We start from the raw sequence: 121896 nt of genomic DNA on the forward strand, positions 1-121896 counted from the left end.
TGCCCGATGTGTACCTAAGCACCCATATATGTCCATTATAGACTAGCTCCTAAACTGCTGTTGATTCTGAAAGCTTCTCCTTTCCTGTTGCTAACAGGGTTCAGGCCTCATGCACTTCTCTCACCTGAATTACTACAGCAGCCTCCTTCCTAACTGACCTCCCCTCCAGGTCACCTTCCATACAGGAGGCAGACTGATTTTTCTAAAATAAAACCTGCATCTCCTACGCAGCTTAAACCTCTTCAAAGGCATCTTACGGCCCTAGGGATAGAGTCCAGATGCTAAACATGCTTTAAAAGGTCCTCTAGAGAGAGATTGGTTCAAGATGGCGGAGTAGAAGGACGTGCTCTCACTCCCTCTTGCGAGAGCACCGGAGTCACAACTAACTGCCGAACGATCATCGACAGGAAGACACTGGAACTCACCAAAAAAGATACCCCACATCCGAAGACAAAGGAGAAGCCACAATGAGATGGTAGGAGGCACACAATCACAATAAAATCAAATCCCGTAACTGCTGGGTGGGTGACTCACAAACTGGAGAAGATTTATACCACAGAAGTCCACCCACTGGAGTGAAGGTTCTGAGGCCCACATCAGGCTTCCCAACCTGGGGGTCCGGAAACAGGAGGAGGAATTCCTAGAGAATCAGACTTTGAAGGCTAGTGGGATTTGATTGCAGGACTTTGACAGGACTGGGGGAAACAGAGACTCCACTCTTGGAGGGCACACACAAAGTAGTGTGCGCACTGGGACCCAGGGAAAGGAGCAGTGACCCCATAGGAGACTGAACCAGACCTACCTGCTAGTGTTGGAGGGTCTCCTGCAGAGGCAGGGGGTGGGGTGGCTGTGTCTCACCGTGAGGACAAGGACACTGGCAGCAGAAGTTATGGGAAGTACTCCTTGGTGTGAGCCCTCCCAGAGTCTGCCATTACCCCAACCAAAGAGCCCAGGTAGGCTCCAGTGTTGGGTTGCCTCAGGCAAAACAACCAACAGGGAGGGAACCCAGCCCCACCCATCAGCAGACAAGCAGATTAAAGTTTTACTGAGCTCTGCCCACCAGAGCAACAGCCAGCTCTACCCACCACCAGTCCCTTCCATCAGGAAACTTGCACAAGCCTCTTAGAACTACAATCCTGCAGCCTGTGGAACAAAAACCACATTCACAGAAAGATAGAAAAGATGAAAAGGCAGAGGGCTATGTACCAGATGAAGGAACAAGATAAAACAACTAAATGAAGTGGAGATAGGCAACCTTCCAGAAAAAGAATTCAGAATAATGATAGTGAAGATGATCCAGGACCTCAGAAAAACAACGGAGGCAAAGATCGAGAAGATGTAAGAAATGTTTAACAAAGACCTAGAAGAATTAAAGAACAAACAAACAGAGTGAACAATACAATAACTGAAATGAAAACTACACTAGAAGGAATCAATAGCAGAATAACTGAGGCAGAAGAACAGATAAGTGACCTGGAAGACAGAATGGTGGAATTCACTGCTGCGGAACAGAATAAAGAAAAAAGAATTAAAAGAAATGAAGACAGCCTAAGAGACCTCTGGGACAACATTAAACATGACAACATTTGCATTATAGGGGTCTCAGAAGGAGAGAGAGAGAAAGGACCCGAGAAAATATTTGAAGAGATTATAGTCGAAAACTTCCCTAACATGGGAAAGGGAGTAGCCACCCAATCCAGGAAGCACAGAGAGTCCCATACAGGATAAACCCAAGGAGAAACACACTGAGACACACAGTAATCAAATTGGCAAAAATTAAAGACAAAGAAAAAGTATTGAAAGCAGCAAGGGAAAAACAACATACAAGGGAACTCCCGTAAGGTTAACAGCTGATTTCTCAGCAGAAACTCTACAAGCCAGAAGAGAGTGGCATGACATATTTAAAGTGATGAAAGGGAAGAACTACAACCAAGATTACTCCACCTGGCAAGGATCTCATTCAGATTTGATGGAGAAATCAAAAGCTTTACAGACAAGCAAAAGCTAAGAGAATTCAGCACCACCAAACCAGCTCTACAACAAATGCTAAAGGAACTTCTCTAAGTGGGAAACGTAACAGAAGAAAAGGACCTACAAAAAACCCCAAACAGGGCTTCCCTGGTGGCGCAGTGGTTGAGAGTCCACCTACCGATGCACAGGACTCAGGTTTGTGCCCCGGTCCGGGAAGATCCCACATGCCACGGAGTGGCTGGGCCCATGAGCCATGGCCGCTGAGCCTGTGCATCTGGAGCCTGTGCTCCCCAATGGGAGAGGCCACAGCAGTGAGAGGCCCGTGTACCGAAAAAAAAAAAAAAAAAAAACCAAACAATTAAGAAAATGGTAATAGGAACATACATATCGATAATTACCTTAAACATGAATGGATTAAATGCTCCAACCAAAAGACACAGGCTTGTTGAATGGATACAAAAACAAGACCTGTATATATGCTGTCTACAAGAGACCCACTTCAGGCCTAGGGACAGATACAGACTGAAAGTGAGAGGATGGAAACTCACATTCCATGCAAATGGAAATCAAAAGAAAGCTGGAGTAGCAATACTCATACCAGATAAAATAGACTTTAAAATAAAGAATGTTACAAGAGACAAGGAAGGACGCTACATAATGATCAAGGGATCAATCCAAGAAGAAGATATAACAATTATAAATACATATGGGGCTTCCATGGTGGCTCAGTGGTTGAGAGTCCGCCTGCCGATGCAGGGGACACGGGTTCGTGCCCTGGTCCGGGAAGATCCCACATGCTGCAGAGCAGCTGGGCCTGTGAGCCATGGCCGCTGAGCCTGTGCATCTGGAGCCTGTGCTCCACAACGGGAGAGGCCACAACAGTGAGAGGCCCATGTAACGCAAAAATAAATAAATAAATATATGCACCCAACATAGGAGCACCTCAATACATAAGGCAACTGCTAACAGCTATAAAAGAGGAAATCGACAGTAACATAATAATAGTGGGGGACTTTAACACCTCACTTACACCAATCGACAGATCATCTGAGCAGAAAATTAATAAGGAAACACAACCTTTAAATGACACAATAGACCAGATAGATTTAATTGATATTTATACGACATTCCATCCAAAAACAGCAGATTTCACTTTCTTCTCGAGTGTGCATGGAACATTCTCCAGGATAGATCACATCATGGGTCACAAATCAAGCCTCAGTAAATTTAAGAAAACTGAAATCATATCAAGCATCTTTTCTGACCACAACGCTATGAGATTAGAAATCAATTACAGGGGGAAAAAATGTAAAAAACACAAACACATGGTGGCTAAACAGTATGTTACTAAATAACCAAGAGATCACTGAAGACATCAAAGAGGAAATCAAAAAATACCTAGAGACAAATGACAATGAAAACATGACATTCCAAAACCTATGGGATGCAGCAAAAGCAGTTCTAAGAGGGAAGTTTATAGCAATACAAGCCTACTTCAAGAAACAAGAAAAATCTCAAATAAACAATCTAACCTTACACCTAAGGGAACAAGAGAAAGAAGAACAAACAAAACCCAAAGTTAGCAGAAGGAAAGAAATCATAAAGATCAGAGCAGAAATAAATGAAATAGAAACAAAGAAAACAGTAGCAAAGATCAATGAAACTAAAAGCTGGGTCTTTGAGAAGATAAACAAAATTGATAAACCACTAGTCAGACTTAACAAGAAAAAGAAGGAGAGGACTCAAATCAACAAAATTAGAAATGAAAAAGGAGAAGTTACAAGAGACACCGCAGAAATACAGAGCATCCTAAGAGACTACTACAAGCAACTCTATGCCAATAAAATGGACAACCTGGAAGAAATGGACAAATTCATAGAAAGGTATAACCTTCCAAGACTGAACCAGGAAGAAATAGAGAATATGAACAGTCCAATCACAAGTAATGAAATTGAAACTGTAATTAAAAATCTTCCAACACACAAAAGTCCAGGACCAGTTGGCTTCACAGGTGAATTCCATCAAACATTTAGAGAAGAGCTAACACCCATCCTTCTCAAACTCTTCCAAAAATTGCAGAGGAAGGAACACTCCCAAACTCATTCTATGAGGCCACCATCACCCTGATACCAAAACCAAACAAAGATACTACAAAAAAAGAAAGTTACAGACCAATATCACTGATGAATATAGATGCAAAAATCCTCAACAAAATACTAGCAAACAGAATCCAACAACACACTAAAAGGATCATACACCATGATCAAGTGGGATTTATCCCAGGGATGCAAGGATTCTTCGATATACGCAAATCAATCAATGTGATACACCATATTAACAAACTGAAGAATAAAAACCATATGATCCTCTCAATAGATGCAGAAAAAGCTTTTGACAAAATTCAACACCCATTTATGATAAAAAAAAAACTCTCCAGAAAGTGGGCATAGAGGGAACCTACCTCAAGATAATAAAGGCCATATATGAAAAACCCACAGCAAACATCATTCGCAATGGTGAAAAACTGAAACCATTTCCTCTAAGATCAGGAACAAGACAAGGATGTCCACTCTCACCACTATTATTCAACATAGTTTTGGAAGTGCTAGCCATGGCAATCAGAGAAGAAAAAGAAATAAGAGGAATACAAATTGGAAAAGAAGAAGTAAAACTGTCACTGTTTGCAGAGCACATGATACTATACATAGAGAATCCTAAAGATGCCACCAGAAAACTACTAGAGGTAATCAACGAATTTGGTAAAGCTGCAGGATACAAAATTAATGCAAAGAAATCTCTTGCACTCCTATACACTAATGATGAAAAATCTGAAAGAGAAATTAAGGAAACACTCCCATTTACCATTGCAACAAAAAGTGTAAAATACCTAGGAATAAACCTACTTAGGGAGACAAAAGACCTGTATGCAGAAAAGTATAAGACTTTGCTGAAAGAAATTAAAGATGACACAAATAGATGGAGAGATATACCATTTTCTTGGATTGGAAGAACCAATATTGTGAAAATGACTATACCACCCAAAGCAATCTACAGATTCAATGCAATCCCTATCAAATTACCAATGGCATTTTTTACAGAACTAGAACAAAAAATCCTAAAATTTGTATGGAGACACAAAAGACCCCGAATAGCTAAAGCAGTCTTGAGGGGAAAAAACACAGCTGAAAGAATCAGACTCCCTGACTTCAGACTATACTACAAAGCTACAGTAATCAAGACAATATGGTACTGGCACAAAAACAGAAATATAGATCAATGGAAAAGCATAGAAAGCCCAGAGATAAACCCATGCACCTATGGTTAACTAATCTATGACAAAGGAGGCAAGGATATACAATGGAGAAAAGACAGTCTCTTCAATAAGTGGTGCTGGGAAAACTGGACAGCTACATGTAAAAGAATGAAATTAGAACTCTCCCTAACACCATACACAAAAATAAACTCAAAATGGATTTGAGACCTAAATGTAAGACTGGACACTATAAAACTCTTAGAGGAAAACATAGGAAGAACACTCTTTGACATAAATCACAGCAAGATCTTTTTTGATCCACCTCCTAGAGAAATGGAAATAAAAACAAAAATAAACAAATGGGACCTAATGAAACTTTAAAACTTTTGCAAAGCAAAGGAAACTACAAACAAGACAAAAAGACAACTCTCAGAATGGGAGCAAATATTTGCAAATGGATCAACGGACAAAGGACTAATCTCCAAAATATATAAACAGATCATGCAGCTTAATATTAAAAAAACAAACAATGCAATCCAAAAATGGGCAGAAGACCTAAATAGACATTTCTCCAAAGAAGACATACAGATGGCCAAGAAGAACATGAAAAGCTGCTCAACATCACTAATTATTAGAGAAACGCAAATCAAAACTACAATGAGATATCATCTCACACCAGTTAGAATGGGCATCATCAGAAAATCTACAAACAACAAATGCTAGAGAGGGTGTGGAGGAAAGGGAACCCTCTTGCACTGTTGGTGGGAATGTAAATTGATACAGCCACTGTGGAGAACAGTATGGAGGTTCCTTAAAAAACTAAAAATAGAATTACCATATGACCCAGCAATCCCACTACTGGGCATATACCGTGAGAAAACCATAATCCAAAAAGACACATGCACCCCAATGTTCACTGCAGCACTATTTACAATAGCCAGGACATGGAAGCAACCTAAGTGTCCATCAACAGATGAATGGACAATATATACAATGGAATATTACTCAGCCATAAAATGAAACGAAATTGAGTTATTTGTAGTGAGGTGGATGGACCCAGAGACTGTCATACAGAGTGAAGTAAGTCAGAAAGAGAAAAACAAATATCGTATATTAACATATATACATGGAACCTAGAAAAATGGTACAGATGAACCGGTTTGCAGGGCAGAAATTGAGACACAGATGTAGAGAACAAACATATGGACACCAAGGGGGGAAAGTGGCAGGGGGTGGGGTGGGTGATGGTGTGATGAATTGAGAGATTGGGATTGACATATATAAAATAATATGTATTAAATGGATAACTAATAAGAACCTGCTGTATAAAAACAAATAAAATAAAATTCAAACAAAAGGTCCTCTATGATCCTGAGTCTGCAGCCTGACCCCACTTCCCCACTTCCTAGCCTCTTTTACACCTTATGCTCCAGCCATCATGGCTTTCTGTCAGTTCCCTGAATCCTTCTCTCTCCTCCACCCCTCTTTCTCTTACCTTCTGGCCTTTTCACATGCTATCCCTTTGCCTAGAACATTCTCCCCACGCAACTTTTCCTTTTTTCTTGGCTAACATTTTACTCAACTTTCTGGTTTCAATTAGAATGTCACTTCCTTGAGGAAGCTTCCCCCAAATTTCTTGGCTAGATAACTACCTTCTGCCTCATTCTATGATCCCAAACCACCCTCTCCTTCCCCTAGTTTCACATGCATCACACATTTCTGTAATAATCTATTGAAGTATTGATAAGCTAAGTCCTCAATAAATAAATGAGTGAAGGAGAGCAAGGATTAGAAGAAAAGAGCTAGTCATAAAATTTTGGTCATGGGTTGGATAGGGAGGGTAAGAGGGAGACGCAAGAAGGAGGGGATATGGGGATATATGTACATGTATAGCTGATTCACTTTGTTATACAGAAGAAACTAACACAACAATGTAAAGCAATTATGCTCCAATAAAGATGTTAAAAAAAAATTTAGGTCATGGACGTCAGAGTATACTATGAAGCTACAGTCATCAAAACAGTATAGTAATGGCACAAAAACAGACATATAGATCAATGAAACAGGATAGAAAGCTTAGAAATAAACCCATGCACTTATCTACGACAAAGGAGGCAAGAATATACAATGGAGAAAAGACAGTCTTTTCAGTAAGTGCTGCTGGGAAAACTGAACAGCTACATGTAAAATAATGAAGTTAGAACATTCTGTAACACCATATACAAAAATAAACTTGAGATGGATCAAAGATCTAAATGTAAGATCAGATACTATAAAACTCCCAGAGGAAAACATAGGCAGAACACTCTTTGACATAAATCACAGTGATATTTTCTTTTGATCCAACTCCTACAGTAATGGAATTTTTTTTAAAAAAGGGACCTAATTAAACTTAAAAGCTTTTGCACAGCAAAGGAAACCATAAACGAAACAAAAAAGACAACTTATGGATTGGGAGAAAATATTTGCAAATAATGCTACTGACAAGGGATTAATTTCCAAAATATACAAACAGCTCATACAACTTAATATAAAAAATACAAAACAATTTTAAAAATGGGCAGAAGAGGAACTTCCCTGGTGGTCCAGTTGTTAAGACTCCATACTTCCACTGAAGGGGGCACAGGTTCAATCCCTGGTTGGGGAACTAAGATCCCATATGCTGTGTGGCGTGGTCAAAAAAAAAAAATGGGCAGAAGACCTAAATAGATATTTCTCCAAAGAAGACATACAGGTGGCCAACAGGCACACGAAAAGATGCTCAGTATCACCAATTATTAGAGAAATGCAAATCAAAACTACAATGAAGTATCACCTCACACCAGTCAGAATAGCCATCATTAAAAAGTCTACAAATAATAAATGCTGGAGAGAGTGTGGAGAAAAAGGAACCCTCCTACACTGTTGATAGGAATGTAGATTGGTGCAGCCACTATGGAGAACAGTATGGAGGTTCCTTAGAAAACTAAAAATAGAGTTGCCATCTGATCCTGCAATCGTGCTCCTGGGCATTTATGTGGAGAAAACTCTAATTTGAAAAGATACATGCACCCCAATGTTTATAGCAGCATTATTTACAATAGCTAAGACATGGAAGCAACCTATGTGTCCACTGACAGATAAATGCATAAAGAAGATGTGGTACATATATACAATGGAATATTACTCAGCCACAAAACAGAATGAAGTAAAAAAAAGAATGAAATACTGCCATTTGTATGGACCTAGAGATTATCACACTAAGTGAAGTAAGTCAGAGAAAGACAAATATCATATGATATCATTTATATGTGGAATCTAAAAAAATGATACAAATGAACTTATTTACAAAACAGGAAAAGACTCACAGACATAAAAAACAAACTAATGGTTACCAAAGGGGATAAGGCAGAGATAAATTAGGAGTTTGGGATTAACATCTACACACTATTATATATAAAATAGATAAACAATAAGGATCTACTGTACAGCACAGGGAATTATATTCAGTATCTTGTAATAACCTCTAGTGGAAAAGAATCTGAAAAAGAATATATATATATGTATATGTATATACATATATATACACATGTATATGTGTGTGTGTATGTGTGTGTGTGTGTGAATCACCTTGCTGTACACCTGAAGCTAACACAATGTTGTAAATTAACTATAGTTCAATTTTTTTAATGGTTTTTTTAAAAAGCCATGTGGAGCAGAAAAATGGGCTGGCTAAGCAAGCCCTACACAAATTCCTTACCCACAAAAATAATGAGATATAATAAAATGGATGTTGTTTTATACAGAAAAATAAATTCAGGTCATGGTGACCAGTCCCACCCCCATATAAGGAGGTGCCCAGAAAACATAGGGAGCACATCTGGGCTTGTCAGGATTATCCACTATTTCCTTTTTTTTTTTTTTTAACATCTTTATTGGAGTATAATTGCTTTACAATAGTGTGTTAGTTTCTGCTTTATAACAAAGTGAATCAGCTATACATATACATATATCCCCATATCTCTTCCCTCTTGTGTCTCCCTCCCTCCCATCCTCCCTATCCCACCCCTCTAGGTGGTCACAAAGCACTGAGCTGATCTCCCTGTGCTATGCGGCTGCTTCCCACTAGCTATCGATTTTACATTTGGTAGTGCATATATGTTCATGCCACTCTCTCACTTTGTCACAGTTTACCCTTCCCCCTCCCAGTGTCCTCAAGTCCATTCTTTAGTAGGTCTGTGTCTTTATTCCCGTCCTGCCCCTAGGTTCTTCAGAACCTTTTTTTTTTTTTTTTAAGATTCCATATATATGTGTTAGCATACAGTATTTGTTTTTCAGTTTCTGACTTACTTCACTCTGTATGACAGACTCTAGGTCCATCCACCTCACTACAAATAACTCAATTTTGTTTCTTTTTATGGCTGAGTAATATTCCATTGTATGTATGTGCCACATCTTCTTTAGCCATTCATCTGTCGATGGACACTTAGGTTGCTTCCATGTCCTGGCTATTGTAAATAGAGCTGCAAAGAACATTGTGGTACATGACTCTTTTTGAATTATGGTTTTCTCAGGGTATATACCCAGTAGTGGGATTGCTGGGGTGTATGGTAGTTCTATTTTTAGTTTTTTAAGGAACCCCCATACTGTTCTCCATAGTGGTTGTATCAATTTACATTCCCACCAACAGTGCAAGAGGGTTCTCTTTTCTCCACACCCTCTCCACCATTTATTATTTGTAGATTTTTTGATGATGGCCATTCTGACTGGTGTGAGGTGATACCTCATTGTAGTTTTGATTTGCATTTCTCTAATGATTAGTGATGTTGAGGATCCTTTCATGTGTTTGTTGGCAATCTGTATATGTTCTTTGGAGAAATGTCTATTTAGGTCTTCTGCCCATTTTTGGATTGGGTTGTTTGTTTTTTTGATATTGAGCTGCATGAGCTGATTGTAAATGTTGGAGATTAATCCTTTTTCATTTGCTTCATTTGCAAATATTTTCTCCCATTCTGAGGGTTGTCTTTTCATCTCGTTTATGGTTTCCTTTGCTGTACACAGCTTTTAAGTTTCATTAGGTCTCATTTGTTTATTTTTGTTTTTATTTCCATTTCTCTAGGAGGTGGGTCAAAAAGGATCTTGCTGTGATTTATGTCATAGAGAGTTCTGCCTATGTTTTCCTTATCCACTATTTCTTAACTGGATATACTGCTTCTCACATCACCTCTCATTGCTACAGAAAGTGCACAATTGTGCTTCGGCTGCCTAATTTGTTAATTCTAGCTCTCAGTCCTCAGACTGTAGGTAGAGCAGATAACATACTCCCATTTTCACAGGTGAGGAAATGCAAGCACAGAAAGATTGGGAATTTGTTCAAGGTCACAGAACAAGCTAACAGCAGAGCTGAGTTGGAATCTGTTCCCCTGACTCCAGGCTTGAGGTCACTACTCTATTACGGGATTCTCTATGACCCTGCAGGCCGTGTGTGCCTAGTCTGGCTTTCATGGGGACTGGATGTAGAAGTCCTGTTGACGTTCCCTCCATTCCCTACCTCCCTGTTTCAGAAACCTGCTGTACATGATTGATAAATCCGGTTCTGTTCTGGGCCCCAGCTTGCTGCTATCTGGGCAGGGGCCCCTGGGGCCTTCCCCCTCATGCCCTGACTGAGGAAAGGTCCCTGCTAGAGTCTTCACATGGCACACGACATGCATGTGCGGGACCCACTGGTTGCCAAGCCAAATATGGCTCCAGATTATTCTAGGAAACAAATACATTGTTTTGCTTTGGATTGCAGGAATTGCTAATTAGGGCTTTTTATTTTGGGCAGTGCTCCTTGGAGCTCGCAGACAGATGGAGTATGCAACTTGCTCCAGGGGCATTGTTAAGCAGAGGGAAATATCCACTTCTGCCCCCATTATGAGAACCTGCAGAGCCCACTGCTGCCCAGCTCCTGCCCTCAAGACCTGAGATGGAGGCCTCTTGGGAGGCTTCCTGGCTCCCACTGGTTTCCCCTTCTCCAGGAATTGCTCTCAAAACCCAAGTGTAAGCCCCTAGTGGTCTTGTCAGGTATATTACTCTGACCCCTAGCCAGATCATTGTCCTAGGAAGGACAGCAGAGGTCTTTCCTGGGATCTCCTACCTGGAATTGAGAATGAGAACCCACTCATCACAGGAGGTGGGCATGGAGAATACAGAATCTGCTAGTGGCCAGGGTTTCAGTCATCAGTAGGAGAAAAGAGGAAGAGCTGAAAGTATTTGAAAAACTCTTTGCCTCTGGTTCCACTAGCTCCTGACACCAGCTGTGTCCGTACTCCCTTGCAGGTTGGTTGGTTGACACTCCCTTGGATTCTGTGAGCTGATAAATTCTTTTCTTTTCTTTTCTTTTTTTGTCTAAACTAATTCAGGTTGCATTTCTATCACTTGCAACCAGAAGCCTAGATTAGTGGTGGACAGTGTTCAGGGACACACAGAGGACTCAGGCTATGGCTCAGTGGCCCAGCTGTAGATTAACTGCCTGAGTATTTTGGAGTTATGTTGTCAGATCCAAGTACACTGACTAATCTACTTCAAAGCAGTTTAAGGAACCCTATTACAAGATGGGAGAGGAGAGATGATAAAAAATAGGAGATGAGCGCAGGTGAGAGGAAGCAGGAGGAGGCCAGGGAGAAGAGAAGCACACCAGGTTGGTTTAATGGGCTTCTTTCTGATTCTGCTTCTGTTCTAGAGCTATAGGCCTCTCAGTCTACTCTCAGCCTCTTTTTCTCCTTCTCAGCTCATGAACTGAAAACCAATGTTCTGAACACCATTACCTAATCAGATAAAAACACATATCAAGATCCAAGTCCATTACTGCCCATGAAGGGAGAACCAGGCTTAGAGACAAAGGGGTGGTGGGAGGCTGATTCCAAATACCAGGGTGGGTAGCAGCATGGAGACGTCATTCTGTCCATCCCCCTGCCTCTCCTCCTAGAACCCATTCTAGTCACACCTCTTCTGTGATCAGCTCTGTCCAATGTTGATTTTGCCCAAGGAGGAATGTAGAATGGAAGATAAGAGAAAGGATAACCTCCCTCTCTCCTGTGGGAGAAAGCTTAGAAGCTGCTTTGGAAGAAACTAAGAAGCTTTTCCTGAATGGTTTGCAGCTGCCTTGTTCTCCTCTCCACCTCCCCCACGACCCAAACTAGAAAAAAACAAAACTAAGGAGGGTGCAGAAGCCCCTATACCCCATGTCCCCACACCAGTCCACGTGAGAACAGCTTCATCTCTAGTGCCCAGTGCGGGGTTTTAAGTAGCATGAGGAAGGCTCCCACTCAGATGTCTTTGGGTGAGGCATTAGGCCCCTAGATCACAGAAAAGGAAATAAAGAGCAAGGCCCTGTGAAAAGTACCTTGTCTTTACTGATAACTTTTAGAATGCAAATTTAAATATCACGGGGATACCTTTTTCTGCTTACCAGTTGGCTCTCATGTGCTGCTCTCTGTTCTGCAAATTGGAACAATCTTTTTAGAGGAAGGTTTGACAACATATATAGTAATTTTAAATATTTCTACCTTGACCTAGGAATTCTACTTTTTGGAATCTATTCTATGGTTATGGTTTGTATATTATGGCTATACAAATCCTGGCACTCTCATTAATCTTAACCTTGTACACTCGGATAAGTTTCTTAACCTCCTCATGCCTCGATTTCCCCATCACTATCTCCATGAAGTAGAGATAGTAATAGTACTTAGCAAGTTGTTGTGAGGATTAAATTGTGAGTATATGTAAAGCTCTCAATACCCAGTTAATAGTGCCCACAGTAAGTGGTATACAAATGTTAGCCAGCATACTGTATTATTATTACCCTTATCAGTACACCAAGTATACATAAAGGGCTATGCACAGCCAGATTCTTCATAATAGTGAAAAAAAGGAACTATCGAGTTAAAAAATTAGGTACATCTACATGATGGAATACTCTGAAGCAATTGTTATTAATACTATAGATTAGTCTGTACCATGATTGGGGGAAAAAAGAAACTGTTCAAGGTACAATGTCAAGTTAGTTACAAGAGTATATATAGTATGATACCATCGGTATCAATAATGATGAGGATAACGACGCTACAGCTGAATAGATGAATGTTGAATGAATATGCATGAAGAAAAATCTATAGGAATCGACCTAAAACTTTTAAGCTGTATATATCTGGGTAGAGAAGGGAAAGATATTTTCACTTTTTGCATTATAAATTTTAACATGTTTGTCTTTTTCCAGCGAGCCTATGTTACTTGTGTGGTCATTAAGAAAAATAATAATAGTGAGAACCCAAACCACAAACCAACAACTGAACATGGTCAGGGAAGAGGGAGGGGACAGAGAAGGACCCTGATGATGGGTACCTTGCCTCAGGGACAGATATTGGGCTCCTTCTGGCCTAGTGGTCAGTGAAGCCTAGGGGCACCGCAGGGTCTTGGGGACAGGAGCTGTGTACTGCAGAAGTTGCAGCTGGAGGCAAACTTCATCTTTGCTACAGCCTCAATGGCCTTATTCTGTGTTAGTCTGATGTCTGGATCTTGCCTCTGCCCATGCTTTTAAATAAATCCTTTAGGGAGAGAAAATGAGAGGCAGTGGAAGGGGGTATGGGAGAGAAGAAGAAAGGAGAGGAAGAGGGGCCAGAGGAGAGAGAAGAGGAAGAGAGGAAAGAAAAATGCTACGTGCCTGCATCTCCATGGCCCCAGGAAGTGGGACGTGGAGCTGCTCCTCAGCATTCTGTGCCAGGAGTCGCCATGGAGACTGAGCGCTGGCCTCTACGTGATTAATACTCTGAGGCAGCTGTCTTCTTGGAGTCTTTTAAAATATACACTATTATTTGAACACAATGATATTTAGAGCAGAAAGATCAAGGTGGGGAGTGGGGGAGGAGACAGTTGCATTACCAGAATGATGACAGGGGCTGGGCTCTTCCCAGGAGACAGAAAAGGGAGGCTTACTTCTCTGATCCCTCTCCTTCTGCCCTCCCCAGAGCTTCCAGTCTCATCCACTGCGACATGAGCATCAGCATCCAAAGGGCCCATGCAGCGCCCCTGGCACAGGGCTGTATTCAATGAACATTTGATGAATGAATTTGTTCATTCATTAATTCATTCAGTAATTGTCTATTCGGTGCTTGTCTAGAAAGTAAACTCTCCTTCCATCACCTTTTCCCATGGAAATCCAAAATTTCCTCTCAGCCTCCCCAGGGTCACATACACACCATCACCACCACCACCTTTCACAATGGCTCCCAAGAACCTGGAATGCTCTCCTCCTCAGCACGTGTCTGATGCGACCCACAGTGTTCCTAATGGCAGTCACTCCAGAGAATTCTTGCAGGGATGGAAACCAGCCAGATGGAGTTTGCACATTTGAAAATCTAGAGGAAGATTCTCCACCTAAAGCCATCTTAAAGTTAAACTCTTTGTAAAATGAATGATCTTTTCCTAAATTATCTTGTGGAGTAGGCTAGCCTGGGCTTGACTCTCAGTTCTACCACTGAATAGAAGTATAGCCTTGAGTGAGTTGTTTAACCTTTTCAAGTCTGTTTCCTCATCTGTGAAATGGGTCTTAATTTCCCTATTCCATAGAGCTTTTGTAATGATTAAGTGATATGTTTGTAGAGTGCTCAGTGTATGAGATTTCCCTCTTGTGTGTAAATTCGTGTTTTTATATTTGAAGTGTGAATTAAAGTAGAGCTCATAGATCTAAACTCCTCTCTCTTCCATGCCCACCCAAAGACCTTTATTCTATCTGGGCCCAGAATCTTTTTTCTTTTCTTTTTTTTTATCTTGGTCATGCCACGCAGCTTGCAGGATCTTAGTTCCCCGACCAGGGACTGAACCTGGGCCACAGCATTGAAAATGCCAAATCCTAACCACTAGACCACCAGGAATCTATTTTTAAGCTGTTAAAATTTGGGAGTAAGATGGACTGAGCTGGGAAGGGCTACAAAATGCCCATTCCCTCTTTATATTCCCTCCTCCTCCTCAAGGAGCCAAATGTAGATGCAACTGCCCTCCAGAGGTAACCATCCCATGTGCGAGAGTATGTGTATGTGTGTCTGCTGAAGGTGAGGGGCACAGGGGTAGGAATATGGGCCAGCCCACATCCAGAGCACAAGCTGTGTCCCCCATCTCCTCTCCTATTCCCTCTTTCCTCCCCAGCTCTGCCTGCAGGCCTGGCCTCTAACAAGAGGAAGCTGGACCTTTGTCTTAACACAGACCTAGCCCAACTGCCCTTGGCAAAGAGCAGCAATGGCCTGGGAACGTGCCAAAGGAGTAGGAGAATTATCCATGACTAAGAAGGAGGAGGAATGCCGCGGCAGAGGGAAGAACAGCAGAGGGATGGAGAACCTGGGGCTGGCCAATCTGGCCTGACGGGGCAACCTGGCGAGCCCTGGACACCGGCCTAGCCAAACTCCTCCACTCCCCCTCCCTCCCAGGCAGCAAGATGCCAGCATGGATTTGAGACATGTGTGCCCTGTATGTCTGGTGTGGGATCACCTGGCCTTAGCAATGCATTTGGATTAGAATCAAACCCAGAGTCTGAAATACAGTATAAAGGACATGCTGCCCTGTGTGTCTAATCCTTACAGACAAGTGCTGGGTTTCTGCATTTCCTAAATGGAAACACATGTGCTGCTAACATAGACCTATGTCTGTGGCATTTGTTAGGTCATGCTGCACGTGCATGATTTCCAGACACAAGAGGATAAATGCAGGTGTGTCAGCATGTATTTTGCAGGTGATTATGTGATGACATATTCTGTGAACACACTTGTTGCATTGTTTTGGGGTGGTGGGTAGGGCAGCTAGGGATGGAGATGGATCTCACAGTGCAGCTAGCAATGGAGATAGGTCTCACAGTCATTGTAGAATAAAAACCAAAATCCACCTTCTGGTCCATAGTAAGCACTTAAGGAATGAATACTGAATGAACAAACATTGAGAAGCTGAATGAATGAATGTTTGCAAAATGAACACAGGGTGAAAGACCTGAGAATTTGGTGGAGTTTGGGCATTCTTGGCACTCCTCCTTGAAAAAGGAGGCTGGGCAAGGGGGGCTGGGAGATACACTGCCAGTCATGCTGTAGCCCATCACCCCTGAATGGCTTTGTGCCCATTCCTAAGAAAGTAGAGAAGTAAGAGGGAATCCCAGCCCTGCCCCTCCTACCTTCTGGCACCCAGAGTCCCAAGAATTGATGCTCTTCATAAAAAAAACATACTATCCCATGTATATACCTAATCCCCTAATTTGGTCCAGAAAGGAGTTAAGTGAACTATAACACAAAATAAAATGAAAAATTTAAAAAGATGAGAAGATAAAACAAAGGGAAAACCATAGCAGAAGAGAGATGAGATCAGGAGAGTAGGCAGGCTTCTTTGCAGGGGTTGACTAGCCTTCTGCAGCCAATATCCACGGCTTCCATAAGGGTATGAAATATATTTTTTAAGTTTTTCAGAAGCAGCCCAATTATTCCAGGAACTGATTCCAGGGAAATATAGCCTGTAGATTCTCCATGTGCTCCTGAGAACAACACCCCTAGAGTAAAGCCATTTATACAAAGGTAGGAAAAAAAGTTTACTACACAGGCATCTCACACCCTGTAGGTGAGAGAAGAGGGAGCAGGAATTGGCCTTACTTCTCTGGAGGACAATTGCCAGTTGTATCAAAATTTTACATACTCTTTGACCCAGAGTTACACTCGTTGGAATTTATCCCACAGATATATTCACATTTATTTACTCAAGGACTACAACAACGATGACAAGCAAAAGGTTGGAAACTTCCTATACGTTAATGGATAGGGGACAAACTTACCTCCCTTACAGTGGAGTACTATACAGCCTTAGAAAAGAATGACCAACCTCTCTGTTTGGACATGGAGCAATCGCTCAGCTATTATAAGCGGGGGAAAATTCTATTGCAGGACAGTGTGTATGCTTGCAATATGCATAATTTTTTTCTTAAAGAATACACAGGAAATTTAGACGTGGCTACCTCAGGAGGGAGGTGAGTAGAGAAAAGAGAGACTTTTAATTTTCAATTTATAATATACCTTTCTGTGCTAATTGACGTTTTCTCTCACGATATGATCCTTTTTAATTTAAATAAGTTATTTTTCCTAGAACAAGCTAAACAACAAAAGACTATTAAGAATATGAAAAACACACAGATGTGAGCAAATAATGAATAATGGCAATAATCCCTACGGTTTATTGAGTGCCCCGTGCCTAGAATTTCATATGCTCTAACCCAATTAATCTTTATAGCAAATTTATGAAGTAGACGTACGTATCTCCATTTCACAGGTGAGGAAACTGACGTTCGGGGAGATGAAATGACAGAGCTAGAAGGTGGCAGAGAGAGGATTCGAGCCCAAACTGTGGAAACCCTAAGCCCACTGTTTTTCCTAACCGTCCTTCGGCCTCTCCCTCCAAGAGAGAAGTGCACTTACTTGACGTCCGGACCCAGGCGACGCAGCGCCCCAGCCAGGCGCACCCGCGGTCCCGGCGCGCACGGTGCTCCACGCTCAGCGAGTGCGCGCGCACGCAGCGGCGCGGGCCCGGCGGTGGCTGTGGCGAAGACGTCACAGCCCGAGTTTTCCTTTTCGGGAGTCCCCGGTACACATCCTGTGTCCATGTTTGGGCATTTACGTCACGGCGGCTGGGCCGGGGCCTCCCGAAATGGCAGTGGCCCTGGGAGTCGGAAGCCCTGAGCCAGCGCCGCCGCTGCTATATAAGTGGGGGGGCCGCGGGTTGGGGGAGCCCGGCTGCGCTTTGGACAGGCGAGGAACCGCCACCCGAGGCGGGTCCCAGCGAGCAAGGGCGCCTCGGCCACCACCACCCCCAACCCTTTCCCAGAGGTGAGAGCCCGGAGCCAGGAGCCCGAGAGCCTAGGTCTGCGAGGCGCTGGGCGCCCCGACTGTCGGCCTCCCGGCCATCCGTGCGCCCCCAAGCCCAGCGGGCGAGGCCCCCGGAGCCCCGCAGCCGCAGCCGAACCATGCTCCACCTTAGCGAGTTTTCTGGCCCCGACGCGCTCCTGGTAAAGTCCACCGAGGGCTGTTGCTCTGAATCCAGTACCGAACTGACCCGGCTGCCCGCCAGGGACCCACCCGCAGCCGCCGGCTATCCCGGAGGTAAGGAGCGCGGCCAGGGGTGCTCAGACGGCGGCGCAGCGCGGGGACGCAAGGTGCCTGAGAACAGGCAGGGACTGGGACGCTGGAGCTGTGGGGCTAGGGGCGGAAGGAGATTCGGGGTCCTGTGTGTGCGTACCCCCAATGCCACCCCCACCAGGCCTCCAGCGCCTCCGCAGGAACCTGTGCGTGTATCAAGGCATCCTTTTGCCTTTGCACGTGTGTTTTGCGTGTGCATGTTTGTATGTGCGTCTTGGGGCGTATGCTGGCTCCGGCTGGATCAAAAGGCACTTTGTGTGTGCCAGTGCGCACCAAGGGCTTCTTGCGTAGGGGCTGCGGGCTCCGAGGCACGGCCTTTGATGTGCGCGGAGCTGATTCCTGCTCCCTCCTCAGCAGGTGACTTCTTGAGCTGGGCCTTGAGCAGCTGCGGCGCCGGGGGGGACTTAGCCGACTCCTGCTTCCTGGAGGGGCCTGCGCCCACGCCTCCTCCCGGCCTCAGCTACAGTGGTAGCTTCTTCATCCAGGCAGTACCCGAACACCCGCACGATCCGGAGGCACTCTTCAACCTCATGTCGGGCATCCTAGGCCTGGCACCTTTCCCGGGCGCTGAGGCGGCAGCATCCCGGTCTCCTCTGGACGCCTCTTTTCCCGCAGGCTCCGACGCCTTGCTGCCGGGACCGCCAGACCTTTTCTCCCCGGATCTGGGCGCTACCGTCTTCCCAGAGGCGTTCTGGGAGGCCTCACCCTCGGCGGGCGCCCCTTCACAGTGCCTGTATGAGCCTCATCTCTCCCCACCCGACGTTAAGCCCGGCCTCCGGGCTCCTCCGGCTTCTCCTGCGCTGGACACTGCCTCGGCCTTCAAAGGCCCCTACGCTCCATGGGAGCTGCTCTCAGCCGGGGCGCCAGGGAGCTGTGGGTCACAGGGAGGCTACCAGGGCGCCCCGGAGGCCCGTTTCCCCCCGATGGGGGCCAAGATTGAAGACCTGCTGTCCATCAGCTGCCCCGCGGAGCTGCCGGCTGGCCCTTCCAGCAGACTATACACCACGGGGGCCTACGATGCTTTCCCGCTGGCCCCGGGTGACTTAGGGGAGGGAACCGAGAGCCTCCCGGGGCTCCTGACCCCTACTAGTGGGGAGGGAGGGAGTAGCGGCGAAGGCGCAGAGTTTCTAGATGGTACGCAGCCTGAGCTTTCCCCGCTGGGCCTTCGCAGCGCCGGGGCGGACTTCCCAAAACCTCTGGTGGCGGACCTCCCCGGGAGCAGTGGCGTGCCTGAGCCTCCAGGACCGCCGCCGGTCCCATTCCCCACAGCCAAGGCGCGGCGCAAGGGGCGCCGAGGCGGCAAGTGCAGCGCACGCTGCTTCTGCCCTCGGCCGCACGCCAAGGCATTTGCTTGCCCGGTGGAGAGCTGTGTGCGCAGCTTTGCGCGCTCTGACGAGCTCAACCGCCACCTGCGCATCCACACGGGCCACAAGCCGTTCCAGTGCCGCATCTGCCTCCGCAACTTCAGCCGCAGCGACCACCTTACCACACACGTGCGCACCCACACAGGCGAGAAGCCCTTTGCCTGCGACGTGTGCGGCCGCCGCTTCGCGCGCAGCGATGAGAAGAAACGGCACAGCAAGGTGCACCTCAAGCAGAAGGCGCGCGCCGAGGAGCGGCTCAAGGGCCTTGGCTTTTACTCGTTGGGCCTCTCCTTCGCTGCGCTGTGAGGGTGAAATGGGTTTGCACATTGGGGCGCCGCAGTCCGGCGCGCACGAGAAAACCTGCCCACCCCTCCCCGCTCCTCTGCCCACTTTCTTCCGGCACGCCCTAGGGCGGGCCTCTGGTCCGGCTTCTAGTTCCCTTGAAGCGCCCGCCGCACACTCTCCGTACAGCACTAGCTCCATGGACAGCTCCCGCGGTCCGGGCGCTGTCTTCCGAGTCAGCCGCGCTTTGGAGGGAAGTTCTCTCAGGCCACCCACTGAGTAGGCACTTCCCTGGGACTTAAGACACTCTTTTGTAATGGCGCACGCCCCACGCCCTCTCCTAGACCCCCAGAGACGGGTAGGGGCAGAGCCGAGCTGGTCTCGCGCGGGATTTTGTACAGCAATGTCGTTTTCAGCAGCCGTTGGTTGTAACGTTTTGCTTTGGGGTTATTTCCTTTTTTGTTGTCGTTAATTTTTGTAAAGCAGACGCTACTCTCAAGCAGTTGACAAAACTGTTTATTTTTGCAATTAAAATTATTGTGCTAAAAGCTTACTGAATCTGCCATCCAAGCTCCTGACCATTTCCCCACCCACTCCCCCAGGAGTATATGTGCCAGAAGAGAAGGGAGATCCTCACGCTCATGGCATCATTACACACCTACCGTCAGGCACTTTGGTACGTGGTAGGCATTCAATAAATGTGTACTGAATTAACAAATGAATTTAATCACAGCTGACCTAAGGGTTCAAGGTGTTTCTGGAACTTTCAGAGTGGTTGAGAGGCTTAGGTATTAAACATTGTGCATATATTATCCTCCTCAGTCCTCACAATCCTGAGTGCAGCATGGGGAAGCAAAGTACATAACTTGCTGGGTAACCCAGCTAGGAACAGACAGGGTCAAACTCAGATCTGTCTGGCTCCAAAGCCAGTGCTTTTTTTCCCAACCCCAGAATGGCGGCACCTCAGCTTATCAGCACTGTTTGGAAAGGCATCCAAGAGGTGAAATAGATTTGGCAACTAGAGGGAGCTCCAGGCAGTAGCAACAGCAGCAAAAGACTGCAGTATTTCAGTGCTGTTTGTGAACACCCAGAGCTTTGGGTATCACAGAGGCTCCAGCCAGTGCCTGTGCATCTGTATGAGAATCACATGCTGTCAGGCCCAAAAGGGACTCAGCATTCAGCTAGACCGTTGATGGGCAGAGCCAAGCCCAGTAAGAAGAGGGTGCTTGCCAGAGGCTGCTTTTCCCACAGCAGCCCATTTACCATCTAGTCAAGCACTGGCCACAGCCCCTTTTCCCTAACTCTCCTTCCAGATGAAACTTCCATGGCTTTTCAGGGCGGGGGGCAGGTGGTGGAGCTAGGAGGGTGGTGAGGAAAGTATGATCCTGTGATGGGGAAAGTGGGGAATGGGTGAAACTCCCCCCCACACACACACTTTACTCCCTAAACTCCCAACCCAAAAGCTTTTACTCTTTCTGGCGATCTTGGGTAGACGCTGGAGCATTAAAAGCCTGCTGTGCTCCCATCTCTCCTCCCCAACAGCTCCTCTCTGCTAAGGAAAGGATAGAGCCTGTCTGGGGGCTTCATTCTTTTCTGAGCTGAGCTATTCTTGAATTAAGAGAGTTCTACAGCCCTAGGATGCCAGATCAACCCAGCTTCTAATCCTTTGGCTACTTCATCCCTTCACTCTCAGATGTGCTCACCCTCCACCCCCACAGTCCATTTGACCAGAGACAAAATTATCAATTCAATTATCAGTGAATTCCACCCATTTTTCTCCCTGAGTGGTAAGTGCTTTCATGTGGTTGAGTACCTTGCATCTAATAAACCAATTTGTGGTAAAGCATTCAATACTACCTCTTCTAGGAGAGTTAACATTTTAATAGAGTAGCCTATAGAGGGCAATGTTTAACCCCGTAGTGAGGCTCAAATGATGGACCATCAGGCACTGTAATAGGGAAGTGGTAGATTCATGGAGACATAAGACGATGATGACTCTCATTATCTTACTATTTAAGTGACCACACCTTTCACTTATAGGCATGGACCACCTGACTTCACTTTCCATGCAGAATAGGGTAAGAAAGAGCATAAAGGCCCAGATTTCAAGCAACTGGTCCCAAACCACACAACCTGAACAAAAGAAGAAGGGCAGACAGGCTGTAGGTGGGTGGTGTCTAACCGGTCCACCCTTGCCCCCTTGAGCAGCGTCCCATCAAGTACTATCAGCTCTGTTGTGCCCCACCTTGTCCTCATACCTACCTAGGCCTAAAATCACTGATGAGAAAATTGCACCCCAAAGAAGTGACTTCGTAGTGGTGCTGGTACCAGGGCCCAGCCTGGTTCTACAACTCCCAGCTGAGAAGTCCCTCCTATTACTCCCAAGGGAAACTGCTCCATTTACTGGAACTTCCCCTAGGGATTTTGATGGAAAAGAATGTTAGGCCAGAGATGGAAAGAATTAAATAAAACAATCAGAAAATCGTCCCAAACCCAGGACCCAAACATAACCGGGGACTAACAGAGAGCTCATTTTCTTTACTTGCTCCTATTTTTTATCTGGTCCTCAAAATGTTGTTTTCTCAGACTTAGTTCTGAGCCCCCTCCTTCCCCATTTCCACACTCTTCTTGGAGATCACATGAATTCCTAGGCTTTCAGCTATCACTGATGCATGGATGACTTCTAAGCCAGCCAGCCCTCATCTCTACTCCAGCTGAAGCCCATGGTTCTGACTAATGAACACCTCCATATGGGGATGTTCACCACAATTTCAAATACAATCTGTCTAAAATCAAATCATCCTTCCATATACCCAGTTTATGCTAAAGGCGACCATCATTTGTTTGGTTCCCCAAAATCACCTAAATAACTACAGTTCTTTTTTTTTGTTTGATTGTTTGTTTGTTTTTTTGCGTTACGCGGGCCTCTCACTGTTGTGGCCTCTCCCGTCGCGGAGCACAGGCTCCGGACGCGCAGGCTCAGCGGCCATGGCTCACGGGCCCAGCCGCTCCGCGGCATGTGGGATCCTCCCAGACTGGGGCACGAACCCACGTCCCCTGCATCGGCAGGCGGACTCCCAACCACTGCGCCACCAGGGAAGCCCACTACAGTTCTTCTGTAGGATTCATTTTTTACCCCTCTTTCCCCCACATCCAGGCTGTCACTCAGACTTACTGGATCTTATTGAAGTGCTAAAGGGTCTTATCTACTCTAATTCATGGTACATTGTTTCCTTTTACATACTGTAATTTTCAGTTTGTGAGCTCATCTTAATTTTCAGTGAGTGGGGGTTTACCTGGTCAGTAATATTCTGTAGGCTGGGTTGAGGGTATGTTTCTCCTGAGTAGTTTTGTGCTTGCTTCTGCCAGGCATTCCAGGAATATCAACTGACGAAGACCAATCTTTATGTTCATTTCTTGACTTGGGCTTCTTGTACTATGTAGGTGTTGTGAGTTTAAACTCTAACTCAAGTAGTTATAAATTCTCAGAGGGAACTCCCCCTTTTCCACCCAGGGCCCAGGTCAGGACAGACAAGCAATATGGGAAGGTACTCCTTCCCCATACTTCCTGGGGTTAGTCACAGCACATCTTGAGCTTACATTTGTCGGTCTCAGTTCCCTTGTTTTGGTCCAAGTAGATTTTCTTCCCTTTCTTGCAAGCTCAGCTAAGCATTTCAGATGTCTGTTATGTTTTGTGAATCAGTCCATGCATTCTTGAGGGACTTTGGTTTATTCCACAGTATTGCTGAAAACTAAAGCCAGAAGATATTGATTCCTCTTTTAAAATATTTCCCCCATTTATCCTCTCTGTTCCTATTGCCAGCACCTCAGTCCATTCCACCCCTTCCACATACGCAAACACTTTGGCTATGACAATCACATAATAGTTGGAAGGAGCTTACAAGAACATCCTGTCTGACCCCTCATTGTACAGAGTAGGAAACTGAGGCCCAAGAAGTTTGGGATTTTCTTAAGGGGACACAGATGATGAGAGACTGAAGTGGGCCTTGAACTTGGGCTTTCCAGTTCCAAGACCAGTGCATATCCATATATCCACTTGTTTCACAAGTATTACTGAGTGCCTACCATATGTTGGGCCCATGGTTCCCAACTTTTTTACTTTCTAGTGCACCTGAGGAGTTCGATACACGCACATCAGTAACAAAGCCTCACTCAAATCCTGACTCTCACCCTGGAGAGACAGGGAAGAGTAATAAGAATCTTGATGAGGCAGGATATGGGGGAGAGTTTGACAAAGCAACCCAGAGTGCTCCTTCCTCCCTCTTCACCCCAACCTCTGTGCCCTGTTTGAAACAAGCCTGCACTACACCAAACTGCTTCCTGTGGTCCCTCTGCCTCCATTCTCTCTCCTTCCGTTTCATACTACACAGCACTACTGATGTAATTTCCCTAAACCATTATTCGTAGTGTTTTATCCCAAACTGACCACAATTTCCACCTTCCTACAAAAAATACATTGCAGTTAAAGCCCTCCATATCTGATACAAACTTATCACCCACCCTCCTCTGTAGTCTCTCCCTTTGCTCTGTGCTCATTCCTCCCCCCTACGTATTGTCCAAATCCTCCTACCGTTGAGCTCCTTCAAGGGCAAGAGGCCTTGTCTGATCATCCACATGTGTGGCCACCATATCACTAGGCCTTCTGCCCAGCACACCTTAAGTGCTTAATTATTGGGTTGATTGGTTGGCTAAAAGGAGAGGAGAAAAAGAGAAGGGGAAAGAGGAAGGAAGGAAGGTGGTTGGAGAGCATGAAACTGGGAAAGGATCAGGAGGGAGACGGGAAGAAGCAAGATCGAGGCACCGATGCAATCCATGGGGTTCCATGAGTAGGACCACACTCCTGGATGGTCTGTGCCTGTCTAATTCTTCCAGAGCCCATGATTCTCTCCCTCAGGTCTGGGTCCCCAGATGTGTCTGTCATTCAGCTTTCTCTCTCCCTTTTGGCTTTTCTGGCCCACATGGAGTGGGATTCAGTTTAACATTTTTAGAACTGTGGTTCCCATAACAACCAAGCAGAAACTGTTGTCCATAAAACGTAGCCTGGGCACACATGCACACACACATACGCACATGTGTGCACGTGTGCACATGCATACCCGAATACACACATAAAGTACATGCATGCCCACTTACATTCGCTCGTATATACACACTCATATGCACAAGCACACCCACATGTACACACATGCATACATTCACACGTGCATGCACTCACAAACACAATGCACACGCGTGCATATGCACAGATATACACCTGTATGCACATGCATGTATGTACACATTCACGAAAACACGTGTTCATACACAAGCATGCCTCAAATTGGTTTGTTCTTTTTTAAATTTATTTATTTTATTTATTTATTTTTGGCTGTGTTGGGTCTTCGTTGCTGCGCGTGGGCGAGTGGGGGCTACTCTTCGTTGCGGTGCGTGGGCTTCGCGGTGCGTGGGCTTCTCACTGCGGTGGCTTCTCTTGTTGCGGAGTATGGGCTCTAGACGCGTGGGCTTCAGTAGTTGTGGAATGCGGGCTCAGTAGTTGTGGCTCACGGGCTAGAGCACAGGCTCAGTAGTTGTGGCACACGGGCTTAGCTGCTCCGCGGCATGTGGGATCTTCCGGGGCCAGGGCTTGAACCCGTGTCCCCTGCATTGGCAGGCGGATTCTTAACCACTGCGCCACCAGGGAAGTCCCTCAAATTGGTTTTGCATATTCATAGGAAGCACAGAGTGAGAACAAACATCACTAGAAGAAAAAATAATATATGGATATTTTTGGCAGTCTGCAAAAGCAGGTGGATTTAGGGAATCTTCATTTTGGCAGTGGAAGGCTCAGTAGGCTTAATAGAGCAAAGGGGTGGCAGGAGGGCACTGTATTCAAGCACAGACTTTGGAATTTGGTGACTTGAGTTCAAATCCTGACGGTGCCCTTTTTTGAGCTCTGAGCTTTAGTTTCCCAATCTGTAAAGTGGGGATAATAATAATACCTACTCAATAGGTTTGACAATTGAATGATATGCTTAAAAATGATTAGTGTAATGCCCGGCATTTGGTTAATAGGAGCTGGTATAACTTAGGTCTTAGGAGAAGTGATTTCTTATTTGCTCAATCTAAGACTTTCTTGAGGAGAAAGGAAATTCAGGAGCTATGGGGTAGGAAGAGAAGATGTGGGGGAGGAGGGAAGTTTGAACTGACTGGCTTGGGTCCTTATTAAATTTGCCTTTCTTCAAAAGCCACCTGACAACTCTACAAATTATCCCTCCAGATACTAAATGCCCAATGTCCCTGCCTTAGCAGGAATAGGATGGGGTCAAGGAAAGTCCCCATCAGCCTCGTTTATTGGAGAATCCTGGGGCTATGCTAGATTTCTGTTCTGCTGCAGCTGTACGACCCCTAGTGGTCTTGGACCTCAACCCTGCCCAAGCCAGTTTCTTTGCCGTTGTCCAAGCACTGCCCCTAGCCTGAAATGCCATTTCTTCTTTTCCTCATCCAAAGCTCAGTTCATCTCAGCCCAGGGCTTAGTAGCCCCAACACCCTATCTGATTTACCCACTGCAGCCCTGTAAACTTCCTCCAAGCCCAGGACAGTCAGATTGCTCCTGCTTCAATAGCTGGATGGGCCTTAAGCCAAGGGCGGGCCCTCTAGGTGCTCCAGTCCCAGGGAGCCAGGCTTCTCCCCTAACCAAGTTTGAGGTGGGAGTGGGTGGGAAGGAACCAGGGCCGGAGCCCACTGTCCCTTTCTTCCTCCACCAGGTCCCGGATAGGATTTGTGACGGGGACACGTGCTCCTAGACGGCACCCTCAAGGGCAAGATTGGGTCCGGGACATGACGGAGTCTGACCGAAGACACTCCTAGTTCCCGTGGTTCCCTAGGGATGCCCAGAGGGGACTGACATAGGCAGTGTCTGCGGAGACTGTGTCTCGGACCCGGGGTCGCTGAGTGCACACCCAGGCGCGCGTCCCAGGAGGCTGCACAGAGCCCGTGGCGCAGATCCCAGTAGAAATGCAGCGCGCCGGCCCTCTTCCCGACCCACAGAATCGCCCACCCCAGGACGTGCTCCGAGTGGAAGCAGGCCCAAGCCAGAGTGGTAGAGTTAGGGCGGAGAGGTTCGGATTAAAGGTGGGCAGCAGAGGTCACAACTGGAGGTGCCCGGGGCAGGGAGAGTGCACTGGGCGGTGCCGCGATCCGGGAAGACAGGGACTCAGGAGGAGCGCGGCTGGAGAGGCCCCTGCACCCCCAGGGCGGCGCCGCGGACCCCTCCCCCACCGAAGCCACCTTCAGCGGAAAACGTGGGGTCCCGGCGCAGCCGCTTCTGGCGGTATCTGCGGCTCCCCAGCTCGCGGGAGAGCCCGCCCCGGAGGAGGGGCCGGCTCCGCCCCACCTCCTTGCCACCTCCCTCCCCCTTCCCTTCCTTTCCTCGGGCCGCGCGCCCCCTCCTCCCTCCTGTATCCTTCCCCAACCCTGTTTGTGTGCCCCTCCCGCTGCGACTGGCTGGGAGGCTTGGCCGCCCCCGCCCCGAGAGGGAGGCGGGGGCGCAAGCCGCGGCGGCTACCCGAGGCTGCGGAGGGGAAAGAGATCCGAGGCCCCGAGGCGGCCCTGCATCTGGCCCGGGCACGCGGGGGCTGCTTCTGCACCCCCAGCCGAGGGCCGCGGGGCCTGGCCTCGTCGCGGGGTGGAGTAGGTAAGGGCGAGTCGCGGGCGTGCTGCGGGACCGCTCCTGGAGAGAAGGCAGGGAGGACCCCAGCCGCTGCCGCCTTCTCTTGCTTCTCTCCCACAGCCCTCTGGAGGCCGGAGAGGCTCCCGGACCGGGGCGGGGGAGGGGATTTGGGCAGGCCAGGGCAGAGGCAAGGAGGCGGTTAATTTAAGGACTTAAAATCAGAACGATTTGGGACCAGGCTTCCCATCCCCCCTCTCGCCAGTCGCTCCTCGAGCCAGGCTGGGGGGCGGGGCGGGCTCCAGATCCCACTGGGACTCTGGACCTTGGAGAGCCGGGGCCAGAGGGAGAGAGGAGGAAGAGCGCCCTCGAACCCCAGCCCTCTCCACCTGCTTCTGAAAAGGGGTGGGGGAGGGGCTTGGTGTTGCGGCCTGGCTGGGCACCTGTGCGGGTGTCTGAGGGTGGGAGGGTTTGGGTGCCCCTGTGCACGTGTGGTAAGTCTGGATGGTCTGGAGGTGTGCATGTGTGTGCACGCATGTTTATGTCTCCTCATATCCCAGTGCCTCCGCCGGTGACTGTGCCCACAGTGGTCTGGATGTGTGCTCCCCACTGCATTGCTTTGCATGTGAGTGTGTGCCACGGTGCCTGTGTGCACTTGCCACAGTCTGCCTGTGAGCAGGAGTGGGGCCTGCTCTCTCCTTAGGTTGAGTCTGCAGTGAAGGACCCAGATGGTTTTCAGGGTGTGGATCCAGGTGCTGGAGCCATGTGTGTGTGACCTTGGGGGGTGTGTGCATGCTTGCAGGAGCCTAAGAATGAGGGGGAGCTTAGAACAGAAAAGGCAGTTGTCAGAGCTGCCAAGAAGCAGCGGACTGGACGCAGTGACCCCTGTGGGTCTTCACCAGGCTATAGTGACTACTCTGGGAACTACAGATGTTGGGCCACAGCCCCAGGTGTGGAGAGCCAGAGCCTCTGCCTTCTTGGGGGATTCAGGGGGCATTCCTTTATTCCCCAACCACAGGGACACCTCCAGCTGGCTCCCCATCCTTAAAATACCTCCTCCACCTGCTGGCAGATGTCTCCTGGAAGCACTGAGCTTAGAGTTTCATTTCTTTGGCCTGTAATGCCATCTACTAATATCCAAATCTTCCTCCCCCATTTCTGTAATTTCCACCTTCTCTGCTTTCCTGCGTGTGGATTTTATATGGAAAGAGGGAGAAAGAGCTGCTGGGCCCAGAAGGCCAGGTGGGAGGGAGAGAAGATGCCAGGGGCATGGTAGAGAGTTGGGGGCAAGGGGAATGACCATCGAAAACCAAACTCTGTGAAATTCTCAATTTTGCCTGATCTGAATTTAACAGAGAAAGAGACCTAGAGAGGGAGTTTGGTGATATCCACATACTTGTTTCTAGATTTAGGGAATATTTGTTTTTGGAATATTTGTAGTGGGAAAGTGGGTCATGGTTGTGGAAAGGTAATTGCCAACCTGCCTTTGAATTCCCTGGGCTTTCCTACCTCTCTGGTAGCCCACCACACCCTTTATTCATTCATTCAACAAATACTTATTGAGTGCTACTATGGGCCAACCTATGAATATTATAGTATTGGTATGACATTCCACTCCCAACCAGAAGGAACATAGTACTGAAACTAAGAGCATGGTTTTTGAAGTCAGTCAAATGGTACTGACTGACTGGGTTCAAATCCCAGCTTGTCACCGTTTCAGTTATTCACTGGTGTATAACAAACCTCTCCGGCATACAGGGGCTTAAAACTACACTGATTTATTACTTATTATGGTATGTGGGTTGGCTGTGACTGTGGGCTCACTTGGCCCTTCTCAGGTGCATACAGTTGAGAGAGACTGGCTGGAAAGGAACATCAAGATGGCCTTTCATCCTCCAGGGCCTTTCCACACACGCCATCTAAATCACTCAGTAGTCTAGCTCAAGTTTTCTCCATGGCAGCTGGATTCCAAGAGGAAGTATTCAAAGAGGATAAGGTCTGTGGAACTGCTTATCAAACCTCTGCCTGCATCAGGCTTTAATGTCCCATTGCCCAAAGTCACACGGCCAAGCTCTGAGTCAGTGTGGGAGAGGACCGCATGAGGGCAAGAATACTGGGAGGGATGGCTCATTGGGTGCCACCAAAGCGACAGTTTGTTAAGTCACTTACTGGCCTTGGACCAGTGATTTGGCCACTCTGAGCCTCAATTTCCTCATCCTAAAATGGAGGTGATACTACGTACTTGGCAGCACTGTCGTGAGAACTAAGTGAAAACCATGTTGTCTCACCAGAATAACTAGTAGGTCAATGTTCCCTGCTTTGATTATTAGACTGCAAGCACCTTGAGAGCATTACTGTCTTAGTCATCTTTGTGTCCTCAGTGCCTGGCATGGGCCTTTGTGTTCAACATCTTTTTGTTGGGTGGATAAAATAGAATGAAGCAGACAAGTCCTAAGCCTTGGAGCTCTGCTAGAGCGACAGTGTTGAGAAGACACAGCAAGTTCTGACCTCCCAGTGGGTGACTTGCAGAGTTGCAGAAGCAAATGTTATTCAAGGTGATTCTCGGATTGATTTAATTGTAACCAAATTCACCCAGTTCCATGACAATGAGTGGTGGAAATCACCTTGGTTACATAAATCAATCAATTCATCCTCCATTATTCATTGTGATTCCTCTAAGAATATACTGAGGTCTACTGTGTGTGTGGAAGGTGTGAGGATGAGTCAGTTGCATTGCCCCTGCCCTCCAATATATGTGAAGGGTAGGATCTGATGTGCAAACAGGTCCATGACCATCCAGTATGTGATACTTGTTACCATGTGTGAAGAGCTATGATGAGGAGTGATTCATGTTGTGATGTGACTTGAGCTGGAGGAGCGGGTAGAAGGCCGCATGGAAAGGGTAGCATCTGAGCTGGGCCTGCAGAATTCACCGATTAGAGGAGGTAGTCCCAGGAAGAGGGACCAGCATGGGCCAAGACTCAAGGATATGACATCACATGGCACTTCTCAGTGAAGCTAAGCCCCATAGGGCTCACTAAGGATGCACGTGGGAAGCATAAGCTAGGGCTGACAAGGCTGAGTGGTGGTCAGATTCCAGTCAGCCTTGAGGGCAGGCAAGGCAGGGTGGCCTTTACTTCTTAGAAGATGGCCTGCCTTCAGAGATGTTTTATAAGAATTAGAGTGACATGACTGGATCTCTTTTTGAGGAAACCATGAGAATTCAAAGCTGGAGGAGTTAGACTCCAGTTAGAAACAGTATCAATGTCCAGATAGAAGAGGATAATAGGAAAAGGGCTATAGGAAAAGCAACAAATAGAGTCAAATATTTAGAAGATAGTATTGACAAAAATCAGCAACTGATGAGATCTGAGGGGGACTTTGAGAATTCAGAGATGCGTTGGGGGTTGCACGCAGGGTGCCAAGTAGACAATGAGCATGTTAGTCAAGATGGGAAACAGGAGGAAGAAGCAGGGTTCAAGGGGAGCACTGTGGTATCATGAGTTCACTATTGGTCATATTAAGCTCTCAGCCGCCTACATTAAAATATCATCCATTTCGTCTTCCCTACTTGCTGCTTCTAAGAAACACTTTTAAAAAAAGAATTGCTATAAATTACAGGTCTGAGGCATTGAGTTATCCATGCCTCAGGCTAGCAGAAGTGATGGTATAGATTAAAATTAGGTTATCTCTAAGAAGCATTTAAATATGTCAGGTGTCTTTCATTTTCAATACCGTCTCTGATTCTCCCATGCAACCCCCTTCCCTTCACGGCTGAGCTTCCTGCGTCTACTCACTGTCTACTCACATCCTCACCTCACTCTCTTCTTAACCCACAGCAGCCAGGCTCATCAAAGTGGCCCTCTCTAAAGTCACTAGTGGACCTTTTCCACCTCTGCTCTGACCGAGTTGTCAACTCCTGTTGTTTACACTGTTTCCTCTACTCCTTCCCACTCCTTCCATCCATGACGTCCTCTCTTCCTGAAGGTCTCCTGCCAGAATTCCCATTTCTGCTGCTGCTTCGTAGGAACTTCTTGGTTCTTCTCCCTCCTCTGCCTCTCTGAGGGTCCACCTTTCCACCCCTGCTCTCCTCTCTCTGCACCCTCTCCGTGGTCCTGTTCATCCACTTTTGTTTTTAGGCTTAAATTGCCAAAATTGTATTTTCAGCTCCATATTGCATATTGCAAACTATGTACCAAATATCTCTATTTTCAAGGCCCACTGGAACCTCAAACTCATGGAATCTACAACCAAACTCACTCTCTCTCCCCCAAACCTGCCCTCATTCATTTTCCCTCCTTACTGAACCTCATCCCCATCTACATAGATGCTCAAAACTCCAAACCTGAGCCTGACCCTTGACTCCTCCCTTTCGTACCCACCGCAGTCATTCTGTCACCAAGCCTTCTCCCTTCTCCTTTCTTAATTGTTCCCAGATCCATCCTTCTCCCAATTTGCACTCCTGCTACCTTGGCTAACAATTTCCGTGTGTGTTCCTGTAGCCTTCCTCCTGACGTTGGCCCTCTGTAGTCCATTCTCTAAACTACATCTGATTAAGTCCTTGCCATCCCTTCATTCCACAAACATTTACTGAGCACTTAGCGGGCATTGTTGTTAAGTGCTGGAGAAATAGCAGTGATGGAGAAAGATAACGTCTCTACCCTCATGGAGTTTACGTTTTCCTTCCCTGTGAGAGGTATACTCTTTCTCAGTTCCTTGCCTTTGTACGTGCTCTTTCTGCTGCTCAGGATTGTTTCTTCCCCTCCCCAACCTTATAATTGCCCTTCCTCACCTGACAACTCTATTTTGCTCTTCAAGAGTCAGCCTGCAGTGGAGGCTAACACAACATTGTAAAGCAACCATACTCCAATAAAAATTAATAATAAAGAAAGAGTCGGCCTAGATGCTACTACATCTGGGGGTTCCCCAAGCCCCCCCCACAGTTCCTCAAGCTAAGTGTAGAATTCTGTGCCAGTCTCTTGCATAACATTTATCTCATGACTACACCATCTAATCCCTTAGTCTGTCCCAGATCACAGGCTGCTTGAAGGCAAGGATTGGATCTTGTAGGTCTGTGTGTCCTCAACATCCCTAGCACAGCACCTGGTATAGTTCATGGCACAGAGCAGGTACTCAGTAAATGTACGTTGAATGAATTCATGTTGGAATAGTGTTTAGGAGAGAATTCTAGGTTTGAAATACAGATTTATAAGGGTATTAGTTAAGACTTTTGATTGCAAATGACAGAAATCCAACCCAACCCAGATTATTTTAAGCAAAAAAGGATATGTACCGATTCATATAACTGGAAAAAAGAGGGATGAGTGGATCTTGGGCATAACTGTACACAGGTTCTCAAAGGTGGGTGAAGGACTTCCCTGGTGGTGCAGTGGTTAAGAGTCCACCTGCCAATGCAGGGGACATGGGTTCAAGCTCTGGTCCGGGAAGATCCCACATGCCACGGAGCAGCTAAGCCCGTGCACCACAACTACTGAGCCTGTGCTCTAGAGCCTGAGGGCCACAATTACTGAGCCCGCATGCCACAACTACTGAAAACCTGCATGCCTAGAGCCTGTGCTCCGCAACAAGAGAAGCCACCTCAGTGAGAAGCCCACGCATTACAACAAAGAGTAGCCCCTGCTCACTGCAACTAGAGAAAGCCCATGTGCCGCAACGAAGACCCAACGTAGCCAAATAAATAAATAAGAAAAATATTAAAAAAAAAAAAGTGGGTGAAGACTCTCTAACTCTTGACTAGGCTTCACTCTGAGTGTTGCCACATTTTCTCCCCACCAGTCATGGGTTTTCTCCATGTCATGGGTGGAGGTTGCAAAAGGCCTTAGACAGCTTCATCATCCCTAGCATGTGATCCCAGAGAGTCAAGAGGACTCCTCAGTCTTTCATATAAATTCTCAGTGAAGGATTCAGTTGGTTCAGCCTGAGGAATCATTATGGCCAAGAAGATGGGGGTACAGTGATTGGTCAGGTCTGGGTCCACCCTACTAGGATTGGCAGCCCTGTCAGAACCACATGGAGTGGGGAGGGGCAGCTCACCAAAGAGGAGATGAGATGTTGCTATTACCAGAAGGTAAAGAAGACTTGCTGAGCAGATAAAAATAATAATGTTCACTGCAGGAACTCTTAGTGACTACGTGGTAGTGGAGGCCATGAAAATGCAAGACTATCTGTGTTTCTGGCAGTCAACATGTGAAAATGTGACAGTAGACAGGAGCCAGAGAAGGCACACATCTGGACATGGTTGGTCTTATTTGAGAGGAGATGAAACTCACACACTGGAAAGCCTTAAAAAAAAAAAAAAAAAGCTAATGCTTCTGATCGAGTTTTCTACCCAAAGAAAACAACCTTGGGCTGGACTTAAAAAAAAGTAGACTTGGACTTCGCTGGTGGCTCAGTGGTTAAGAATCCCCCTGCCAATGCAGGGGACACAGGTTCGAGCCCTGGTCTGGGAAGATCCCACATGCTGCGGAGCAGCTAAGCCCGTGTGCGACAACTACTGAGCCCGCCTGCCACAACAACTGAAGCCTGTGTGCCTAGAGCCCGTGCTCCACAACAAGAGAAGCCACCACAATGAGAAGCCCGCACACCCCAACGAAGAATGGCTCCCACTCGCTGCAACTAGAGAAAGCCCGTGCATAGCGACAAAGACCCAACACAGCCAAAAACAAATAAATTAATAAATTAAAAAAATGAGGTATTAATAGTATTGACTGAGGACTGGAGTCCCTGGAATCCCCCTAGATTTAAAAAAAAAAAAAGTAGACTTGAGATAGACATCTGAGATGGGGGAAGGAGATAACAGGTCCTGAGGATGGCAGGGAGGCAGGGCCAGGCTGAGAAAGGAGGCAGGTCTTCGGTCTGCAGAGGTTGCTGATTTGGGGAGACTAGAAAAGGAAAATCTCTGACTGTTCTGTCAAGGTGATCACAGTACAGGATTGTGATGGAATTTGAATAGACAACACTTCTATTTTGCCCTTTCCTTCTCTCCCTTCCTCCCTCCATCACCTTCTTGCTTGCGTTCAGGCAAAGCTTCATGCTCATGCTGAGAAGGTGGGTAGATCTAGGCAGAAATATTCCTAAGAATGATTCATAGTCATTCCTCAGCTCCAGCAGATGGAGGGAAACTGTGGGGTGGGCTGGCCTCAGGTGAAGAGCCACCTGGATCCCAGAAGCCCCTTCCTTCCTCTAGCTCGCACATCCACACTTAGGCCTATACCCCCAGGCCTCCCCCTTCCCCTGCTCTTCTAGAAGCCTGGCTAGCAAGGTGCTAGCAAGGTGTAGGCAAGATTCCCCCACAGGAAGGACCAGTGTTTAGCTGAGATGGACAGGCATACACAGGCGCTCAGAAACCCGGCTGAACGTGCATGAAGAATAACCCTGTTCCTGAACAGTTGTGTGTGTGTGAACCAAGTTCTCCTTATAATATATACCTGATCACTTCGCCAACTTCCTCAGTTTTATCTATAGCCATTAGTCTATTCAGGTTTTTTATTTCTTCTTGAGTCAATTTTGATAATTTATATTTTCCTAGAAAAGCATTCAGTTCATCCAGATTTTCAAAAATTTGGGCCAGGAGTTGTAACTGGTAGCATTTCAGTAATTAAAAAAAAATCTCTGTGTCAGTGGTTATATCCATCTTTTCATTATAGTGTTATGTATTTGTTTTCTTTCTTTTTCTCTTTGAATAGATTTGCCAGAGGGCTATTTATTTTGTTGGTCTTTTCAGAGAACCATCTTTTGGATTTACCCCTCAAGGCTACTGTTTGAGGGGGTTTTTTTCCTCTCTTTTTTTTAAAATTTTTATTGGAGTATAGTTGCTTTACAATATTGTGTTTCTACCGTACAGCAAAGTAAATCGACTATATGTATACATGTATCCCCTCTTTTTTTGGATTTCCTTCCCATTTAGGTCACCACAGAGCATTGAGTAGAGTTCCCTGAGCTATACAGTAGGTTCTCATTAGTTATCTATTTTATACATAGTATCAATAGTGTATATATGTCAATTCCAATCTCCCAATTCATCCCACCCTCCCTTTCCCCCTTGGTATCCATACGTTTGTTGTGTATGTCTTGTCTCTATTTCTGCTTTGTAAATAAGATCGTCTATACCAATTTTTTCAGATTCTTGAGTGTTAATATACCTAAAAGATGGTGATGTTAGAACAGTGACTAATATTTAGTTTTTTAAAAGAAATTTAAGTCCCTATCTCATACATACTAATGTACTTTTAGATGAAATGATACAATAACTTGGATTTGCTCAAAATTATCCAGTGACGGAGGAGGTGTGAGCCGGAGAACAGTGTACAGATGAAAAAAACTGGCCACAAGTTGATAATTTCTGAAGCTAGATGATGGGTACATAGGAGTTCATCATCATTTTCTCTCTATTTTGGAATATGTGTGAAAATCTCCATAACAAAAAGTTGGGTTTTTTAAAATCCTTGTTTCACCATGCATACCAAAAATTTCTAGATGGATGAAAACTCCAGTGTATAAAGGAAACCACACAGCCTGAAATATTTGCATGCTACCAGTCATTGTCAGTTATAATATTATGGTTATTTGTTTAAAGCCCTTAATTTAAAAAATGTTCTGGACTTTTTAAAAAAGGAGATCACAAAGTACTAAAAGTTTATATAATCCTTGGATAGGGATGGACTTCCTAAGCATGACAACAAAATGAGATATCCTAAAGATTTTACTGAAGGAAACTTTAAAGCTTTAGTATATCAATAAAGACTGTAAACAAAAGTAAAAGCTAATCAACACACTCGAGAAAAATATTTGTAGTATATAAATGACAAAATATCAATATTATAAAAAGTCTTCAAAAATCAACAAGAGGGCTTCCCTGGTGGCGCAGTGGTTGAGAGTCCGCCTGCCGATGCAGGGGACACGGGTTCTTGCCCCGGTCCGGGAAGATCCCACATGCCGCGGAGCGGCTGGGCCCGTGAGCCATGGCCGCTGAGCCTGCGCATCCGGAGCCTGTGCTCCGCAACAGGAGAGGCCACAACAGTGAGAGACCGCGTACCACCAAAAAAAAAAAAAAAAATCAACAAGAAAAGATGAATGTTCAGTATAAAAATGAGCAAAGTAGTACATAGTCAAGGCACCAAAAAGATATAAATGACCGATAAATTGTGAAAAAATGTCCAGCCATTAGTAATCAAAAAAATGCAAGTGACACAGCCAGGCCATTTTTCAAATGGGCAAGAGTACATCAAGGCCAAAGCATGAAGCTGTGGAGTTTGGCTGCAGCCGACAGATGATCGGCATCATGGAAGGATCGTAAGCAGGAGCTATGTCTAGTCAGAGGCATCTGGTGCCTGATATAGGGCGGTAGAGAGCTGTGAGACCAAAGGCTGGACTAGCAGTCCAGGGGTCGGGGGAGCACAAAGCATGAGAAGAGAACAGCTGTGTTGAGAGAATTCAAAGGAGAAATCAGCTGGTCTTGATGGCTAGCAGACAGCCAAATCAAGGTGGCCAGGGCTGTGGGGTGCCTGGGAGGACAGTGGCACTGTTGAGGGAAACAGGGATGCTGGGGAGTGGGTCAGGGAAGTCCAAGGTTTGTTTTTTGGTGCTGTGGGTCTTTGTGGTAGTTTAGAGCCTCATTACTGGCTACCAATTCAAATGATTTAATCTACAAAAAAATTTGCTGCCTCACACAATTGACAAGTCCTGGGTTAAAGTGTTGGGCACATCTGGATCTGGGTGCTCAAGGGATGTCATGAGGAGTCTTTTTCTTCTTCTCACCCAGAGAGAGGACAGAAAGGGCCACCAGCAGCTCCAGCCTCACACTCTGCCGGCTGAGCACAGGTCTAGAGTGGCTGTATTGGCCTGGCCTAGGAAACTCACCCAGTACGGAGGGATAACTGTGACTGATGAACAGGCCAAGGTCACATGAGCTCCCCTGGAGCCTGGGGGTGGGGTCAGCCCTACCCAAACAACATCGACTCAGAGTGGGGGGGAAACGGTTCTCCAAGGGAAAACTGGGGTGTCTACCTACAAAGGGGGACTGGAGTTGAACAGCAAAACCAATAAATGTCCACTACCTTCCACCTCTGTCCAAGATCTAGACAGATCCCCCTTCTCGTATAATTTTAAAACTTTCTCTGTTTCTCATAATGCAATTGTCCCTCACAAAACTTAAAACACACTTGTCCCACCTCCGGAAGGAGACGTTCCAAGTTCTCACCACTTACCATGCCCAGCCCCAATTCAAGATCTTATCTGTCGTGGTACTGAGCTAGCCCCTCATGGTCTTTCAATTTATGGCCAAACTACAATGATGGAAGAAAAATTGGATAACTGAAAGAACAAAACCCTCCCAGTTGAAGAGGGGAGGTGAGGGAGAACACTCAGGGGTCATAAGTCCATAGCCCAGTCCACATGCTTGACCAGTCGGCGTGAATGAGGTTCCCTGGCCCACCTATCGGCTGCTCTGGTTCTGCTGTCTCGGAGAGCATCCCTTATCCTTCATGCTCTGTGGCCATGTGCAAAAGGGGCTTTGAGGGGTCACCTCCCATGCAGGTTTGGGGGTGGGAAACTTTAGGGGCTGAGTAATCCCTGGCCTTTGTTTTCCAGGTTTGTGGGTTTTTCCTGGCAATACGATCCCTTTAATGATTAGAAAGCTCTCAGTCAGTTCGTATTCAGCCATCCCCAGAGCTATTAACCAAACTAGAGACCTATTGAAAGTTATAATTCTTTATTTTTATTTATTTTTATTTTTTATTTTTTTGCGGTACGCAGGCCTCTCACTGTTGTGGCCTCTCCTGTTGCGGAGCACAGGCTCTGGACGCGCAGGCTCAGCGGCCATGGCTTACGGGCCTAGTCGCTCCGCGGCATGTGGAATCTTCCTGGACCGGGGCATGAACCCGTGTCCCCTGCATCGGCAGGCGGACTCTCAACCACTGCGCCACCAGGGAAGCCCGAAAGTTATAATTCTTGAATCAAGTCCCTGGTGATGCTGTTGGGGGAGGAGGAGGAGTTGTCTCTTAGCAACAGGGCTTGATGCTCTGCCTGTCCCAGGAGCCCATGATTCTGTGGCTCTAGCTAGGCCTCTGCCGCAGGGCAATGCAAACTCCTAGTCTGTGATGAGAGGCAGAGTTTCGTTTGCCCCTTCTCCCTCAAGCTGCATCCCACTGGAAGGCTACTTGTATTGGAAGCAACGGTTGCCTCTGTTGAGCTGGGAGGGCACAGCAGGAGGGGTTCAAGAAGGCCTGAGGAGTGAAGAACCTCTCAGGCCCCAGGTTTGTCTCCCTCTGCGTTTCCAGCCTGCCTGTCTTTGCTTGAGCTGACTTTAGCTAGAAGCAGAGAACTGGCTCTTAATTATCTGACTCTCAGCCATATTGAATTACTGGCCTCAGGCAGAAAGGGCCTCTCTGGGCAAAGGAGCATTTTCTTCCTCTCTGCTTTCAGATGGGCCCCTTTTAGCCAGAGTGTGTCTCTTTCTTGTTGGACATTTTTCTACAAGTCCCCTAAAGTTCCAGCCTTGGTAGGAACATCTGAGCTCTAGAGGCCGTGGGAGAGTTTCATCAGCTGCTTTGCTGCTGTGTAGCAGGCTTCACCGACTTCTGAGCAGGGGAAGCATTACGGTCCCTCTTCAGCTAATTCCTTCTAAAATTTTTTCCCAAAAAATTTGACTTCTGATTCTAATTTCTGAGTTTGCAATTTTTTCTGGTGCAGATAACACAGACCCAACTCCAACTGGCTAAAGCAAAAGGAATTGATTGGCTCACACAATTGAACAGACCAGGATCTCAAACAGTGTGAGGAATCTCTCTCCATCTCACTTCTACCTGTCTGTGTTGGCTTCATTCCCAGGCTTCATTCCCAAAGGAGGCAAAGATGGCCCTCACAGCTCTGGCCCTCCCCATCAGCTTTGAAACCTGAGCCCAAAGAGGATGCTTTCCCCAGTAATGCCAGAGAAGTCCCGGAGAAATGACTCATTGACTCAAGTTGGGTGATCTGTGCCCATCTCAGGACTCTGATTGGCCAGGCCTATATCACATTCTTACCCCTGGAGCAAGGGTGAACCATCAACCCCCACCCAGACCACATGGACTGAGAAAGTGGGGAAGGAAGGATGGTTCCCCAAGGTCAAAGCAGGGTGCTGTTGCCAGGGGGATGACTGGGTGCTGGGCTGGCAAAGGGAACAGGCATCCACCCATACATCCATGTGGAAAGCCAGAAGGCAAACGGAACTCAAGAGTAGGTCAGGATGGAGAGGTAGGGCTGAGAGTCAAGGCTTAAAGATGTGAGTAAACCAGACTGTGGGAGTGAACCAGAGAGAGGCAAAGGGGGCTTGAAGGCAGACCTCCCATCAGGAGATGGGAAGATTAGGAAGACAGCAAGAAGAAAAGGTCAGAGAACCCAAACGGGGCAGCTTCATGGCAGCCTATGAACATGGAGTGGTCAGTAGTATTATCCAAGGGACGAAGTAGGTGAAGACCCTTGATGACAACTACATTGTCTGATTAGCAGGTGGTCTGTGACTTGAAGAGCACAGTGATAGCAGAGGTGGTTGAAGCCTGGTAGCAGGCAGTTAGGAAGAGGAGGGCAGTGAAGAATAGGGTAGGGATCCCACAAGGCAGGGGAAGGGTGACCGGAAGCCAGAGATGAGGGGGGATGGGCAGCAGGCATTCAGGGTGACCAGGAGTGGGATGCCAGGAAGGGTGGTGACTTGTGCCAGAAGGAACCTGGAGAAGACAAGTATCATGGCCCTTGAGGCAAAGGGCAGAGCAGGGATGGGAGGGAGTGGGACAGAAGCAGGAACGGGAACAGTGACATACATAGGTATCATCAGGTGAGGTGACATCTTGGTCACTGCAACATGGTACCAGTAGTCCAGCTGGCCTAATGAGTGTGGTTTGCAAGACACGAAATAAGCATGTTTTTTGAGATGTAATAAGCTAGTACATATAGTACACTAATCGTAAGTGTACATATGTGTAAACTGTATAACCTTACATATACACCTGTATAACCACCACTCATATCAAGATAGAGAGCATTTTCAGCATTACATAAAGTTCCCTCCTGCCCCTGCCCAGTCTGTATAGGCCCCAGGGGTAAACTCTCTTCTGACTTCTGTCATCATCAATTTAGTCTGTTCTTGAACTCCATATGTGTGGAATCCAGCAGTATGCAACCTAGTCTGGCTTCTTTCATGCAGCGTAATATTAAATGGATTCACCCATGTTGTTGCATGTACCAGTAGTTCCTTTTCTTACTGCTGGGTAACATCCCATTATGAATATAACACAATTTATCCATTCTACTGGTGATGGGCACTTCGGTTATGTCCAGGTTGTAACTATTATAAATAAAACTAATGCTTTTTTTTTCTTTCTTTCTTAGAGAATTCTCATTCTTTCTCACTCTCATACATGCACAGCCCTCACACAGGTACTGGAGCAGGCCAGTCCCTTCTGGGAGGTCTGGCCATTGGTCTCCCCTCGCCTCTCTCTTCTGGGCACGTGTTTTCTGGGGAAGTCAATTTTGTCATGGGTGGAGGATACGGGTTGGAGGTGGGGAGGGATACCAACTTCCTAAGGCTTGCTCCCTCTCTTCTAGCCTCCTTGCCCCTGGCCGCCAGCGCCCTGAGTCTGCCTGACCCCTCAGGGGGGCTCGCCCGCAGCCCCCCATGAGCGCGCCCGGCTGACCCTCAGGGCGGCCGCGGTGGAGCCCGGGAGTCGCGGGTACGGCGGGACCATGGCCTCGCTGGACCTGCCCTACCGCTGCCCCCGCTGCGGGGAGCACAAGCGCTTCCGGAGCCTGTCGTCGCTGCGCGCGCACCTGGAGTACAGCCACACGTACGAGACGCTCTACATCCTCTCCAAGACCAACAGCATTTGCGACGGCGCCGCGGCGGCCGCGGCTGCCGCCGCCGCCGCCGCCGCCGCCTCCGGCTTCCCTCTGGCGCCTGAGCCTGCCGCCCTGCTGGCCGTGCCAGGCGCCCGGCGCGAGGTCTTCGAGAGCACGTCCTTCCAGGGCAAGGAGCAGGCGGCCGGGCCGTCCCCCGCGACGCCACACCTGCTGCACCACCATCACCACCACGCACCCCTCGCCCACTTCCCTGGCGACCTGGTGCCCGCCAGCCTGCCCTGCGAGGAGCTGGCTGAGCCGGGCCTCGTGCCCGCCGCCGCCGCGCGCTACGCGCTCCGCGAGATCGAGATCCCTCTAGGGGAGCTATTCGCCCGCAAGTCCGTGGCCTCCTCGGCGTGCTCGACGCCGCCGCCCGGGCCTGGCCCCGGGCCCGCCTCTGCCTCGCCCGCGTCTCCCTCGCCTGCCGATGTGGCTTACGAAGAGGGCCTGGCTCGCCTTAAGATCCGCGCGCTGGAGAAGCTGGAGGTGGACCGACGGCTGGAGCGGCTGAGCGAGGAGGTGGAGCAGAAAATCGCGGGCCAGGTGGGCCGGCTTCAGGCCGAGCTGGAGCGCAAGGCGGCGGAGCTGGAGACTGCGCGGCAGGAGAGCGCGCGGCTGGGGCGCGAGAAGGAGGAGCTGGAGGAGCGCGCTTCCGAGCTCTCGCGCCAGGTGGACGTGAGTGTGGAGCTGCTGGCCTCGCTCAAGCAGGACCTGGTGCACAAGGAACAGGAGCTGAGCCGCAAGCAGCAGTGAGTGGCCTGAAGGGCCTTGTGGGTGGGTGTGTCCGCGAATGTTCCTGAGTAGGTGACCACGCGTGTCACTGTGCCGCCGCCACCACCGTGAGTGTGGCTATGTATGTGCCCAAATTATATGGGATCTGTGGCCACTAGCATGTAATGGTGGTGCGCGTGTGGCCAAGAGTGTCATGAAGGTGTGTGTTTAGGACTCTGAGTCCATGGCAGTGTGACCGCGTGTGTAAAGACGGTTTCTCTTCCTTATCTGACCTCCTACCAAGGCCAGTTCCTGATTGTGACACCAGATCGTTTTCCCTTTTGCCTACTCAAAGACATGGCTCAATTCTCCCTTCTCCCTTTGCCCCCGTCAGGTTTTCCCTATCTACTGTATCATTACTGAAAACATACAGACATACGGTCCTTTCTCCACTCTGCCTAACCCTATCTCCCCCTTAAGCTACCACTCCTTCTCTCCTCCTTACAGAAAAACTCCTTGAAAATATTGTTTCTACTCCTCATCTTCAATTTCTTTCCCCATTTTCTCTCTTGAACCCACTCTGATCAGTTGTCTACCTCCATCACTATCCTCCATGTCGTAAATGACCTTCATGTTACGGAGGCCAAGTCATCATCTTACTTGCCCCATTGGCAGCATTTGACACAGCTGATCCTCGAAACGCCTCTTTAACTTGGCTTCTAAGACACTTTCTTTGGAATTACCGTCTGTCTTTCTATTGGCTTCTTTTCAGTCTTCTTTGCTGGCTTCTCCTCATTCCTCTGGTCTTTCAGTGTAGAATTATGAAGAACACAGATGTTATTTATTTGTCCCCATTGTGATATAAGCTCCATGGGGGGCAGGAATTTTTCTCTGCTTTGTTTACTGATGGGACACCCCAACACCTAGAATGGTGCCTGGCACCTAGAAGGTGCCTGTAAATGGTGAATGGATGCATGAACAACTGTGAATGCCCTCGAGAGTAAATACTCACATGACTGTTAAGTGTACTGTGTGTCCGTGCAACTCCTGGAGGTTGGTGCAACTATAAGTGTGCTTTTCTGAATCTGAGAACGTTTCTGAAAGTGTGTGTGTTTGAATGTGTTGGTAGGACTGTGCCTCAGACTGTGTGCCTGTGAATGAATGGGATACGAGTACATGTACATGAGCGTGGGGGGCTGTCTGCTGGGCTATGTGGACTGTAAGCGTGTGCCCGTGAGCGTTTCTGGAGAGGGGAGGTGACTGTGTGTGACTGAGCACGCCTGTGAGTCTTTCTGTGGGGAGCAGCGGTGTCTGGTTGTGTGTTTGGGCCTGGGTTGGTGGGGTGTGCGTGTATGACTCGGAACATGCGCTTGCATTTTTGTGTGTGCCGTGGTGTTGTGTGGGGCAGTGTTCCTGGGTGTGTTCTGTGTGTACCCACGTGACCGCGAGCGGACCCTGCGGCCAGCTGTGCCCCTGTCTCTCCCTACCGCTCAGGGTCTCCTCCGGAGGGTGGGTGGGCAGCCAGGCCAAGGCACTGGGGTAAAGAGACTGCTCCGGGCCCAGGGAGGTGGTGCAGATTGACCAGTTCCTGAAGGAGACAGCGGCGCGGGAGGCCAGCGCCAAGCTGCGGCTGCAGCAGTTCATCGAGGAGCTCCTCGAGCGGGCCGACCGCGCTGAGCGGCAGCTGCAGGTCATCAGCAGCAGCTGTGGCAGTACTCCCAGTGCCAGCCTGGGCCGCGGAGGTGGGGGAAGTGGTGCTGGGCCCAGTACCCGGGGTCCAGGCAGGACGGTGAGTGCCCATCTGCCTTCCCTCCTCCACCTGCACACCTGACCCCCTACAGCCATGCCTCACACATGGCCTGACCACCCCCTGCCCCATGATGCTCCGTGCTTCCTTCTTTGGCTCTTCCCCATAAGCAGATTCCAGGCCTGAAGTTGGGGTCCAGGAATAGGGGAGACCCTCTGACAGCAGACGTGCCAGCCCTGAGGCTGTAGTGAGATACCATCCAGCAACCCCAGTCCTCAGGCAGGGGTTTGCCTCTGCCCATCCCTGCAAATGAGAGCCCAGGAGCCACAAGCCGGGGTCTGGGGTGCTTGGTGGGTGTGGGGAGGGGGCTGGGGAGCCTGCCTCTCTGGGCTGTCTATCTGTCTACTTGTCCATCTTTCCCAACTGTTCTCCTTCTCTCTTCTCCACCCCCCCTTCTCTCCATCTTGTACCCTGTTTCTCCTGTTCCTTCTCATCCTCTGGCCTCCTCTGCCCCCTGCCCTTCCCTCCCACTCTGGGGGCCCACAGCGAGAACACCACGCGGGCCTGGCCATGCCTAGCACGTATGCAGTGTCACGGCATGGCTCCTCTCCCAGCACAGGGTAAGCCGCGGGCCTGGCCCGCCCCACACAGCCCACCCTCCCCCTGGAAAGATCCACTGGCTCGCTGGCTGGCTGGCCCATCTGGGCCGTGGCTTCCCCTTCTCCCCCCGTCCTCCTCGGGTCACCTCTGTCTGGCTTTCCACACTCAGAGGGGACTCTTGGAAAGTAAGGTGGGTGGGTTGCCCTTGGCCAGTGGTGGGGTGGCATGGGGAGTTCAGGCAGGCCTAGGACCCCTTGCTCCTCACCACCTGGTCCACCCTACCCCAGGGCCTGCAGTCGCATCCCAGCTGCATCCCAGAGCTCAGGCTGCTATGACAGTGACAGTCTGGAGCTGCCCCGGCCAGAAGAGGGGGCCCCTGAGGACAGTGGCCCCGGGGGCTTGGGCACACGGGTCCAGGCTGCCAACGGCGGCTTGGAACGGGCCCAGCCCCCTCGCAGCTCAGGCCTGCGGCGCCAGGCCATCCAGAACTGGCAGCGCAGACCTCGCCAACACAGCACGGAGGGGGAGGAAGGTGACGTCTCGGATGTGGGCTCCCGAACCACCGAGTCAGAGGCTGAGGGCCCCTCGGATGCCCCCCGCCCTGGGCCTGCTATGGCTGGGCCGTTGAGCAGCTGCCGGCTCTCTGGTGAGTCTCAGGAGGGGGACTGAGAGGCCAGTCTTTCCATGGTGCTGGGCGCTCTCGGGACATGGGGCTGAGGCAGTAAATCTCCTGGGCTTCTGCACCGCCTTTCGCCTTGCCCCAGACTTCCCACAATGAGAATGACAAACTCGCTCCCGCACAGGGCCCAGCAAGTTTGGAGCAGGAGCTGCTGGGACAGGGCGGTGATGTAGCACAGGGGCACTCAGGTTGGGTATTGCACAAGGATGCCACAGCTAAGGGGGTCCCTTCACATGACATTCACAGGAGAGGAGTTGAGTGTTCAAACTGAAGCCTGGGGACAGCAGGGCGAACCCTCTCCTGTATCCACACAAAGCCATGTGCATATGTGAGTGGGTCAGGGTCAAGAGGCTGGAGAGTTCAGGTCAGGGTGCATGGCTGTGCCTTGGTGACTGCTCTGGGCAACCTCTCGCCGGCATTCTGTTCACAGATGCAGGGTTTCTGTCCAAGCCCCTTCCTTCTCCAACCTTGACTCAGTCACCTCATCTGGGGGATGACTTTGGACTATGTGATGATATACGACCTTAAAAAGAAAGTTCCCTTGAGGAAGGGCCACCTTTTTCTAATTTGCAAAATTAAGAATGAGGGTGATGCAGAGGAGGGGGAAGCAGAGGCCCTTTGTCCCTCCTCCCAAGTTGCTGGTCCCCTGGGATGGTTCTGTCATGCCCATTCCTCCTGCAGCTCCTACCCTACCCCAGCTCCCCACCCATACCGCACACTGACCTTTGACCCCGTGATATTGTGCAGCCCGCCCTGAGGGAGGCAGTGGGCGGGGTCGGCGAGCTGAGAGGGGCAGCCCCTCACGCTCCAATGAGGTCATCAGCCCGGAGATCCTCAAGATGCGAGCCGCCCTGTTCTGCATCTTCACCTACCTGGACACGCGCACACTGCTACATGCCGCCGAGGTCTGCCGGGACTGGCGCTTCGTGGCCCGCCACCCTGCCGTCTGGACACGGGTGCTGCTTGAGAATGCCCGCGTCTGTTCCAAGGTGCCTGTCCCTGCCTGCCGCCCCGCCCTCCCAATCACCCTTGCTGTGAACCCACCTTTTTCCTGGCAGAGTCTGGCCCCACAAGGTCTGGTCCTTGCAAACTTTTCAGCACCCCGGCTCCAACCTGACTCCCCGAAATGCTCTTGTGAGGCCTCCTATCCTGGGGCTGGTCCACCTCCAGCCAACCAAACTCAGATCCCCTCATCCCCAGGTAACCCCTCTCTCCCTGCAGTTCTTGGCAATGCTGGCTCAGTGGTGCACCCAGGCGCACTCGCTGACACTGCAGAACCTGAAGCCCCGGCAGCGGGGCAAGAAGGAGAGCAAAGAGGAGTATGCCCGGAGTACCCGGTGAGGCCACGGTGGGTGGGTGGGGGCTGCTTCTGGGCTGCAGACCCAGAGTGATGTTGGGATGCTTCCCAGAGGAGGAGCTGGCCACACACAGTGCCCTGACCTCTTGGCTATCCCCAGGGGCTGTCTGGAAGCAGGGCTAGAATCTCTGCTGAAGGCAGCTGGGGGGAATCTGCTGATCCTGCGCATCTCCCACTGTCCCAACGTCCTCACCGACCGTTCGCTCTGGCTGGCCAGCTGCTACTGCCGCGCCCTGCAGGCTGTCACCTACAGGTGGGTCCGCACTGCAAGAAGCAAGGCCTCGGGCCCCAGGGATCCCTGGACTCTGCATACCCTTCCCCCAGGGCTCTTGGGCAAAGGGACCCAAGAGCTCTGTGGCCCAAGGGAAAGGAGCAGAGGCCCTCAGAGTTGGTGGCCCCAGCTTTATCTTTTCAACAGAAGCGCCACGGACCCGGTGGGCCATGAGGTCATTTGGGCCCTGGGCGCAGGCTGCAGAGAGATTGTCTCCCTCCAGGTGGCGCCACTTCACCCCTGGTGAGCCCAGGCATGGGCGGGGAAGGGCAGGGTTGGGGCTGGGTGTGGGGCTGAGGGCTGAGCAGATCTGGGCCCATTCCATATGCAGTTTGGGGTGACAGATTCACATTCATCAGTCTGTGTCTTTAGGCGACAGGAGCAGGGCTTCAGAATCAGACATGGGATCATGTCCTGGCCGGCTAGCAGTGTGACTTTGGGCTACCCAGTCGTGCCTTAGTTTCTCAACTGTAAAATGAAGGTGGTATTAGATCTGTCGATCTTATTAGGACTATAGCTGGCTCAAATGAGATGTGTGCATAAAGGCTACAGAGCCCACAGTGGGCTATTTCCCACACTAGCTGGCAATAGCCAGGTTTGTTTGGCACATGAAAGGCAGTTCAGGGAGGTCATCGTATAATGTACAAAAGAGCTGGTTTTCTGAGAATCCAGGGTGTGAGATCATTCATCGCTTTACTTGGAATTCCTCAAACATGCCAGGCTTTTTCACTCCCTGTGCCTGGCCTTCAAGCCTCTCTCCACGTGACACCTCCTTCCGGGTTCCCCCAGTGTCCTGTCACTAACACCCTGGTAGAATTTGTCACTGCTCCCCTGTCTCCATTCCTCTGAGAGGAATGGCCCCTGCTGTAGTCCATTTTACAATAATTTCTCTATATTTCAGTCTACACCAGACTCATGTTTCTAAGGGCAGAGGCTGTGAATGTCCATTTCTGTATCCCTGGTACTGAGCACGTGGCAGATGGTGGGCGATTGTTAAGTGATGAAGTGTTCAGGGAAGGAGCAAGTGTGGTGTGAGTGGTGGGCAGGGCCCAGCGAGCAATGAGTGTGGAAAGGAAGGTTTGGGCCAAGGTCAGAAGGCCTTGCCTAAGGGGTTTTAGATGTTTGCATTTTGTCTAGAAAGCACTGGGAAGCCACTGGGGGATTTTAGATCTTAAAAAACGGGATGACGTCAGACTAGGAATGTTCTGTGTCATCCCCCCCACTGCCCACCTCTTGGAGGCAGGGACCATGTCTCTGTGTCACCACTGTGTCCCCAGGGCCCAGCTCAATTGTTCTTGGTCATGACAGGCACTTGCGAAGCTTCTGTTGAATGACTGAGTGAAAGGATATGGGAGTGAGTGGCTGGCTGTCAGCAGCCGCTGGATGAACTGACAGGGAGACTAGTTGTAAACTCAGATGAATATGGATGGTGGTCTGAACTGTGGGTTGAAGAGTTATTCAGGAATCGGAATCTGCAGGTCTTACCAGGAGGTGAGGGGGAGGAGTCAGGGAAGATCCCAGGTTTCTGACTTGAACAGCTGGGTGGTTGGTGGGGCCTCGCCTTTGAGGGGCGGGTCCTGACAGAGGAGCAGGCTCAGGGTATCATGCAGCCAGGGGCTTCCCTGACAGCCCTCCCTCCACCCTGTTCTCCAGCCAGCAGCCCACGCGCTTCAGTAACCGCTGCCTACAGATGATCGGTCGCTGTTGGCCCCACCTCCGGGCCCTGGGGGTCGGGGGTGCTGGCTGTGGGGTGCAGGGCCTGGCATCACTCGGTGAGTCTTTCCTTGGGACTGGGGTAGGGGGTGATGGGAAGCAGGCGTGGATGCAACACTGAAATCCCAGAGGGACTCGGGGCTGCAGCCTGGGTGGTGGCAGGAGGTGACCTGGGGTTGTTTGTCAGCAGGACCTTGCCTCTTCTTCCCTCTTCCTAGCGAGAAACTGCATGCGACTGCAGGTCCTGGAGCTGGACCACGTGTCGGAGATCACCCAAGAGGTGGCGGCTGAGGTCTGCCGGGAAGGCCTGAAGGGACTGGAGATGTTGGTGCTCACGGCCACCCCTGTCACCCCCAAGGCCCTGCTGCATTTCAACAGTGAGTGATGGGTAGCGTGGGGTGGGGTCCCAGTGTTGCCTCTTACCATGTCTTGTCAGCAAGTAGCATAACCGACTCCCTCTCGCTCCTAGTCAGCAAACACCAGCACTGGGGTCAGATTGACCAGGGTTCTAGTCCTGGCTTTGCCACCAGTGCCTTCTGAGGCCAGTGTGGCATTTAAGGCCTGCCAGCATCTGACCCAAATGGTTCAGTGATATGTATTGCCCTGTGCTCTGTCCACGTTGGAGGCATGAGCTGTTCAGCACCATCTACCATCTACCCCCACACGAGCCTCCAGCCAAGGGCAAAGGCAGAACAGATGGGTTCTGGAACTGGCTGACCTAGGTCTCAGTTCTGGCTCTACTGATTATTAGCTGTGTGACTTTGGGCAAATTACTGTACTTCTCTTGGGTTCTGTATCCGCATCTTTTTTTTTTTTTTTTTGCGGTACGCGGGCCTCTCACTGTTGTGGCCTCTCTCGTTGCGGAGCACAGGCTCCGGACGCGCAGGCTCTGCGGCCATGGCTCACGGGCCCAGCCACTCCGCAGCATGTGGGATCCTCCTGGACCAGGGCACGAACCCGTGTCCCCTGCTTCGGCAGGCGGCCTCTCAACCACTGCCCCACCAGGGAAGCCCTGTATCCCCATCTTTTAAGCTGACTTCTAAACCAAATGAGTGGGAGGATTAATGAGATAATGTGTGAGCCCCCTAGAACAGTTCTCAGGGGACTCACACACACACCTCCGCTGGCCCCTGCCTCCCTCCAGCCCCTACTCCCCTCCCAGTCATTCCTCCACCTTCATTAAGGACACAGGTACCCAGCTGGGGCTGCACACGCCCAAGGGTAGACCATCATCCGGGACCATTTGGCCCCTGGCAGGACCTCACGTCCTGAGCACTGAAGGTTCCTCAACCTTCTTATCATCTCCAGGATCCTCTTCTTCCCCCAATTCAGCCTCAGGGCCCCGCCCTGGACTAACCACCAGAACTAACTGCTTGGCCTCCAAAATCGTAACCTTTAGAATCCTCTCAGCCTCCTGGCCTTCTTGCTTCTCCTCCCCTGACTTCATGGCAACATCCAGTCCCTTAAGCCCTCTGCTCCCCGCTTATTTGTTCCCTGCCTCCCCCCTTCCAGTGCTCCAGCTGAGATCCGTCAGCCTAACCTCAGCCACTCCGTCCTTGTAATTCATTTCCACATGCCCAGACCATAGCACAGCGGTCTCCTCTGCCAGGGAAGTTGCTAGAGCCCCTGCACAACTGGCTGTTGTCCACTCGTCCTCCCAGAGTCCACCACAGCCTCTGCTCTTTGACCTCACCCTCCACCTTCTCCCCTTGCCCAGTTGAGTCCAGGGCAGCATGGATCTGCTCCCAGTGCTTGGCACACGATTGTCTCTCAGAGGGTTCTGATTCTGTTAATTAGTAAACAGATCAGGCATGGGCCCCCATCTTACCTTTTCCCAGGCATCTGCCGGAACCTCAAGTCCATTGTGGTCCAGATTGGGATTGCCGATTATTTCAAAGAGCCCAGCAGCCCTGAGGCCCAGAAGCTGTTTGAGGACATGGTGACAAAACTCCAGGTGAGCAGCTGTCTCTGAGGCTGCCCAAGACCCCCAGTGGCATCCCTAGGTTGGGGTTGGTGACCTGGGTGTTTGAAGGGAGGGCTCCACCTGTCTGCCCTGAGGGGAACTAACGCAGGTTTGGTCCGCAGGCCCTACGGCGGAGGCCCGGCTTCTCTAAGATCCTGCACATCAAGGTGGAAGGCGGCTGCTAACCCGGGTGGGGGGCGGCAGGGCCCCTGCCAGCCCCACACCAGGGCACCCTCTTTGGACCTCCAGAGGGACCCTGATTTGTACTAGACCTTTGGAGGCCTAGTGTTATCCCTGGCTTCCGCGGAGGGGTTGTCAGTCTCCTGTCCTGCTGGGACAGTGGAGCAAGAGGCCTGACCCTGAGCACTGCCTCTCCAGGGCCGGGGCTTGGACAGCTGTCCCCCGACTCCCACCCCAACCCCAGCTGAAGCAGCTTTCTGGGCCCAGTCAGCGAAGAGCTGAGTCCCACCAGCACTTGGTGTCGTCGCCCTGAAGATCTGCAATAACCACCAGTGGCGCCTCGGCCGCTCGGGCTGCTGGGGCAGGCCTCCCCTTTGTGAGGTCCAGCCTCCTGGTCAGGAGCCTCTGTTAAGCTCCAGGCCAGAGGGTTGCTCCACAAGGCAGCTCGGACTTGGCAAGGAGGGCTCTTCTCTTCCCCCTGCCGTGTCCCAGCCTTCTGTGGGGCACCCCCTCCAGGCAGCCCGCTGGGGCTCTGGGTCCGTATTTTCCAGGGATAACCCTAGGGGTCTGGGGATGCGGCCAGCCGAAAGTGAGAGGTAGGGGGTGCAGCGAGGTAGTGGGGTGGGCGTGGAAGGGCAAGACGTTCGTCCAGAACTTCTCCCCAGGACATCGAGACCACCCCTACCAAGGTAGAGAAAACTTCGAGTTTTTATTGCTGTAGAAAAGACAAGATCCCTCCCAGCCACCACATACCCACGACACACCAGAACTAAATTCAGAGCTAAAAGGTGCATGTTTCTATAACTTCCACCAATCCCAAGTCTCTGGGAAACGGTGTCAGCAGTTCCTGTCCTCCAGGAATGTACTTCTAATCCGGGTGCTTGGGCAGGAATCTGATGGTCTTTGGGTCCCCAAGGCTGTGTGAGAGGGAATCACTAGGCTGCCCTCTGTGCTAGGGCCTGGAGGAGTCCAGAAGGAGGGTGGTTTAGTTTGCTTCCTCGTCTGGCTAGCTTGCTTAAAGATGTGGCTTTGGTAGGGAGCCAGACCCATGGGGCCAAGAATGAGGAAGAGCCCCCGCCTCACTGGACTTGCCTCCCTCCTCAATCTCCACTGGCCTCACAGGCTGAGGGCTGTGTTGGGGGTCTTCTGCCAGGGGCAGTGCTGGGACCTGAGCCAGAACCACTGACTTAAAATGCAAATGGGGGCTTTCACCGACCCTTGCACGGTTCCCAGAGGGCTAGGTCCTGGCACTATGGCTCTAAAGACTCAGGTCTCCCCAGTTCCGCCTCTCAGGACTCCCACAGTGGCGCAAAGGCCGTGGGTCCTGCCAACCTTCATTTGGAAAGTTCTTTCAAACATTGATCTAGGTCCATCTTAGGGTTTCCTTCTCTCCTGTTACAGGGTGGGCTCTCAGCCCTAATCATTAGGCCACTGGTCCTGGCTGGGGCTGGGCTCCTCTAGTTTCTCAGTCCTTTCCAGAAACCCAACTTTCTGCCGCAACCTGGCACGGACATCAGCCCTGCTCTGGGTTACCCTGCAACGAGGCGTCCAGAGCTGGGACCCCACAGGATCAGAAGTGTACCCAGCTCTCCTGGCTCCCCACTCAGCTGTGTCCTGGCTGTTTTCATTGTTGATGATTTTCCTCCCGTGGCTTGTTCGGGCCCTGCCCTTTGAAGACGCCAAATACCAAGGGTGGCATGTTGGCAGCTCCTTGTCCAGTCCTGCACGAAGCCTTGTCTGTGTGGCATCCCCACCCCAGAGCAGCTAGTTCCATTGGCTCTTACCTCCTCAGCCCTGTCCCCAGGAGTCACGAAGGAGAAGCACAACTTTCCTCTGTTCTGGGGCCTGGGACGGAGGTGGAGGTCCACTCGGCCTGGTTGCCCTGGGTGTGTCTGTTCTGCTTTGCCAACTGCATCCTCCCTCCCTAGCCCCTGCCCCCTGTGACCCCAGGATGTCTCCCGGACAAAGCACAAAGGGATGCCCTGCTTGGCCTGAGCCTGTCCTACTGAGGGGCTTTTTCTGCCCTAGGTAGCCTCCATCCCTGAATACAAGGCTTTGGGCAGTTTCTCCCTGGGAAGATGCCTGCTGGAATGCCTGGCATCAGTTCTGGGAGAGGTCAGGGTGCACAGGCAGCAGGCTTGAGTGGGAGAAAGGTGGTGCTGAAAGGCCTGACGGTTGTCGTAGGTTCCTTCTGTGCAGTAGCGCCGAGCACCACCGGCACTGGGGCAGCAGAGTGAACGAGACTCCCCTCTCCTGCTGGTGGGGAGTTTGCCTCTCAACAAGTATGGCTGTTTCCAGGAAACCCACCAAGCCCCCCGCCCTGTATTTTCTAGCTGAGTGTGTGAGGGCTGTGTGGGGAGCATATTGCACAGGTCCGTGGGAACGATGGGTCACAGCCTGTACCGCTGCACACCTGGGGCTGACAGACTTGCGTGCCCTGGCCTTCATATGTGCCCTGAGAACTGGCGGGTTTGCGGGCTCCCCACCAGCTTGATGCTATTTTTGCCTCTCCTCAGGGGGATGAGCCCTGCTGCTGAGTGGAGAGCTTTTGTTCACTTGGTCACTTCTCTGGCAAGCACACAGCTAGGGCTGAGGGTGGGGAACAGGGATGGGGAGGGCCTGGCCACCCCCTAGGAGCACCTTATTCCTCACTCACCCACAGGAGAGCCCTCTTCCACATCTCACACCTTGATGAGATGCAAAAGAGGAGTATCTGTGAGAGCAAACCAACACAGGCCCTGCTCCAGGGGTCCCAGCATGTGTAGAGGCCCCATGGGTGATGGCCACTTGGTGTCCTTACCACCTCTCCTTGCCAGCCCAGCGCCTGGGAGGCTTGGGGTATTTGGCTTGAGTGTATCGTGCTTTATTCAGGCTGCCTCCCCACAGCACAGGCAGAGAACAAAGGAGATGCTGTATCTGCATCCCTGAGGGAGAGAAAGTGGGCTACCCAGAACCATGGCTTTTCACTGGCCAGGAGACCACCTAAGGACCAAGGCAGCTCATGGTTTCCTAGTCCCATGAGAGTGGAGTTTGAGCCAGTCCCTCAGCAATTGCTGGGGAAAAAAAAAAAAAAAAAAAAGCGCCACCTCCTTCCCAAGGCCTGCTGCTCCAAGGTTTGACTCTGTCCTTTGCCTTTGGGTCCCGCCTGTCCCCCTGGTCCTGGTCTCTAGTCCTCTGGGCTGCCGGTGGGGAGCTGCCCATGCCCCAGTCCCTCTTGGGCGCTAAGTTGAAGATCTTTCCAGAGGGACTATTGGTGCCAAAGACCCAGTTCCTGGTGGACTTGGGGTGAAAACAGGAGAGATGGTGACTGGGTGCAGGGCCCAAGTGCCCAGAGGAGTTAACTCATACCAATGGGATCTGTCCCAGCCCATCAGCCCCTGATGAGTGCAACTTCCCTCCCCCAGGGGCCTGGCACTTCTCTTTTTACCCCTGGTGGCTGTGCTTTCTCACCCAGCCTTGTCCCAGGCCCCATTTCTGTATATATTGCTGTGTATTGTGTGTGTATTTATTCCCGGACAAGTGTGTGCATCTACAGCCTTGCCTGAGGATAAGGTTTAGGATTGGGTGAAGATCAGAATACCAGGGCCAACTGAGGCAACCAGCTCCTAGTCTGACCCCAACCCCTTGGGACCCTGGCCAGTCCCAAGACTGCCCCGACAATCAGGCAGGCTTCCCCGCCACAAGTCCGAGCCTTGTCTGCCACTGCTGGCAGGGCCCCAGGCCTCAGCTTTGCCCTGGCAGGGGTCTTGCATGCAGGGGCAGACTCGCCTCATGGCTAGTGCCAGTAGGCCTGGCTCTAGTGAGCCCTGCTGGCGGGGACCTCCACAACTGGCCCCAGGCTCTGCCTTCCCTGCACAGCCAGGCTGCAGTGGGCCTGAGCTGGGAGAATGGAGCTTCCCTCACCCCGAGCACATCAGGCAGAGGGGTGGAGAGCGTTTTTTTGGTTTTGTTTCCGAAGTGGCGCCAGTACCTCCAGCCCCTAGGGGGCCTTCCCTGGCCCCACTTTTCTGCCCCACCCACCCAGGCATCACCATCCCAGCACTCTGCCCCACATCATCCGTAGATGCCCTTTGCTGAATGTACCCGAGCGTATGTATTTAAAAGGACTCAGATGGGCATCAGAATTTGTGGCTCTGTATCCAATAAAAGATGGTGAAACTGGAATCGTATCTGCCTCAGGGAAGTAAATGGTAGGTGGCCACATTTCCCAGTCTGTCACCAAACATTCCTTCAGCCAGCACTGAGGTAGGAAGGAGGTGGATGATCTGAATGGCATCAGTGAGGTGAACTGAAGCATTAGGAAGACCTGTATCAGGACAGTAGACATCATTGCTGGAGGAAGGCCATGCAGGTCACTGACCGTGCCATAGCTTTCAGCGTGTGCAGGCAGATAAAGAGCCTCAGGGTGTCCCTTCTGGCTCTCAGCCAGGAGAAGCCATTTTTAAGGGCAACCCCAGCACAAATATAGCAGGAACAGCACACACTTGCCCATCCCCTCACTGGCTTGGTAACCTTAGGATGCTCTGGCCAGCCAATCCGACTTTGGCCTGATGGAGACCAGTTCCCCATCATGGTCTGGCTCAACTTTCCCATTTTACAAAATGGGGCTGCCCCACTGATTTAATTACTCAGGTCTTGAAACATTTAAAATCAGAAAAAAGAACAGGTGTTTAGGCTTAAACTGTGTGTGGCTCTAGCATCAAACAAGTAGAGGAGAACTTATCCCCACAACTCTGAGTCAGCTATTACCGTTATACAGGTAGAAGAGCTGAAAAAAATTTACTTACAGACAATCAAGTTAGGAGGGATGCCAAACTCCGAAGTCTGGACCTGCCACCACCCCCATTCTGCTTTTGAGTTCATCTGACTTGGCTGGAACTCAAGAGATTTTTTAAAAAAATCACTTCCCAGATTTAGGGAGCAGAAGCTTCCTATTAATTACAGGTAGCTGCAGGCCAACTCTCAGAACTAGCAATAAACAAGGAGGCAGTCAGACTGCTGATTTTATCTGTGCTGGCTGTTCTAAACTTCCTCTGGTCAGAAGAAAGCAGAAAGGACCACTGGTGGCCGAACTGAGAAGACCGGGTGGCTCCTTCAGCCTCCTCCTCAATGGACTTACTTCTAAGAAGTCACAAGAGTTTAGAAAGGATCTGTCCTCTCTGAAACATTCCTCCGAAAGCCCTCAACCTCAAGATCTTGAAAAAGAGGGATGAAAAGACTGAGCCAAAAGAATACGGAAGTAGAAGGGGGTAGACAAGGTAATGTAATGCATTTAACTCAAACCCAGAGAAACCCTGGCAGCAGAGCCAGGCGAGGCCAGGGCTATGTAAGGTGATGTCAGAAGAAAAGGAAGCAACTCCACACCTCCCAGCCACTGCTAGGACTGAGAAAACAACCAAAGCTAAACTTCCAGACAGGGGCTACTCAGGTGGAGCTCCTCCTCCCCTGGCAGAGTGGACCTACACTCTGCCCAACAATGACTAGAGGCTGTGAAGGACTCAGCCCAAGAGGGAAGATGATTTTCTCTTTTCTACCTGTTGGGTGAGTACATATAAAGCTACAATTGTGAGCTGCAGTCCAGACATGTATGAGTACAACTCCTGTGCCCAAATAATCTGCAAAATGAATTCTAAGTCTTTTAAGTTTTATTTAAATAACCTCCAGTGAGAAGAGAGTGGGCCAAATACTACCCCTTCCTTGTAATACCATTTCACCAAGACAGAGTGAGCACAGCCTGCAGGCAGCCTGCAGTGAGAGCTGGGGTGCCTCTCAATGGGGGTGGCCACGACCTCGGCCCCGGCCAGCAGCTGGGGGAACATCCACTGTGGAGCGAGGGTTCTTGATGGTTTCATCTACGGACACAATAAGGCACGCAGCCTCAGAGGCTGCAGTCAGGGCATTGATCCGCACCATAGCTGGCTCCCACACGAAGGCCTCAAAGTTGTCAGCAATGTCCTCACTGTTGATGTCCACGCCATACCACATGCCCCCCTGAAAGAGCAGAAAAAGAGGGAAAGTGATATGGAACTGCTCTCAAATTGCTTCTTGCACACCCTCCGAACGACTCGATTGTTAGGAATCTTCAGGTTCTCTGAACCCGCTGGCATCTCCCTGAGGAAGGTGGCATTACAACAGGAGCCTGGAAGCCTCTTCCCACCCCTCCCCCACCCCCAACCTGAGAAGTGCTGACCACAGAAGACCTCCGGGCCCTCTCCCAGGCAAGCTGCTGGCTTTTAGGGAGGCCCCATCCTCAGGTCACCTGAGGACTGTGTATGTCAAACCAGGCTTTTCAAGAGGAACACTTTCCAATCCCTTATCTCATTTCATCATCTCACTGCTTCCATTAGTCCCGATTTTACAGACAAGGCAACAGACGCAGAGAGTGACTTACTTAAAGTTCTAACACAAGTCAGAAACTAAGTCACTCACTTAATGCTGCTGTCACCGCACTGAGCATTTAACAGACAGCATTTAAGAAACATCTCTAAATGAGTATTTGCTAAACAGCAGATGAACAAATTAAATTCTCAGAGAGATCACAACTTGGAAGTGGTAGAGCCATGGCTGGACTGCTGTCAGCAGGGCCCTGGAGTGCTTCACCACCAAGGAACCCAGTACACATGGTATGTGCTTCCAGGCAGAAGGCCACAGGGTTCCTTTGGTTCCCCTCACGGCACCGTGAGGAGTGATCAGACTCTTGGAAGAAGCACTGAACAAACCCTGGAACCACCAGTCCCAGCACTGGTCTTTCCTTCTGACCTCAGAGGAGGCAGGCAGTTGGTACTGGGTTTGGTTCCAGCACTATCACCTGGGCTGACCACACAGAGCTTGAGTAAGCACAACACACACTCAGAATCTAGCCCCGTCCACCCAGTCCCTGGACCCGGAGGAGAGGAATAACCCACCTGGGCGTGCCGAGCCCGCAGCTTGTTGAGGATGTTTGTGGCATCAAAGCCAGCGTTGTCACACAGCTGGCGTGGGATAATTTCCAATGCCTTGGCATAGGCCCCAATCAATAGCTGCTGTTTTCCTGGAATGGTCCTTGAGTAATCTCGCAGGTACTTGGAGAGCTCCATCTCAATGGCGCCGCCACCAGCCACCACTGAATCATTCTGCAGAGACCAGACCCACCACTAAATGCAAGGGGTCCCCAGGTCTAAGCTCCAGCCCTGGCCAAATTAGGCCGTTCAGTCAATAGGCCCTCCAGCCCAGAAAGAGGGCTGGTTCCACATTCCCTCCCTCAGCCCAAGCCCCAGGAAGCCCAGACATGGACCTTGTCTAGCACATCCCAACTTCAATCTGGTGAACCTTATGGTTTCTGACCATCTTCAAGGTCACCTGTAGCTTGAGGGCACTGGCACAATCCCTGGGATGGCTGACTCTATCAGCTCCACAGCTGCTCCCAAGAACAAGTCTTAGCTTTTAAGGCAGCATGACTTATTCTGAGAGACTGAGGCTGTTTCTTTATCATCTGTGAGACGAATCAGGGCCCACATGCCCCACATGGAAGGACACAAGTTATACAGGGAAGGAATCACCACACAAATCCAGGGTCTCATCAGCTCAAGAGGCAGAGTGAGCTGTGCAGGCTGGAAGCTCCCAGCCTAGTACCTTGATGGCCCTTCTGACAATCATGATGGCGTCGTGCAGGGACCGCTCTGTCTCCTCCATAAACTGCTCAGCGCCACCACGGAGAATGATAGTACAAGTCTTGGCCTTGGGGCAGCCTTTGAAGAAATTGTACCTACACCCAGGGTCAAATCATATTTGTGAACTCCTTTCTGCTGCCAACCTGCTGTGTTCGAACCTTACCAAGTCCTCCCAACACTCAGCAGCTGCTCTTCTGTTCCTCACTAAGGTTCTCCAAGCCCACTCTTAAAGACATGTTCTTGGGAAGGTACCACAGGGGCTTGGTTGTACCACAGGGGCATAAAAGATGTGGAATCAGACTTTAGACCCAACTTGATCTTCTTCCCTCCCAAAACACTCTCTATATCTGAGCTCTTTATGCCCCATGAGATATAAGACCTCAGAAGAGAATAATAGCATGTGCTATACATACAGCACACCCCAAAGATGGCAGAAGGCCATCAGGCAAGTCTCGTGAGCTAAGCAAACAGGAAGCCCAGGACTACTGCTCACCTCTCGCCTCCAATCTGGGTCTCTTCAAAGACCTGGCAGCGGCCCAGAACATCTGATGACAGAGCGTTCACACTGGTCTGGATGGAGCCTCCGCAAGCCTGAGGAACACAAGACAACATCATCTAGCAGTGAAGGCTCACACGAGGCCAGAAGTGAGCTTCCTGCCACTTAGTCTTAAAGCCAATTCCCATGTTAGACTGCCATGGTGCCCCGGAGCTCTCCTCACTGGATGACCCACTCTCACCCTTGACCTCCAGGCTCCCTCTGGAAGAGGAGAAAACAAAACAGAACTAAGACACACGAGGGGCAAACAAGCCTGGTTAAAAGGAGATGGTGACCCTTTGTTTCACCCAATACCCCCTCCCCTAAACTAGGGTGCTTTGGGCCCAGCGACTGAAGTCAGGGTCAGTGCTTTAGACCTGAAACATCTTTGGTGAGATGCTCAAGAAGAAAGGGAGGAAACCTGGCCGGAAGCATCCAGCCTGGAGTTTAGCCAGCTAATCATAGCCCTACTGCTAGGTTTCCTTACAAATCAGCTTCCCTGACTTGTTTGGTTAGATTAACTCTTGTATACCGAGCATATACACACTGGAACTGGAGTGTTTCATGGCAAAAAGAGTTAAGAAGACAGGTCTAGATTCACATACCAATCACTCCAGTACACCAGGGGTAAGTGAAAACCCCCCTGGGGCCACAAAGACCAAGAAGCAGCCTGTGAAAGTTTGGTTACCATCATTGTCCTCTTCAGGTCCTCCTCCGGCACTCGGCCAGCACAGAACATGTCCCTGTCAGCAAAGTATTGGGTGGCCACGTCCCCAATGGGGAGTTTGGACAAGACGACTTTGGCTCCGGAGTGATGGATCCTCTCTAACTTGTCATAAAGAATGTTCCATTCAGCATCAACGATTGCCTGATAATCCTGAAGAGACCCAGAAAAGGATGAGGGTGCTTTGGAGTGGAGGTTAGCCTATGTGGTATGTTAAAATATAACACACCCCTGCCAACTAAAATATACTGATTTGTTTGGGAATTAACAGGGATAAACAGAAGAGCCTCCTCTCAGTCCAAATATACAAGGACCCTATAAGGTAACGTAAGAGTCACCTAAAACTTTCAAACACAAAGGCAGAAGGTAAACCCAGGACTAGGAGCTACTCCAGAGCTAGCACTTGCTACGGTGCGAGACCTACTTTAGCCCGGCTAAGTTCTAGCTCCTCTGAGGCACTGCACCCATGGAGTTACCAATGACAAGACCCTTTCCCCCAAAGGCCATTCTGTGTTGGGGATACATTTTCCAAGAATACTTGCTTACAGCTGGGTGACACTGCTACCTCCAGAGACAGCCTTGGTGATATCAATGTTGGGAGCACACCTGTCCCTGCAACACGGGACCCAGTATAGAAAGGGCAGAGTTCACATCTGCCCAAATAAGAGGAATCAAAATACTGGGCTCACTATATAGCTGAGAGGCCCCTGCAAGCCCCTTCCCTGGGGCCAGAGGATAATATTTCAGCATGTTTGCCCTATCCAAACCTCCTCAGGTCCAGGTCACTGAGAGAGAGCATAGAGTGAGAAAAGAAGTGGACCCAGTATTTAGACATTAATATTTAGGGGGATAGGAGGAGAAAGGAGCCCATAAGGTACCTGAGAAACAAAGCTAAGCCCAAGATGGCCACAAAGGCCCAAGGCTATGGCCCAGAATGTTGCCCATTTCCATGCCACTGCCAGCTGGTAGGGCCTACCTCAACTGTGTGGACTCTGATTTCCGCATTATCCTTCTCAGCTTTCAGCTCGAGCTCAACATTTAAAAGGGCAATCATTGGATTATGGTACTTTTTGGGTTGCATTTCAAACCCAGCATAAGAGAAAGTCTTCTTGAATGCAACACCAGCTACAAGCTGGGACTCCTGTTTAAAAAAACAAACAGTTCAACAGTTCAGTACTGGCATGAAATGAAATCAAGTTAGTGGTGTGCTGGACTAATAATGCGTGTCCATTTCTGTGAACCTGAAAGAGTTAACCATGTTTTTATTTCACTGTTGTAACAAAGTTTTTCCATCATCCTAAAAGCTAGGAAAAATACAGAGCATATTTTGGTTGTGTCTTCAGTATAAGGAAAACCAGTTTGCTTGCAGAGACTAAGCATGGTAAAGGCCTGTTTGGGCTGTTCTCTGAGACTGACTTCCAAAGCGGGTGCCAAGGGATGAACTTTGATCCCAACTCCCCACCTCCCAGTCTTCTACACATACGTACACATACCCCTCCCTACCTGTACTGCACACGAGCACACACATACCTGTGTGCTGTAGCCTAGGTGCTTCCTCCTTCCAGGAGATGAAAACAAAAGGTCCTAAGGGTCAGAAATTTCCTGCAGTTCCCAAGCTATCATTGTGGCTATTCCCATCTTGATCCCTCAAAATATGAACTACTACCACTTGTTCCATAACAGAGCTTGCTGTGGGGTGGATTTAATAGCAGGGCATAATAGAAAGCATGTTGCACTTGGGAGTGGCTTCAGCAGTATCAGAAGACAGGTTCAAATCTCAGATCTCTTTCTTACTAAAAAACCTAGTCATTTCCCACTCTGTAAAGAAGGGTGTATTCAGTTAAGTGAAGTAAGTCAGAAAGAGAAAGACAAATACCATATGATATCACTTACATGTGGAATGTAAAATATGACACAAATGGACTCATCTATGAAACAGAAACACTCACAAACATGGAAACCAGACTTGTGGCTGCCAAGGGGGAGGATGGATTGGGAATTTGGGATTAGCAGATGCAAACTATTATATATAGAATGGATAAACAACAAGGTCCTACTATATAGCACAGGAAACTATATCCAGTATCCTGTGGTAAACCATAACAGAAAAGAGTATGAAAAAGAATATATACATATATATGTATAACTGAATCACTTTGTTGTACAGCAGAAATTAACACAACACTGTAAATCAACTATACGTCAAAAAAATAAATTTTTTTAAATAGTGTATTCAGTTCAACGACCTATATGTTCTCTGCTAGTGCTAATCTACAATACTAGTCTATAATACTGTAGCCTATCGGTAAAACAGATTGCTACATCATTCAAATCCACAGCCTCCTAAAGGGGGTGATGCCTGAGCTGAATCAAGATGGATAAGCAGAAATTAGTCAAACAGAAAAAAGAAAGAGATGTTCCCAAAAGACAGAGGCAGTGTGGTGCAATCGGGATGAAAAGCTACCTGCAGTTGCTGGAATACAAAATAAGAGGACAGGGACCAGTTTAGGAGAATCTTAAAGGCTCTGCTAAGGCCTGACTCTTATCCTGTACACAATGTGGAACCCCAAAATGCTTTACACACAGAGTGTAAACTGGGGAACTTCACGCTGCAACAAAAAATAGAATGGACTTAGGGGATGCAAGACTGGAGGAAGAGTGACCACTACCAGGACAATGGTCTAGTAAAAGAGACAGACTTAGGAAACAACAGATTGGTAGGTAAAATGAAACAACAGTGATCAACAGGTTGGGGGGAATTGGAAATATTTTTAAGGATGACCCTAGACTTCTGGGTTGAGTGACTGAATAATGGTGGTGATAGCAGCTATGTCAAGGAATACAGAAAATATTACAGGTTTGGAGGATGAGATAATGAGTTCAATAGCAGTGAGATCCAGGAGTGTGAAGCTCAAGAGAGAGGTAAAGGCTGAAGATATATATCAGGAAGTTTTCAGTTAATCCTGAGAACAAGTAAATAATTACTACCACCATTTACTGAATTGTGTGTCAAGTATTGTGTTAAGGGTTTTACATGCATTTAAGAGATGTGGGACAGTCTGAAGAACATACGTGTGGTTTGGAGCCCCTGGCTTTCTCACCAGATAAGATTAGTTCTGACCCCTAGTTTAGTGAATGCCAGTCTAATCTCAAGGGTTTACGGGAGTAGGAAGGCCCAGGAGAAAATGGAATATTGCTATCAAAGCAGTGTGTAAAGACAAAGTCGGCAAGCCATGATGCAAAGAATGGGCGGAAACATGAGTGGTAGTGGGGGCTGAAGATGGGGAATGGCTCAGATGACCTCCAGATTCCTCACAGCTTTATTATATAAAGAGAACCTCATCCCACTGACATGTGCCATGACAGGAGGAAGAGGGAGGTGGACAGAATGAAATGCAATTTGGAGGGGTAGAAGTCCCTCCAAAGACTTCAAAGAACAAAAAGTAAAGGGCCAGGATATAATATTTCAAGCAGGTCTTGTCCTGTCCAAATCACCTCAGGCTGAGGTCACCAAGGAAGAGTAAAGTAAGAAGCAGAGCAGGCCAAAGACTAGAAAGGTCCAACATGGAGACACCAACATTAAAGAAGGTTTCCAGAAAGATACTTCTGTGTTAAAAAAGAAAAAAGTTATAGTTATGCTGTGCAATATAGTGGCCACTAGCCAACATGTCTCTATTTAAATTTAAATAAGTGAAAAAATATGTTGTTAAGTAGACAAAAGCAAGTTGCAGAACACTATGTATTACAAGTGAGCAGTTGTTTAAGAAAACAATATTTACATTTGTACTTAGAGATGCAGAGTACTTCTGGAAGAAGAGGGACATGGACAGGGACACGGGGACACACACACACACACACACACACACACACAGTTAACTGGTGGCTGTATCTGGGGCAGGAGTGGTGTAGGGGACATTTGTTTTTTCCTTTAGGAATTCTAAACAGTTTGAATTATGTATTATCTATTCAAAATTAATGAATAAAAGAAGGGAGAGGTTGGCCATATCACTTGGAGAAGAATGGACTGAAATGTACTTCTCATATATTTATTGAGGGTTTTAGATAATTTATCAGAGCTAGCCCTATCCCCCTCCCACATTAACAATGAGATTCTTAAAATCAGCCAGTTCAATCTTCCATTCTGCTGACAAGTAAATATAGGTCTGCAGAGGTTACAAAATGCACCTACAGGAGAAGCCTGTAGCAGCAGTATGGGGAACAGCTCCAGTCTGCCTTCCAGCCCAACATGCATTCTCTCTGTTCCTGTACCGTGTGCTCTCCTACACCAAGCTGTCTGAAGGGTCAATGTGAAAGCAAGAGCCTCCTAGGGAGGCCACAGCAGGCTCACCTCTAGGGCTCCACCCTGAACCTTCTTGATTCCAATCATTTTAAGCTGCAGCAAGTCATCGAGCATCATCACCGCATCCACCACCATCTTAGCGAAGAAGGCTTTCTGCTGGGAGATCAGCTTGGAGCTCAGAGCAGTCACGGCACATTTCTCTAGCAGCTTCCTCTGCTCCCTGGGACACAAGGGTGGGACCTGCATCAGGCCTTGAAAGCCCCTCTTACCTGACTCTACTGCAATGTGGAGATAGTTTCTGTTCTAGTCTCTAAACTCAGCCCTCAACAATTTCATCTTCTGTATCTTTAGGGCAGATTATCAGTGACAGCCGGTGACTTGCAGTCAAAGACCTTATGAGTGATAGCTTTTAAACTACAACCTACAGCCTCTTTTGTAATGCATGGGCTGGGGCACAGCCAGAGGTCTAGCAAGAGCCAAACAGCCCCAGGCCATGCAGGGATTCCACTTGCTTCTCCATTCAATTTGGCCACGGAAGTCAACGGTCTGACAAAGTTCACTGCAAACTTACACTTTATCTTCCTTCTTCACAGTGACGGCAATCTCTTTGATCTTGTTAACCGCCTGCCAAGAACACAAGCTGGGTGAGTCTCTCATGCTCAAGACAAACTGGAGAAGTGCGTCCCAATCGCTCCTGCTAGTCCCTAATCTGTCTGCTCCCAAATCTCAAGCATTTCTACTCCACAGCTGAAACAACATTTCTAAGTCTTGTAGCTGCCCAGAAAAATATAAATCTCTATAGTTTAGAAAATGCCCAAAGTTAGAAATGTAGAGTAGGTATAGTTCTGAAGAATCATCAGGGTACATCAGGATTCAGCTCTGGATCTGCAGGTAACACACTAAAACAAATGAATGGAAACACACTACGACACTAAATTAGGCCAAATTTTCTGGCTTACAAACAGCACCTGTGACAACTTTTAGCACTTTATATATTAATTAGGTATGTTATATACGATACACATATTTGTATGTTAAACATGGTATCTTTTCAAAGCCATCTTTTTCAAAAGATATCCGTTCATACTTACTTCTCATGTATGATTTCGTTTTAATGCCACCACCCCAAAACAGAGATAGTAACGAGACAAAGTAAGGCATAGAGGAACTGACTTACCCCAGGTTACAGAATGAAAGTCAAAGGTCAATAAAAGCAAGGTCTCAAGATGTGCCATGAAGTACTTGATAAAAACAAAAACAGCTCTCACCAAGAGCTTATTATCATAGTCTATCAGGAAACCTGAGGCTTAAAGAGATTAAGTAATATACCTAGTCAAAAGCTACTGAATGGTAGAACTGAGATTCCTAGGCAGCAGAATTCAGAAAATGTCCAAGGAACCTTGTTCCCAGTCCCTCCACACCCCAATAAAGATAGTATCCTAAGAGAAATACAAAGGTGCCCAAAGCGCCCAAGTTCACCAGCACTCCCATACCAACTGAGTGGCAGTGCGGAAAGCTCGGATGATGATCTGTGGGTGCAAACCTTCCTCCACATAGGGTTTCACCTGCTTCAGAAACTCTGCAGCCAGCAGGGTCACTGAGGTGGTGCCATCACCGACCTGGAAAGGATGACAGTAAATTCACGTTTTCTCACGTTCAGGGATAAAGCTCCAAAACTCCACTTTTTAAGCAATCTACCCATTTAAACTGGGGACTGTTTAAATGGATATTAAGCCTTTTCTGGGAAGCACAGCTTTTTGCAACAAGTAGAAGAAAGGTGTTGGTGGATAGGTACTCATCCTATCAAATGGTCCTGGGCCACAAAATTAATTCCCCAGCCAGGCCATTCTCCAAAGAGAGCTGATTTGGACAAATTTCCCCAGAATATGAAATCATATATGTATATTAGCCAAGAACTTATTTATTACGGACAAGATACTATGATGAGTAAGACAGTTCCAGAGATGCTTATAATACAATGCTCACATGTCACAAATAAACATAGTAGCAAGAGGTATGAGATAAATATTCTTTAAGGAGCACAAAATACTACAGGAGTTTACAAAACAAACCTCTAAGGACCAGCTAAGGTCCTTTTTATTTTAAACACTATTTGGAATTAGCAGATCACTAGTCTGCTAATCTTTCTTACATAGCTATTTTCTATGATAGGATCTAAACCTTATTTTTAATGAAGGAGGAAAAGAATAAGAGCTTTCTCTCTCTCTCTCTCTCTTTTAAGAATAAGAGCTTTTGAAAAAAACTAGCTAACCTCTGATTTAGAAGATACTTATTTTTTATTCACTTATGTCCACTGTATAATATAAGGGACTTCAGGGAGAAAAAATGGTTACTGTGGCGAAGGGTTTAAGCCACCAAATTCCTGAACAGAAAGGTATTCCTTTGTTGAAAATATTAACCAATCAAATCTATACTCTTCTCACTTTAATTTTATATAACCCATACTGTTTTACAGGCTACTGGGTCCTAACAGACCTTTTGATATAACTTCAGGACATATCTGTAATACTCTGAAATGCAAACTTGCCTCTCTCAACATTTATTATCAAGACTACAGTGTCAGAAATGGTTTTGAAAAAGGCAGACGAGTTAATGTCACTGATTTGCACACGTTAAGATGGTAAGTTCTAGGCGACGTATATTTTACCACCATAAAAATATTTTCTTTTAAAAAGAAAGGTAAACTGGAAACAGTTTCCAGCCCCATCTTATAAGGCAACCAACAGATTAGAGGTTAAATTATTTACCGAGCAATTCAAATGAATGACAGCACACAGGCCTGATCTTAAGATCTCAGCCACACACAGTGGATCAGCAGGAATTTTAAAAGACTATTAATTCCACCTAAATATTTTTGCAAGCAATTACTTGTGAAATTATAATTTTAGACATAAAATCAAAATTTTTAAAGAAAGGAGAGCAAAGGAGCAAGCAGGCATGTGTTTCACTGAAACACATAGGCTTGATTTTCCTACCTCAGCATCTTGGGATTTGGCAATGTCCACTAAAGTCTTTGCTGCAGGATGGACAACATCAAGGAGTTTCAGAATTGTGGCCCCATCATTAGAAATTGTTGCTTTGCCTTAAAAGGAACAAACACAAAGTAAAAATGTAAAGACCTTTTCTTAAATTCTGTCTTCTAGTTGGACTTGGAGCCCATATACACATTATTGGGATGGGACAGAGGGGCTCATGGTGGGAATGAACTGATCTTTTTACAGAGTTAGCTCTGTGCAAAAAGGGCCACCTAAAATCACACATTCCAAAGACCATGAACTCCTGATTTTCCTTGAAGAGCAAAGAGCACACCTCTATTGGATGTAGAAAACATTTTAAAAAATAAGAATGAATAATCATTTAGATATTCTTAACAGTTGATACCCTAGTATTTCACTTGTAAATTAATACACTAAAACGTAAGGGGGAATTTGTCTTGGCAACATGATCCAATGGGAGTGACCACAGGCAACTCCGGAAGATTCCATAGTGTTTCTAGGCTAAATCTCTCTACAAGGCAACAGGCTCCTGAGCCAGGCTTCTCTCATATATTCCCAGGGGGCTCAGGATTCAGGACAATGTCTGAAAAGAAACTGCTTCACAGTGAGCAATCCTTCAGAGGTCTTAAAAGCAGTGAGATTTCTGGGCTTCCCTGGTGGCGCAGTGGTTGGGAGTCCTCCTGCCGATGCAGGGGACACGGGTTTGTGCCCCGGTCCAGGAAGATCCCACATGCCGCGGAGCGGCTGGGCCCGTGAGCCATGGCCGCTGAGCCTGCGCGTCCGGAGCCTGTGCTCCGCAACGGGAGAGGCCACAGCAGTGAGAGGCCCGCGTACCGCAAAAAAAAAAAAAAAAAAAAAAAAGGCAGTGAGATTTCTAATGCCAACCTCTGCTAGCCCCAAACACTCTGGGGGAGCCTCCTCTTCTGCAACTGGCCTGAGGAACTCTGCAGACTTACCTCGGCCATCCACAATGAGCTTGTCCATACCACGGGGGCCCAGGGTAGTTCTTACAGCCTCAGCAATCACCTGGCAGGCACTGATGTTACTTACAAGCTGGGGGATGCCTTGGGAGCTATCAGTCCCCTCTTTCAACAGGATAACTGGTGTGGGCTAGAGAAGAAAGAGCAATTGAATGGTTTTTTTAAAAAAATAATCATTCATTACATAAGACTTAAGGAGGGAGAGGAAAAATGCTCTCATCTCCCCAATAACAGAAATATATCTGGAGGCCCTTTTAAACCACATTCCTCCACTGTCCATCCACTATATCAATTCCTTAAACTGCCTCTACCTCCAGAGATAGCATACTTGCAGGTGTGCCAGAAAATGGTTTGAGAAGCACTGATTTAGTCAAAAAGAACAAATCAAATAATGTGTTCTCCAGTGCCCAACTGCATAAGCATAGCCCTTTCAACTTCTGACCTTATTCCCTGTTTTAAGGAATTAGGCCACATCACAGGAGGAAGCAGGCCATGCTCAGTGTTCACCCTCCAGCAAGCATTCATTTATCTGCATTAGAGCTTAATCGTAGAGAAGTAGATGGGGCACTGATGCAAAACATGAGGTGCTAACAGCTTCAGATGTTGTCCTGGAGATGCCCAGGCAGACAGCTTTACCAATGATGTTTAGCTGGAGTGTAGGGAAATGGCTAGGCAGAGAAACAAATGGCACCTTTGTCCGCCTCACAAAATGACAACAAATCTAATTTGTACAGCAATGTTTCCCTCTCTCATGCTGGGTCCATAAAGCCTCCTTGTGACTAATCTCCAACCAGATACCCTAAACAAGTTTTTCTCTATTTTGCATTGGTTTGCAGAACAGTCACTGTTCTCGTAGAGGCTTTATCTGTGGAACTGCTTTAGAAACTCTGGGAAGACAGGGATATCTGCTTATTTTAAAGCGCCTGCTTAGGTACCTTTGCTCCAGTGACCATTAGCAGACAGTAATTCCTTAGCTTAGCACACAAGACTGCTTTCTCTCTGCATCCAAGCCTGTGCCTTCAGAGATGAGCTCATGAACCAGGCCCAGTCTTCCCTGCATTTGTGACTGATTTTATGTGTATAAAACAAATTAAGGATAAATACTGTTGCAACATTTTTGTTATGTTAGTTATGCAAGTGCTATTACGCTATGCTTTGAAATTTATTTTTTCCTGTGGGTTACAATATAAAGTTTGAAAATCACTGCCCATGTCCACCCCTAGGGGGTACTTCAGGTGTCTGAGCAGGGAAGGCATAGGAAAGCACAGGGCTGTTTCAGCCCAACAAAAAGGAGCCAGGAATTCACACACTACAAAGTCGAGCAACCCATGAGGCTGACTCCACATTAACTGAGCAGTTTCTTTAAAAATTCGACTCCTTTGGCCAGTGTAGCTGGAGGGTAGTGAGTAAGTGGAAGACTGGAATGAGGCTGAAGAAGCAGGCAGGAACCAGGTCACTACTCACTTACAGACTATCGTAAGGAGTTTAGATTTTAGTCCTACAAAGAAGGGAAGCCCTGGAAAGGCTTTTAGCAGAGGAATGGCATAGTCTAATTTACACTGGGAAAAAAACAAAAAACAACTATAGAAAATGGGTAAGAAGAGGCAAGATATAATGTGCAAATGCATAAAAACAGGCTGGAAAAATGTACAACAAACTCTAATGAGTAAGAGTGGTAAGTAAAGAAAGTTTTGACACTTGGATATTTTGTTTTGTTTCAACTTTTTCTAACAAACATATCACACATTACTTTTTTTTTTTTTTAAAGAATACTGGAAGGAAAATTCCTTCCTTTTCATGGTAGAATCCCAGGTTTGGTGGCAAGAAATGGCTTCTCTATACTCTCAGCTTTCCTTCGGGTTCCTCACAAGGAAAGCTGTGTCCCCCAAAAGGCCCCACCTTCTCCCAGTCCTGCTAAATCATTCCTCAGGGCAACCTCAAGTCACCTCTGGTCCAACCCTGCCCCGGATGAAGCCCTACGTTTTAAATCAAAAACCAACTTGAGTCTTAATCCCTTCCTATTTCCTTTGACAGATTCTTTCACCTCTCCAAGGCTAACTTATCCAATGTTTTTATAAACTTTTTCTCCCTCTACCTCCAAATTGTACCCCCACCAACAAGAGCCACACTGCCCCGTTCTACCAAAACCACCTGCTTACCACTAGGCCAGCAATTCCTCAGAGTCTCCATTCTTCCAAATTTTCTCAACAGCCGTTAACATGAGCATTGGGAACAGGGGATCCCAACACTCTCTGCTCCTTCTTGAGCACAATGTTTATATTGCCATCCATCTTAAAGTACAAGCTTCCCAAAGGTAAGGAGTACACTAATCTCAATGTGTAGAATGCCTAGATTTGGTCACATACGAAACAATATACAGAAGCTTTTGGTGCTGAAAATTCAACTGTTACATATCAACTGACCCTTGAAGAGCATGGGTTTGAACTGTGTGGATCCATTATACCTGGATGTTTTCTCAATAGTAAATACTACAGTATTACACTATCTGAGGTTGGTTGAATCCTCGGATACAGAGGAACCCCGGATATGGAGGGCTGACTAAATCATATGCAAATTTTCAACTGAGTGGAGTCAGGCCTCCTAACCCCCGAGTTCTTCAAGGGTCAACTACACTTGAAAATGCTTTATACAAGCCATGAAATAAGGTGGCAGTCAGTTATTTTTGGAAAAGCATCGGCATCACGGTGATACTAAATTCACTGAAAATTCTTAAGTACAAAGCAAGGAGGGCTTGGAAGCAGCTCACCACGTTGTCCCCAAGTTCCCTATGCTTTAAAGGCCCTACATAAATGGCAGGCTGGGTACAGAGATCATTTAAGGAGGGAAAGGTGGCAGGGCTGGATTGAGCCAAGCCAGGTCAATCAGGATGGGTCCTCTTCTGTCAGTTTCCCGGAGGCAAGCACTGCTATGGAAAGCCCAGCTTCTGTCCCTAAGTTACTTTCCAACCGCATTTTTACTCAAGTAAAGAAACAACAGCAGAATCCAGTAATCTGCCAAGGGTATCATGGAAGGCTTGGTAATTTCAGCTTAATAGTCTTCTTCTTCATCCTCCTTAAAAGCTTTTATTAAGCATTATTAAGCTTGACGCTCTATAAGACAACAGGTGTTCATATGCTAAGTCATGTAGTGCTCAATACCACAAAGGCAAGCATACATTCTGGCTGTACCAAAGACTGAGCTTTCTGGGGAACCCTTTTACCTCTCAATCCCAGAAGGCTTCCAGAATACCAAGTAACAATTCAATAACAGCAAGGAGAATTCTTGGTGACCGAAGTTTCACACACCAAAAGGACAGCTATAATTGGTCAATACAGCAAAGAAACAGAAAAGATGTCAGTTCAGGAAAAACCCAAGGTGGTGGTCTGGAGCCTCTTGGTGAAGGGTTTTATCACCAGTCAGAAGAATCTTGGTTCTGATCCCCAGTTCTTTAAAGGCCAACCAAAACTCTTATGGTAGCCTTGGCAGGAAGGTGGATTACAGGGACGAAAAGGCAAGCAACCACCTAGCAGACTAGCTAACATGCTGAGTGTTACTACCTGATGGGCACTTCATATGTATTCATTCATTTAATCCCCTTTAACAGACTGAGGGCCAGAAATGTAATACCATGCTCAAAGTCACACACCTAGTAAGTGGCAGAGCTAGTTACGAACCTAGGCATTCAGTGTAGCTCCAAAGCCCTTACTCTCCACTGCTCTACTATGCTGCCTCTGCACACAAGATGAAGATGACTTCAGGAACAGTAACGTTGAAGATGGACTGAAAAAGGCAGTACTAGTGGTATGAAAGGGAGAAGGAATACAGATTAATGCCAGGTTCCTTCTATCTTGGGTACAGGCGGGATTCACAGGGCATTTGGCCACAATGAACACCTCATAAGGGTCAGTTTGACATCTACTAGGTCAGGGATAAACTGAGGAAGCAGGAAAAGAACAGAGAACTGAGTTGGATTGAGAGGCTAAAATGAACGAGTGAACTGCCAAGTGCACAGGGAGCAGTATCTTAGGGTTTCGCTTCAAACACTTAAAAGCTGACCCTGTTCAACAGCAACTCAGGAGACACCACCGAGGTGCTTTGGGACCCACGTAAGGTATCTGCAGCTGAGATGGAAAAACGGACAACGTGGAAGCGGGGAGGGGAGGAGGGCTACAGAGACACTCCAGGATTCACCAACCTCCCTAACTTAAGAAAACGAGAACCAGAGTTAGGTGGCCAACTAGAAAAGCCGCCTAATGTCACATCTGGAGGCGCAGACAGGATCGGAGTCAGAGGCCGGGTCTTCCCACCTCTGATGCAGTGTCCCCATCTGCCCTACCTATTCTCCTGGCTGAGGAGGTGGACCTCCGACAACCAACAGAGCCCGGTACATTCAGTAGGTAATAAATATGCGTTTGCTTAATGAACGAGTGAGTTAATTAAAGTACGAGCGGAGAGGTCTGTTTCCATTTACGCAGCAGCAGGCGGGGAGCAGTGGGAGACCACAGTTGAGACCTTGGGCTCGGCCCAACATAAGGTCCCCATGCTGCCTCTGCAGGTTCTAGGAAGCACTCGCTTCACATCCGCATTTTCCAGGGCAGCCAGAGCTTCCTAGTCTGGCCCTCGACCGCGTATGCACGCTCAACCCGCAGTCATTTAACCCAGGTCATGATTATGGGGGCTCAGAAAACTGGGTGGCCGATGCGGGTTCGCGGCCCCGAAGCACCCTGGGATTTGCAGTCCCCAGCCGGGCCGACCAGAGCCTCCTCTTGAGCCCCACACAACCCTCATCGAGGGCCCCTGCTCCGTGCCCGGGCCCACCAGACGGCGGCGGGCCGGGATCACCCACAGACAGGGCTCGGGGGAAGGACCGAGGCAGTAGGCTGGCGGGGGCGGTGGGGGGGGGGAGGTCCTACTGGACCGGCCCCGGCCAGGCGGCGCCAGCTACTGACCAGATGGCAGCGGATGGAGCCAGATGCGCAAGACACCACTCACCATCATTTTGGAAGCCTATTCAGTGTCCCGCTGCTCCTCTTCTCTGCGCCCGGGCCGCCCAGCAACCCCACAATCCTCCGCGCCAGAGAAACCCCCAGAAGCTTCGCCAAGCCGTTGCAAAGGGAGAGGAAGGGGATGGGCCGCTTCCGCCACTCTATGGTTCGCTATCACAGAGTCGGCGTAGCTAGAAGGGCCAGAGGCTGGGCTTCCGCCAGCCGTCTTACGAGAAGCGGTGGTAAAGGAACAGTCAGTCGCTGGTTTTCGATGGTGCCATTCTTTTTGAGCATGTAGGATCCTTGCTCGGCCCGCGTCGCCCACTAACTCTAATTCCATTTCCCTTCTCCCCTCAAACGCCAGCCCAAGGAATGCAATAAACGCAAATATTTATTGAGCGCTGACTGCGGAATAGGCTTTTGCTGAGTAAGCATTTGACGTAAGTGAGCTCATTTAACCCTCACAACGCTATCGCGATGGCACTGAAATCATGCCCAATTTACAGATGAGAGAACTGAGGCTGAGAGGTTAGGTGTCCAAAATCACAGTTGTACAGTAAATGGTAGATAAACAGGCACGGGCACCTGGCCCCAATGCTCGTTTTCTGGCTCGGCACTGGCCAGCGCTTCCTCGAGGGTCGTGTACATCAGTCTATGTCCCCAGAGCCTACTGACTATGAGAGCGCAAGCGCCGGTAGAACTAGGCAGGGGTCGCCGGAGACCACCTGGGCGCTAGACGAATGCCTTCCCAAAGAGGGGATGGGAAGGAGGAAAACACAACTAGGGGAAGGTAAATCGTCGTCTTGCGAAGCGGCCACAGGGAGGATCCGGCCGAGACCTCACGAGCTGATTGGCCAAGACTTTCGGCGGCTGAGGCGAGTCCTGCGGGTCTCCCACCTGCAGTTCTCCCGCCCCCGCCCCAGCCAGCGAGGTCCTGCGGAGTCGAATCCAATCAGAGAAATGTTGGGGCGGGGACGGCAGTTGCAGTTAAGAGTTAAAACAAATTAGCCCTCGGCCCCACTTCTCTCCACCAATAGGAAGTGGGCTAGGGCACAGGGGCGACAAATGTGGCTACACGAGCAGGCGTCAGAACCAATCAGCCCTGGGCCTCGTTCCGGTGCGCCAACCGGCGGCGTAAGCGGGTCTGGGGGCGGGAGTCCAGAGCAGCTGTCAGGCTGAAGTCCGGCGAGCTACGCGCAGCAGGGCGGCTGGAGGAAGCGCGGCGCCGGGCCGGGCCCTGGAGATGGTCCCCGGCGCCGCGGGCTGGTGTTGTCTCGTGCTCTGGCTCCCCGCGTGCGTCGCGGCCCACGGTGAGCGGCAACGGGCGGGGCTGCGCTTCAGGGTGGGGCTGGCGGTCCAGCTTAAGCCCGGCTCGGGCCGGGGGCCACGGGTCACCTTGGGGACCCCGCGAATTCGGAGCAGGGCAGATTCAGAGACGGGCGCCTGGAGTGAGTGGGTAGTGGTTCCCGAGGGACATGAACTGTGTGCGGCCTGAGACTGGGCTGTGAGTCCTCAGCCCCCCACGTCGAAGTAAGACTCCCTCTACCCCCACTAGCGCTGACTTAGGTGGCGAAGGGGGCGAGGAACAAGGAGCAACTAGCGATACTACAAGCTGGAGATACGTGAGCACTCACATACGTAAACGGGGCCACACATTGCTACACGTGGGTTCACAGGCACTAGCACATACGTACACACCCAACTTGTTTGCACCTACACGAGAACATAAACATACACCCATATACGTACGTGAGCACATGTGTATACCTACACTTGATTTACACAGATCAGCAGATGCAAAGGCCAGGCAAAGATGTATGTGGGGAGGAGGGGAAGCTTAGTGCTAATCCAGGAAAGCTTCCTTGGGAGTGTATCTGTACCCGATGGGAAGTCTTCACTCCCAGGATAAAAGGCCATATATGTAGCCCAGTGCCAAGCCAGTGGAGCTCTACCGGGTGGCTGATTTTGGACAGTAGAAAAGGACAGCAAAAGCCACAATCCATCCCAACGCTGGCACACAGTAGCGACTTGATAGTTTGTTGATTGACTAACAGACCTGTGGCAGCAGCTTCCACCTTTTCACATTCCTCAGTCTCTCTGGGCTAAGGAAACCAGGGACTCAAGTTCAGGTAAATCATTAGACTTTGGTGCTAAAGAGATCCACACCCCAGAAATATCTGGTTATTCTGGCAATTCCCTTCCTCAACACAGTAGAGCTGGAAATAGCCGTTCATTCATTCAACAACCTTTTTGAGCACCAACTGTATCCTAGCCACTATGTTAGATAATGTGGATACAGTATTGAATGAAGTTACAAACTTAGGCCCTTGTCCTAGTGCAGGAGATAGACAATAAACAAAAAATTACAAATACTGTATAATTACAAATGATGTTAGAAGTGTCATTGGAGAAAAAGTACATTTTGAATGGGCATAAGGGGAGGGCAGTCACAGGGCAGGTTTCCCTAAGTGACATTTAAGTTATGACCTAGTAGATGAATAGAAGTGAGCCATATAAAGGGGTAGAGGTGGGGGTAGGGTGAGGGAACTTGCAAGAAGCCTTGCAGATGTGAAGAAACTGAAAGGAGGGCAGTGTAGCTTGAACATAGGAAGAGATGAAGTTGGAGGGCCAGATCAAGCAGGGCCTTGCAGACCACAGTTTAGATTTTAAGTGCAAAGGGAAGTCGTTGAAGGGTATTGAAGTGGTGACATGATCATATTTGCTTTAAGATGTTTTAAGAAAATCTCTGGCAGTTATTGGGGGAATGGACCGTAGGGAGCAAACATGGAGGCTAAGATAGACCAGTTAGGGCTTCCCTGGTGGCGCAGTGGTTGAGGGTCTGCCTGCCGATACAGGGGACACGGGTTCGTGCCCCGGTCCGTGAAGATCCCATATGCCGCGAAGCGGCTTGGCCCGTGAGCCATGGCCGCTGAGCCTGCGCATCCGGAGCCTGTGCTCCGCAATGGGAGAGGCCACAACAGTGAGAGGCCCGCGTACCGCAAAAAAAAAAAAAAAAAAAAAAAAAAAGACCAGTTAAAAAGCTGCAACAGCCAGGACAAGAAATGATAGTGGCTGGACTAGGAGGATGGCAGTGGAACCAGAGTCAACTTTTAAGTTTTGGTGAGAGTTGCTTTATACGTAGGCTACCACATCTCCATCTTGAAATTCCCAAGTCTGCTTCAGAGCAAAGATGAATGAATTAACCCTCAGAGAGGTTAACACTGGAGCTATGTCTTCCTGGCTCACCTGTGTAAGCAGCAACAGCAGCAGCTGTAAATCTCTGGGGTTACTAACTCTGTCTGCATCAACTCTATCCTCTCCAGGGCACAGACCTCTATCTTACCCACCTGCAGGAACCAACTGGCTGAAGCTGGGTCTCTGGGCCCAGACCTTAACCAGCCCCATTGAAGGCATGGGGTCCATGATCTGAACCTGAACCAGCTTTTTTCCCTTGAGCCTTCTCACCTGTACATTTTACCTTTCAGGCTTACGCATCCATGATTATTTGTACTTTCAAGTGCTGAGTCCTGGGGACATTCGATACATCTTTACTGCCACGCCTGCCAAGGACTTTGGTGGTATCTTTGTAAGTTCAGGGAGGCCCCCTCATCTCTGATCCTGTCTCCACATTCCCCGCACTAAGCCGAGGTGACCCTCATGGCTTCAACCCATACCTGAGTGCTGGGACAGAGAAGGGGGCAGAATCCAGCTGTCTTCCAGGGGCTACAAAGCCAGGAATGGCTTCCAGCTATTCCTCTGGGTATAATACAGACCTGGGCACCACAGAGGGAAAAGCTATCTTCTTAGGGACACGAAGTAGTGAAAAACCAAGGGCTCTGCTAGCTCCACCTCTGAGCTACATGACTCAAGGCAAGTTACTTCCCCGCTCTGGGTCCATACCAACTTCCCTTCCTATGTCTGGGAAAGGCAGGGTGGGATAGGAGTAGACAGACCTTTGTGAGAATTAAGTAAAAATGCTCAAGTGTCCAGTACACAGAAATCGTTCCTCATTTCCCTCACACTTTGTGAGAAGCTGATAAGATGGGATGGTCAGCCCAGTCCTAAAGCAGGTGTGTCTCCCCACACTCTCACCTGTCTAAATGTCTTTCAGCACACAAGGTATGAGCAGATTCACCTTGTCCCTGCTGAACCTTCAGAGGCCTGCGGGGAACTCAGCAACGGTTTCTTCATCCAGGACCAGATCGCTCTGGTGGAGAGGGGGTAAGGAGCGGACAGGCATGGGCACAAGGGGAAGGCAGGCATAGGGTAGATTCTGAGATCAATGTTGGTGGTGATGCTTTGAAATAGCTGCTTTTAAATAATTCATCTTTTTAAGGGTCTTTAAGAAACATCTTAAGATTATCCAAGCCTTTGGCCATTTACTTGTGAGCCTTTATCAAAAAGCCTCCAAGGTCCTCCTTTCATCTTCCCAGGGTGGTGGTCTGGGGAACGGATAGCTAGGACCCTGCCTTTCCTTTGGTCTCATCACCACCTCTTCCAGGGGCTGCTCCTTCCTCTCCAAGACCCGGGTGGTGCAGGAGCACGGTGGGCGGGCAGTGATCATCTCTGACAACGCAGTTGACAATGACAGCTTCTACGTGGAGATGATCCAAGACAGTACCCAGCGCACAGCTGACATCCCCGCCCTCTTCCTGCTTGGCCGAGATGGGTGAGGGCTCTTTGTCTCTGGCTGTATCAGCACCAAGCTGGGTGCCATGACCCGGGGAGGTCAAGGGCAATCACCAGTCCCTACCCACAAGCCTCATCTTGGGATGCCCTGGTTGGAGGGCCAAAAAAGTCCTCAGGCTCTGGAACTCCCAGAGTGATGGGGACAGTGGGGCAGAATGGGGTGTCAGGAAAGTGACCATCACCACCTCTCTTCATGCTCTCCCAGCTACATGATCCGCCGCTCCCTGGAACAGCATGGGCTGCCATGGGCCATCATTTCCATCCCAGTCAATGTCACCAGCATCCCCACCTTTGAGCTGCTGCAACCGCCCTGGACCTTCTGGTAGAAGAGTTGGTCCCACATTCCAGCCATAAGCAACTCTGGGCTGGGAAGGGGAAAATCCAGGAATTCTGCTGTTTGGGACTTGGGGATAGCATTTGGGGACTGGGGGAGCCAGGCAGATGAAAAGGGCTTGGGCCTTGGCTAAGTTAAAGGAAGACACACCACTGGCCTTCCCTCCCCTGGGCTCCTAAGGTGTCTCATGCTATGGGAAGAGGCAAGACCCAGGCCCCAGGTCTTATGGGCTAGGGTCTGGAACTAAAGGGGCCAACAGCAGGTGGTCTGAGAGCCATCTGAGACCTGTCACATCCCACCTGGCTTCAGCCTCCCCACCCAGGGTCTTTCACAGCAGTTGCTGGAATGGTATAAGGAGCTGGTGTTTGAGGACTACATAATAAACCCTCACTGACTTTTTAGCAATAAAGCCTCTCATCAGGGTTGTAACTGTGTCCTAGAGTGAAAGTACACAGGGGTGGGAGGGGCCTTCAAACACTTATCTGGTCCCATGCTCTTGTTTTGAAGGGAGGAAACTGAGGCCCAGAGAGGATACATGACTTGCCCAAGGTCCTGTAGGACCAGTGCTCAGATTGCTAATCTTGGATCACAACAGCCTCCTGCTCAAAAACTTGGGAAGCTGTAGTTCAGTCCCTGAGCAAAAGCCTCATCTTGTAGCCTGGTACTGAGGATCCACACTGGACCTCAGAAGAGCCCTGCTCTTGGACTTTAGAAACATTTGCACAGCAGAGTATAGGCAAGACCAGGGATGAACCCAAACTGGGGAGCTGCAGCTCCCATCTCCTGCAGTCACCTGCTCTATCCTATGCACTTTTGCACCACCCATGTGACTGCTGCCTTCCTGGAGCAGCTTGTCAAGCCATTCTCCACAAAGCATTCCTGCAAAGGCCTGTCACCACTCATATTTTATTGAGAACAGTGGGCGGTGGGGAGGGGGTGCTGGCTACTGCGAAGGATTAAGAACCCAATAGGCCAGACAGGCAGATTCCACCTGGCTCACGATGCAGGAAAGGGCCTGTGGGGCGGCACCTGCCCTCCCTGGGATCCCTCAGCAGGGGCATGTGGCAGCCCCTCAGGAAAGGTAGGCAGAAAGGAATTGCAGGTGATAGGTTATAATTTCCACAGCTTCCAACCCAAGAGTAAGGGGTAGTGCTAATCTGGGGAGGAGAGGGAGAGTCAGGGCTAATCTGAGTATCTAGCCTAGCTCTCCTAGGTTTCTGGAAGACTTCAGTGTTCCTAAATGATCCTAAAGATGGAGACTGAGACTAGGAGAGCCCCTCACTGACCCATGCTCTAGAAGATTCTAGGACATCCTAAATTACGGAGCACAGGCCTTTCATCCCCCAGAATTCAGCCATGCTGCTAGAGTCCTCAGTGGGAGGAGGGTGGGAGGAAGGGGTCATGATGTCCCTCCCAAGGGAGGCAGAGACCTCTTCCACACCCTGTGAGGCCAGGCACTGTGCCAGGGCCTGAGAGGCAAGGCATAAGGACAGATTCTGGGGTCTGGGGAGATTCTCTACTCCCCGGATGTCTAAATGGTGGGTGTGGGGAGGTGAGCAGAGGGAGGTAATGCCCCCGGTTCAGTGTCCCCCACAGAAAGCCTTAGGAAGGTGCTCTGGAGGCCCAGTTCCTCCCTCTTGCCTCTCCCAGCTGTGCTAGTGGGGAAGAGGGTAAGGGTGTCTAACCCCCTCTCTTCAATGGAGTCAGGCTGTTCGCAGGTTGCCACTTTGTGACCCAACCACCCCCCCCCCCAACAGTGAGTTGAGAAGGGTGAAGCCTTAGGTGGATGAGTAAGTGGGGCCATGGAGCCAAGGGGAAGAAACACTGTTAGGCCCTGACCTTGGTTCCAGCCACTTACACCCATACCTCAGGGGGAGGCCAGTTCTGAGAGGCTCAGTGACAGCGCAGAGCCTGAGCCGCTCAACAGCAGTGTCCTGGGCATGAGGTCTGGCGGGAGGTGGAGGGCCTAGGGTCCAGCCTGTCTTACCCTCTGGAAGAAACAGAGCTGGCATGGGGGGAAAGCAGGCAACAGGAGTGGGAGTTCCTTCCAAGCCTCTGCTCTGGGGGAAGGCCCCCTCTTCTGGCAGGGTCTAGGGTAGGACCACTTCCAGGCAGGATGACATCACACATCAGTCATCTCATCCCCCAGCTCAGCATCTTCCGGCTCTCCTTCCTCATCCTCTTCATCGTCCTCCTCCTCAGAGGTCATGTTGGGTTCATCAGCCTCTGCCAGACATTTGGGGCAGGAACAGACAAACAGATAGTTCTCCCTGCAGAGGGTTGGGGGGGATGATGGTGAGGGTACAAAGTCAGGCAGCCACCAGCATGGAGAAGCCCAGAGCCCGGCTTCCCACCACACCCCCAGCTGGCACCTGAGGATCTTGTGGCGGCTATGGCGGCTGCGCTCCCGCTGACAGCAGTCTAAGTAGCTGATGCAGATTTCCTAACGGGCAGAAGAGAGGTGGGCTCTGACAGTCTGTGCTTCTAACAGATGGGATTAGGGCCTCCCCAACCTCTGCCCTATGTCCAACCATTGCCCCATCCCCAGGAGCCGGAGCTGCCCTTCAGCGAAGGCGCAGGTCACCCTGATCCATTCCCCTGTGCTCACAGCAGAGGCCACTATGAGGCTTTCACAATCTGTGTCTGAGACAGGGGGCTATGCTTGGCCTTGGGCCATGGCCAAGGTCTGTGGCTGGGGCAGAGGTTATCTTGGTGTGAAGCTACTTGCCCTGAAAGAAGTTTCAGCCAGGCTCCGTGCACAGCTCTAAGAGCCAGGACCCCACACCCACACTAGTACCCCACAGTCCAAGCCACAAAGGGCCATGTCCTGCTTCCTTAGATGCTGCAGATTCCTTGATCAAAAGATAGCTGGGGACAAGAACTTAGGCACACAGTTGTCTCTGAAACACTGCTCTGACGCTTTCTGGAGTTATTTTTTGAAGTGGGGTGGGGTTAGAGTATACTCATGGGGAAGACTCATGTCCTGGAGCATGTGGGGATTCAACCCAACAGCCTGAACTTGGGACTGTAGCCACTGCTGCTCCCAATTCCTGGAGAGAACCTGCAAGGCCCACTGCCCACCCACCCCGACAGCTACTGGCCCCCTCACCTCTCCTGGCTTAATATCCTCCAGGGCGGTGACATGCAAAAGGAAGTTGTTTTCTGGGAAGGAGGTCTCTGCATTGGGGACACAGCTGTGGTTGCCTGGGTCATGAGAGGCAGGTAATGAGGATTGTTGACTAATAAAAATAACAGCCTTAACTGTGCAGAGCACTGGGTCCCATCTTTCCTTGTTCTCTGATCCCTGCTAGGGCTAGGCAGGTCCTGGGACCCGTTTCCTGTATCCCTGTCCAGTGCTCTTTCCTGAAGAGCACAGGCACTAATGCAATCCCGCATCACTCCCCTCCCCTCCTGCCATGACTGCCCCTTCTCTCCTCACTGGTCAACTTGATCCTCAGATGTGTTCCCAGTGTCTCACAAACGGAGGGACAGGGCTGTGAAAGGGATGCCCGTGCCAGGCCACTTAACTCAGTCCTGTCTGTTATTGGATGTCTGGTAACAGCTGAGCCAGGCCCTCTGAGAGCCCAGTTTGGGAGGAGTAGTGTCCCCAGAGCCTGGGAGGAAGGTTTTGCAGTGAGGAGAGCAGAGGGTGGGAGGCTGGGATCTGGAAAAGACAACAGTCTGAGCTGGCTCTGCCCGCTCCATCAGGTGCTGATGAGACTGCCTTCCAGCCTGAGCTCCTCCCGGGCTATCACAACACTCTCCTACCAAAGCTCACAGGGCAGTGGTGGGGCAAAACCCAGGCTTCCCTTTGCAAGAATCAGAGCTCTGTGCCCTGCCTCAGCACTGGGCCTAGCCCACTGGAAGCTTTTATATCAAGGCACAAGAGTCCAATAAATGAATGAAAAATAATAGAAGGAGAAGGCTGAGGGGAAATCCCCAGGAAGCTCAGCCCTAACCCCACTCCTAGACTCAACTCTACCAGCCCAGAAGGGGCCAAGAGAGATGAACTGCAGCTGTGGGGCTACCCCTTCTCAATGCCGGGACTCACAGCAGCTCTGCAGCACAAAGAGGCCAGATCCTTCACAGTTAAGAAACTCACCAGTTGCTGTAAGACAGTAATATGCAGATGTTATTGCATCCACTTTATAAGTGGGAAAAAGAAACTAGGCTAATAAGGACAGGCACTGGCTCCACTGTCTTGCCACCCAATCACTACTATTTTACCTGAAATTGCTTCTCTGAGGCATAAGCCTTGCTTTCCTATAAATGGTACCACCTTACTGTCCAGCCCTCCCCCACCCCCAGCATCAAGCCTCCGCACGGATGGCGGAGCCATTTCTTGTGTATGTCCTGCAAACAGATCTGAAGCTTCCCATAGGCACACAGGAATTACCTTCCCCAACCACGAACTCAGAGCTCCCTGGGGGAAGACTGTGTCCACTGTCTAACTGACGGATGTCTCCAAAGTTGGGTGAGGCCAAGACTCCATCTCACCAACCTGTCTCGATGTCCTTGTACAGCTGGTCAATGAAGGCGTCCAGCTGCTCACGGTCCTGAGGCTTCAGCTCCAGAGCGTCACAGGCATGCACCCACTGGCTCAGGGAGCTGGGGGTCCCAGGCAGCCATGGTTGGAGAGGAGGAGGCCTAGCTCACAGGGCTCCCCCACTCCAAGCAAGTTAAGTCCATTTCTTTCTCCAGGGGGAGGGTGGGGGTGGGTGGGGGTGTCCTTCCCCAACAGACTAAGTGCTCCCAAGACTCAATCCTTCTGACCCCCACCACTGAGTTTAGTCCAGCATTCTGGCCAGAGTCACACCCTGCCCCACCCTAGTCTTGAAAAGAGATGTGGCTACCTTCCTCAGTCAATCTCCCACCCCAGCCCTGAGGGACAAGCCCAACAGCTCTGGAACATTCTCTCCTAACCTGGTCCCAATTCCTTGGCCATTGGTCCCAACAAGAGCAAAGAGAGACCGGAATCCATCCGGAGTGAACCACTGTGGGGAAAAAGGGAGAAGAGCATTCAGGTTACAGCCACTAGCTTTTCTTCCTGTTGAGGAAGTTTGCTGTGAGTCAGTCCCATCCCAACTCCAGAAGACCAGGTCTGCTCTGGCTTAGCTGTCCCAGTAGGAGACGCTGACCTGGTTGCTCCTGGAGTGCTGGAGTGACTGGGAGGCCATTGGTCCCACCTTCCCCACACTCACCTGGCTGAGTGCTTCCTCATAAAGGGCCTCTGTGAAGAGTCTCCGCAGAAGCTCCAGCTGGCCCTGGTTTAGGGGAAGCAGGGAGAGACTTGCATCCCTGGGGATTTCCCATTAGCACCCAGGCAGGGCCCATAAGACCACATAAGGGAAGGAAAAGGGTGAGCTCTGCAGACCGACCTTTCTCTGGGGGCAAAGGAAAGCCACAGAATCCTTATCTCCAAGAGACTTGGCAGTCTACTGGCCTGTTCCAACCCAGGGTAGCAAACCCAAATTCCTCCCTATTTTCTAGCCCTTGTACCAGCAGGGCGGAGGCAGCCTGGCTTAAAATGTCTGTCCTCACCACCACCCTCCAGGCTCCCTGCCCCAGCTTCCAGACCAGCTTGACCCTCCCCCTCCTTTCCTCAGATTCAGTGCAGGAAGGCCCACCCCAGCGCCCTTTCACACACCTACCTCCACCTTCAGGCAGCTCCTGCATGGAAGTCTGCTATTCTCAGGGAGAATGCATAGTTCTTTGATTTGAAGCAAGTGCTCAGTACATTGGCAACTAAAATTGTTTCACACCGCTCCCTGACCCTGTGGAACCCCCAGCCCTTCACTTTCCATTACACTTGATTCGCCCACTGCTATCCTATCATGGGGTCCTGCCTTCCCACATCAGGGCACCCAGCCCTTCTGTCCTCTGTCATCACCCCACTTCCCAATTTTAAGTCCACATTAGGTCATGAAGTTAAATAGCGGCAGGAATACAAGTCTCTGAACAGATTTTTGGACCCAGGCTCTAACTTCTTCCTGTGGCTGGGAAGGCAGCAAATGTGGAGCTTCCCTTAGGTAGCCATGGACATCCCCAGGCTACTGGGGGGGTGGGAGGGTCATGTGGAGAGACCAACCTTGAATTTGTCCCCCAGGAGTTTGTGGACAATTTCCTCCTCCTCATTGGCGGTTTTATTACAGAACTGGGAGAAGAGCCTGATCCAACAATCCTTATCCTTAGCCTGCAGTGAACAAATATACTTCAGGGTCAGGTTCACACATGCTCACGCATGCATGTGCACACATGGACTCACGGACACCCTCCTCTTTACTGCCACTCCTGCCCACGTGAGAGGAGTAAGCTGTCATTCTAAAACCCCTGCCCTGAGAAACACCATCACACATGAGCTTCTAAGTAGACCCTTCCTGCCCACCCTGCCCACACCCAACCATCTTCCCAGCTGGTGCCAAGCTAGCCAGTTCACGACACTTGGGAAAATAGGAGGATGAGGCTGACGAGCAACAACACTAAAGGGGTCAGAGTGGCTTCTCTCGCTTTATCTAAGAGACACAATCCTGAAAAGGTGGTGCTTATATATGAATTGCTGCTGCACAGGAAGTCATCCATAGATCACAGACCACAGGCAAGATGAGCCCCCATGTCCCCTGCTAGATTTATGGTTAGCTACTCCTAAGGTTTACACAGCAAGCAGCTCTCCTTTGGGAAGCCCAGAAGGAACTCTGTATCCAAGCCAGAGTGTTAAGGTGAGAAGAAAACTGAGGCCAAGGGTTGAATGAGGCCGGAGTCAGCTTCCCTGAGAAGATCAGGTGGGCTCACCTGTTTCACTGTGGCCACCATCCGGGCCATCAACATGATGCTTGCAGTCTCAGGGGGGTAGTGAACACTCCTGGGGAGAAAGAAAAAGGTTTGGCCTAGAACTTCCCTCCCCAGTAGCTGAATTCAGGGAAGCCCAGTCTGATTACTACAGAGAATCTTTCCTACCAATCTCATTTATAACCAAAGAGAGAAAGTCATTGGCAAGGACTTGGGCAGGATTTTATATCCCTATGGGCTTCATGGGGCTCTTCCTGGGAGTGTGTAAAATACTGAGAATGGTAGGACTGGTGGCTCAGATTTAAGGCAGGGGGAATGGGTGATAGTTTAGCCCTAAGAATGGAGGAAAAATCTAGGGGGTGGTAACTTAACAAAGATGGCTGCATCCACTAAGCGTGGGGAAGGCAGGCAGGGAGGGAAGGATAAAGGAAAGAAGAGAGGAAATGCTACCTACCTCCATGCCTCCTGTAGCTTATTGAGAGGATGCAGGGGGTCATCCTGGGAGGGGCCTGGGCACAGGACCCGATGGTATTGCTCAGCTGCGGCTAGCAGACATTCTGTACTGCAGTACGTCACCTGTTGGGGGAGGTGGAGGTCAGCACCCTAGGATCTGGCAGTGGGGTGAGGCACAGACACCCATGTGGTCTCACCTCCTCTAACTGTACTCCTTCCACAAACAGCCCCTAAGCAGTAGTCAGTGGTATTGTGAGATGAAAAAGCATACAGTGCTCTGGGGACATGTGAGAGGGGCACCTGACCCAGGCTTGTAAAAACGTGGGAAGGAGAGACTGCTTCTCAGGTACAGGGAAGGGCCCCTGCCAGGCTCCCAGGAAGAGGGCAAGCTCCCACCAAGCCTATTTTCTAGACAATGGGACTGGAACAGAGGACGAAACTGGCACAGTAATGTCTTTTTCATGTCTTTCCCTACATTCGGGCTCTCAAGGGCCATGACCAAGTCTGTCCTCACTCCTGTCTCCCCAGAGAGGACTTCAGCTTAGCCCCCAGGGATATTCACCTGGCAGTGGGGACAATTCTGGTGCAGGTCCTTGCGCACAGTGCACAGCTCAGGGTGAGGCAAAACCTGGCCTGGTTTCCCAGTCAGTCTCTGGGCGTTCTCCTCTGCCTTCTCCAGTGCCCGAAGGCAGTGGTCACAGGCTGGGGAGAGAGCCAGATGTTGACAATTAAGTGTCTTGAGAGCAGGGGCCACATTTGTCCTTTTCACAGCAATATGCCCAGGGTTAATATAGCACCTAGCTCAGAGAAGGTGTTCAATAAAAGTATGAGAAGTGAGTGAATGAATATGTTAAATGAATGTATTTCACACGCATTATAGATGATGCCTTCTTCCCTCTCCGGAGTCCCCACTCCTCCCGGCAGACTCTCTCTGCTTCTTGATGGGACTTAGTCTATGGGGTTCCCCACCCAGCCCCCAAACTGGGCTTTCCCCACATTCTGGAGCCGAGTGACCCTCCTTTCACAGATTTTTCTCTAGCCCAAGAAAAGTGTGAAAAAAGCATGTGACTGGCAAAGCTAAGAGCGTCCTATTTGTTTCTGACCCCTAACACAGCCTTTATTGACCAAGGGGCATGGGGTCTCCACTTGGTAGAGGGCTCCACTTTGGCACAGAGCCCTTCAGCACGACATCTAGTACCTTACAGTATAGGCCACACTGAGTTCCAGCAGTCCTCCCCCAAGGAGCACTTTGGAAGAACCTCTCTGCAGCAGGCTCACAGCCCCAAATGGCCTGAGATTAGACAGAGGCATGGTTCTCAGGTGCAGCTCTCCAAGGGAAGACGCACTTTCCTCCCAACACCTGGAGTCCTAGAGACGGCAGCCGGTAGGGATGTACGTACTCTCTTCCATGCGCAAAGGCTGCTGGGCCCAACAGCCCTCAGGAGTAGGTGAGATGTGCTCACCTCGGTAGCGATAAAGTGCATTCCAGAGAAACTGTGCAGCCACCAGGGGCCGTTCGATGAATATGGTCTCCCCCTTCTGGATCGGCTGTGTGGCAAACAACCCCTTTCCCTAAGAGGGCAGAGAAGAATAGGATGGCCATAAGAAGAGACAGAGGACATAGCTTCAAGGGCCCCTCACCCCCACGTGCTTCCCTCTCATCAGAGGCCTCTGCCTCAGGAGGGTTCACGGAGCATGGTCGGCACCCTCCATAACTGCCTCCTCTGGAAACGCAGCTCTGCCCAGTTTCAGTCGCACTTCTACCAGCCTGTCTAGAGCAGAGGGCTTGGGATGGGAAGAGAGCCACCACATCAGCCATGTCAGACTAATCAGAGAATTTTTAGGATGGCCAGAGCAGGGCCAAGGTTCACAGCAGGCTGGAGCCTCCAGTACCAGGAACTGGTACAGGGCGGCCTTCTCTGAGTCACCCACATGCCCCTCCAGGATCCTGGTCGTGATGCTGCTCCTCAGGGTTGCATAGAAATCCTACACCACGGGAGGGAGAGGCCTATGCAGGAGAATATGCCCTTCTTCCCTGGTCAGCTGGGTACTCACAGCACCTAGCATACATAGTACCTGGTACCCAACAAGTTCTCAGGTGTTACACTGAAAGGAATGACTAATCCTAGCACCAGTCCTAATGCTAACTTGCTGTGAAAATTTGAGCCAGTTGCTTCACTTTTTTGCATCTGTTTACCATGTGAAAAGTGGGTATTATAATAATACCTACCAGGTAGTTTCCAGGATGCAGTGATATAACACAGGTGAAGGAATTTCATGAACTCTAGCTCCTTACTACTCAAAGTGAAGTGATGGACTGGGCAGCATGGGTATTGCCTGGGAGATGTTAGAAATGCAGAATCTCAGGCCCCACTCCACACCTGCTGAATCAGAATCTGCATTGTTAAAATCAGCTGCAGATACCCAGGCAATTCATATGCACATTAAATGAGAAACACTGGTCTAAAGCACTGTGGATATGTACAGGATGAAGGATGAGAAAACTGTTGAATTGCCATCTCTCAAATGTGCAAAGGGACGCAGGAGACAGCTTCAGAACCTAGGCAGTTACTGGCCCAGCTGGGCACTTTCTCCCACTCTACAGAGGAGTGGTGCCCCTGCCAACAGTGAACTGTCATGAAAAGAGATAGAAAGGAAATGATTGACACAGCAGTGAAATGTCCTGTCACGTTGCCTCCTGGGTAGCTCCCGGTTTCCTTCTAGCACTGGCACTCTGGATAGACAGGGGCACCTCCCAAAATCAGCAGCAGGATGTAAAGACCTGGACAGGCCCTGAACACCCCGTGAGCCACACATCTCAATCCTGTGAATAACTCTGGGAGCTCTAATATGGTACAGTGGGGCAGCTGGAACAAAACCACTGGCAAAGCCGTGGATGCAGCCTGGTTGTCTTTCTAGAAGCCCACCTCCATGCCTAGTAGCCCCTGGGACCCACCCAGCAAAATGAAAACCTGGCCTTCCTCTGTGGGACAACAAGATATGGACAGCTATCCACATTACTTCTGACAATCTCAAATCTCAATATTGAATAAATATTGATCTCTTTCTCCCTCCTTCTGGAGGACCAAATGTAGGAAATATTTAGTAAAGCAAAGGGAAGAATCAGAGCTGTTCCTCTGTGAAACCACTTATCCCCCAAACATATAAAGTATTTCAAGAAAAACAACTCTAATTCATATTACCAAGAAGACTGGAGAGAACGGAACCTGAATGGAAAGGGTACAAACTATGCAAAGTTTATCTCCAATTTGAAAAGTTCAAGTTTAAAAAAAAAAAAGATTGTACCAAAATATCTAAGACTATGTAGTAAATTAATTCTTTATTAAATTATTTTCTTGAAAAATATCAAGTGCCAAAAGTGAATTCAAAAGGAAGAAAGCCAAGACAGACTTGCAATGCCAGTACCTGCCTGATGTGCATTAGTACAGCATCCTGGTTGACATCTACCATATTTGGTCAGGTTTCTGTTCTGACTGGTCACGTCCCTGGCATAGCAATTGGTAAAATTTTGGAAATCATTCCTGCCAATGTCCATAGAGGCAATAGAGAAAGTGGTCAAAAACTACCCCCATGTGAGACCCCTAGTCTATATGGTTTCATGAGCGAGCTCTCTCAAACCAAATAAGTAATTCTTGTGCTATTTAAACTATCCAATAACAGAGAAAAAATGGAAAGCCTCTCTATTAAAAAATAAACAAGCATAATTTTGATGTGGTAACCTAAGGAAGATACCATAAAGGAAAAAAAAAATCACAAACTAATCTCACTTTATGAATGTAGAGGCAAAAAGCCCAGGATAAGCCATCTTGTCACCAGGTCTGGGTATGTGATTCTTCTGCAGCAGCAGATGATGTAGGCATGAAGAGGGAAGCCAACTCATTCTTCCAGAGCTGGGGTTTTGATAGAAGGCTAGGACTGGACAATTGGGCAAGGAGAGTGGCTGAAGTGATGAAGTAAGAGGGAAGAAGTAAAACAAGGAGGGGCCTGAGAGACAGGGGTGAAGTGAAAGTAAAGGTGAGTATCTCTGCAGGCTAGGAGCGACGGAACTGAGACACCATCAAACTGTGAACCAATGAAGAGCACTGGAGGCCTTGGGGTAGAGATGGAGTTGTGGGCAGCTGAGGAGGCCAAGGATATGGGAGCTGATTTACCACGGGAAGAGAGGAACACTCCAGATGCCTCTGGAGTGAAAAGAGGACAATGGAAGGTTGGGTTCGGGAACTGGATGAGTAGGATGATGTTGAGAGCAGGAGACAGATGACTAGAAGGCTGACATCTAGGGCAAGGACCAAGGATACACACAGCCACTACACATGACAAACTGTTCAACCTCATTAGTAAACAAATATAAATGAGAACAAAGCGATATCATTTTGCACAAATCAACCAGCAAAGATATCCAAGAAAGAAAATACTCAGTGCTGGTGAGAACAAAAGGATGTGTGCACAGACACTGAGCTCCAATATCTTTGACCTCAGAGATAAAAAACAAGATACAACATAAGGGTCCATAAATGAGCAGTTGTTGAGTGAACAGTGGTCCTCCCATGAAACAGACTATTACTCAACTCTTAAAAATTAATATGTAGCATTATTGATATTGAAATATTTACTGCTGCATCAAAAAGCAGTTTCTAAAAATACAGTTTTAATATGCATATATTTGCACAAATATAGATTCTGAGTGTTTTACCTTCTCTTTCCTTACATGCGCTTTTTTTTCTACAACGAACTTCTAAAACACGATAATAAAACAACAAAATGTCACCCTCTTGATTTAAACCCTTCAATGCTACTACGGGCTTCGGTCCAAACTCCTTAACACTCCAAGCCCCTTCGTGAAGTGTCCTGGCCTTTTCCCTCAACCCCCACCCAAATCTCACTCATAAAGTTCCCTGAGAACCCAGGCCTTTTTGTACCGCAGCTCCCCCTGCCCAGCACGTCCCGCCCAAAGCTCCCAGGACCCAGCAGTAATGTCCCCCGGCCTGGCGCTCCCCGGCCCCACTGGCGGAAAGGCCCGATTCCACGGGGGCAGGTGACGCGCACGGAAACTCAGCGGGCTCGGGCCCACCGCATGACCGCCCCGGAACCCTGCGCGCGGGGACAGGTAGCCCCCGGGCCCCGAGCCGGGAACGGGCCGCAGCGCCCGAGCGGCAGAGGAGCCTCTAGATTCCAGGCATGGGGTCCGGTGGGGCTGTCTCCAAGGCCGGGCCGAGTGGGGGGACCCCGGCACGGTCCGCCGCGGCCTCACCTTGGCGCTGCTCACGAAGCGGACTTCCACGGCTACCCGGGCTCGGCCCGCCACGCCCACGCAGAAGGAGAACACGTCGCACATGGAGGCCGCCATCTTGGGCGTACCTCCGCCTGCTGACCCTTGACCCCGCCTCGACCCGGGAGGCCCCGCCCCTCACTGGCCCCGACCCCAGCGTGAGCGTCCCCGAGGCTGCGAGGGTTTGCGCGCTAGCCGGTCTTAATTTGGATCTTTTTGGTTTATGTATCTGTAGGTTAAGTAGTTCGTTTACTGGGTGTAGCTGGGCCTGCCTTTGCGCAGTTTTGCCTCTGTCTCTATCTTCGTGGCCAGTACCAGAGCTTGTGTGTGCGTGTAGTTTTGATCTGTGTACCTGTATCCGAGTTCACGTTTGTGTTTGTTGTTTCTGCCACCCAGTGGTTCGTCTTGAGTAAAGCGCTCTCTGGACCCAGTCATGGGGTGGGACGCAACGGGCTGACTTACTGCTATCCTCTCTGGCCCTCAACCTGAAGGGAAGAACTAGCTTACCCCCACCTATCCATCCTACAAAGTCCGGCGCAAGATTTCCTATTTCCGTAGGCAGTCTGGCAGCGGGACAAACTGTCCTACGAAAGATCAAGCTGGACATGTGTCTTCCTCAGACTCTTCAGGGCGTAGGGACCTTGTAGCCTGGGGGTGCTGGAGGTCTAAGGACCCGTGAAATTGTATGCAGAAGTGAGTCTGCAGATTCTCATTGTCCTGACAACAGGAGAGGGATCTATTCTCTTGTTCAGGACTGACCTGAACATTTGTCCCCACAGCCAGGCCTGACCACCATGTCTCAGTTTGTTCTCTCGTCCTCCAATTGATTCCGTGCTACTTGAAAAGGGACCTGTGTCTGCATCTGCTGCGGTCTCATGGTGACATTTAGGGATTTGATAGAGCACAGTAACTGCTGAATAGGTCACTGCTGGTGATTTAAAAAAAAAAAAAGAAAAAAAAGTGAGCCCATGGTTCCCGGAAGAGGCAAATGTAGCTGTGTTCCTTTAATAGAGCTGACTGGGTCCAGCATTAGGAAGGATTTCCCGGAAGACAGGAACAGGAGGGTTCTTGAAGCTGGACCCTGGCCTCCCTCCAGCTGCAGCTTGGTCCTGGAGGCGATGGTCAACAGACTTGGCGGCAGGTGGTTTCCCAAGGCCACCCCTGCTCCCTGCCTTTTCTCCCTCCCTCAGAAAACTCTGGAGAGCAGTGTGGACCATGCCCTCTCTCACCACCAGGTGGCAGGGCAGTCCTCCTTCCACCAGTTCATCTCAACACCCAGAAGTCATTCTGTATTCTAAATGAATACCCTCAACAGAAGCCCGCCAGGGAATGTGGAGTGCTAGAGAAATTAGCTCTGGAAATATTGGTGGCAGGCTTCACAAGAGTAGGCTATCAGCTACGCTTCTTGGAAAGAAACTGAGTAGATTCCTGGGAAGGAACGGGAGCCATGAGAACTGGTTGTGAAGCAGGGGAATAATAATACAGCAGAGTTTATGACAAAATGCCAGTTTTGGCAAAGGCAGAGTTAAATCTCTCTGTATGAAGATGGATAGGGGGGTCAAGTCAAGTAGCTAGACGGAAAAAGATGGTGTTCAGGGTAGCATGTCTGCTCCAAGGAGGCAGCTGGGCCTGAGCTCCTTCTGAGAGTGTTAACATTTCAGACAAAATAAGAAAACTTTGGTAAATTCTGGGAGAGGAAATGGGCTAAATGGTCTGCCCTTCCTTCTTTGCTCTCAACTCCACCATCTCCAATGGCGAATTCTTCTAGGCCCATATACTGATTCAAGGAGGCCCTCTCTCGTCTACAGCCAGGCCAGGCAAAGATTAATCCCTGGAGAAGCCAGGGGTGAGGTATTACTCCCACAGATGAAGGGGGCCTATAAGCCTTAATAGTTACTGCACACTTAGTACTGAGCCTGGCACACTATAAGTGTTTTACAGACATCATCTCAGTCTTGGGAGGTCTACGTTATCAACATACCCATTATACAGGTGGGGAAAAAAACTTCAGAAGTTCGGTAACTTAGCCAAGGACACAGCTGAAGGCCAAAGTCTGTACCCATGACCATTTGCATTATTACAGCTCCCAGGGGTAGATATAGGAAAGGGGGACCCCTGCTTGACAGTTCAGATTCCCCTGATGCCCTTTGACCTGACAAGCTCTTCATTAAGAATTGGAACAGGGAGGTCCAGTTGGTGCCCCCAGGAAGAACTAGCCCAAACAGCTCGGGTTGAGCCTCTGTCCCAGTCCTCAGCTGTCTACTCCTGACTCTGCATCTTCTCTCTGGATGGTGGTGTTGGAGCTGCTGGAGGGCTCATCCGGGGAGGCAGCCATGGCAGATGCAGCTGGCAGTCTCAGCCTTTGCTGCTTCTGATACTTAACCCTGCGGTTTTGGAACCAGACCCTCACCTGTAATTGAGGCAGTGAGAAGAGATCAGAATGTAACCAGCAGTTCCCACTGCTTCCCCCATTCCCACAGTCCCCACTCCTCTCTGGTCAAAATTTACTCTTCATTCTAAGGGAAGCACACCCTTCCCTCTAATGCCAGTCACCACTCATTCACTCAGCAAATATTTATTGAGCTCCTGATATGAACTAGGCATCACCCTAGGTGACGGTGATAATAGTGAGCAGTAGAGGCATGATCTCTGCCCTCATGGAGCTCATAGTCCAGTGGAGGGAGACTAATAACAAACATGGAAACAAATGTATAAACACAAAAGGGGGTATGAACAGGGGTTTGAGCCTCCCTGAAGAACCAGCACTTAAGCTGAGGCTCAGAGGATGAGAGGCCAGCCCGATGGGAACAGAGAAAAAAGCAAGCCAGGGCAGGGGAACCAAGCTTGGAGCGTCTGAGGACCAAAAAGGAGGACAGCATGGCAGGCACATCTGAGAGAGGAAAGCAAAGGAAGGGAAACTGTGAAGGCCATGGGTTAGAAGTGTCAACTTTGAGCTTTTAAGTGGGATGAAACACAGTCCTATTTACATGTCAAGTAAATTGCACATCTGGCAGTTGTGTGAAGAATGGATATAAACAGATTTGGGGAGATAGCTGGGGAGACTATTGCAGGGATCTAGTGAGAGCTGGGGCTGCACACTCCCTTCCCTGTGTGATGAGAAAAACAGTCCCATTTGGAACTGGGGGCAATGGAGAGAAATGAAATGATTCCAGTTGTATTTTGGAGGTAGAAGTGAAAAGGCTAGCTGATGGATTGGAAGTGGGAGAGAAAGAGGAATCTAGGATGACTAAGTGTTTTGAGCAACTGGGTGGACGGTGGTGCCATGTGTGGGAAAAGGAAGAGATATGGGGAGAAAAAAAATAAAGAATTGAGGTTCTGACTTAAGTTTAAAATGGCTACCCACAAGACATCCAAGTGGAGGCCGCAAGAAGGTAGTTAGAGGTACAAGTCAGGAAAGAGAGGTGGGCTGAAGATAAAAATTAGGGAGTCATTGGCTTACAGATAGTATTTAAAACCCATGGGGATAGATTAAATCAGCTAGGGAGGAAAATTCGAGGTCACAAAGAGAAGAGTTGCCTACAAAGGCAACCAAGAAGAAAGGACCAAAAAGCCAGGAGAAAAAGCAAGAGAGTGTGGTGTCTGGAAGCCAAGAGAAGAGTGTATTTCCTAAGAGAAGGAGTGGTTGCCTGTACTGAGTGGTGGGGTAAGATGAGGGAAGGAAAGCATCTGCTGACTTTGGCAACATGGAGGACATTAGAGACCTTGATGAGAAGGTTCAATGAAATGGTAGGTAAAGAATTCACAATGCAATGAGTTAAGGAGTAGATGGGAGGTGAGGACATACAGAGAACATAGCCAGTTCTTGATAGGTTTGCCTCTGAAAAGAGCAGAGAGATGATGCAGTAGCCAGAGGGGAATATGAGGTCAAGGGAATGTTTATTATTTTTAATATTTAGTCCCTTGAATACCTACTTAATTTCACTGTCAGCTCCTTATTTAGCATGGAGACATTACATTATAAAGTTCTAGATTAACACCATGTGTTGTTTCCATAATGTGATTTCAAATAGGACTATTTTTCTCAACATATAGGGAAGGGAGTGTGCCAGTGGTTAGGGCCTGTCTCCCCCATCGGCATGGCACAGAGGATGAAGGCCTATAAATTCCTCCCAGCCCCAACTCAGGGCCTTTGAGAGAGTAGTATCTGTCCCTAGGTACAGCCCGGGCCCCACAGGAGTCTCTGCTCTCACCTGGTTCTCTGTAAGGTTGAGCTGGGCTGCCAGCTGGGCTCTCTTCTTCCCCACTAGATTGTGCTGTTTTGCAAACACTTTCTCCAACTCTTCCAACTGCTCCAAGTTAAACATGGTTCGGACCCTCTTTTGGGATCTCTCAGTGTCCTGAAGGTCCTGAGCTTGGGCCCAGTTGCGGGGACCCCAGAGGCCTAGGCAGTGAGCCAGCTCCAAGCCTGAAGAGCAATTAGCAGGAGGAGAGGTTAGCCAGTAACCCCCTAGCTTCTCATCTTAGAGGAGAGAGAACAAGCTCACAGCTCCACTGCCCTGTCTTACCCTTGGCCAGGTAACACAGCAAGAAGGCAGGGTGGGAAGAGACTGCGCAGAAGTAAAACAAATGAGAAAGAAGGGACAGTGTTGTGAGACCGCTTCGGGCTCCATTATTCTTCAAGTGAGTGGCATAATCTGTGGCCCTAAGAGGAGCTGCCAAACCTCCATCTCTCCTTTCCTTTCCTTGGCTACTTCAGGAAAACCCTATGGGATGAGCAGAGAAGAGACCTGCTTCTGAACAAAGAGTGAGGGTTCATCCTCTTTGTTCATTCAACTTTTTGAATGTCTACTATGTTTCAGGCATGGTTCCAGGACAAAACAGAAAATCCCTAACAGTAAAAAAAGGCAATTAAGTAAAATATTGAGTATGTCAGAAAAGGATTAGCACTAGTGAGAAGAATAAAGCAGGGAAGGACAGGGTTAAGTGTGTGGGAGGGGGAGGGGGGATAGTTTGTATCTTTAGAAAGGTAGGCACCTCACTAAGTTGACACTTGAACAGGGCCACTATGTATAGCTTGTGCCCTGCACACAGGTACCCAGCTGAGAGGGTAAGTGGAGTCTGAAATTCTGACCACTCTCCACAGGCCAATTCTTCCTGCCTGACAAGGTGTTGTGCCAGCTTGAAGTTAGGGGGTGACCTTTTCTAATGCACACAAGGGTGCTTTTCAGCTCATAGAGCTGTGGGCCAGCAGAGATGGAGATTGGTCTGCCAGGGGGCAGTACCTGAGTCATAACTCCAAAGGAGTGAGGAAGTAAGCCCTTGGGCTAGCTTGGAGGGAAGTGTTCCAGACAGAGGCCTGGTAAGTGCAGTGCTAAGACTGCTCAGCTCCCACTAGCCTTGGGGAGGCTCCAGGGCTGGCAAACGAAACTGCCCCAGTGAAGGGAGTGAGGCCTGGCTGCCCAAGACCCAAACCACTGGGCTCACCTGGCTTACCATAAACATAAGCATTAATAGAAAACTATGAAAAATAATCAATGGGGCCAGATTTAAAATATGGTACATCCTAACAATGGACCATTCTGTGGCAAAGAAGCTCTGCATGGACTTACAAGGAAAAATCTCTGATTCACGGTCAGGTGAAAACAGTAAGGTGCAGAGCAGTGTGTCTAGTATGGGGGTTAGAAGAATGTGTGTGTGTGTATGTATGTATATATATATTTATTCTCACACATATATACGTGTGTGCAGGTATAAAATACCACTGGAAGAATAAAGAAACTGGTGTCTGGCTGCCTGCGGGGTGGGGAGAACCAGGTGGCTGGGGGACAGGAGTGGTAAAGGAAACTCTTCTCCATACTACATCTCAGTTAACATTTTGAAGTTTGAACTGTATGGATGTAATACCCATGCAAAAACTAACTTGAAAATGAGACAACCATATACAAAGTCGTAAACTGCAATTCAAACCTCAGGTGTGTGGGGATGTTAGAAAAAGGTGGCTTGGAGTGAGGGCTGTGGCTCTTATTCATGGCACGAATTTGGATGGGGTTGGGAGACCAGTGTTTCTCTCCCACATGGTTAGGAGAAATGCCAGCTGAAGGGAGTTGAGGAGATGCAGGATGGGGGGAACCCAGGAAGTAGGAACCAGGTAAGATTGTCTTACAAGGATCTTGGTATGGGTCAATAATGCTTGCACTAACTTTGCTTCTGTTTTCCTTCATGGGAACCACGCAGATGCATGAACCAGAGAGCCAAAGATGGCAGAAACTCGTGTAGATGGATGTTAATGCTAGAGGAGAAAGTTACCTCAATGGTTAAAGTCTCGCTGGGATTTAAGTGACTGCGCTCCAGGACCCAGAGCCCCAAGGTACCACTCTAAGAGCTATAAGCAAGCAGGCGCAGAGCCGTAACCGCGTCGGCTAACTCCCAACAGCTCCTCGCTGGAGGGTACCAGCGGCAGCATCCGCTTCTCCCGTCTAAGACCGGGCCCTGGGTTCGCGACGAGAGCCGCTTTGGGGAAGAGCCTGCGCCACCAAGCGTTATCCGAAGCGGGTGTGGGAGGGAGCAAGGGCCTCTACCAATCCCTCGTCCAGCGACGCGGGGCTGGGCCCCCTGCAGCCCTGCGCTGGTCCTAGTTGTCTTCCGAGCCCCCTCTGGCCCGCCCTCACCTCCCGCTCCGCACCCGCCTCACCACACACACCTTCTCCCACCTCAGCGGCGGGCCGGGCAGCCTCCCACCCGGTCTGGGTCCCTCTCTCCGCCCGGTATCAACGGCAGGCTCAAGGGTCATAGCGTTTCCACCCACTCTAACCGTGTGTGGCTCTCAAACTCGGGGACTTCTCCTCTACCCTGTGCCCACCGTCGCGGCCGTCCGCCACCTCGTACCTGTGACGCCGAGGCCCTGGAGGCCGCAAAAGTGGGCAGTGCGCAGCCGCAGCACCGGGAACTGGGGGCACCGCTGGTCGAGCCCCGCGTTCAGGTAGGCGGGCAGCCACGTAGCCGGGCACGCGCTGGGCAGAGCCGGAGCGGGAGGCCGGGCGGGCGCGGTCCAGAGGCCCCCGGCAGCGCCGACGGAGACAGACAGAGAGGAGATGGCGGGCGCACGGCGGTCGGGTCTGGCCAGGATGGCCTCGACAGAGAAGGAGGACTCGAGGCGTCCGGTTGCACGGGGTGGGCCTGGGCCTGCCGAGCGGCGCGGCAGCGCGGGGGACGCGGGCGCGGGAGACGCGGGTGCGGGAGAGCAGCTGGAGCGCGGGCGCTGGACCCGGGCGCCCGAGGTAGCGGGCGGCCGGCAGCCTCGCTGCCCGGGGCTGGGCATGGCGCGGCCCTTGCCCGGACGGGCGCAGGGAGGGGAGCCGGGGGCCTCTGGGCTGTGTGGGCAGCGCGAGAAGCGAGTGAGCACACCTGCTTTAAATAAGGGAGCGAGCCTTGCTGTCCAGGAACAGCCGCCGCTGCCGGCGAGGTCTCTTAAATTGGACAGGGCGGGGCCGGACTGGCCGGGCCTTTTCTTCCCGCAGCCCAGGCACCGCCTCCCGGGCGCAGCCAACCCCGCAAAGTCCCAAAGCTCCGTGTGACCCAGCGCCCTCCCTCCTTACGCATTAAAAAAATCCCACCCCCAACCCCAGCCCGTGCTGTCGGGTAAAGGACCCTGAGCTCGCTGTGACTTGCTGGTGATCCTGGGCGAGCCACCCCGCCAGTGTAGATGGATGTTAAGCTTTGCCTTCAAGCTTTAGCTCATCCTCTCACTGTCTGTGAAGCAGAAGCCCTGGCCACACTCACCTGTGACTGCGCAAGCCCTTAAATTAAAAAAAAAAATTAATTTAAATATCTTGTTTAACCACTGTGAAATGTAAATTTCCCACCTTTCCCTGACTGGAGACACTGCTGTAGTTACCAATTTCTTTTGGGTCTTTCCAGGAACTTTCTGCACCCACATTACTTAGGGCCCACTGGAAAAATCTTTCCTGTATACAAAAAAGTAGAAGGGTAAAAACATTAATGGTTCCAGATTAAGAAATACTAATTTATTGCAAATGCATGAGAGTTGATGTCCTACAAAACCTGAATTATGTAGGTGTAAGGCAGGCATTTGTATCCAGTTTTACAGTTGGATAATCAGTATTTACCCATGTCCTTGGGCAAGTTACAAGTTGCTGTTTGAATTTCTTCACCTGTAAAATGGATAACGATGGTAGGTACCTCATGGAGTTGCTGTGTGATTACATGAGTTAATGCATGTAAATCATTTAGAATTGGCCGGTGAGCACTATGCTGTGATTGCAGAGTTCTGAGGGATTCCTGCCTTCCAGGCTCCCATAGCATTCTGCCTCCCCAAATCAATGCCTAACATTGAAACCACTCTACCAGGTCGAGGTGCAGTTCAGTGGCATTGTCCATAGGTGTCAGCTGTTTGGAACACCAACATGCCCTGTCTGTTCTGCAAAGTAAGGGCTGGAGGAACCTTGCTGGGTTCCTGCCCTCCCCCACTTCCTAATTCAGCAACTACCGGCCCTGCCTTCTGAGCAACCCCCCAGGCAGCCTGGAATGTGAGATTGTGGGCAAAATGATGTGCAAGCGTCCGATCTGATCCCAGGTCTAGGCTTACTGTGTTCTGACCAGAGTACGCAGGGTCAGAGATGAGGATACAGGAATGAGAGCCCTAGGGATGGGGCATGGGTAGGAAGGACTCTGTCTTACGTGAGGTCAGACCCACTGGGATTTGGAAAGTTCTAGATGCTCCCCCCTCCCATAACTCCCAAATCTTACACACACCATTCCATTTCTCAACGTGTTTCTTTTTGAGGAGCTTTTTCTCCAAGAAGGAGGGGCTGTGTTACCCCCCCACCCCACCCAGGACCCACCCAGACTGCAGTGCCAAGGCACCAGAAGCAGACCTTGTGAGCCTGGATACACACACCCACTTTTTCGGGCCCACAAAGACAGCAGCTTATGCAGTCAGGGAACAGTGGAGAAAGATGATGGAAAATGTGGATTTTGGAGTTGGACAAACCTGGCTTCAAATCCCAACTTTGTCACTGAACTTTTCTGTGACTTCAGATAAGTGGCCTATTCACTCTAAGCTTCAATTTCTTATAAAATGGGAATGGTCTCTTAAGTGAGAAAATAAGACCTAATGGGATTCTTACAAGAGTTGAATGAGATTGAGTTTTTAGATACATGCTAGCTATTATGGGGAGGAGAGAGGCTATTTACAATAACAGCATGCACCCTGGAATCAGGGGAAGTTGACAAAGAACAAGAAAAAGCTTGTAAGATGGAAGGTGTATGAGCATTTTGTTAAGTATGTTTGTGCTGAGTTTTAGGTAAAAAATATGGTCACTGTCTCTAGGTCTGGATTTTCCATACATAATTCACTGTATTTCAGTACATAGTTATCTATATTCTGTTGTTTCACTTATTTCTCCTCAAACTGTAAGCTCCTGAGGATATAGACATTAATATCCTCAATTTACATATAAGTAAATAGAGCAAGAGAGGTTAACAGACTTCCTAGGTTCAAATCCCCTAGCTATTTTACCCTTAGCAAAATTTGTTTTAATTTACATTTATTTCCCTGAAGACTGTTCAAGTTGAGCATCTCTTCTTAAGCTTATCAGCCATTTGGATATCCCCTTTTGTGTGAAGCGCCTGTTCCAGTGGTTTCCTTATTTTTCCATTGGGTTACTATCTTTTTCTTATTAATTTGTAAGAATATTTATGTATAGATAGAGATAGATATTTTGGAATCAAGTCTTTTGTTAAATATATATATAAGCAAATATCTTCTTCCACTCTGCGGCCTGCCTTTTCATTCTTTTAAAGTTTTCTTTTGGTGAACAAAATTACTAATTTTAATCAAGCTTAATCATCTGCTTTTGTGTCCTTTAAAAGAAACCTTTGCCTATCCAAAGTCATGAAGATATTCTTCTGTTATTTTTTAAATTCTTTGTTATTTTACCTTTTATATTTAGGTCTGGAATTGATTTTTGTGGAGGTGTTAGAAAAAAGACTTTTCAAGGATGAGTCAAAATCTGAATCAATAAAGGAAAATATTGATTGATTTAAATACACAAAAATTTAAAAATTAATTATAATAATGGTTTGTAACTGTACTTTGTTTTCTAAATGATTTGAGACTAACACATTTGAAGAAAATATTATTAGTGTGAAAGCTAGTATTACTGTAATTTTGATTTGTAATTCCAAATCTTGTTTTCTACATAATTTGAGATTAATGCATTTAAAATAAGTATTAGCTTATGTTTTGGGGCACACACCATATAAAGATGTAATTTTGTTACATCAACAACTGAAAGAGAGTAGGGATGGAGCTGTGAAGAAGCAGAGTTTTTGTATGTTATCAAAATTAAGCTGGTATAAATTCAGATTAGAGTGTTATAACTTAGGATGTAAGTTAAATGTAATGCCCATGGTAACCACAAAGAAAATAGCTATAGAATATACATAAAAGAAGATGAGAAAGAAATTTAAACATTTCACTACAAAAAATTGACTAAACACAAAAAAAGACAATACTGTAAGAAATGAGGGACAAAAGCTATGAGGCATACAGAAAACAGCACGATGACGGAAGTAAGCCACTCCTTATCAATAAAGTAATAATCAATTACTTTAAATTACTTTAAATAGATTGAACTCTCCAGTCAAAAGACAGATTGGCAAAATGGATAAAAATACATGAACCAACTATATGCTCTATACAAGAGACTCACTTGACAAGCAAAGACATAAACTGGTTGAAAGTGAAAGGATGGAAAAAGATATTCCATGAAAATAGTAACCAAAAGAGAATAGGAGTAGCTATACTAATATTGGACAAAATAGACTTTAAACCAAAAAAAAAAAAAAAAAGGGTTACAAGAGACAAAGAAGGACATTATATATTAATAAAATATTCAATACAGGAAGAAGTATAATAAACATTTATGTACCTAATGACAGACCATCAAAATATACAAAGCAAAAATTGACAGAATTGAAGGGAGAAATAGTTCAACAATAATAGTTGGAAACTTTTATATCCTACTTACAATAATGGATAGAACAAATGGAGAGAAGATAAGTAAGGAAATAGAAGACTTAAACAACACAATTAACCAACTAGATGTAACAGACATATACAGAACACTCTACCCAACAACAAAAAATGTAAAAATTTTGTGCATCAAAATATGCTATAAACAGAGTAGAAAGGCCACACAGGATGGGAGAAAATATTTGCAATTTTATATCTGATAAGGGATTAATATCCAGAATATATAGAGAATTCCTAAACTCAACAACAAAATAGCAAACAACCTGATTCAAAAATGGGCAAAAGACTTGAATAGACATTTCTCCAAAGAATATATATGAAAGAACAATAAGCACATGAAAAAATGCTCAAATCACTAATCATTAGGGAAATGCAAATCAAAACTACAGTGAAGGGCTTCCCTGGTGGCGCAGTGGTAGAGAGTCCACCTGCTGATGCAGGGGACACAGGTTCGTGCCCCGGTCCGGGAAGATCCTGTATGCTGCGGAGCGGCTGGGCGCGTGAGTCATGGCCACTGAGCCTGTGCGTCCAGAGCCTGTGCTCCGCAACGGGAGAGGCCACAACAGTGAGAGGCCCGTGTACCGCAAAAAAAAAAAAAAAAAAAAAAAAAACTACAGTGAAGTACCACCTCATACCCATTAGGATGCTACTATCGAAAGAAAACAAAACAAAACAGAAAATAACAAGTGATGACAAGGATGTGGAGAAATTGGTACCATTGTGCACTGTTGGTGGGAATGTAAAACGGTATAGCCACAGTGGAAAACAGTATGGCAGTTCCTCAAAAATGAAAAATAGAGGGGCTTCGCTGGTGGCGCAGTGGTTGAGAGTCCACCTGCCGACGCAGGGGACACGGGTTCGTGCCCCGCTCCAGGAAGATCCCACATGCCGCGGAGCGGCGGGGCCCGTGAGCCATGGCCACTGAGCCTGCGCGTCCAGAGCCTGTGCTCCGCAACGGGAGAGGCCACAACAGTGAGAGGCCTGCGTACCGCAAAAAAAAAAAAATAAAAAAAAAAAAATAAAATAAAAATAGAATTACCATATGATCCAGCCATTCCACTTCTGAGTCTATACCCAAAAGGATTGGAAGCAGGGTCTCGAAGAAATATTTATACACCCATGTTCATAGCAGCATTATTCACAATAGCTAAAACATAGAAGAAACCCAAGTGTGCATTGATGGAAGAATGGGTAAGCAAACCGTGGTTTATACATACAATGGAATCTTTTTTCTTTTTTTCTTTTTTTACTGAAGTATAATTGAAAATGATCACCACGATAAATCTAGTTACCATCTGTCACCATACAGAGTAATTACAATATTAGTGACTATATTCCTTATGCTGTACATTATACCCCCATGACTTATCTATTTTATAACTGGAAGTTTGTACTTCTATTTATTTATTTATTTATTTTTATTTTTGGCTGCATTAGGTCTTTGTTGTGGCATGCGGGATCTTTTTGTTGCGGTGCGTGGGCTCTTCGTTGCAGCATGTGGGCTTCTCTCTAGTTGTGGCGTGTGGGTTTTCTCCCTCTAGTTGTGGCGTGCGGGCTCCAGGGCATGTGGGCTCTGTAGTTTGCTGCACGCAGCCTCTCTAGTTGAGGTGTGGGAGCTCAGTAGCTGTGGCGCATGGTCTTAGTTGCCCCACGGCATGTGAGATCTTAGTTCTCCAACCAGGGATCGAACCCATGTCCCCTGCATTGGAAGGCGGATTCTATACCACTGGACCACCAGGGAAGTCCCTGGAAGTTTGTACTTCTTAATCTCTTTCTCCCATTTCACTCGTCTCCCTCCCTCCACTCTGGAAGCCACCAGTTAATTCTCTGTATCTCTGAGTCTGTTCCTGTTTTAAGTTTATTCATTTGTTTTGTTTTTTAGATTTTATATATAAGTGAAATCATATGGTACTTGTCTTTATCTGACTGACTTACTTCACATAGCATAATACCCTCTAAATCCATCCATGTTGTTGCAAATGGCAAGACTTCATCCTTTTTTATGGCTGAGTAATATTCCATTGTATATGTATATATACCACATCTTCTTTATCCATTCAGCTATGGATAGACACTTAGGTTGCTTCCATATCTTGCTATTGTAAATAATGATGCAATGAACATAGATGTGCATATATGCTTTCAAATTAGTGTTTTTGTTTACTTCAGAAAAATACCCAGAAGTGGAATTGCTGGATTGTATTGTAGTTCTATTTAAATTTTGTGAGGAATCACCATACTGTTTTCCATAGTAGCTGTACCAATTTCATTCCTACCAAAGCACATGAGGGTTCCCTATTCTCCACATCCTCACCAACATTTTTTTTTGTTGTCTTTTTGATAACAGACGTTCTGCTAAGTGTGAGGTGATATTTCATTATGGTTTTGATTTGAATTTTCCTGATGATTAGTGATGTTGAGCATCTTTCCATGTGTTCATTGGCCATCTGTTATGTCTTTTTGGGAAAATGTCTATTCAGGTCCTCTGATCATTTTTTAATTGGGTTGTTTGTTTTATTGCTATTTAGTTGTATGAGTTCTTTGTATATTTTGGATATTAACCCTTTCTTGCATATGTCATTTGCAAATATCTTCTCCCACTCAGTAGGTTACATTTTCATTTTGTTGATAGTTTCCTTCACTGTTCAAAAACTTTTTAGCCTTATGTAGTCCCATTTGTTTATTTTTGCTTTTGTTTCCCTTTCATGAGGAGACATATCCCCCCAAATATTGCTATGTCAAAGAGCATACTGCCTATGTTTTCTTCTAGGAGTTTTATGGTTGCAGGTGTTATTTTTAAGTCTTTAATCCATTTTGAGTTTATATTTGTATATGGTGTGAGCAAGTAGTCCAGTTTGATTCTTTTGCATCTAGCTGTCCAGTTTTCCCAGCACCATTTATTGAAGAGGCTGTCTTTTCTCCATTGTGTATTTTTGCTGCCTTTGTCATAGATTAATTGACTGTAAGTGTATCGGCTTATTTCTAGGCTCTCTATCCTGTTGCACTGATCTATGTGTCTCTTTTTGTGCCAGTACTATACTGTTTTGATTACTGTAGTTTTGTAGTATAACTTGAAATCAGGGAGTATAATACTTCTAGCTTTATTCTTCATTCTCAGATTGTTTTGGCCATTCAGGGTCTTTTGTGTTACTACAAAAACTTTAGAATTATTTGTTCTGGTCTGTGAAAAATGTTGTTGGCATTTTGATAGGAATTGCACTGAATCTGTAGATTGCCTTGGGTAGTATGTCATTTTAACAATACTAATTCCTCCAATCCATAAACGTGGTATATCTTTCCATTCGTTTGTGTTATTTTCAGTTTCTTTCATTGATGTCTCAGTTTTCTGAGTACAGGTCTTTAACCTCCTTATTTAGATTTATTCCTAGGTATTTTATTCTTTTTTATGCAATTGTAAAAGGGATTGTTTTCTGTATTTGTCTTTTGGATACTTCTTTTTTAGTGTACAGAAATGCAACAGATTTCCATATATTAATTTTATATCCTGAAACTTTGCCAAATGCATTGATGAGCTCTAGTAGTTTTCTGGTGGCATCTTTAGGATTTTCTATATGTGGTATCATGTCCTCAGCAAACAGTGACAGTTTTTCTTTTTCCTTTCCAATTTTGATTCCTTTTATTTCTTTCTATTGTTTGATTCCTGTGGCTAGGACTTCCAATACTGTGTTGAATAAAAGTGGCAAGAGTGGGCATCCTTGTCTTGCCTCTGATCTTAGGGGAAATGCTTTCAACTTTTGACCATTGAATATGATATTGGCTATGGGTTCATCATATATGGCCTTTATTATGTTGGGATATGCTCCCTCTATACCCACTTTGTTGAGAATTTTTATTATAAATGGATGTTGAATTTCGTCAAGAGTTTTTCTGCATCAGATAATCATATGATTTTTATTTTCAAATTGTTAATATGGTGTATCACATTGATTGATTTGCAGATATTGAACCATCCTTGCATTGTGGAATAAATTTTACTTTATCATGGTGTATGATTCTTTTAATGTATTATTGAATTTGATTTGCTAGTATTTCATTGAGGACTTTTGCATCTATGTTCATCAGAGATATTGGACTGTAATTTTATCTTTTCGTGGTGTCTTTGCCTGGTTTTGGTATCAAGGTGATGCTGGCCTTGTAGAATGAGTTTGGAAACATTCCTCCCTTTTGAATTTTTTGGAGTAGTTTGAGAAGAATATGTGTTAATTCTTCTTTAAGTGTTTGGTAGAATTCACCTGAGAAACCATCTGGTCCTGGACTTTTGTTCATTGGGAGTTTCTTGATTGACGGTTCAATTTCATTACTGGTAATTGATTTGTTCATATTTTCTATTTATTCCTGATTCAGTCTTGTGAGGTTGTACATTTCTAGGAAATTATCCATTTCTTCTAGGTTGTCCTTTTTCTTTTCTTTTTTTTTTTGCGGTACGCGGGCCTCTCACTGTTGTGGCCTCTCCCGTTGCAGAGCACAGGCTCCAGACGCACAGGCTCAGTGGCCATGGCTCACGGACCTAGCCGCTCCGCGGCATGTGGGATCTTCCCGGACCAGGGCAAGAACCCGTGTCCCCTGCATCGGCAGGCAGACTCTTAACCACTGCGCCACCAGGGAAGCCCCTAGGTTGTCCATTTTATTGGCATATAATTGTTCATCGTAATTTCTTATGATCCTTTGTATATCTGTAGTGTCGGTTGTAACTTTTATTTCTGATTTTATTTATTGGGACTGTTCTCTTTCTTTCTTGATGAATCTGGCTAAAGGTTTATCTATTTATTTAGCTTTTAAAAGAATCACCTCTTAGTTTCAGTGATCTTTTCCATTGTTCTTTTAGTCTCTTTTTATTTATTTCTACTCTGACCTTTACTATTTCTTTCCTTTTATTAACATTTTTTTTTTTGGTCTTTCTTTTTCTAGTTCCTTTAGGTGTAATGTTAAATTGTTTATTTGAGATTATTCTTGTTTTCTGAGGTAGGCTTGTATCACTATAAACTTCTCTCTTAGAACAGCTTTTTTAGTATACCATAGATTTTGGATCATTGTGTTTCCATTTTCATTTGTCTTCAGGTATTTTAAAAATTTCCTCTTTGATCTCTTCAGTGACCCATTGGTTGTTTAGTAGTACTTTGTTTAGCATCCATGTGTTTGCATTTTTTGCAGTTTTAAAAATTGTGGTTGATTTCTAGTCTCATACTGTTGTAGTCAGAAAAGATGCTTGATATGATTTCAAGCTTCTTAAATTTATTGAGACTTGTTCTGTGGCCTAGAATTTGATATATACTGGAGAATGTTCCATGTGTGCTTGAAAAGAATGTATATTCTACTGCTTTTGGATGGAATGTTCTATATATATTTATTAAGTCGATGTGGTCTAACGTGTCATTTAAGGCCATTATTTCCTTATTGATTTTCTGTCTAGATCATCTGTCCATTGGGGTAAGTGGGGTGTAAAAGTCCCATACTAGTATTATATTTTTGTTAATTTCTCCCTTTATGTTTTGTTAATATTTGCTTTATATATTTAGGTACTCCTATGTTCGGTGCATATAACTTACAACTGTTATATCTTCTTGTTGGATTGTTCCCTTGATCATTATGTAATGTCCTTCTTTGTCTCTTGTTACAGTCTTTGTTTTAAAGTCTATTTTGTCTGATATAAGTATTGCTAACCTAGCTTTCTTTTCATTTCCATTTGGATGGAATACTTTTTCCATTTCCTCACTTTCAGTCTGTGTGTTGTCTTTAGATCTGAAGTGAGTCTCTTATAGGCAGCACATATATAGGTCTTGTTTTTGTATCCAATCAGCCACTCTATGTCTTTTGATTGGAGCATTTAATCCATTTATATTTAAAGTAATTTTTTTTGGTCATGCCGTGTGACTTGCAGGATCTTAGCTCCCGAAACAGAGATTGAACCCATGCCCCCTGTAGTGGAAGCGTGGAGTCCTAACCACTGGACCACCAGGGAATTCCCTAAAGTAATTATTGATAGGTATGCACTTATTGCCTTTTTAATTGTTTTATGGTTGTTTTGTAGTTCTTTTTTGTTCCTTTCTCCTTTTGCTCTCTTCCCTTTTGATCTGATGACTATCTTTAGTATTATGTTTGGATTCCTTTCCTTTGTTGTGAGTGTCTTATGGGAGTTCCCTTGTATATAACTAGTGCTTTTCTCTTGCTGCTTTTAAATATCTTTATATTTTTGCCAATTATTTTATATCTAAATATAATTATCTTTAATTATTGCCATTTTAATTACAGCATGTCTTAGTGTGGACCTCTTTGGGTTCATCTTGTTTGGGACTCTATGCTTTTTGGATCTGAATATCTGTTTCTCTTCCCAGGTTAGGGAAGTTTTCACTTATTATTTCTTCAAATAAGTTCTTTGCCCCCTTTTCTCTCTATTCTCCTTCTGGGCCCTTGGAATGTGAATATTACCATGTTTGATATTGTCCCAGAAGTCTCTTAAACTATCCTCATTAGGCACTTCCCTGGTGGTGCAGTCATTAAGAATCCACCTGCCAATGCAGGGGACATGGGTTCAAGCCCTGGTCCGGGAAGATCCCACATGCTGCAGAGCAACTAAGCCCGTGCACCACAACTACTGAGCCTGCGCTATAGAGCCCGCGAGCCACAACTACTGAAGCCTGCGGGCCTATAGCCTGTGCTCTGCAGCAAGAGAAGCCACCGCGATAAGCCCACGCACCGCGACAAAGAGTAGCCCCCACTCACCGCAACTAGAGAAATCCCACACAGCAATGAAGACCCAACGCAGCCAAAAAAACAACAAAAAATAAATAAATAAATAACCTACAGGAAGAATTATATTTCAAAATGAGACTTCAGAAGTAGCCCTAATTAAAGTCAGGAATAAGATGTATACCCAGTATTGTAGTGTCTATTTATCATTGTACTGGTGATACAATGCCATAAGACACAAAAAGAAAGATGTAAGAATTGGAAAGGAATAGATAAAATTACTCTTATTTGTAGACAATATGACTATCTACAGAGAAAATTCAAGCAAATTCGCAAAGAAACTATTAAAACTAATCAGAAAATTTAGTAAAGTTGCTGGGTATCTGATCAATATATAAAAATTGGTAAATGTAAATATTATTAGCAAATGTAATAGAAAAATATATCTCATTCATAACTGCAACATAAACTATAAGGTACATAGGAATGAACTTAGGAGATGTGTGAAATATTTAAAGAGAAAAGTAGAAAACAGTATTGAAGGACATAAAATAAGACCTTAATAAATGAATGGGAAGACTCAAGGTCAAAAGATGACAACTATTCCCAAAATTATCCAAAAATTAAATGCAATTAGAATTTTAAAATATCCCAATTATAGAGCTTGACATACTGATTCAAAAACTGTAGAACAAAACACCAAGAGTATCTAAGACAATTTGAAAAAAGTGAATAAGTTAAAGGAACTTACCTTACCCAATATCAACACTTCTTATAAAGCTATAGTAAAAATGTGGACATATTATTTGGTTATGAATATGGAAAAAGAAAAAAGGAGATTTCTTTTTTCAAAAGGCATAGTTTTATGACCTCAGGATAAGGAAGACTTGCTTAAATACAAGAAACACAATAAACTTTGATATATTCAAACTTAAAACTTCTGTACAGTAAAAGACACCATAAACAAAGATAAAAGCCAAGTCACAAACTGAGATAATATATGTACAACCCCCAGAGCTGACAGGGTTCAATCAGAGAATCCAAACCACTAGGAGTGGCATGCCATAAGGCATTTATTATGGAAATTTGATCTTATGTAATTATGGGTACTATTTAAACAGTTCACGTACAGCTATTGCTTCTGCATCTAGTACTGAGGCCTCAAGTAGGCAGGGTAGGCAGTGAGGAATGAAAAGTGAACATGAAGTGGGGAGGATAGGGATCGCTGGAACCTTCGAGGAAGAGCTGAAGCTCTCAAGAAGAAACTGGAACTCACTTCTTTCTTTCACTACCTCCAAGCCTCCAACTTCCATGATGCAGGAGATCAGTAGAAGAATCTGGTGTCTTTCATCCCAGAGCTAAAAATGCACCTAGCCCAGGAGTTGAAGAAGCTGAAGGAGGAGATCCAATGAGAGCTGAAAGAGCTGCAGACTTGGCTCTTGCCTCACACCAGTAAAGTGGACCAACAGGTCCACAACACTGTGCTTGAACTGCAATAACACCTGACCCTACAGCGACTTTCCAAGTATAAACATAGCTGCTTCACTTCTACCTTGCAAATATCATGGAAATTTCTCCTGTGGCCAACCCTAACCTAGAACCATAGAGGAAAGGGAATTCTAGGAAGTATGATTCCAGCTTAGTTAAGGTGATACAGTCCAAAGCCATCACTGCCCACCCTTTGTCAACTTGGCATCCATAAATACCTGTTTTCACCAGACGTAACTTTCAAATAAAGTTTGAAAGCAAACTACAGCGAAATTCTGTTTCTGCTTAACACGATATACCTATCCCTGTACAATGAAAATATGTCGGATCAAGTGGTTATCCATGTGGAAAAAGAAAAAGTTCATTTCTAACCCTCCCCTGCCAAAAGAAGATACAAAGTCTGTAAGTTCATAGTTTTCATAGTTTGGTGATGTTCACTTCTCTTCTAGCTATGTCACACTGCCCCTGTGATATCCTGTAACAATTACTGATGAGTAATGTTAAAAACTTATTTAGACAGTAGAGGGATGGGAAGCCGAAGGGAAATTTTGGTTAAAACACAAAAATATTTACATTGAAATAAGAAGAAATTTACGTCCTCATTCCTGCAACTGGTTGTGTTGTGTTAGCTGATATTTAAAAATACGCTTCCACTCCCCATTTCATATTCCCTGCCTGATGGGGTGACCCTTGTTTCTGCCAATAGCACTCCTTCCTGCATTAGTTTGTAGTAGTTTTGCTGTCGATTTTAATCACAGGAGGTGAGAATACTTGGTAAAGAGACTCCCCATTCCCCCCTTGATTGTCAGGACCAACCACCCCAGGCAGTACAATAACCTTCTTTGCCTGTTGATTCACTGGCAAGAGAAGCCCAAAGTAGCCAGGGCCAGTCTCACTTTACAGCTCAATGGAACCACTGCTGTGTTTCCTGTGGAAATATTTCTCTTTGGGGAACTAATACTCTAGATTAGCATAGCCCAAAGTTTCAGAGACAGAAAGCAATAATTCTGCTAGAGAAGTACTGTGTGTTATCTCATTTATACTCTGTTTCCTGACTCACGAATCCTTGCTTTGGGAGAAACAGCACCCTATGTCAGTTGCTCATTTAGAGCATATCCTTCATCCTGAAGGGCATTACCCAAGCCCTCAAGGTGTTGCCACCCAGCTGGAACCATAATTGAGTCTTCAATAGACCATTCTACTGTTCTCTCAGGCCAGCTACTTTAGAGTAATGGGGAACATGGTAAGACCAGTGAAGACCATAAGCCTGAGCCCATTGTTTCTCTTCATTTGCTGTAAAAGAAATTCTTTGGTCAAAAGCAATGCTATGTGGAATGCCATGACATACAGATAAGGCATCCTGTATGTTCACAGGTGGTGATTTTGACAGAAGCATTGTGGGCAGGGAAAACAAATCCATGTCACAGTTACTGGATATTCCATTGAGAACAAAGCCCTGCTCCTTCCTTTGTAAACAACCTGCCACCATGTGGCTGATTGATTTCCAAATTGGGAACTCAGTGTTGGCTTCTACTGTTGGCAGGTTGGGCACTCAGCAGTGGCTGTAGCCAGACTGGCCTTGGTGAGTGAGAATCCATGTTACTAAGCCCACACATGACCTCTATGCCTCCCACCATGGCCACATTTTCCATGAGTCCATTATAATAACAATACCTACTTTGTCTTTGGTGATTAAGTACCATTACTTGGTCCCTGCTAACCTGGGATTTCATCATCCCCATTGAATGTGGGGAGCCAGATTCAATAGTGTAAATTCCTACCATTATTTTTGGCCTACAGAGAATAGCCACCACAGAGCTCTTCAAGAATACCAGGGCTCTCCTTGTGAATGTGCTTCTCACAGCCTTGGGGAAAGGAGTGTCCTCTGGACTTTCCTGAGCACATTTTTAGGAGGTAGGTAAATAGGTCTTATATGATAAATCTACTGTAGCATTCCAATCTTCCTTAGCCTTTGAACACTTTCTTCTACTGTATACCAAAGAAGTTTTGGCATTCTAGCTTCCAGATTTCAATCAGCCAACTGAGCAAATGGTTGGAACCACTCAAGCTAACACATTGAATCAGAAATTTCTACACTAATAAATAAATGTAGCCTAATCTGACTTTATATTCCTTCCACCCCGAGTCTGCACGTTAGGGATCCATATCTATACATTTCCCCAGGTTTCCGTTGATATAAATTGGCAAAGTCATGAAATTATTTTGGTGTGTATCACACCTTCTCTTGGGTCATGCTTTGTACTTCACCCTTTGGAGTCTGTTTGGACTTGAGCCTATAAGCAATGGAGGGAGATCCTGAGAAAAATCAATACTTCTACTTCAGGGAAGGCCACTACAGGCCCCACAGGCAAGGGAGACTTCCTCATGTAGGGGTGGAAGGGCCATTTCTACTGAAAAAAGTGGTTCAGCAGAACTTAGGGACTCAGGGTCCCCAGGTTCACAGGAATCTGTCAATGCATGTCTCCATCCTAACTTTCATGGTCCCACTCCTTCCCCATCAACTACCTAATTTTAACAGAAGAGAATTCTGAGGACACAAGCCGGAGTCCCTACATGGACCTTGAGATGGGAATGTAAAGCCCTGACTCATCATATTCTTTCCCCAAGTTCTTCAGGGCACTTTAGCAACATACCAATCTCATTCTAATTGTTATGCTCAAGCAAATACTTGGTCAATCAAAGTATTGACTTCTATAGGCACTTGATTGCGATTGTCTACAGGTGATTTTTTTTTTCTTTCCTTCTTTCTTTTTTTAAAAAAATTTTTGGCCATGCCACAGGGCATGCAGGATCTTATCTCCCCAACCAGGGATTGAACCCACTCCCCCTGCAGTAGAAGCACGGAGTCTTAATCACTGGACTGCCAAGGAAGTCCCTACAGGTTATTATTTTAAAACGTTTTCTCCTATTATATGCCATGGAGTAACAGTGATCCCTTTACCCCTGGTAACCCTTGGTGACCCTTGGTAAGTGTCATTTATGCCTTTAGATCTAATTAGATCACAGAATCAATTCTAGACAATTTAGACCAAATTTAGAGAACCCATCACTCACTAAGGTTCTGTTCTTCTTGGAACTATGTCTGCTAGCAAATTCTATTCCAGTCAGGATCCAATCTGTGAAGCAGAGCCACAAGGAGTGACATAGGATAAGGGATTTATTATGGGAATTTGACTTTATGCAATCATGGGAGCTGGTTATAGAGTCTATGTGAGGCTGTTACTTCTTTTTCTGGGGCTAGGGACTGAAATCCCCTGGAAAGGCAGTCGAGAAGGAAAGATGGATATGAAGTGGGGAAGCAAGGACGAACCAGGATCCAGGAGGAAGAGCGAGAATGAGCTGGAAACGGCCTCCATCTCACACCCCCTTCAAGCCTCTAACGTCACTGATGTAGGTGACCTGCAAAAGACTCTGGTGTCCTTTGTTCTAGAGCTAAATACATACCTAGCCCAGGAGTTGGGGAAAGTGAAGAGGGTCTGGGGACAGATAAAGGAGCTTTGTGTCCAGCTGCTGCCCCCACCAGCAAGGGGAGCCAGCAGCTCAGCCGCGATGCGTGAGCCACCCCAGGGCCTACCTCACACAGTGTGAACGTGCTTCCTGCAGCGTCACTTCTGCCACATGAGTATCATGCAGATTTCTCCTGTGGCCGAACCTAGCCCAGAACCATGTAAGGAAGGGAATTCTGGGAAATGTAGTTCTAGCTTAGCTAAGTTGACCCAGTACAGAGCCACGAGCCTATTTATAAAAAGGTTTAAAACACGTATAAGGTAAAACATAAATAAGTGGTACAAGTATAAAGACATTCTTGAGCATGGTAAATATGACAATTAAAATAGGGACGAGCTCCGGGGAAGAAGAAGGGAATGGGACTAGGGAGGGGTACAGATGCTGTTAATTTTCTGTAATATTTCTTAAAACAACTGGAGTAAAAATGTTTGATAAAAGTGGGTGGTGGTGGGCATATGGATATGCTTTGTATTAATTCTCTATACTTGTCTATAGGTTTGACATGTAGAGAGCAGGAAGAGGGGGAAAATGGTAATCATAATGATTGCTAATACTTACTGATCGCTTAAGCTTTGCACTTGGATTATCTCACTTAAGTAGAGAACTAGTTTCTTTCTCTGGACTGAGGGAAGAAACATAGCTGTAGACACCAATATTCTGAATCCTAGTCAGGACCCCAGGGCCACCGGGGACCGAGGAAGTTGGAGAAGGCATGTTGGGAGACCCCTTGGCTCCCCTTTCCTCCAACACCCTCGAGAATCCTTGTCCCTTTTCTCCTTTTCCACCTTCTCTTTCGCAGAGTCTCTCCTCATCCCTCTTTCTCTTTCATCTTGCCAAAGGGAGACTTTTTCACCCAGAAGAAAGGTGCTAACTAGGGAATATGGTGGTCATTGCAGCTGAGATGCAGGGCCCACACACATCAGGCCTCAAGTCCAGCCCAGCCTACAGGAAGAGAAGGCCTGAGGGCCACCTTGGGGGAAGCCCTACACCTCCTCCCCCTGCCCAGCTGTCTCAGCTCCCCCCACACCTGCTTCTCCCCTCATCTGCCCCTCCTGCACCCCCTTGCACCTGACAGGCCAAGAGCAAACAAGTTGTTGTTTGTTCCTCTCTCCCAGGAATGCACAGTGACACAGAAGAGGCACACATTGCTAACACACATTGCACTTTGCAGTTACCTACTGTTTCCCAGCTTTTTCTTATGTATGCTGCTTTTAAGACTTTCTCTGAAATCCTGTGCTCTTTAATTAGACTGAAGTCAACAAACATCTATTTGTTTGAGACCTGTTTTATGTCCTGGGTTTATGAGGGGTGCAAAGGAATGAAGACTACCGTTTCTTCCCACTGGGAACTCACAATCTCATGTTGGGGGAGATTCACAACTAAGTAATGCGACTGTCAAACTAAAAGGGCAGATTCTATGTGAGTATGAAGGACAGAGATTAGCTATAGCTTCAGAGATCCAGGAAGGCTTCTTGGGGGAGGCTTTCCTCTGCAGATACTTCCAGAGAGAGGATAGCCTACAAAGGCAAGGAGTGGGGGAGATTATGCAAAAAGAATGTGCTGTGAGAGAAGAGAGAAGGGCTAGCTAGTAGGGACCCATGTGGACTCCCAGCTTTAAGAAGGGCCAAAGGCAGGGGGAAGAAACAGTGATCAGAGAGGAAGTGTAAGGACCGGGGCAAACAACCCTCATTCAGTGCGACTAGTATGTTTCCTACCCACTTAGAGTACTTTAGAGCTGGTTGGGGCCTTCGCAGCCAACTAGTCAAAGCCATTTGTTGTACTGAAAGGAAGGACATTGAGACTGAACTAAGTGGGGAGAGATTTGCACAAAAGGCAAAACTTGGTCCAGGACTCAGCTTCCAGCTCACTGTACACCATACCCCTGTGACAACACCAGACCCAGGTCAGCAGCTTCTTTGTCATGTTACCCACCAGCCATGCCTACCACAGTACCCAGCACACAGTAGGTACACACATATTTGCTGAATTGAATTCTATTTCTCCTTTATTCCTCCAGTTTCTAAAGAAAGGAACAAGAAAGAGGGATGGGGGGCTTCCCTGGTGGCGCAGTTGTTGGGAGTCTGCCTGCCAATGCAGGGTACACGGGTTCGAGCCCTGGTCTGGGAAGATCCCACATGCCGCGGAGCAACTAAGCCCGTGAGCCACAACTACTGAGCTTGCGCGTCTGGAGCCTGTGCTCCGCAACGGGAGAGGCCGCGACAGTGAGAGGCCCACGCACCGCGATGAAGAGTGGCCCCCGCTCGCTGCAACTGGAGAAAGCCCTCGCACAGAAACGAAGACCCAACACAGCCAAAAATAAATAAATTAATTAATTAATTAAAAAAAATGTTTTAAAAAAAAGAAAGAAAGAGGGATGGTCCTCTACCAAACCACTATTTATACCACAGGCACTGGGTAAGGGGTGTATCTTGTTGATCCCCATGATTCTGCTGTTATTCCCATTTTATAGATGGGGAAACTGGATCTTGAAGAGCTAAGATTTGTTTTGCAGCTAGTGAACTGTAAGAATTCAAACCCAGGTCCATCTGACGCTAAATTCCACACTAAGAGTATCAACTTAAATGGCTGAAATTGAATTTAATTGAGTTAATTTCTCCTCTGTGCCCCACAGCCCTTCAAGGGGGAAGGATTATTTTTTCCCTTTGGGGGTGCATGGGGGATAGAGCTGTAGTAGAAGGGTGAATGTGTGTGAGAGAGAGAATAAATCCTTTTAAAGACCAACTTGTTTCAACTACTCATAACTGACTGAACTTCCAACACCAGTAGAAGAAGTGAACAAAGGTATTGGTTCTTTTTAAAAAAAGTCACTGACATGTTCAGCCCGTCTCTGCATCATCACATTCAAACCTGGTCTGAGGGTCCAGAAACTCAGGGGTGTTGTTGAAATGGAAAAACACAGAAAGAGATGGGTTATCATGTGTGTCATCTCTCCAAGTGTCTTGTAAGCAGATGGTGTTCGAGGGGGAGAGGATGAAAGAACCACCTAGAAAGCGGTTTCTGTGTTCAGAAGAAAGGAAAATAGAGATGACGGTGGTGGTGATGGTGTGTGTGGATTGCAGGCAGGTGTCAGGGGTGTTGGGCGGGGAGAAGAGGACAGACTTGTCACGGGCCCTCACACCAGCCCAGACCTTCCCTCATGCCCTTGTAACCTTTTTAAGGCTCTTCCACAAGTGGGCTTCTGGGGTTGTCACCAAGCCTCTGCCATCCCCTACTAAGGCTGAGGAGGTCAAGTCCGGGGATGGGGAGAGAACTGGGTGGAAGGGGGCACTGGAAGTCCTGGGAAACCTCACTTTCCAGGCCAGGTGCAGAGGCTGGTCCTTGCCACCAGCTGGGGGTCTAGGAGTCGGGTGGGGGCTCTGGCTGCCTGTTTGTTCAGCCCTGAACTGAGGTTCCTGTTAGGAAGTTACCTTATTTGTGTTCAGACTGATTTGTTTGCTGTTCACACTCACATGGTGAGCTGCCCCTTGGAGTCCTGGCTTCAAACGTAGGGGTAGGCATGGGAAGTGGGAATGATGGCCAGACTCAGAGCCTGCAGGGTCCAGAGAGTACTCTGGGAAAATCAATGTCTACAAGCTCCTGATGAGAAGGTGGGTTGGACCCCACTGGAAGCTCAGCCCTGGCTCCCTGCTTTCCAGAGGAGAACCACATGGGGCTCACCCATTGAGGAGTCCTAAGGCAGGAAGCCTCGGAGTTTGGCTTCCTCACTCACCGGGGGAAGTGCCTAGTGAGGAACAAAGTATCCTAATGCCAGGCTCCCACCTTGAAATGCTGATTTAGTTGGTCTGTGGTGTGCCTGGGGCACCGGGACTTGTACAACTTTCCCAAGTGATTCCACTGTGTGGCCAAGGTGAGAACCTCTGTTCTAGAGTCTACTAGCCTCTCAAACTTTAATGTGCATACACATCACCCAGGAATCTAGTTAAATTGTAGATCCAACTCAGTGGGTCGGAGGTGGGTCCTTACATTCTGCATTTCTAACACATTCCCGTGTGATGCTGGTGCTGTTAGTCTGGGGACCATTCCTTGAATGGCAAGCCCCTATACCTGCTTTCAACTTCTCCTTCCAATTATCAGGGGGAAGGGGGTGGGGCCGTGTCCCCAAGCTTTCTGCACCTGTTTACTCGGCCCACCCTTTCCCCACCACCTTGCTTGGTAAAGTGATCAGCATACTTCACAGCCTCTCTGGCCAAGGCCAGTCCTCTAGTCATTTTCAGAGTCTAAGTGGACAAAACAGATCCCTTACCCTACCTGAGACAAACCAATTCAACTGGCTCCAGCTGGGGAGTGTGGCAGAGGCATGGAGAGGGCAGCAGCAAAAGCAGCAGGCGCATCCTTCTCTTGTCCTCTTGGGAACTCAGGCCCTACGGGCAGATAGGACACAAACATTGAACGGTAGGGTATGTGTCCAAAGATGGCTTCCTTCCCATATGCTCTGTTTTCAGAGAGGCCTTGCCATTTCCCTATCCCCTCTTGTTGGATCCGGGCTAGCCCTATGACTTGTTCTGGTCAGCAGAATATGAAGAAAGTGACACTGTGTAACTTCTGAGGCAGGACCCTATGATCTGAAGTTTTCCCTTTGCTATTTGGGGTGCTCACCCTTGGGATCCAGCTTATATGTGAGGAAGACTAAGCTAGTCGTGTTGAGAGAATGAGAGAGTCCCAGCCTCCCAGCCAACCCTGCCAAGACACTAGATTTGTGAATAAAGCTATCCTGAATGTTCCAGTCCCAGCCACCATCTGACTGCAAGCCAGACCAGCTACATAATTTGTGGAGTCCAGTGTAAAATAAAAACATAGGGTCTATTGTTCAAAAATAGTTAAGATTTCAAGACAGCAAGAGTAGAGCATTAAGCCAGTTGCAGAGTCTCTCTCAGCGTGAGGCCCTGTGCAATTGCACAGGTACCACGCCTGTGAAGCCAGGCCTGATTGCAACCTCATAAGAGGTCCTAGTTGACACCCTGTGAGGAAGAAGCACATCCCAGCCGAGCCCTGCCAGATTCCTGACCCCCAGAGTTGTGAGCAGGTAAAATAGTTGTTTTAAACCACAAAGTTTTGAGGTGGTTTGCTATGCAACAGCAGATAACCAAAACACATTGAATGGTTTACTCTGGCAGAATGGGAGACTCATGAGAGGAGGATGGGGAAGGTCAATGATTTGGGAATCTCATGGGTTAAGACCAATGAAAAATGATAATGCTTGTTCACTAAACGGACAGATCTTTGAAGATGAAGACCGCTTACAGAATGCAATAGAGTCAAAAACTAACTACAATCCAGTGTTTGAAGGTGTCATTTCCCCACAATATGCTGACCTGCCGAGGGCAGAGGAGCGCAGGGGTAGGACCCCTCTTGCTTTGCCTTTTCTCTGGGGCAGGCAGTGTGGAGGAGCTAAAGAAGAAGGGTCTTTGGAGTCAGACAGACGTAGGCTCACATCAGGCTTGTGTACATTCAAGCTGTGAGAGTTTGAGGAGCCTCCCACCTCCCCATCTGTCCCCATCCTGCTCCCACTACAGCCTTTCCCACCCCAGAAAATGGCAACTTCATCCTTCTAGCTGCTCAGGCCAGAAAACTTGGAATCATCTTTGGATCCACTCTTTCTCTCATCCTCACATCCAGTCCATCAGCATACTTCTCATAAGGCTCTACCTTCAAAATATATCCAGAATCTGACCTCGCCCAGTCACCTCCCCTGATATCACTGTGGACCAAGCCTCCTGTCTCTTGCTAGGATGACTGCAATAATGACCTATCTGCTCCCCTGCTTCCACCTTGTTCTTCTACAGACTTCAACTCAATGGTTCTGGTAAACAGGGTAAGATCATGTCAACCTTTTCTCAACTCCACTGACTCCCCAAGTCACCCCAGGTGGGGGCTGACAAGGCCCTCCACTCCCCTTATTTCTCTAACCTCATCCACTACTGTTCCCGAGTCTCACTCTGCTCTAGACACACTGGCCTTCTGGCTTTCCCTTGACTAAACACACTCCTGCCTCAGGGCCTTTGCACTTGCTATTCCCTCCTCCTGCTTGTCCTTCAGCTATCTGCATGGCTCATTCCCTCACCTTCTTTCAGTCCTTGCCTTGCTACAATGTCACCTTTTAAAAAAATTTTTTTTGTGGGGGGAGCTGCGTTGGATCTTCATTGCTGCGCACGGGCTTTCTCTAGTTGCAGTGAGCGGGGGCTACTGTTCATTGTGGTGAGTGAGCTTTTCATTGCGGTGGCTTCTCTTGGTGTGGAGCACGGGCTGTAGGTGTACGGGCTTCAGTAGTTGTAACGTGTGGACTCAGTAGTTGCAGCACGCAGGCTTAGTTGTTCTGTGGCATATGGGATCTTCCCGGACCAGGGATCGAACCCATGTCCCCTGCATTGGCAGGCAGATTCTTAACCACTGCGCCACCAGGGAAGTCCCAATATCACCTTCTTAATGAGGCCTTCCCTGCCTTGTCCTACGCTCCTTATTTCCCTATACAGCTTAATTTCTCTCCATAGTACTTATTACTATCCAACAAACATATATTTTCCTTATTTATTTATTTTTATTAGCTCTTTCAACAATAATGTAAGCTCCCTAAAGAGCAGAGATTTTTTATCTGCTTTGCTTACTGATTTTTCTCTTGGAGCCTAGAACTGAGCCTGGCACAGAATGGTCAGCCCACAAATATTTGTTACATGAATAAACCAATGAGTGAGTGAATGTTACTGATGGTATTAACTTCACCTAATACAGCCCACTTTGCTGGGTTTAGTGAAATCTAAAACAAGTAATAAAGATACCTGGCACGGAACAGAGGCTCGTGGGATGTGAGCAGGGCAGGAACAGATCATCAGCCCAATCAATGTCTGCCCCTATGGCCAGGTGTCCCTCTCAAGGGCTCTAAAGGAGCCAGGTGAGCTGCCACCAGCCTGAGTTTCTGGCCCAGGATTACCAGGGCTTCAGCTTTTACTTAAGGAATTTGGGATAGGGATTGATTTAGGCAAATACATTGCCATATTTCTTCAAATGTCCCTTTTCTAAGCAAAAATAAATACCTGATCTCAAGTTCCTGCAAGCTCTTCCTGCCATCTCTCCAAATCATCTTATAACTAACTCATCATTTAATCCATTGCCTGTCAACCTTTTTTCTGAATTTGGGAACACTTTTCTTTTTTAATGATTTTTTTCCCCTTTTGGACCTCAGGAGCAGAAGGTTGAGGTAATCTTTCCTACCTGTTCATGGCCATTACCATCTGAGGTCCATACCAGATCCCACTCTTCTTTTCGTCTGTCTTTTCCTCTTTATCCTCATCCCCTTGCCAATTCCCCTGCTACCCTAATAAACCATTTGTTATTGACTATCTATGGACCCATGTAAAACATGTAGGGCTGTTTTGTATATATGTTTTTAATTTACATAAATGGTAAAACTTTCTTTTTCTTTTCCTCTTTACTCAAAACCATTTTAAAGTTCTCTCTTTGGTGCTCTATGGATAGAAGTTTCATTGCTTCTAACAGCTGTTTTCTAGTATTTCACATTGCAGATGAAAAGTCTGCTGTCAGGTTGATTTTTATTTGTAGAAAACCTTTTCTAATGTTAAAAAGCTTGGAAGATCTTTTTATTTATCATCAGCATTCAAAGATTTCAACAAGATGTTTAGGTATCTATCTTCTCTCAACTTGCATGTCCTTCCAGCTGTGGGCTGCAGGCAGTTGGAGGGGGGTACTTTTGTCTGTATTGAGGGTGAGTTTTCTGAGAAGTATTCCAGTGGGGACATCTGACAAGAAGTTAGGTAAGAGAAAGTGTCTGGGCTGGATTTGGGAGTCATCTGCATTTGGGTTCTAGTTTGAAAAGAAAAATATGGATGGATGAGATCAAAGATGGAGGAGAATAGGTCAAGTGGGGAGGTGAGTGGGTGGGGCTGCTGAAAGCAGGGGGTTATCATAGGGTCTATTATTAGGTAAGCAATTGTTTTCTTCTCCTTTTTTATTACAATAAAATATTTCAAACACTAAGAAAGTTATAGATAAAAATATGATAAATACCCAAGAACTCAACATCCAACTTTATAGACTGCAGCTTTTGCTACATTTACTTCAGTTTTTGTTTTTTTAAGTAAAAGTACATTACGGACACATATGTAGCCCCTTTGCACCTCTCAGCAGTTCCATTCACTGGAGTTAATTACTATTCTAACCTGGTGTTATCATTTCCATTCATGGTCTCATACAATTGCTCCACAGTTACTTACCCATAAGCAGCATACAGCATGAAATGTTTTGCATGCTTCTAAACTTTATATATGTGGCATCATACTGTACTTGTCATTCTTCAGCTTGTCTCTTTCACTCAGCACTATGTTTGTGAGTTTTATATACATAGCCAGTTTATTAATTTTCATTGCTATGGAGTATTCCAAAAATGAATAGACTACAATTTGTTTTTCCATTATACTGTTAATGGACATTTATGGATCATGTGCTATGTGCTGGATATAGCAAAATTGTAGCAGTGAATCCGCATCTCAACCTGTGAAAAATCATGTATGCTACTTTACAGATAAGGAATATAAGGCTCAGAGGGGTAAGCTACTTAT

The 121896-nt window shown here is 47.9% G+C and overlaps 6 protein-coding genes and 1 long non-coding RNA gene across 18 annotated transcripts; 4 read left to right on the top strand and 3 right to left on the bottom strand.

Annotated features, from left to right (window-relative positions):
* Positions 1-17751: 17751 nt before the first annotated feature.
* Positions 17752-20598, top strand: EGR4 (early growth response 4). Of its 2 annotated transcripts, none has more exons than XM_033400502.2 (2): positions 17752-18363; positions 18757-20598. In XM_033400502.2, exons 1-2 carry the CDS (start codon positions 18228-18230, stop codon positions 20067-20069), a joined length of 1449 nt encoding a protein of 482 aa, XP_033256393.1. In that variant the 5' UTR covers positions 17752-18227; the 3' UTR covers positions 20070-20598. The 2 variants fall into 2 exon arrangements, with proteins under 2 accessions (XP_033256393.1, XP_012391105.2); XM_012535651.3 differs by having other exon boundaries at positions 17839-18363; positions 18754-20598.
* A 6998-nt stretch (positions 20599-27596) lies between these two features.
* On the top strand, positions 27597-53877 carry FBXO41 (F-box protein 41). Its single transcript, XM_004277078.3, has 13 exons — positions 27597-27738; positions 41311-42350; positions 43876-44101; positions 44606-44679; positions 44947-45305; positions 46086-46327; positions 46560-46675; positions 46796-46948; positions 47114-47209; positions 48620-48738; positions 48898-49056; positions 50518-50633; positions 50765-53877. The coding sequence occupies exons 2-13, from the start codon at positions 41449-41451 to the stop codon at positions 50825-50827; spliced, it is 2625 nt and encodes an 874-aa protein (XP_004277126.1). The 5' UTR covers positions 27597-27738; positions 41311-41448; the 3' UTR covers positions 50828-53877.
* Positions 53878-56449: 2572 nt separating this feature from the next.
* Positions 56450-73180, bottom strand: CCT7 (chaperonin containing TCP1 subunit 7). 2 transcript variants are annotated; one of them, XM_049696147.1, is made up of 12 exons: positions 73020-73180; positions 68004-68157; positions 67027-67133; positions 65524-65649; positions 64602-64654; positions 64079-64250; positions 60707-60871; positions 59695-59883; positions 58965-59062; positions 58434-58566; positions 57728-57934; positions 56450-56813 (listed from the first exon to the last, which is right to left on the bottom strand). In XM_049696147.1, exons 1-12 carry the CDS (start codon positions 73023-73025, stop codon positions 56592-56594), a joined length of 1632 nt encoding a protein of 543 aa, XP_049552104.1. In that variant the 5' UTR covers positions 73026-73180; the 3' UTR covers positions 56450-56591. The 2 variants fall into 2 exon arrangements, with proteins under 2 accessions (XP_049552104.1, XP_049552105.1); XM_049696148.1 differs by lacking the exons at positions 64602-64654; positions 67027-67133; positions 68004-68157; positions 73020-73180 and having other exon boundaries at positions 65524-65585.
* Positions 73181-74073: 893 nt separating this feature from the next.
* PRADC1 (protease associated domain containing 1) lies at positions 74074-78435 on the top strand. Its single transcript, XM_004277075.3, has 5 exons — positions 74074-74322; positions 76498-76598; positions 77124-77233; positions 77514-77681; positions 77907-78435. The coding sequence occupies exons 1-5, from the start codon at positions 74256-74258 to the stop codon at positions 78025-78027; spliced, it is 567 nt and encodes a 188-aa protein (XP_004277123.1). The 5' UTR covers positions 74074-74255; the 3' UTR covers positions 78028-78435.
* Positions 78436-78922: 487 nt separating this feature from the next.
* Positions 78923-90697, bottom strand: SMYD5 (SMYD family member 5). 10 transcript variants are annotated; one of them, XR_007470916.1, is made up of 14 exons: positions 90547-90697; positions 86675-86846; positions 85837-85976; positions 85276-85397; positions 84825-84894; positions 84124-84228; positions 83237-83299; positions 82959-83029; positions 82537-82643; positions 82087-82143; positions 81564-81699; positions 81145-81239; positions 80408-80478; positions 80195-80261 (listed from the first exon to the last, which is right to left on the bottom strand). XR_007470916.1 is itself a non-coding variant. In XM_004277074.3 (13 exons), the coding sequence occupies exons 1-13, from the start codon at positions 90640-90642 to the stop codon at positions 80158-80160; spliced, it is 1254 nt and encodes a 417-aa protein (XP_004277122.1). In that variant the 5' UTR covers positions 90643-90696; the 3' UTR covers positions 78923-80157. The 10 variants fall into 10 exon arrangements, 6 of the variants coding, with proteins under 6 accessions (XP_004277122.1, XP_033256392.1, XP_033256384.1 ...); XR_007470915.1 differs by having other exon boundaries at positions 80239-80305; XM_004277074.3 differs by lacking the exon at positions 81564-81699 and having other exon boundaries at positions 78923-80305; positions 86738-86846; positions 90547-90696.
* Positions 90698-91371: 674 nt separating this feature from the next.
* Positions 91372-98047, bottom strand: NOTO (notochord homeobox). Its single transcript, XM_004277131.3, has 3 exons — positions 97411-98047; positions 94776-94990; positions 91372-92974 (listed from the first exon to the last, which is right to left on the bottom strand). The coding sequence occupies exons 1-3, from the start codon at positions 97841-97843 to the stop codon at positions 92816-92818; spliced, it is 807 nt and encodes a 268-aa protein (XP_004277179.1). The 5' UTR covers positions 97844-98047; the 3' UTR covers positions 91372-92815.
* Positions 98048-112946: 14899 nt separating this feature from the next.
* LOC117195598 (uncharacterized) lies at positions 112947-115650 on the top strand. Its single transcript, XR_004475342.2, has 2 exons — positions 112947-113188; positions 115323-115650. It is a non-coding gene; the product is annotated as an uncharacterized LOC117195598 (long non-coding RNA).
* The last annotated feature ends 6246 nt before the right edge of the window (positions 115651-121896 follow it).

This window comes from Orcinus orca, chromosome 13 (genome assembly GCF_937001465.1).
Source record: "Orcinus orca chromosome 13, mOrcOrc1.1, whole genome shotgun sequence".
Lineage (NCBI taxonomy): Eukaryota > Metazoa > Chordata > Mammalia > Artiodactyla > Delphinidae > Orcinus > Orcinus orca.

Excerpts from the sequence above, each read along its gene's own strand:
- EGR4 (XM_012535651.3), top strand. The coding sequence starts at position 18,228 with ATGCTCCACCTTAGCGAGTTTTCTGGCCCCGACGCGCTCCTGGTAAAG. Across the intron at positions 18,364-18,753 it reads AGCCGCCGGCTATCCCGGAG|CAGGTGACTTCTTGAGCTGG; the intron begins GTAAGGAGCGCG and ends CTCCCTCCTCAG.
- FBXO41 (XM_004277078.3), top strand. The coding sequence starts at position 41,449 with ATGGCCTCGCTGGACCTGCCCTACCGCTGCCCCCGCTGCGGGGAGCAC. Across the intron at positions 44,680-44,946 it reads GGCTCCTCTCCCAGCACAGG|GGCCTGCAGTCGCATCCCAG; the intron begins GTAAGCCGCGGG and ends ACCCTACCCCAG. Across the intron at positions 49,057-50,517 it reads GGCCCTGCTGCATTTCAACA|GCATCTGCCGGAACCTCAAG; the intron begins GTGAGTGATGGG and ends ACCTTTTCCCAG.
- CCT7 (XM_049696147.1), bottom strand. Across the intron at positions 65,650-67,026 it reads CCAAATCCCAAGATGCTGAG|GTCGGTGATGGCACCACCTC; the intron begins GTAGGAAAATCA and ends CATCCTTTCCAG. Across the intron at positions 60,872-64,078 it reads TTCAGGGTGGAGCCCTAGAG|GAGTCCCAGCTTGTAGCTGG; the intron begins GTGAGCCTGCTG and ends TTTTTTAAACAG.
- PRADC1 (XM_004277075.3), top strand. The coding sequence starts at position 74,256 with ATGGTCCCCGGCGCCGCGGGCTGGTGTTGTCTCGTGCTCTGGCTCCCC. Across the intron at positions 77,234-77,513 it reads ATCGCTCTGGTGGAGAGGGG|GGGCTGCTCCTTCCTCTCCA; the intron begins GTAAGGAGCGGA and ends CACCTCTTCCAG. Across the intron at positions 77,682-77,906 it reads TTCCTGCTTGGCCGAGATGG|CTACATGATCCGCCGCTCCC; the intron begins GTGAGGGCTCTT and ends ATGCTCTCCCAG.
- SMYD5 (XM_033400493.2), bottom strand. The coding sequence starts at position 90,642 with ATGGCGGCCTCCATGTGCGACGTGTTCTCCTTCTGCGTGGGCGTGGCG. Across the intron at positions 85,398-85,836 it reads AGAATTGTCCCCACTGCCAG|GTGACGTACTGCAGTACAGA; the intron begins GTGAATATCCCT and ends CTCCCCCAACAG. Across the intron at positions 83,030-83,236 it reads ATGAGGAAGCACTCAGCCAG|TGGTTCACTCCGGATGGATT; the intron begins GTGAGTGTGGGG and ends TTTTCCCCACAG.
- NOTO (XM_004277131.3), bottom strand. The coding sequence starts at position 97,843 with ATGCCCAGCCCCGGGCAGCGAGGCTGCCGGCCGCCCGCTACCTCGGGC. Across the intron at positions 94,991-97,410 it reads CCAGGGCCTCGGCGTCACAG|GCTTGGAGCTGGCTCACTGC; the intron begins GTACGAGGTGGC and ends ATTGCTCTTCAG. Across the intron at positions 92,975-94,775 it reads TCAACCTTACAGAGAACCAG|GTGAGGGTCTGGTTCCAAAA; the intron begins GTGAGAGCAGAG and ends CCTCAATTACAG.